The sequence below is a fragment of the Oreochromis aureus genome, linkage group 6 (genome assembly GCF_013358895.1).
Source record: "Oreochromis aureus strain Israel breed Guangdong linkage group 6, ZZ_aureus, whole genome shotgun sequence".
Classification (NCBI taxonomy): Eukaryota; Metazoa; Chordata; class Actinopteri; order Cichliformes; family Cichlidae; genus Oreochromis; species Oreochromis aureus.
In genome coordinates this window covers 453,765-564,412 of record NC_052947.1, presented here as the reverse complement: position 1 = coordinate 564,412, position 110,648 = coordinate 453,765, and the positions used below count along the sequence as shown (strand labels likewise).

At 41.4% G+C, this 110,648-nt stretch overlaps 1 protein-coding gene and 2 long non-coding RNA genes across 10 annotated transcripts; 2 read left to right on the top strand and 1 right to left on the bottom strand.

Moving 5' to 3' along the window:
• The first annotated feature begins 27,444 nt into the window (after positions 1-27,444).
• Positions 27,445-31,956, top strand: LOC120440521. Of its 4 annotated transcripts, none has more exons than XR_005613315.1 (7): positions 27,445-27,499; positions 29,367-29,562; positions 29,661-30,134; positions 30,252-30,376; positions 30,836-31,025; positions 31,130-31,230; positions 31,373-31,956. It is a non-coding gene; the product is annotated as an uncharacterized LOC120440521 (long non-coding RNA). The 4 variants fall into 4 exon arrangements; XR_005613316.1 differs by lacking the exon at positions 27,445-27,499 and having other exon boundaries at positions 28,805-29,562; positions 29,661-29,774; positions 29,929-30,134; XR_005613314.1 differs by lacking the exon at positions 27,445-27,499 and having other exon boundaries at positions 28,803-29,562.
• A 2,544-nt stretch (positions 31,957-34,500) lies between these two features.
• LOC120440538 lies at positions 34,501-37,763 on the bottom strand. 3 transcript variants are annotated; one of them, XR_005613328.1, is made up of 4 exons: positions 37,726-37,763; positions 36,482-36,877; positions 35,576-35,733; positions 34,501-34,535 (listed from the first exon to the last, which is right to left on the bottom strand). It is a non-coding gene; the product is annotated as an uncharacterized LOC120440538 (long non-coding RNA). The 3 variants fall into 3 exon arrangements; XR_005613329.1 differs by lacking the exon at positions 37,726-37,763 and having other exon boundaries at positions 36,482-36,593; positions 36,679-37,091; XR_005613327.1 differs by lacking the exon at positions 37,726-37,763 and having other exon boundaries at positions 36,482-37,091.
• Positions 37,764-48,314: 10,551 nt separating this feature from the next.
• Positions 48,315-107,054, top strand: LOC116326307 (heterogeneous nuclear ribonucleoprotein L-like). Of its 3 annotated transcripts, XM_031747519.2 has the most exons (13): positions 48,315-48,849; positions 77,205-77,323; positions 85,870-86,107; positions 86,673-86,758; positions 87,087-87,183; positions 87,274-87,346; positions 100,139-100,198; positions 100,316-100,551; positions 103,882-104,003; positions 104,638-104,836; positions 105,458-105,515; positions 105,659-105,757; positions 106,751-107,054. In XM_031747519.2, the coding sequence occupies exons 1-13, from the start codon at positions 48,676-48,678 to the stop codon at positions 106,804-106,806; spliced, it is 1,617 nt and encodes a 538-aa protein (XP_031603379.1). In that variant the 5' UTR covers positions 48,315-48,675; the 3' UTR covers positions 106,807-107,054. The 3 variants fall into 3 exon arrangements, with proteins under 3 accessions (XP_031603379.1, XP_039469976.1, XP_039469975.1); XM_039614042.1 differs by lacking the exon at positions 77,205-77,323 and having other exon boundaries at positions 48,730-48,849; XM_039614041.1 differs by lacking the exon at positions 48,315-48,849 and having other exon boundaries at positions 77,205-77,283.
• The last annotated feature ends 3,594 nt before the right edge of the window (positions 107,055-110,648 follow it).

Genomic DNA, 110,648 nt, shown 5'->3' with positions numbered 1-110,648 from the left:
TTATCAGTGTGATCACCAGTTTTCCTTCCTGGGCTAAGCCAGGAAGGAAAACTGGCTTAGCCCAAGCTCAGTGAGATGAGCTGCGGTCCTCAGAGCAGGAGGGCGGGGTTCGAATCCCGCTTATGGCAACATTTTCTTCAGTAAACAGTTCAACTGTTTTAACTCTTTTCAACACAATTTTCAGTTTCTTCACCTCTTTTCACCATAATTTTCACTTTTTCACTATTTTCAGCACAAATTCCAGCTTCTTCAGCTGTTTTCAGCACAAACTTCAGCTTCTTTACCTCTTTTTTTTAGCAGAAATTCTGCGAATTCACCTGTTTTCAGCGCAAAGTTCTGCTTCTTAACCTCTTTTCAGATAAAAAATTCTGCTGATTTACCACAATTTTCAGCCTCTTCTGCTCTTTTCAGAACAATTCTCAGCTTTTTCCACCTCTTTTCAGCACAATTGTCAGCCTCTTCAACTCTATTCTGTACAAATTTCAGTTTCTTCACCTGTTTTCAGCACAAAGTTCTTCTTCTTCATCTCTTTTCAGCAAATTTCAGCTTCTGCTCCACAGTGCACATTTTTCCTCTCATCACATCTTTGTTTGTGACAAGGACTCGTTTGGCTCAGAGGGTTGAGCAGCTGCCGTGTGACCTGGTAGCAAAGGTTCGAATCCTACCTGTGACGGTTGCCACACATTTTCCCCGCTTGCATGCACTCTGGTTTCTTGACACTGTTCAGTGTACCCTTTCACATACAGCCATCTTCAGCAAGCACTTCTGCTTCTACACCTCTTTTCAGCAGATAATTTTGCTTTTTCAGTTGTTTTCAGCAGATTCCACTACGAGGCATTCACACAGCATTTTCGCAGAAAATGCAACTTTTTCTAGTTCTTTATTCTTCTACCTTATTCTAGTTGCTCAGACCTTTGCTGGTTAACTACTCACTCAGTTTTCATCCGATTTTCACCATTCAAACTTTAAACTGTTCTGCTTCTTCTGCTAATGCCTGCTATATCTTTTGGTGCTCATAACATTTATACTTTTTGAGACATTAAGCTTTTTATGCCATCTTTTGGCCCATTTTGCTGACAGGGACCACATTATCAGTGTGATCACCAGTTTTCCTTGCTGGGCTGAGCCATGTTTTAGCTCAGTGAGATGAGCTGTGGTTCTCAGAGCAGGAGGGCTGGGTTCAAATCCCGCTTATGACAACATTTTCTTCAGTAAGCAGTTCAACTGTTTTAACTCTTTTCAACACAATTTTCAGTTTCTTCACCTCTTTTAAGCACAATTCTCTGTTTTTTCAGCTCTTTTTAGCACAAATCCCAGATTCTTCAGCTGTTTTCAGTAGAAAGTTCAATTTCTTCTGCTCTTTTCAGCAGAAAGTTTCAACTCTTTTCAGCACAAATTCCAGCCTCTTCTGCTCTTTTTAGCAGAAAGTTCAACAAGTTCCCCTCTTTTCAGCAGAAAGTTCAGCTCTTTCCACCTCTTTTCAGCACAAATCTCAGCCTCTTTAACTCTATTCTGCACAAATTTAAGTTTCTTCACCTCTTTTCAGCACAAAGTTCTGCTTCTTCATCTGTTTTCAGCAAATTTCAGCTTCTGCTCCACAATGCACAGTTTTTTTCTCTCATCATATCTTTGTTTGGGACCTGAACTGGGTTGGCTCAGTGGGTTGAGCAGCTGCCGTAAGACCCAGTGGCAAAGGTTCCAATCCTACCTGTGATGGTCGCCACACATCTTCGCGCTTGCATGCACTCTTCTTTCTACACACTGTTCAGTGTACCCTTTCACATACAGCCATCTTCAGCAAGCACTTCTGCTTCTACACCTCTTTTCAGCAGAAAATTCTGCTTTTCAGCTGTTTTCAGCAGATTCCACTACACAGCATTCACACTGCATTTTCGCAGGAAATGCAACTTTTTCTAGTGTTAATAGATTTTGAAAAGGAGCACTCCCTGCATTCAAAACACTTCTGTTTGAGGCTGTCTTCCCTGATTTGTTCTGTGTTCCCTGGTATCACAGGCTGCAGAGTTTTAACAGAGTTGTGCGTCCACATTGAAACGGCCGAAAACGCTTAAGTTCCAGTACTGCGCATGCGTGAAACGCAAGACGATTCAACCTGCCTCATTTCTGTCTGCTACTTAGTTACTTTCCGGCTCTTTGAAATGTCACGGAAAAGTGTCGAGGAAAAGCACCGAGTTTTTTAAATGGACTCACAATGAGGTGGAGTTGTTGCTGCGAGTAACACAAAAGTACAAAGTTGCAAAAGCGAGTGAGAGTTAAAGAATTTGAAGAAAAGCTGTCTGGAGCATGTACAAACTGATATTAATCTTTACTAGGGATGTCAAAATTGAGAGCAAACAAAACAACTGCTGTATAATGACCTCCGCTATCTTAGTTTAATTGGTCACTTGACTGCATTACATGATTAAAATGTGTCATCATTTTCAAAACGCTGTATTTTCCTTGAGCGAAAACACCGTCTCAGTGTGGAATTCTGTGACTCTTGTTGTGTTTACTTCCCCTTTCTCATCATGTTTCTAGTTACAGTTTGGTGTGTCCCAACCTGGTGCCTCTCCTCTTATTGTCCTGAAAGTATATGTTTTTTATTGTCTGCACTCCATTATATGGAAGAGGTGCTCTTTAGAACGGATACACACAGGCTAAAAATATCAATAAACTCTGAGGAACTCTCTTTCAAACAGACTTTTATTTCAATAGAATGGGTATAATTAATTCAAAACCAAACAAACAAACAAAAAACTGGATCTGAATCTTTTCTAGTAGTGTTTCATCAATAGTGATCTACCACATATGACATTCCACCAACAGTTTCTACTGTTGGAAGAGGTGGGATTGAAAGAGATTGAAGATGTAATGAGCTTACCTCTCATTACATCTGAGAGAGGGTAAAAGAGTTTAACATCCAACCTTTTTATGTTAAAAGTAATTAATAATTAATATGTTAATTAATAAGTAATTAATATGTTGAATGAGACTGTCTGCAGTTAATGTTTTTGGCAAAGCAGATATGGTTGGCACAAGAAAGCATTCACACCATGATTTTGCTAAAACAGGTTAAAAACAAGTTAAACACTTTAGAGTTTGTTTAAAGTCTACTGTCAAATTCTATAAATTATTTTTGTGGTGAATGTCCTGTGAGCAATAAAAACCAGTTGTTCATGAGCACCGACACACAGGTCCACATCTTGATTTTTTTTTTAAACTTATTTAGCACTATATACCTACATACATACATATACATATTGTGTTTTATTCACAGAACCAGGCTCCTTATTCGAGCTTACTTCAGGTTATCTTATTACCCATTAAGTTGCAGTAAGGTGCCCTAGCCCTTTCCCACGTTTCAGATATTTTTTTGTTATTTATTATTTTTTAATAATACACAGTAGGCAAAAATCAATAACAAATCACAACATTGCCCTCTTACAAAATTTACAATAATTAAAAACTGTGTAAATATGCTTTTAAATGTTTTCTAAAATAAGAAATAGTAGCAAGTTCTCTAATTGCATAATTCCACTTAAAAGATGCTCTAAATATAACAGTTTTTCAAAAAGTTCCTTTTAACTTGAGGAATTACTAAATTGCAGTTTGTTAAAAATCTTGTAGCATGATTATGTATTTCATCTGGATACTGCAGCTGAGCAGAGAAAAATAATGTGGTCAGCTTAACAGTATTGCTTTCTTTATAAATAAAAGTAAGCCGTAGTGTAATTTAGCTTGTACAGGAAGCCAAAAAAGTTTATTATGCATTTAACACTACTCTAGCTGTCTCATTCTTGTCATGGCTACAGCAGCAGTCGTGTGGGGTCACAGGGAAAAGGACCCAATCGCAGGCACTGATGATGCAATGAACGAGCTTTATTTACATGAGGTGATAATACAGACAGAGCGCAGATGGAACAGACGGAAACTAATAACAAACTTAAACTGGGACAATCGAACCAACAAATCTAAAACCATAACTCACAGGAAAACATGCAGGGTAGAACACAGGACAACACATGGAGGTAACACAGACAGACCAATAACAAGCTAAAGAAAACACAGGCCTTATATACACACAGGAGCAATCAGGGAATGGGAAACAGGAGGGAAACACAGCTGGGAGAAATCAGAGCTGATGAGACAAGGAGAAGCAAAACCAGACACACTACACACAGGACAGGGACTATCAAAGTAAAACAGGAAATACAACAGGTATGCACAGACACAAAGACTTAACACAAATACATAAGAAATGGCAACAGGAAGAGAACACAGAGATGTGGGACCAGGGCAGGAACAGAGACACAGGCTGTATCCCAATTCAGGGTCTGCAGCCTTAAAGTATGCAGCCTTAACGGTCCACAAGGACCGCGCACTCAAAGACCGCTAAGGCCGGAAGTGCGAGACTTGTGAAATGGGACGGTCTAGCCTTCGTCGCGCTGCCCAGGTTGCCCAGCAACCATGATACTAACAGCTGGAAACGTTTCATACAGCATTATTTGACAGAAATGAAGGAGAAAATCTTTTGTTCATTTGTTTGTTTGTTTCTACATGAGCTTTGATTTGATAAGTATCTGAGGCTGAGACCACGGGACTGTGAAATCATGATTATTGGGCTTCATTTCTGTACTGAACAGTCATTTTAAGATTAGCTAGTGTCACGGGTTCAAAATATTGGGGATGGATACAAGAGGAAAACCAAAATAACAACACTGGTCCGGCCGGGTCAAGTCAAACGATGATTTTAATGAACACACGTGTGGGAGATGAACACTGCACACAGACAGCATAAGATCTCTCACCGAAAACCACACAACAATAGTTTTTATGAAAATCAGGGTATTGGAACGCCCCCTCATGCGTAAAGTAGGTACAATACAATCAATGTTGACAACTTTTAACACATTAAAAGAACATCTTCTTCTTCCCGAGGCCAGATCCTTCCCGGTAATCTTCTAACTCTTCCTTCCTGGAACAAACAGTCTCTCCTGCAAACATAATCAAACAGCGACAAGGCTTTGCAGATTGTTATTTAAATATTTGAACTCTCACCTACACATGAGTTTAACTACTGCTTGTGTGTGTGCGTGTGTGCGTGTGTGCCTCGACCTCAGCATTCACTCTGTCTATAAGGACAGAGGCCAACTCTTCATGTGTGCAATAACCTAACTGAAACCATACATGTAATATGTTGAATAAATGTTCTAATCAAATGCCACTATTCAAAGCTTAATAAAAGAATATAAATGAATAAAGGATCATGATGAATAACATGGTATATGTGTTTTGTAAGCATGTGCGGCCTTCTCGCTCTCGTCACTTCACTCAATAGATCAGCCAGACATCCCGCTGACTGTAGCTTTTAACCCTTACTGACTTGAGCACAACTCCATAAAAAGCACCAAGCAGCAATATGTATAAAGATGATCATGGTTACACCTGCAATGAAAGATTATATGATTATACTAACACCTGTAAATAGAAGATTAACATGAGGTTATAACAATCACTGTAATACAAACGTTAATGTAATGTCAATAGCTTCAATAAATGCTTTAATGCAACGCTTATTTTATGATTCTAATGCAGTGACAAAATAACGGTAAAATATCCCTTCTCACTAGTAAATAACAATTACCTAATGTTGTTCATGAGACTAAAGTCATCTTACTTTGGTAATGTAAATATAATATGGCCAATATTAAAGTTATTATTTCAATCATTATTAGTTATTACAGCAGTGAATGAACTCTGTTTCAAATACTGAGCTTCAGTAAAGATTCAAGCTGCATTTATTTATATTTCCTGTCACCTTAAATCTTCACTCAAAGACAGGTTCCTTTGACACTGTATATATAAATGTATTATATATAAGAGACAAATATTGTTCTTTTAATATGTTGGCACTACTAAATTTCTCTCAGTGCTTACTTTAAATATCCATGAAATCATCACATTCTCTGTAAGATTAAGGTCAACTATTGAACGGCGTATATTATAAAGTAAAGGCTTTAAAACCAAGTTCGTACAAACATCGCTAATGTCACATAACTTTGCCGACATGTGGCCAACAGCAATGTTTTAATGTTCTTCGTTATTAAACATTTGCACATAAATAAGCGACATAATATTCAGTACTTACTTTAAAAAGTTTACTCTTCAGGCGCACCTCTTCTGCCGTTTTTTTTCGGTTAAATTATCCACACCCTCCGCTGCACTATGCATTCTGGGATATGTTGGGCCACGAAGTCTACACCGCCACATCCTTAAAATTCAGGGAAATGAAGGACGCATTTGAGGGCCGCATTTCGAGCAGCCTTTGAATTGGGACAGCCTTCATCGTGTCGCTGTGACGTAATCGGCGTTAAAATGCGGCCTTTAAGGATGCAGACCTTGTATTGGGATACAGCCACAGAACAAAAGGAGCTCAAAATACAAAACAGAAACCAAACCAAAGAACAAGAAAATCCTTATAAAAATTGACTTGAAACCTAAGATAATAATCAAAACCAAACCACTGAGTCCACAGCCTCAGGACGATGACAGTTCTGGACTAACTGAAGTCTGTTAAGGTCTGTCTTATTAGCTGCTGACCAAATAAGTGAACAATACTCTGAATGAGATAATACTAGTGCATTAATGACATCTTTCATGAATGAAGAAGTGATATAGAAAGAGCATTTCCTAGCCATAGCTATGCCCTGTCCCATTTTCTTAATAACAGAGTCTATGTGCTGAGACCATGAAAGGTGGTGATTTATGGTAACACCAAGTAGTTTAATCTGGGTGACCTGTTCAAATACTGATCCGGCTATGGAAAGATTCAGTTGTGGACTGTTGACTAAACGTATTCTACCTCCAGTTAACATAGATTTAGATACATTTAGAATCATGTCGTTTTTACTTATCCAGTCAAACACATTCAGCAAATCTTGTTGTAATACACTGGTCAATTCGGAGTCGTCCTTGGCTGAATTAAACATGGTGGAATCATCGGCATACATAACTTTTCATCCAGCACAAAGCAGCTGGTGAACATCCATAACATTTTAGTTTATCAATCAAAAGATCATGATTTATTAAATCAAATGCAGCACTAAAGTCCAAGAACACAACCCCAACCACTTTCCCATCATCCATCCATCCATTCGCTTCCGCTTATCCTTTTCAGGGTCGCGGGGGGCGCTGGAGCCTATCCCAGCTGTCATAGGGCGAGAGGCAGGGTACACCCTGGACAGGTCGCCAGTCTGTCGCAGGGCCAACACACAGGGACAGACAACCATTCACACCTAGTGACAATTTGGATTATCCAATTAACCTATCCCCACAAGTTGCATGTCTTTGGACAGTGGGAGGAAGCCGGAGTACCCGGAGGGAACCCATGCAAACACGGGGAGAACATGCAAACTCCACACAGAAAGACCCTGGCCTGATGGTGGAATTGAACTCAGGACCTTCTTGCTGTGCGGCAACAGTGCTAACCACCGTGCCACCGTGCTGCCCATCATCTAGATCTTTATACCAGTTATCTGTCATATGAATGAGAGCTGAGCTGGTGGAATGACCAGGTTTGTAAGCATGTTGAAATTTAGTGAGTCAATGATTTTCTGTTAAGTTATGTTGAATTTGTTCATGAACAATTCTCTCCATAACTTTACTTAGAACAGGGAGTAGCCTAATGGCTCTGCTATTGACACCATTAAAAACAACATTCTTATTTTTTGGAATAGGAATTCATTTTGATTCTTTCTACTGCAGTGGAAATAAGTAGAATTCTAATCATCTATTAAATACGTGACATATAGGAAGGGATACAAACTTGGCTGCAACTTTGAGCAGTGTACCTTCTATATTATCAGAACCTGAGGATGCATCACCAGGAAGTTATATTAAAAAACGCTCCACCGTCACAACATTCACTGCCTCAAACTTAAATTGCCATTGCTTATTATTCACGATAGCATCCTGTACAAGACAGGGTGATAGGGTGGGATCTTTTCTGCTAATATTAGATTTTAAATTTGTTATTTTATTGCTGTTGTAATTCTCGAAATAATTTTCTATATCCTTAGCTTTACTTATAAACATTCCATCCGTGTTGATGTGTGACACCACCAGAGCAAGATCTCTACTCATTATATTATTTAAAACTTTCCACACCTTCTTGCTGTCCTTCTTGACTTTCTTGAGCTTAAGATGATAATATACATTCATCTTACACCTATTCAGTTTAGTTACTTGTTTTCCTAACTTATATCTCACTCGGTCTTGTGGGCTGAAAGACTTATGTGCCTTTACTTTTGCAGTATCACTTTCTGACATTGCACCTTTGAGTTCATTATCTAGCCAAGGTCCGTTAACAGGGGGCATGTTTGTGAGCCAGTAGCAAACATTTTTGATAAATATAGATAATGCCATATCAGGGTCACCCTCGAGGCAGATGTCAGTCCAGTGAATTTCCTTTGCATCATTAATATACTTGTCTGCATTCAAGTTTTTTATGATCTATGAAAAATAATCTTTTGTGCAGTTTTCAGTGGTTTCATTTTCTTGGTCAAGCCTACAAGATTGTGGCGGCTATAACCAACTTAAACAGAGAGAATATTTGAGCAATGCTCAGGAACATTTGTGATCAATACATGATGATGACCTATAACCTGGTTCATTGACCGTGATCAGGGTAGGAATCATGACCATGTGAGACAGACAGCATGCAGATTCTGATGAACTGAATGAATATCTCCTTATTTTCCTCGGTTACTCTTTCCAACATTTCATAGATTTGTTCTACATACAACCTATTGCTACTTGGGGGTCTTTAGCAGCAAGCCACTAATACAGGCCTGTCATAGAGCAGGTGTGACTGAACCCATTTACCCAGTTCGGCCTGATGGCTCCCCAGCCTCAGTCAGGGAATGGGGGTATGTGGCGGGGCGTGGGCTGCAGCGCTGCTCGGAGGGAGGCGGATGTACCTGGATGGAATCTGCAATCACGCCTCGCCAGGATAAAAATTCTGAATTAGGTCCTGGAGTTGTTGTTGTCTGTGTGTGCATTTGGCTGCGAGCTGAAAAGCTGCAGTGTTTGTAACAGCAACCGTAAATAAAAGAAGTATGCTGAAAAGCATGGAAACTTTGTCGGGTCTGCCATGGATTTATTACATAGAGCAAATTAGAGTTTTCCAGGACACTAAATTTTAATCCAGTTAGGTGCTAACAGTGTTGGGAAGGTTACTTTTAAAATGTATTCCACTACAGATTACAGAATACATGCCCCAAAATGTATTTTGTAACGTATTCCGTTACATTACTCAATGAGAGTAACTTATTCTGAATACTTTGGATTACTTAATATATTATCATGCTTTTTACAACTACATGAATGTACTATTGCTGTGTGATTTATTACTATTACTGAAGGTTATTCGCCATACCAATACCAACTACATTTTTAAATCTTAATATAAAATGAGTAACAGTGGGGTGGACATTAGGTAAGGCTGCACTTTTTGCAGCGATCTCGTATAGAAAACTATTCCGCGCGTATATAAAACAGGTCCACGGCTCTGAACCATAGTAAAGGGACCTCTGGCTAATACGTCGGGTTCCGTGTCGGGCTCGTAGCCGAAAACTAGCTTTACTTTGTTGTCTGGGTCAACTTTGGTAGCGAGAGACAGAGAGAGGTGTTGAAAGGCTGCTCCAACAGAACTTATTGTTTCGGAGGAAAACACGAACACAGTGTACAGTCGAGTCTTAATAGCTTACTTAAAACTGTGCTCGTCAGGCACTCTTTTTGGCTGCAGTGGTTATTATTATATTTACATGCTTCCAGCTCCCGCAGCACGGACTGCACTGTCCATTGAGTCCCAGGCACTAGAGCCTCTTAATGCGTGTTTTGTTTGGGTTTCCGCAGGCGTGGAATTACCAAAAATAGAGAGGGGACAGCCTAACATATGAAACAGGAAAAGACCACTGTGTAATCCATTTATTTTCTTACAAAGTAACTGTATTCTGAATACCACCCTTTTAAACGGTAACTGTAACGGAATACAGTTACTCATATTTTGTATTTTAAATAAGTAACGGCGGTACATGTATTCCTTTCTCCCCAAAACTGGGTACCAAGTGCAGGAATTCAGAGGACAGCTGCTGTTAATAGAATAGAATAGAATAGAATAGAATAGAATAGAATAGACTAGAATGCCTTTATTGTCACTATACAGTTATACAATGAGATACAGAGCATCTCCTACTCAGTGCAAACATGCTGGGGGTGTGGGGGCACAGTTCTGCAGCACTATATACATATGGACAGTATTAACAGAGAAAAAATATATAAAATGTACAAATATACAAGCCAGTTTTAAAAAGTAATATGTAATAAATAGTGTTATGTATATACAGTTGGGTTATTGCACATAGAATTTGGTATTTCACAGTGGTGGTTCATAGAGGAAATGGGAAAAATTGGGAGGGGGTGTCTGTGTTATCGGTGCATGTGTGAGTTCAGGGTGGTTATGGCCTTAGGGAAGAAATTGTTTTTGAGTCTGTGGGTTTTTGTGCTGATGAAACATGTTGACACAAGGGTGGGAACTGATGATGTTTGCTGCTCTGCTGAGGCAGCGGGAGGAATAAATGTCCATCAGGGAGAGGAGAGGGCAGCCGATGATCTTTTGTGCTATCTTGACTACACGCTGAAGCCTCACTCTATCCGCCTTAGTGCAGCTGCCGTACCATACCGTGATGCAGTAGGTTAGCAGGCTCTCAATGGACGAGCAGTAGAAGGTCAGCCGCAGGTTGGAGTTCAGCTTGTACTTCCTGAGGACCCTCAGGAAGTGCAGCTGCTGTTGGGCCTTCTTGACGACTGCTGAGATGTTATCTGTCCAGGAGATGTCAGCAGAGATGAAGACACCAAGGAACCGGAAGGTGTGGACCCTCTCCACACACTCCCCGTTGATGTAAAGGGGGGCTAAGTCAGTGCTGTGCCTCCTGAAGTTGACAATGACCTCTTTGGTTTTCTTAGTGTTCACTGCCAGGTTGTTTTCTGAACACCATGCTGCCAACTTCAGGACTTCCTCTCTGTAGGCTGCCTCGTCTCCCTTTGAGATGAGTCCGACTACCGTGGTGTCATCAGCAAACTTGATGATGAGATAGTTGTTGTGGGATGAACTGCAGTCGTGGGTGTAGAGAGAATGCAGGAGGGGGCTCAGCACACAGCCCTGTGGGGAGCCGGTGCTCAGTGTGCGAGTGGAGGAGAGATGAGGGCCGAGTCTCACAGTCTGGAGCCGGTTTGTAAGAAAGTCCTTTATCCAGGCACATGTGAGAGGAGGGAGGCCAAGAGTGACCAGTTTGGTGATGAGGATGTCCGGGATTATTGTGTTGAAGGCTGAGCTGTAGTCCACAAAGAGCATTCGGACGTAGCTCTGCCGCTGCTCTAGGTGACTCAGCACAGCATGGAGGGCTGTGGCGATGGCGTCTTCTGTGGATCTGTTTGCCCGGTATGCAAACTGGTAGGGGTCGAATTCTGGGGGGAGGTAATCCTTGATGTGCTGAAGGACTAGTCTCTCAAAGCATTTCATGATTACCGGAGTGAGGGCCACAGGGCGGTAATCATTCAGGCTGGTGATGGGAGACTTCTTCGGCACTGGGATGATTGTGGCTGATTTTAGACAGGATGGGATGGCTGCCTGATCCATTGAGAGGTTGAAGAGTCTGGTGAAGATGAGGGTGAGCTGGTGGGCACATGCTCTTAGCACCTTGCCAGGTACTTCGTCTGGACCGGCTGCCTTCCTAGGGTTCACTGCTAGGAGCGCACGTCTGACATCGTGTTCCGTTACAGTCAGTGGAGCGGTGCAGGAACCAGGTGAGGATGAGGATGGGAGCAGGGCCGAAGCAGATGAGTGCTGCTGTTGTGGTGTTTCAAAGCGGGTGAAGAAGCTGTTTATTTCCTCTGCCAGCTGGACACTCAGGTTTTCTGTTTTCACAGTGCTGCCTCTGTGGTTTATGATGTCTTGTATTCCCTGCCACACCTCCCATGTGTTCTTTTGTGGTCTGACTTGACTGTTTTAATTCCCCTTTTCAGGTCAGCTCAAGCAGCCCTGTACAGAGCTCTGTCACCTTACCTGAAGGCGGCATCGCAGGCTTTGAGGAGTGAGCAGACCTCGCTGGTCATCCAGGGTTTTTGGTTTGGGAAAACCCGAATGCTTTTGTCCACAGTCACATTTGCAGTACAGAACTTGATGTAGTCCAGTACTGATCCTGTGAAAGTTTCTAGGTCCTGGTGTTCAAATATGTCCCAGTCTGTCTGTGTGAATCAGTCCTGTAGTTTGGAGAGAGCATTTTCAGGCCAGGTTGTAACAGTCTTTGTGGCCTGGCACTGCGTCTGAGGGGGGGTACCCCTCCCCCACCTGACCGAGGTGGGTGGGGGGTATGGCTCTATATGCATGCTTGATGTTGGAGTAAACATGGTCTAGAGTGTTTTCTCCTCTGGTGGGACATTTGACATGCTGATAGAACTTTGGGAGTACAGTCTTTATGTTGGCCTTATTAAAGTCACCTGCAAATATGTGAACACCGTCCGGGTGGGCCCGCTGCTGTTCGTTAATGGTGTTCAGCAGGATAGAGAGCGCCGTGTTTACATTGGCATCGGGTGGAATGTCCACAGCCGTGATGATCACTACTGTTAGCTCTCTCGGTAGAAAAAAAGGCCGGCATCTTACTGACATGTACTCGAGGTTCGGGGAGTAGTGACTGTTTATAATTGTCCCGTTGTTGCACCAGCTTTCATGCACGTAAATACAGAGCCCTCCCCCCCTGCTCTTACCGGAGTCCTTTGTGCTGTCCCAGCGGAGCAGAGTGTGGCCTGCTAGCTGCACGCTAGCATCGGGTATTCCCGGGTGAAGCCAGGTTTCGGGGATGATCAAGGCACAGCAGTCACGAACATAGTGATTTTCCACTAGTTGTAATTCCAGGTCATCCGTTTTTTGCACGAGGGATCTGGCATTGGAGAGATAGAGGTGGCTTGTGTGGTTGGTTTTTTAGTCTCAGCATGATGCCGGACCTTTGGCCCCGCTTTTGCTTCCTCTTCCTTCGTCTGCGCCGCCGCCTATACCCGATAACAATCCACGGGGAGCCCGGTGGTTTCGCTATGTGATCTGGGATGTTGGATCGACATCCAGCGTGCTGAGAAGCAGCTTACTGGGTAGTACTCAATGGATCAGAGACTCAGACTTTTTAAACAATATAGACCTTCCTTTATTAGGTGTGCCTGGTTGAGATCCACACCACCTAGGGTGAGGACTATGCAAACTCAACACTGGAAGTCCCCAGCCAGATGGTGGAGTCAAATTCAGGACCTTGTTGGAGTGAGGCAACAGGTGGACCAAATGTTATGATCTCTTTTTGTTAGGCTCTAGCATGTAGCTAGATAGCTGCCTACATGCTACAGCCTAACAAAGGTTTGATATGGCAACTGTTAAATATTCCATTTCTCCTGAACGCAGTCACCTCACTCCTGAATAGCTTGAAGTCATTAAATCACTCTTCTTCTGCATTGACCTTCTTATGTAAACCAGGTCTCCCGATATTTGCTTCACTCGGGCGGTTTTCTCAATACTTAAGGTCACAACTTCATACTTGTGTTCTTTTTTTTTTTTTTTTGCCTGTCCCATTTGGTTCTTTAGCCGTCAGAATTGTTTTCTGAAGACCAACAAGGATACCAAATGGATTTATTTTGCCAAATGGATCATCATGGCATTGCCGTATTGGTCCATTTGATCAAACTTTGTTGTTATTATTTACTTTATTTTCAGTTGTTACAGATGGGACAGACATGACTGGGGGATAGGAAAGGAGAAAGAAAGAGAGGAAGGAAAAGAAAAACAGAAGGAAAAGGGACAGTGAGAAAGGGCACTTACAAAGACAAAGAGAAAAAAAAAATCTCCTGGATCACCTGTTGAGAGAAAAAGAAGAGAAAACAAGCAAAAAAAACCCCCAAAAAACAAAGCAACATGCTAAACACAACACCATCACGTTAATCTAGCTAAGTGTGAACAGCAGTAAATACTAAATATTGAATGTTGTTGTGCAGCATGCAGGACAGACAGCGCACAATGTGCTTTGAAGTAGCAGCTAAGAAAGGTGTAGTTTATGTCTACGAACAGTGAACACCCGTGTGCACACCTGTGTGGATCAGCGCGCTTGTATACAAAAGGTTTCCCCATGTAACGGTCTGCTAGAGGGTGTGGAGGCCCATAGCCCCGTCCCCCAGGGCATGAAGCAGGCATGGAGGAGATCCAGGCTCCAGACATCCAGAGGCCCCAGAGTGCGAGAGCCCAAGGAGTACCACCGGAGGGGCATCCGTGCCACCCTCCTGGGAAGGGCTGAGGAGATCCCCAGACGAGGGGTCACCCAGTAGCTACGGAGCAGAAGCCAGAGGGGGCTGCACCGGCGTGCCCGCCGGCTCTGCCAGCAGCCAGCTGTGCCAGAGTGAACCGAGTTGCAGGCCCGAGGCCGGAGGCCGAGGCCCCCTTTGCCCGGAAGAGGCCTGACCGAGCGACAGGCACCAGGCCCCGCCAAGTAGCCACCGGGAGTGAGCTGGTGCATACCTGGCGCCCAGCCCGGACACCAAGAACCACCAATGCACCAACCCCTGAGGGCATCAGTTACCGGCAGGGAGTGTGGTGAGGGGAGATAGGCCTCCACACTTTGGAGGGCCTGGGAGTTCCCAGGGAGGTGGAGTCTAAGACCCGACCTGACATATAGACACAGACAAACAGGCACACACAGACACAAACATGCTTTCCCACCCTCATGCACACATATACAAACACTCAGCACTCACCCAACGTAGGGATAGACATACATGGACATGTACACACAATCATACTCCCCAAACATACTCTATACCCCGGGTCCAGGTACCCTCGCACCCAGAGGGGGAAACGGCACCCAGACCCAAGAGATGTGACCCTTTCCCCCGGGGTGGAGGCAAGCAGACCGCCCCAGGCTCTGCAGCAGAAGGGAGGCCAATCGGACAGCCAACACCTCCTCCCAGTCCCCCACCCCGATGGCTAGTAGAGAACGGGGGTGTGTGAAGACCCCATACCTCCGTCCTCCCGCTCATGTGTAGTGTTGCTGCGTGTTGTTCTAAAGTGCATTTAAAACAAGGGAGGGCGTGGTGCTGCTGCCAGAGAGCAGCAGGTGTTAGCACGGCCCCTCCCGAGAACCCTCAATGTCTACATGGATTTAAAATTGACAGGTGGGCACCGGCGCCAGAGGTAGGGTTGAAAACACAGACCGTCCACTGGACGCCATTAACGTGGTCACCCTCAAGGCCCTATATGTATGTGTGTTATGAGAGTGTGAATAATGTGGATGTCTAAGTTGTGGAATAAAATTGAGGCACAGGTGGCCAGAAGGGGACAGAGGGGGGAAATGCCTCCCCTGCACCCTGGTGACACACCCGCACCCCAAGGCCCTACCTGTGTGGGTGGGTGTGGTGGAGCGGGAAGAGGGAGGCAGCCAGGGATGGGGAGGAAAAGAAGGAGGGCAAGATGCCCCTCCTTGGGAACCAGTTCCCCATGACCCCAGTAGGCACCCCGTCCTCTGGTACCCACCAAGACAAGGGAGCCCAGGCCCATCCAGACCGGGGCCTACGGCAGCAGTACCGCCAAGCCCCACAGGACCTGGGGAAGCCCACCCTAACCCACCGCAGAGGAAACTGTACCCACCCCAACATTCAATCATCTCCAGACAACACAAGACAACAGACACCCAGGTTAGGTTTATTCTCCACCTCTCCTATGTCTCTCCCCCACCTGCAGAGTGGACTTCTGCAAGGATGGAACACCCTCCCTGCCAGTTGAAGAGCCCCCCAGTTATGCTGATGCACCAGAGGCCCCCTGCGCCAGGGCTGAGCCCCCATGCACCCACCCGCCCATACTTGTGTTCTTACCAGTTCATACTTCTCAAATTCACAGGAGAGTTCGGACTTAATTTAACTATGGTTAATATTTGCAATGAAAATTTACACATCATATACAAAGTTACACATGATGTAGTTAGATTTTTTAAGAAAAAAAAATGCTAAAACTAAATGCTTTTATTTCTATTTTAGTGGAAACTCTTACAATAGAAACTTACAATAGAAAGCTGTTGTTTGGATGCGAATTGAACAAATATTCAAAACATAATTTGATCATTTTTGGAGCAGTCTTCAGGATCTCCACATATCAACATGCCATTGATAAAAATGTGTCCTCCTGGATTAAAATATTTTTAATGTTTGATTTAATTTACAGTCAGCTCTTAAAAATAAGATCAGCATGCCAAGGAATAAAGACGAGCAAAATATTTAGTTCAAAATATGCTGACAGCTCTCCAAGTAAGAGTTTAAAATTAAATAAAATGATCCAGTAACGAATCCCCCAAAATTGATTCTGTTCATCTGGACGTAGCGTTTTCAGTGGGAGAAACGTTTCTCCTCGATTCAGAGGTGATCTTTCACATTTCACGTTGATGACCTCCTTGACTCCCCACTCAAACCAGTATTCCCCCCGCTCCATTTATCTTTGATCAGTGGTTGTTGATCAATGGCCAATGACAATTTGCATGTTAATGATCAAGAAACTCACTTCACAGCCCAATGTTAGCCACTGGTGCTAACATTGTCACTTGGATGAGTGACGAAATGTTTCTCTCACTGAAAAACACTACATCAAGATGAACAGAATCAATTTTTTGGGATTTCCTTACCTGGATGACTAAGCATCCATCAAGATATCTAGTTATAAGGCTTAACTTTAATCTCAGCCAAACTGATTTGCTCAGGAACAAAAACTGAAATAAGTCAAACATTAACATTTAGAAATTGTTTAAGTTAATCATATCTCATTTTTAGCCTCCACCAAGTGGCGAAAGCCTGCAGGGGATTAGAAAATGATGTCCCGGGAGTCAGGTGTTCTCGCCGGCTCTAGTGAGCCTTGATCGCTTGGTCAACTATCAAGTGTGGAAACGGACATCTACGGGAACACGTCCAGGATTTTTGAGCATACTTGATGCATACTTTGGAACAGTGCTTTGTCTGCAACAAGTCCACAAGAATGCAAGTACACACAACTGCATATTGAGAAACGGTCTTTGTGTTGCCTCTGTGTAGGACAGAATCATTTTCTGTTCCTCCTACAATGCACAGCGGTGTTTTGTGTAGCTTGTCTATGTAGCCCATTTAATTAAAAACTTACAGGTGTTATGGAAATGTAATTAACAAAGTCTACAGACACGATGAGCAGCAGTTAACACCTTTAAATTTTGAGCATACTTCAGGGAGAGAGACATTCAGCAGGGCACTGACAGCAGTCTCTGTAACCAGCCCTGGTTTAAATACAGTCAGAACAAAACCATTCCACAGCTGTTTTTTAAACCTTTGACCCTCACCAGAAGGGGGGACATTATCTCCTTTCACAGTTTTCACAGCCACTATTTAAGTTTCCCCTTTGTCTCATTTAGTTAGGTCAGTTTGTTTGAGTTCTCAGTATTGTTTGTTGTTAACTTTGAGTAGAGTTCTGTTATTTTGACCTCTTTAATGGGCCCAAGATTTTGATTTTTTTTTTTTTTTGTATGATTTAACCAACTATGTTGTTGGGTTAAATTTAAAATGGTAAATGGTAAATGGCCTGTATTTATATAGCGCCTTCTAGTCCCTAAGGACCCCAAAGCGCTCTACATATCCAGTCATTCACCCATTCACACACACATTCACACACTGGTGATGGCAAGCTACGTTGTAGCCGTAGCCACAGCCACCCTGGGGCGCACTGACAGAGGCGAGGCTGCCGGACACTGGCGCCACCGGGCCCTCTGACCACCACCAGTTTAAAAAAAAAAAACTTTTTGGGGGGACTTTAACCTGTGCCTGACTCTCCTTCACTGTTCGGTCCGTCACAATCTGTACTTCTACTTAAGTACAGCATGTCATGGTTCGTAATGGACAAATTGGACCTTCTCTATAGTAAGCCAGGCTGGCGTCTTTAAACGTATGTAACAGCTCTTTTATCAGTTGGTGGTTGTTAGTGCAATTCTCTGTGCTGTGGTCTGCTGGGGGAGTTGTACCAACAAGACATTTACATTCAACATTCATCAGCTAAATAAAATAATCGAAAGGCAGGTTCAGCTGTTGAGCTGAATTTGGACCCTGTCGAGGTAGTGTCAGAGCAGAGAACACTGTCTAGATTAGACTCAGTCATGGACAAAACAAACCAAAACAACCCTGTGCACTCCGTTCTTGGAGCAATTCTGAGATAACTGTTTAACAAGACTGTATTGGACGGGAAAGCACATAATCTTTGGTAAAGAAAAGTACAAGAGCATCTTATAGTCTTGATGGACGTTAAAAAGTGAGACTGATAATAATTTTTTCTTTTTCTAAAAGGTATATTTTTTGGATTTATGACTTCATCTGTTTATTATTATTATTTTTAATCTTTTTATAGAGTAAATGGGGTTTTTTTTGACTGTGGGAGCAGCTGATCATAATAAATTAATTTCCCTTGGGATTAATATAATTCTGTGTAATCGAATATGAAATATGAACCCTTTCCTCCAACATTTCTGACATATTCCTTCAATGCGCTGCAAGCCAATTTTGGAAGCCAGGGACAACTAGGACCTCGGCCTATGACTGCCACCTGATCCACAAAGAACCAAACCCCTATGCCATTTCGTGTGGGTGGTTATCTTGCATTGTATATTTTTGTCTTGTACTCCCCCAGCATCATTTCTATATTATAAATTCAAAATGCACATTTTTGTGTAAATCATTAAATTAGACCTAGAAAACACAATTGTTTTGTTTCATTTTTATTCCACATGCTAGAATTGACAGATGTTTGTAATTTTTTGGAACACTTTGTTTTTAAAGGTTCAACTTTTGTCAGGGTCCCTTGGTGCTCGCTGTGCGACTCACTGTGTCATTTCCTGTGTGTTTTTGTGTTCTCTGTCTCCTCTCCACCTGCTCCAGATGACCTCATGACCTGCTTTATAAGGAAGCAGCAGGCAGTCAGTCTTCACTGGATCTTTGCATGAAAACAGTTCGTGAATCATGGTGCCAACTTTTGTTGTGTTTTGGTACTTATTGTGAAGAGTATTTTTGACCTGCCTGTCCCTGTGCCCAGGTTTATTTGGAGATTGCTGCACAGTGGTGCATACTTTTTAGATAAAACCTTTTATCCTAGAATGCATTTTTAGTTGATTTTAGACAATTTAAATAACACACCATATCCTGGGTCATGTGTTTGTTACATTTTCTGATGTATGTTACATTTTCTATATAGATATTAAGCACCTACTTGAAACATTTAGTTTTGGTGAAGATACAAAGTCAAGGTAGGACACTGTGGTAGTGGAGTTTGCTTGTTAATTTTTAAGCAAATGCATTTACTAATGCATTACTGTCATGATTAGTCACAAAACTCATGTGAAGATGTTTGGAGATGCTGAGAGCAAAACTGTATGGAAGAATATGATGAATGATGAGATGAATATTTAGAACTTAACTTCATTTATTGTCATTGTACAGTTGCCTGCACAGGGAAATTAGCTAGCAAGACCGCATAGGTTCAAGAAAGGAATACATTTAAAAACAACAATATATAAAAAAAATAATAATAAAAAACAAAACAAAAAAAACTATATACACAATGTATAAGTTAAAAGAAACATTGTGGGGGTGTATACAAGGGCATTATAATATAATAAGTTAGGGTGGAAGGGCTTTCGTCATTAAGGATGGTGAAACCATCAGGTAGGATATGTGGTGTAATTGCATTGCACAGTAGATGTTAATAGAGCCAGTCAGTGTAGTTAGGCCTGACGACAGCTAGAGGGCGAGACCGGTGGGTTTTGAATAAAGTGGAATGTTATGGTGAACAGAGTAAGAACGGAAAATAAATAGTTGGATACGAATCATACAGTGGACCCGCGTATAACTGAATAACACGACATGGTGTCAGAAGTCCTGTACTGATCCATATAACCTCAACTGAACTAACCTGTATCTGGCGGAGCTCGCAGAAAATGAGAGGGAGAATATGGCGGATGAAACTGCACAGAGAGCACCGGCGGGGCCGAGCGCGACATTCAGCATCCTGCCACCGGAGCCCTTCGACTTTTCAAAGCTGCAGGAGTGGTCCAAATGAATACGGAGGTTTGAGAGATTCCATCTCGCCAGTAATTTGAACGTGAGTTCGGAGGAGAACCAAGTCAACACGTTAATTTACTGGGAGATGAGGCGGGTGATGTGCTTCGCGGTCTGAGTTTAACAGCTGAGCAAAGGACAACGTATGTGGGGGTACGTGATGGATTCCAGGCTTTTTTCATTGTGAAGAAAAATGTGATCTATGAGCATGCCAAATTCAACATGCGCAGACAGGGAGAAAATGAGACCGTGGATGCTTTTGTGACTGCACTATATGCACTAGCAGAACATTGCAACTATGAAGTGCTACATGATGAACTGATACGTGACAGGCTCATTGTCGGTCTCACGGACAAACAGCTGTCAGAACACATGCAGCTTGACCCCGATATGACCCTGCAGAAGGCTATCAACATGGCGAGGCAAAGTGAAGAGGTAAAACGACAACAATCTTTCTTACGAGGTGACTCTAGAGCTGAGGCTAACGATGCTAAGTCCATAGATAGAGTGCACAAAATCAATCTTAAGCCTGCTAGAATCAAACCTCTCCAGACTGATAGTCATCAAGCTAAAACACGTGGGTTCCGAGGAGACGGCAAGAAAGGGGCAACGTGTCATAAATGTGGCGGCGCTCCATCCCATTCAAAGCAAGATTGTCCAGCGAATTAAGCAAAATGCCATGCATGTGGGAAAAAAGGACATTACAGGCGCGTATGCAGGGCACCCAAAACTGTGCATGAGGTTGAAGAGGACGAACATGGTTTTTTCCTAGGTAGTGTAAAGTGTGAGGGTGAGCCGTGGACTGTCGACTTAAGCATAAATAACAAGAAGAACAAGTGTCATTTAAAATTGATACGGGTGCCGATGTGACAGTCCTATTCCTTAAAGTGTTTAAGGAACTTTATAGGCACAACCATCCCCCCAGTCTCCACAAACCAACCAAGGCTCTGCTGGGTCCCGGGAAGAGTCGTTTGGATGTCGTTGGTGTCCGCGAGCTTGCACTCAGGAAAGGACAAAGAAATACTAGAGGTTGTCTTTGTCATCAGACACCTGCACACTGCTTTGCTGGGGAGACCTGCCATTAGCAAGCTGGAGCTTGTGGTCCATCTGGAAAGCATAACTAAAGAGACGCTCAAAACGTGCTACCCAAAGCTATGCAGTTCAAACCGAAACCTGGAGCTAAACCTTTTTCCTTGAAGATGCCACGGAGAATCCCGTTGCCTCTGATGGACAAAGTTAAGCAGGAGCTGGCCCGTATGGATGAACTGGGGGTGATCAGCAGGACTGAGGAGCCAACTGATTGGTGCTCAGGCATGGTGGTGGTACCGAAGAACACAGAAGCCGTGCGCATATGTGTTGATCTTACACACCTCAATGAGTCGGTGTGTCGAGAGGAACACTGGGCAGATTGGCTGGAGCCAGCATATTCAGCAAGCTGGACGCTAACATGGGGTTCTAGCAAATACCTCTGATGAAAAATTCAGCCAAATACACCACTTTCATCACACCGTTCGGCCGTTATTACTTCAAGAGACTGCCCTTCAGGATTGCTTCAGCACCAGAGCATTTCCAGAACAGGATGGTCACAGAGGTCAGATTGTATGGAAGGGGTGCTTTGCCACATGGACGACTTGCTGGTCTGGGGCAGAACGCAGGAGGAGCATGACTCTTGCCTACACGCTGTGCTGGGCAGGATCCAAAGAGCTGGCATCACCCTGAGCATTGACAAGTGTGACATCGCGAAACAGCCGGTGACATTTTTAGGGCATGTTCTGTCAGCCAGCGGTATCAGCCCTGACCCAAGCAAGACCCAGGCTGTGAGGGAGATGAAGGAGCCACAAAGTGTGAGTGAGTTAAGGAGCTTTCTGGGAATGGTTAACCAGCTTGGGAAGTTTATCCCACAGCTTGCAGAGAGAGATAAACCTCTAAGAGACTTCCTGTCTAAGAAAAACTGCTGGAGATGGGACATTGACCAGGCTAGAGCGTTTCAGGAGCTGAAAGATGCGCTCACATCACCGCCAGTGTTAGCCATGTATGACCCAAGCCATGACTGCAAGGTGTCAGCAGATGCATCATCATATGGCTTAGGGGGTGTGTTGCTTCAAAAATGGGACGAGGAGTGGAGACCCGTTGCCTACACATCACACTCCCTCACTGCAACAGAACAGAGATACGCTCAGGTTGAAAAGGAGGCTTTAGGTCTGACCTGGGCTTGTGAGCGGTTCTGCAACTTTCTTATTGGCAAACCCTTTCAAATCCAGACAGATCATAAGCTGCTGCTGAGTCTGCTGGGGGCACAAACACTGGATGCGCTCCCTCCCAGAATTCAATGCTTTAGGATGCGCCTCATGCGATATTCCTACTTAATTTTGTCATGTACCAGGCAAGCACTTGTGGACAGCTGACACGCTCTCACAATCTCCAGTGAAGCCCAAAGAAACACTTCAAGACAAGGAGCTGTTGGAGAGCACAAATATTTACGCGGACATGATAATGGACAATCTGCCAGCTAGCAACAACTTCTTGGAGCAGCTGAGGGAAGAGCTGAGGAAAGACAGCGTATTTGCTCACATGATGCAGTTGTGTGAGGAAGGATGGCCCACACATTTCAACAGCGAACCAGCGCTAAGACTGTACTGGGCAGAACGGGCATTCCTCACCGTACATGACGGTTATACCTGTGAGACCAAGTGGTCGGCGGGGTTATAAAAGAAATAATAAAATGACAACGCCACCTGAGGGGGAATTCTAGCCCCCAGGAAATATGAACTTTAAAAATGAAATGTAATTAAAACAACAACATTTGCACAGGTTCAGGGATGCACACTGAGGCCGACTCAAATATTAACAATTTTATTTATTAATTTAAAATAAAAACAAAACAACAATGACAGCGCACTGAATGTCTAAAACGGTGTCCCAAATTACAATAAAAAATAAACACACAACTGGGACTTACCAGCAGCGGTGGACCAAAAGAAAACCACACAAAAAACCCACTATAGTCTATTCACCTGGTGCTGTACAACAAAAGAAGTGTGGAAAACGACCCGCCACCTAAGGTTCCACGGTCGCTGGTAGATCCTCAGTTCGCTGAAATAAAAGCACAAGACATACACATTAAAAGGGTAAAAACATGGGACATAAAACAGGCTCTCTATATACTAAAAAAGAAATTAAAAGAAAAACGGAGGTCTGCAATAAAACACACCCACATACACACCACAGAGCACAGATTGGAAGTACTTGTACTCTGTGAGCCAGCCCACAGCTGGTGCTGGTTCCGATTGTTCGTAGCCCCACTCAGTCTCGCACCACTCTCCACAACTGGGAGAAAAGGGAGAGGCAGTACCAGTCTTGTAACACCAGCCCAATATGCAGCTGAGGATCGCCCCGACCAGCCGCGAAAGCTGGAGTGAAACGATAGTCCAAAAGGGGCTTAGCGTGAGACCCAAAGCCCCCAGGGGCGAGGCGAGACAAGCAGCAGGAACAAAATTGGACAGCCAACAGATCGGAACACAAGATAAAACAAGGCAAGACAAGACAGCAGCTAGGCAGGTGTCTCAACTCTTCGCTTAAAATCAGGCAGTTGATCCCTGAGAGGGTGCGGCAGCAATCAAACCCTACAAACAAAAAAGGGCAAAGATAACCTTAATCTTCTCTACTTTAAAAATACTAGCAGCTATAATATAAGCGGCTTACCCCAAGACTGGAGGCACTGTACTGCACGGTGGACGCAACTCACGCGTCTCTCCACCATGACTGGAGTAAAAAAAAAAGAAACAGCCGCGATGTAGCGGGCCGCAAAAATATGACTACTAGTTACCGACTTTGAGAAAAATCAGAGGTCAGAAGGAGGCCTACCTGTAGCAGTCACACGATCCGATCGTAAAATTAACCGATAGGCCAGCATTTACTGCTGTGTCGCACCAGAAGCTCGGGAGGAATGATCCAACAAGAAAAACCGGCTTCCCTTTATATAGGTAAACACCACCCTGTAATCAATATACAGGTGGGTTCCTAATTAACGTAGTTGCGCAGCGAGAGCGAGCGCAGGAGACAGCGAGCGAGAGCGAGAGAGAAAAGAAAGGCGAGTAGCCCATCCGGCTACACCTGCAACAATGAGAAATGATGTGCTCACCAGGCTATACGAAGGCCACCAGGGAGTGGTTAAGTGTAGAGAGCGGGCACGACAGTTGGTTTGGTGGCCAGGGCTAAGCCAGCAGATAAATGAGCTTGTCCTTAACTGTTGGACATGTTGCCAAGAGAGACAAAACTGCACTGAACCGCTGATACCATCACAGTATCCGGTGCAGCCATGGCAAAAGCTAGATCTGTTTATGCTAAGAGGGAAAACATACCTTCTTGTTGTGGATTATGCCTCAAGATTTGTGGACATTGCCCCTCTCACACCTTCAAAGTCAGAGGATGCGATCCATCATCTCAAAGGGATTTTTGCACGTCACGGGATCCCCGAGCAGCTGGTAACTGATAATGGGCCACAGTTTTAAGGGGCAGCTTTTGAGACATTTGCAAAAGCATATGGCTTTCGCCACATCACGAGCAGCCCGAAATATCTCCAAAGCAATGGCAAAGCCGAACGAGCAGTTAAGACTGTTAAGAACCTATTACGGAAAGCTGCTGATCCATACTTGGCTCTGCTCGCTTACAGAGCCACCCCACTGCAGAATGGCTATAGTCCAGCCCAACTCTTGATGAGGAGACGGCTTTGCACCACAGTGCCAATACTGCCATCTCTGCTTGACCCTGATAGTGCAACACGTTCTCACTCCCAACTCGTCAAATATGTGACGCATGGTCAGGCTCCCTCTGCTTCACTTATGGACGCGCAGGGTACCCCCCTCGCGTCGAGAATTGACGTGCAGGGTCCTCCTATTGAATACTATGCTGCTCCCTAATCGTTGTTTATCGACGAAAAGAGATTTCCGCGCAAGAGCCTGTTGTTCGTATATTTATATATTTCCGAAATCACATTGTAGTGACGTATACAGGGGCGGATCTAGAAGGGTGGCATGGGGTGGCAACTGCCACCCTAAAATGATCCCTTGCCACCCCAAGTGCCACCCCAGTTTTGCATATGACAGTGTTGTTTATTAAAATAAGATAGCATTAACAGTTTGAGCATAGTTACAGTCAACAGTGAATATAAATGCTAAAACTGAATATATTGCATAGTGTTCCCCCCCTCTACCATTAACAAATGGTTCAGCCCATTGCAGGACCGGCTTTTTTCTTGTTATCAGTAGCAAGCGATGTTTATGATTGTGCCAGAGCACATTTTGAACAACACCATGGGAATTTCGGATTTTACACAGGTGGTTGGATGTTACACTGTGGAAATGGAAGGAAGGTGAGTGTTATTAAACCTCTGTGGTCCACGGACACGCTGCACCTGCAAATCACATGACTAACAAGCTGCAGCCACGCTGAGTCTCTATTTCAGCCCACATTGAAAGTTCGGACTTCAAAGTTTTTAAATTTTAATTACAGGCCAGTAAATCCAGAGTTATGATAATATATAATCATGCTTTTTCTAAATACTGTCGTCACATTTTTTATGTGTGTGTGTGTTTTAAGCGTTTTCTAAGGACAGCGCGAAAAACAGTAAAGGAAAAAAGCCACCGCTTTCCTATCGGTGTAAAATGTACCATGTCAACCAATTTTTAAAAAAGTCAACACGTGGGATTTGGTTGTTTAGGGAGAGGGGAGAGTTTTTAGAGTGACGGTAACGGCAGCGAGACAGAGCGAGCGAGCGAGTGAGTGAGAGAGAGAGAGAGAGAGAGAGAGAGTTTTTAGATGTGGGAGATTTGTGACGTTTAGTGTGGAGTGTACAGTTAGTGTGTTGTGTTGTCTTGTGTAGTTGTTCTGTTGTGTAGTCGTTTTGTTTTGTGTGTCAGTGAGGGCACTAATGAATGTCACTAAGGCACATTTGCAACGTAAACACTGTCACTAAGTAGAAAACCAGCGGAGTGATACACCTGCTGTTGTCAGGCCTGCAGGTTTATCCTGTGCTGCTCTCCTCTGTCTTTTGGTGGACAAACTTTTTTTTACTGGCACACATCATTTGTGGGGCATCTTATTGCGACACCTGATTGTTCTCTCACTTTAGTTTTAGTAATATTTTTAAATGGTTGTACAAAATGAAAGAAACGGCAGGTGTATTGGCTGCATTTTTAGATAAATAGTTGTATATGTTTACAAAATGTACAATTTATATTTGCATTTCAAGTTAAAAAAATTTACTCAACATGCCTGTGGGTTTTTTTTATAGTAAAAAAATACTACTAGGATTTTAAGTTCTTTGTGTGATTTCAGATCAGTAATACTAATGCAGTATGTCAGTGAAAAAAACAACTAAATTCAGTTGAGCTGAAAAGAATGATCCCAAACAAGGCAAGAGGAAAAAAATAAAATGAAACAATTTGAGGGTGAAATACAAACGTAAACTCAAAAGGAGTCAAAAATGGGCAGTTGTAATTCAGACCTCAGTGGGTTAATCCAACAAATCATGAAAAATTAGGTTTAAATTTTTGTTCATGACAGTGCAGATTTCTGACATTTTGTGATTGATTTCTAACAAAAACAGTGTGAAACTTAGACTTGTGTTTGTAAATGAACCGCCCCATGTTGTGTACCTTTCTGGGTTTTATACTTATTGGGCTACATATTTATTTATTATACAGGCTATACAGTACATAACATCAAAACTGTTTTATGTAACTAAAGTGTGTAATTATGTGGGCTACAGACAATAATTAAGTTATAGACTATATTTATATGAAAAACGTGTATACTTACTGCATTTGAATCATTTTAACCATATGTAACCACCTGCATATGTGTTTGGGAAAAAAAGGCTTTGATTTTGCCACCCCATTTGATTTCTTTGCCACCCTCATGCCACCCTAAAAACATTTCTCTAGATCCGCCCCTGGACGTATACTGAACACAATATATTATATAATGTAAGCAACTACCTGAGAAACAGCAGATACAGCAGATAAATTAATTATAGGCTATTACTTTTGCATTTATGGAGGGAGAGGTGTATGCTGGGTAATGGCACAGCTAGCGACCGGGTGACTTTATTCACCCGCTTCGGCTGTTATCAGTCCATACAATGGGCGTTATTAGCAGAAATCAGTCCCATAGATATGGGCCATCCACCTGCTAGATTGTTCAGAAGCTTGTTATCATCCATCCAGATGGAGGATCACTAACAGGAGCGTGGGAAGACTCCAGAATCCACTCTGGCTGGAATCCGGTGGATACAGCAGTGTTACAGGTAAGACCATTTAAACGGACAGCATTTATAGAATGACTATTAAAAGTCAGCGAGTGTCAATAATGTTAATGTGGTTATGTTAGTAATACAGCGAGTGCTAATATAACAGCTTTAAGATGCATTTGTAGATATTATTACGTGTTTTACCGTCTTTATGGTGCTAGCTTAAAGTTAGGGTGTAAATGTTAGCTTATATTGTAGTAAAGCTGTTACTGTTTAAACGATGTTAGCACAGAAATATTAGCTTCTGTCATGACTGATGAAGTTACTAGTTAATAAAGTTTCCAGTAAAGTGATTAATCGCAGCCACAGATTGACAGTAAATATCTCGATTAGCTTCAATGCATCTGTTATAAATATGTGCAAGTTTCAGTGCTTCGTTTAAACTGTATGATACTTATACTGACCCAGGGTCAGTGTAAAATACAATCCTAGCTGTGTGAACAAAGCCTGGCTCCTTTAATCCTGCATGACAAACCTCAGGATGCAGGTTATTATTACTCTTTCCTGCTGGCACACCTGTCACACCTGAGAGTCAGCTAGAAGCTTACAGTGACGTGGACATCATGCAAAGACTGCCAGACTCTGTAATACTGTAAATGATCAGTGACTCAGGTTAACACTAAACTTTAAACAGTCCCTCTGTGTCTCTGTGTGTGCTGAACATCTGGAATCAGATTGAGTCAGGCTACATCAGCTGAATCTGTTATTTGTAAATATCAATATTTTTTATTCAGGTGTGGGGAAAATACGTAAGATTACAGTGAAGCGATGCGCCAGATTAATCCCTGGCCAAAGGTATCGTACTTAAATCAGACTACTGATCCAGCCACATCAGCCTTTTGTGAGGTCTGTTTAAAGTAGACTTAAAATGAACTGCAGGTTCCTGAGAGGTGGACTGTGAGCACAGAAACACATGTTCATACATACAGCTGCAGCAAGCTTACATTAATTTTAAATAGATTTGTTACTCTGATGTCTGTCTCTGTGTTAGTCCTCTGACAGACTGGTACCTGTCCAGGTGTGCTCTACCTATGACTACTGGGACAGGCTCTAGCTCCTGTAATAGAAAGTTTCTATTATTCTCATTTAAAGTATTTAAGTGCTTATGCATATGCTTAGTTGTGACACTGTTATAGACTGTTCAGTGAAAGTTTCTAAAATTAGATGAACTTACTTCAGCGTCAGCAGTTTGAGAAAACAACTCCCTTTACAGGTGCTGATAATGCCAAGGGCACAAAACAGCTTAACCATTGATCTGTTAGGTTTCATAGCGAGGCGTGTGAAGTGTGGTATGATCAGTTTGTAACTTCCTCCCTCTTTCTTGGAATGCAAAGAGGAGTGTGAGCACCACTTCTGTGGCAGAGCTGACATGACTGTGAACTTAGATGTTTGATGTGTGTTGGCTCTCCTGCGCGCAGTAATAAATAGCTTGATCACAGCTCTTTCTGTGTTGCAGACTTTATTTACAAAATTCCACAACACCCTCCCACTGTGAACCTGAATTGAATATTCAGAAGAAAATGAATGGATAGACTGACATTTGTTTAAATACTTCTAGAAATCTGAGCTGTTGGTGTGTCCTTGGATTGTGTGGTAATAATATTAGAGCTGGCAATCTTTCTTACTGAATCTCTACTCTGAGTCATGTTACCTGAGATTAATTCTATGTTTACCTGACAGCCTGGACAAATGTGCTGTGTGAAGAATGTAAATCAAATCAGATCTTAACTGCTTACATTTAAGGAGCCTGGTCATATTTAATTGTAATATGAACCAATGATTTTCTGATTGCTGATTCTAAGAGAGTCTTTGTGGAAATCCTGTTTGGCTTTTTGTCATTTTACTTCTCTTTTCCGTTTTCCAGAACAGTTCTCCACAGTCGCTGTCCACATGGGTCAGTGGGACCAAGCAGCACTCTGCTAATGTGTGGACTCAGACCAGCAACATCCAGCAAGACCCAAGCAGCGTTTTCTATCTCCCAGCTGGAGTTTTTTTGTTTGTCTGTGACTGGAGAGTCAGATTTTTGTTGAAGCTGGAGGAACAGCCTCACACTTGCAGAGGTAAGTCAGTTTGTAGAGATCCCTCCCACCCTGGCTTTTATGTGGCAGATTTCATATCTGAAACAGTAATATTTCAGTGACTGCTGCTTATACCACAGGTTAATACATGCTACTGATCCCTGATGGGAGAATCATCACCTCTACTAACAAAGAAGCCTGGTGGATATTTGTTTACAGTCTGATGATGGGACCTCATGCTCTGCATCTTCAAAGTTTGTCTCTTGATTATTATTCATACACAGTAATGTGAATTATGCTTATATCTAGTATAACTGGACCAACGTGGTGCTCTTCATTTATGGAGGCTGCAGAGTCTGAATGTTGGATGTTGTGTACCTCGTGTTCTCTGGGCTTTGTTGTCCTCAGTCTTTTTGCAGGATCAGAAAACAAAACCAGGATGACCATAAATGTTTCTTCTCCAATTGGATGATGATAAGACTGTGACACGGGATGCCACCTTTAGTCTTGTGATGAAGCAAAGCTCAGGAAGAAGTGTGATTAAATGGTACCCACGTGTGTGCTGCTGAGAAGGATGTACAGGGGCACCTGCAGCCAAATCCAAGCCTCCTCAGGTTAGTTGTAGTTGCAGAATGCTATAGGACTGAGACAGCTGAGGCATCAAATGTTTGATTAAAGCGATGAAAAAGAGAAGTTTCTTCCCTGTAATTATCATTTTTTAAAATCTTTAGCAACTTCAAGTCTGTCAGCGTGCTGAGGTCACAGAAACAAGAAAAGAAGCTTCAGACTTCAGAGTGTTGTTTACAGTTTTCTGTCATCATGATCTCCCCTGAAGTTTATCACTATTATACAAGCAGTAAGTCCACAATACTGTAATGATGATTCTGACTTTGGTCACGGTTGCATAATATTTTAATAATATACAATTATTTTTTGTAATTCATATTTTTTCTGTTAATCAAAAATTTACTTTGTGAAATTTGTATTTGAGAATGCAGAATGTGACAATATATTTTTGTTCAATATTTAATTTCTTTCAGTTGCAATTGTTAAATGAAAAATAAAGAAAAATATATTCTAATTTAGCAAACTAATTTATCAAAAATATATATACATATATCTGTATTAGTTTTTATACATTAATTTGACACCTGTATTGAAAATACCATATTGTATTCATACAGAATCAGTTTGGTATCATTGTTTGTCTGATTGGTGAAACTAAGAGCTAGTTTTGATCTAAAGTATCCAAAGTTGAGCTCTAATGTTTCTTCACCCTTGTGTGTGTGATATCTGATTTCCTACATGCTGACAGAGCAGAGCGGCAGTTTGTGCTCACAGATGGTGACGGTGTGGAGAGACGGTGGTGTTTCCTCAGAAGAACTAGCAGAGTCACAAAGGACACCAGTCCATCTCACCACCTTGACTTGTTGATCAGTGGATACACTTGTCTCCCCTTTAAAGGAGATACTCTTAGAGAGAGACGATCCGAGTCATCCTTAAATGTTAGTGCTTTCAAATACACAAACATTTTTAAAGGACAAAAACGAACATCCAACTTTGACTGTAATACAATTAAATCTTTGCATGTATGTTTTCAAACTCTCAGATGGGCAGGATATCAGTCTTGGACTGTCTAACCTGCCGGAGCAGCACTGAATGATCACCACACATGATCAGTTCCTGCAACATTCAGCAGCTTTGCTTTTGGTAAGTAGAGTTACCTAACTACAGTAACTTTAAAAACATGATATCCATTTCTAACGGCCTGGTTACTTCCTGTCAGTTATTTTAGAAACCATGTGGTCACCTGACCTAACACTGTTTCTTCTTCTTCCCTTTAATGTTGAAGTGTCAAATGTCAAACAGCTGGAGAGGAAACTACACCAGTGTACTGGGATGTTTCACCAACACGTGCCAGACGCTGTTCCTTCATGGTGACATCACCAGAGACGGCCCCGCCCACCTCAGGACCTCGCCATTGATCATGATGATTTTAATGATGACAGCGAGCGGAACTAAAACTGTAAAAATCAGAATGTTTAGATGCTTTCTAATTATTAATGAATACTGAGAGCCTCTTTCTGTGTTTTGTGTGTTTTGGGTTTTTTTTTTTACCTCATTTGTTACTAACAAAGTTCACCAAACTCACACAGTTTACATTCTGTATGTTTCCATCTTTACCAGCCACACTCTACCCGCAATTAAGCAAATAATCCTTAGAAATTGTCGTTTTTCTCTTTTGTAATTTTGTAATTCAGTGAATATACTGCGCTGCTTCCTTTAATTGCGTCTCACATTGCTTTAAGTTTTTCCAGTGTCCAGTTATTTTTTACTGTTGTTTGAATTCTCTGTATGTTTGACCCTGTAGACTGTTTGATGGACTGCTTGTCTTCCTGTTTGTAACCGCTGCCTGTTTTTGACTAAAGATTTGGATTTCTGACTTTAACACAGTCTCTGCGTGTCCTCCCTTTGTGTCCTCTTCCTCTGTGAATGTGTTGCATGTGTCACAGATTCATTTTATTAACAGCTTTCCCACAGTGAGTTGCATCAGCATTCATTCACAGCACATTTCAGAAGGATTCAGATTAATACAGTGATTTTACAGTCAGAATTATCCTGACAGACTGCCACTGTAAATTATCTTTCATCAGGTCAATTTTAAAGTTCAGTATTTCAAAGCAGGAGTTATGAGGAATCATACCTGCATTAGGACTGTAACAATATGTACTTACAAAGTCAAAGTTTTTTAATTATGCTAGAATATTGGAAGACAATCAGCTTTTAGTGTTTTCTGCATATTAATTATACTGAAATAGAGACGGTGACCCTAACTGTACAGAAGCACTAAACAACTGACAATCTAACAAACATTATTGGCCTGAGCCATCATGCACAGTGAGTCTGATCCTGTGCTGTGAGAGTCTGATAAGCATGTTTCTGGTCAATTTGGAAGAAATAATATCACAATGTCAATCTTTTTTTCAATATTCCTTCTCTTTTACAACATAAACTGTGATCAAAGCTACTTATGTTCACAGCATGTAATAATACTGACAGTCCAGGGCATTGTGGTCTGTTGAGCTAGGGTTAGGGTTAGCAATTCAGACATATGTAATCAATCTCTTGCTGGATATAACAAACACCTAGGAATTCATATTATAATTTGATTTTCATGAAATGTTCATATTCAGTATCAGTCATTTTATATTATAACCACGTATCCACCCAGGCTCATGGTGGGGCAGGGCTCTGTCCTGGGATGCTTGAGTGAAAGGTAATGTACACCCTGACCAGGTATCCAGTCTGTCAGAATTGTTTTCAATATTTGGTTCTAAAATATGAGTGAAAACAAAAATCCAACTAGGATTCTTGCATATGATGAATGAAGTCTGTCTTTCACTGTATTGTCCAGCTGATCCATCAAACCCCCAGCAGGTGAACCTTATTCATGACATAACACAGTAACAATGTAAAAAATTAAACAGCAACAGTGTAAATTTAAAGTGCATTTTAAACTCCTCTTCAATAAATTATATGGATGTGCAGAGAGTCATTCAGGACTGTAAAACGTGAACTACAGAACCCAGAGTCTTCATCATTAAATCTCTGGTTGCTTCATTTTTCTATCCTATATCAGATACTTTAAAGGTTTTAGTAAAGTTGCATTGTCATAGTGAGGCAAAGTGCTTTATGTGTGTGTGTATGTGTCATGAACGGCTGTAAAAGCCCTTTAATTACAGAACAAAGCGGGGTTTGAGTTCGAGTTGCGGCAGACTGTCGCTACTTCTAAACGGAACGCAGCCTTCCTACGGCGGACAGCTAACAACAGGAATCGGACGCGCGGTCCACCCTAGTCCACAGCAACCACCATAGCAACAGCCCAGCATGACTTTAAAAACATATTCTGTCTTCATAACTATCAAAAACGTGAAATGATTTGTAAAGCATGAAAGTGTTACAGCTGCAGAGAGCTATGGCGGCATCTTTGGAAGCTGTTTACATAGCTAACAATATACGATGTAACCATGGAGACAGTCAGTCACGTGAGCTAGCGGTGCATGTTTACTACAGTGAATAAGGTGATTGTGTGCACAGCGTCCACACGCTGCAGAGGGTAAAGACATTACTTCAATATTGTTTTCTATTTATATATGTTTGCCTTCTGTTGACCATCACCTCAGGTTCACCATTACAGTTTCAACATACAAATGCACAGTCTAAATATGAACACATTCAAAAAAAAATCATGTCTCAGAAATAACCACAGCTGTTCATGTTTGTCATTAAAGTTTTATTTGTAAGAAAATTGTGAACTTCAAATTGTGTATCAAGTCAAAGAACATTTGACAAGTCTGAGTCATTCCTTTGTCCTGTGAGAGCTGGAATAAATATATATCCTGACAGTTACAGTTGAAACAGTAGAGACAGGTAGAAATGGGATCAGATTCATCTTTGCTTAGTCAGACACGTCCTGTGTTGGCCTTAACCCAAATTTCCCTCGGGGTCAACCTTCAGGATCAATAAAGTTTTATTGAATTGAATTGAATCATATTAAAAAACAAACAATAGCACGATTTTGCATCCATTTCCAAATTGTAGTAAAGCAGCCCACTCTCATAAATAGGTAACAGAAATGTCTCTAATGTAGACGTGTACAGTCTAGTGTAAGCATTAAAAGACCATAAAGGAAACACTACTATTTATGTGAAACTAATTGTAATAAAAAATGAACAGGTGCTTTACAGATTTAAAAGAAAGAATCTGAAAACAACACTTTTTTGGTCTAAGTGGTCAAAGTAGAAAACAGAACTGATGTTCAAGAACAAACCGTAGCTGCACTGATATTACACATCTCCATTGTTGTGGTGAACAGACATGTTGCTTTTAAAACCACATGCAGTGTGTGACCATGACTGTCCACTGAGACCATGAACGCCACTTCGCTGAAGTCTTCTTCTTCTTCTTCTTGCCATCAGAATGGAAGCAGACAGAGCACGAGCTGCTTTGATCTACTGAAAGGAAAAAGCAGAACATCTGAGCTGAAAGCATTAAGATAGAAACAATCGTTCAATGCAGTGTCTCAGGTAACTTAGCCTGTTACAACTGTTGATACAAGCTCAGTACAGTTAACACAGGGAACTCCAGTGTGGGAACTAGTGGCTTTAGGTTGATAGTCATTTAACTTTCATGCATTCATTCATTTAATTCAGGAGGAAGAAATGTCAGGTTGGTGCAGGCTGGTTACATGCATTTGGTCCCATGCTGTCTTTAACTAAATGACTTGGTTCACTTTATGGCTGGGCTGTATGTGGGGTTATATCATGTTAATTGGGCAGGAGTACCTGTCCCCTGTTAGGCTTAGAAGGTTTCTCCATAAACAGAGCTTCTAAGTCTTATAGCTTTTAGCACATCTGTAGCTGTGCAGGCTGACAGGTTTTTGGTGGCTCTTTCTACCCCACACTGGTTGTGAGTGTGTAAATACCCCCACTAGTTCTTTTGGGTTGCAGTTAACTTGGGAGGAAGGGTGGGTCTGCCATGACTAGATGAATAAAAATGATCTGGGATACATAAATTTCATAATGCATGCATATATCTCTATCAATTAAACCTGGCCTGAGGGCTGCCATTTTTTACATTCAGTTATTTCTCTTAGAAACGTTGGATCTAAATAATGAATGTGTTACAGTTCAACTGACCTGTGTCAGTGTAAATGGCTCATTGGGACATAGAAACCTTTATATTAGATACCATCACCTGATATCGAGTGTCAAACAATATCAAAGCTGTAAAAGCTGTTTACAGTCAGAATTTATAAAAACTATGATTGTAAATAAATTCAAACAAGTGAGCTTTTCTCTTCGTGCTGAATATCAACACTGTCATTTCTCAGACTGTAAGATAGAATTTACTAAATGGTTGAAAACATGAAAAATATGTCCATAATCACAAATGACCATGAGTGCCAGTAGAATTAATTCAACTGGACACTCAAAAGACGTCCTTAAATGCTCTTTAAGTGGCAGAACAAACGAACAAACAGTTAATCGCTTACTTGAGATGAAATCTGCTCAGCTACTTTGAAAACAGCTTCTAACTGGTTGGTCCTTTAACAGGATGACTGCTCAGGGGTAAGGCCATCATGCAGTCCAGCAACCTTTATGGTTCTGCTTTGATTCACCAGGAACTATTAGGGAAACCTTTCAGCGCCTCCTGTGAAAGACAGGCATAAACACAAACATTTATTAACATGTTCCACAGTCTTCCAGTTTGATTTTCTCATCTTGTGGACAACAACGTACAGAGATGCAGGTTTATGTTAACTTTTGTAAGGTTTCTTTACTGAACACATCCAGCTGCAGCTCCACTGTGATCCTGAACTGGATAAGCACTTAAGAAAATATGTCAATAAATGGACAAACATCAGCTTACTATATTTATCCAAACAGACTAGACCAATAATGCTTCACTGAGTTAGAGACTTTAACACTCTCTTCTATGTAAGAATGTCTCGTGCTGATGGACCTACAAACTTGACAACAAAGGATTTGCAGACTACATGTAGCTGTCCTCTATGTCAGCTCACACATTTACATTCATGTCACACTTATTTCTGCTTTCTCATTTTTATCATTATTACTTACATTTTGATTGGATACCTTGAGTTTGTAAAAGATCAGATTACATAATTGGGATACAATTCAATACAATTCATGTATCCAATTCAGGGTTGCGGGAGGATGAAGCCTATCCCAGCTGATACAGGACAAAGACAGGCTGCTAGTTATCGCAGGGCTAAGACAATACGTGTAACAGAAAATCCACTTAGATGTTTGATATTTCTAATAATAATCATAATTATGACTATTATTTGAAATATTATTTAAAGGTTTCTCTATAAATACATTTGAATTTTTTTATAACCCCTAGAATATAAACCTGAGCTGTTTCAGATTCTGACCTCTGACTTCAGTGACCAGGCTGTGTCCTCACTGCAGCTCCCTCTTGGAAGTACATCTGCTTCTTGTCTTCCCCCAGTGATGACCGCCTGCCCTTAATATCACGTACTGTACCTGAGGAACAAAACAGGACAAACACTTGCCTTCATTTAAGAAGTACATTCATACAGAGATAATCTATGGAAACACACTAGTTCACCCTTTGGGAGGAATCAGTTCCTGTGAAACATTTCTGTAAATCAACATCGTGGAGAATGAAATGAGTTCTTCAGGTGACTCAGCAGATCCACACTGACAAATGAAACTTCTGTGGAAGAAGAATCAGGATTTTTTTGATTTCCAATCCAGTTAAACTATTAAGGATGAAGTAGGAGTCCTCATCTTTGCTCTTCTGAAATCTTTGTTAAACAACAACAAACATAAATTAGTAACAAAAATACAGCTGAGTAGAGGCTTTACAAATCACCAGCAGCCATAAATTAATTAATTAATAAATAAATGTACATTTTAATCGTCAAATGTTTCTGAGCCGTCTTCAACCTGCTTTTAACACATTAAAGTCCCACAGTCAATGCAGCCTGACTCAATCCTAAATGTTCAGCACACACAGAGACACAGAGGGACTGTTTAAAGTTTAGTGTTAACCTGAGTCACTGATCATTTACAGTATTACAGTCTGTCAGTCTTTGCATGATGTCCACGTCACTGTAAGTTTCTAGCTGACTCTCAGGTGTGACAGGTGTGCCAGCAGGAAAGAGTCATGATAACCTGCATCCTGAGGTTTGTCATGCAGGATTAAAGGAGCCAGGCTTTGTTCACACAGCTAGGATTGTATTTTACACTGACCCTGGGTCAGTATAAGTATCATACAGTTTAAACGAAGCACATATTTATTACAGATGCATTGAAGCTAATCGGCATATTTACTGTCAATCTGTGGCTGCGATTAATCACTTTACTGGAAACTTTATTAACTAGTAACTTTATCAGTCATGACAGAAGCTAATATTTCTGTGCTAACATCGTTTAAACAGTAACAGCTTTACTACAATATAAGCTAACATTTACACCCTAACTTTAAGCTAGCACCATAAAGACGGTAAAACACGTAATAATATCTACAAATGCATCTTAAAGCTGTTATATTAGCACTCGCTGTATTACTAACATAAGCACATTAACATTATTGACACTCGCTGACTTTTAATAGTTATTCTATAAATGCTGTCCGTTTAAATGGTCTTACCTGTAACACTGCTGTATCCACCGGATTCCAGCCAGAGTGAATTCTGGAGTCTTCCCACGCTCCAGTTAGTGATCCTCCATCTGGATGGATGAGAACAAGCTTCTGAACAATCTAGCAGGTGGATGGCCCATATATATGGGACTGATTTCTGCTAATAACGCCCATTGTATGGACTGATAACAGCCGAAGCGGGTGAATAAAGTCACCCAGTCGCTAGCTGTGCCATTACCCAGCATACACCTCTCCCTCCATAAATGCAAAAGTAATGGCCTATAATTAATTTATCTGCTGTATCTGCTGTTTCTCAGGTAGTTGCTTACATTATATAATATATTGTGTTCAGTATACGTCACTACAATGTGATTTCGGAAATATATAAATATACGAACAACAGGCTCTTGCGCGGAAATCTCTTTTCGTCGATAAACAACGATTAGGGAGCAGCATAGTATTCAATAGGAGGACCCTGCACGTCAATTCTCGACGCGAGGGGGGTACCCTGCGCGTCCATAAGTGAAGCAGAGGGAGCCTGACCATGCGTCACACATTTGACGAGTTGGGAGTGAGAACGTGTTGGATAGTGTGGTTGTCGCCCGGAGGGAGAAGGAGAAGAGGACTAAAGAGGCACAGTCATACAACCTTCGTCATCGCGCACGCAACCTCGACAGGCTCACTCCAGGCCAAGAAGTGTGGATCACAGACCAGAGAGCCAGTGGCGCCGTTATTGGCAGCCACACCACACCGCGTTCATATCTCGTGCAGGGACCTCGTGGGACAATTAGGCGGAACCGTCGGCACCTTGTTCCCATGAAACACCCTCCAGCCCAAACTGAGAGTGATTGTGGGGAGCCAGAATCTGCAGAAGCCAGGGAGCAGTGCTCCACAGACATGCCAGAGACAGTTTCTCCAGAACTTCCATCTACACCCAGAACCAGATCTGGGAGAGTAGTTGTGAGACCAATCAGATTGGACTTGTGACGGATCACATGGAAAGGACAGTTTTTCACAAGAATACCCCTCTTTCATAGTATTCTTTGCACAGTAAGGGTAAAAGGGTAAAAGCTTAAGGTTGTCATTTTCAAATATGTATGTTCAGAAGTTGGGAAACACCAGGGATGTGACGAGATAGCATGTGAGAATTTGTGTTACTTAACGGGTTAATGAGAGTTAAGATTTTCGTTATATAGTATTTCTTACAGGTAAGAACAGGAACAGACCTTCCAGCCACAGAGGCAGAATAACTCTCTAAGGTCTGGTGAGTCAATGGTAGTCTACCCATTGATTCTAGAAAGGGGAGATGTGGTGTAATTGCATTGCACAGTAGATATTAATAGAGCCAGTTAGTGTAGTTAGGCCTGACAGCAGTTAGAGGGCGAGACCGGTGGGTTTTGAATAAAGTGGAATGTTATGGAGTAAGAACGGAAAATAAAGAGTTGGATATGAATCATACAGTAGACCCGTGTATAATTGAATAACACGACAGGATGATAATTGCACACCTGCCAGGATATTGCACAAGACACTCAATAGCAGCAACAGAATGACAGTATGGGAGGAGTCTGCTCACACATACACACCCACACGCACACATACGCACATACACACTCAGGTTAACCTAGGATCAAAGTAGTGTCAGTGTTCTTGTGCACTGAGAGTTCTGACAGAACACGGGTAGAAGGTGTTCTTTAGTCTTTGGTGAGTGTGACAAGTATGAAACTTGTCATTAGTGATCAACAGTATTAACGTTCACTACTACATAAAAGGCTTTTTAAAAATAAAAATCAGCTCTGAATCATTGCTGTCAAGCTGTATTGCTAATAATGACATGTGTATAATTTTCTTGTGTCGCTGCACTGATAGGAGCAGAAGACATTGTATGTTTGGTGTTATCTCGTCTGTTATTAAGGTAGTACTGAAGGTAAAAACAAATCTCTGAAGTATCATAAGATTTGTTTTTTTATGTGTTGTGTAATCAGTGAAATGTTTTCAAGTTAAACATAAAAACTCAAACTGTGAGTATGATCTTGACATCAGTGTAACATTTTCAGAAGTCAGTGATCATATTTCCTTTGTAAATCTGGTGCATCTCTTTACATGCTGAGGCACAGGTGTGTTGTTACTATGGTAACCTGACCTACATGTAAATGAAACAGAGAGAGAGTTTTGTGATAGATTTTTTTTAACAACCCTTGTTAAAAACAGACTTTAATATGAATATTTTTTTTACTTTTATAGTCGTGTTTCCAAAAGAGTTAGGACACTCCACAAAATTTTAAAACAAAATTAACTAAGTCCTACATTAACTGAAAAAAAATATAATGGTACCATCAATTATTGAAGCTGAGAAATTTTCATTGCTTTACGCAAAATAAATCCTAATGAATTGGTGCACTGTAATTCCCTCTACTTGGGCCTCCCATATTCTTCTATTCTCCGGCTCCAGTTATTTCAAAACGCAGCTGCGCGTCTCTTAACTGGTACTAGAAATTATGCACACATCACACCAGTTTTAGCCAACTTACATTGGCTCCCTGTTGATTATCGTATCAATTTCAAAATTCTCTTGCTTACCTTTAAAATTCTAAATAATTTGGCTCCCAGCTATCTATGCAAACTCCTCCATTTGTATATCCCTAATAGAGAACTTAGATCTTCCAATCAAATGCTCCTAACGCAACCGAGGTCTCGTCTGAAGTCCAGAGGTGATTGGGCCTTTGCTATCGTAGCACCCAGACTCAGGAATAATCTCCCTCCTTATATTCATCCCTCCGAGTCCATCCAGTCTTTTAAATTGTGTCTTAAAATGTATTATTTTAGTCTGGCTTTTGATTCAAACTAGTTTGTTATTTTGTGGCTAGTTATGTTGTTTACCCATATTGTTTCCTGCCCTCCTTTTAACTGTTTTTTATTCTAACTGTGTTATGCTATTGCTCTGATCGACTGAAGCACTTTGGTCAACTTTGATTTGATTTCATTTGAAGTGTTTGCCACCTTCCTGATTTCCTTTTTTTGTATGTTTCTCACATTTAAATGTTTCAGATCATCAAACAAATTTACATTTTAGACAAAAATAAGACAAGTAAACACAAAATGCAAAATGTTTCTAAATAAAGGTCTTTATTGAGGGTGGGGTGGGGGTCTTCTGATGAGACAAAAGGTGAACTTTTTAGAAGGTGTGCATCTGCTTAGACAGATTGGAATCAGAGGACAGGCGCAATGGCAGGCTATAAGAGAATTCGCTAACACTGCTGAGAGGACCAGTCACTGGTTGTGGTTAAAGAGGGGTGACATCACTTGGCCAACTAAGGCAGTCAGTTAACCGTGAGACACACGCCAAGGATTGATCAACCCGTGGTGGGGCTACCTCAGCAGAGGGTGGCAAAAGGGTAGAAAAATCTAACACTAGAAATTTTATGATGATGAACCAGAACCCTGGTTGACTGGTACAGCTGTCTCAGGGCCTCCTGGGGCTGTGCAGTCAACCTCATGGCAGTGAAAACTAACAGAGGAATAAAAAAATGTTCTGCTCTTCTTGCCTCTCTTTTCCCCTTTTCTGAGAGGCAGTGGGGAAGTAGAACATACAATCCGATCTGGCGGGAAGGTGTGGGATGCCAGATCGTCTCTCAGCTCTCCTATTTTGTCTCTTTTGTCTTACTTCTCTCTGTATCACCTTTTCTATCCCTTTGAAAAAGTGAGGATCCTTAAATATTAAAGAGGTAAGTATGTCTTCTCATTTTGCAGTGAATTGATAGAAGAAAATAAATTGTGGAAATTAAACAGAAGAAAGTAGAAGAGAAATAACAATTTAACATAAACCAGTGACACACTCCGGGGCCTGATCAACACTGGCAGGGCCTCCTGGATGAGAGTGTCTAGTGATAATGATCAAAACAGCCAGTGAATCCAAGGTCCACTACTGATGATGTGTCCCAAAATTTCAATACTATAATCTAGATCAGATCTCTAATCCCTAAGCCTAACCAAGGAAGGTAAAAAGAAACTAAAAAATGGCAGAAGAGCTTGTGACAAAAGACAGAAACACCCTGTGAAGTTGAGGCACACAACGATGTGTCCCTCTGGTAAAGTTAAAGTTGGGATTGAGTGTGACCATGCAGCGTTTCAAGCTTGGAAGTACAGACATTCCTTTGAGTTTGAGTCTGTAAAATGTGACAAAAACATTAGTATCCGCTGTACACTCTGCGCGGGAAGTAAAATTCTTTCTACAGCGAAAAATTAAACTTCAATTCTGAGGGAGCACCTAGCAGGCGGCAAAGGAATGTGAAGTACACAGAGAAATCCGTGGATCCCCCCACTGACATGACCGCTGCGGCAAACCTCCGACGGCCCCACTTAGGGCTGTGTGATATGACGAAATATATCGGATAACGAAATGAAAACATCTATTGTTGCCGCAAACCGGTCCCCACCACAGACTCAAACACGGCAAACCTCTTCTACCACCTACACAAGAGTCACGTGAAAGAGTATGGAGAGTGTTTACAGATGAGAAGCAAAAAAGAGCCTTCAGGTGCTCAAAATAAACTTTAGACTCAAACGTTAGAACAGGGTTTTCTCCGCAGCACGCCATGTAAGAAATACTCACAAAGACAATAGCAGCCCTTACAACTTGTATCTAAAAATATATAGTTTCATGCATCGGTCAAAACACTCGACTCCAGGTACACGATAGCTCAAAACAATTCACACAAGTCGAGTTGCTCAAGATTCACAGAATTTAGAGAAAAAAACACTATTTTGTGATATATATGGCTATCGGGATGGGAAACGTCTTATATGACATCCCACTCCTGCTGAACAGGTGAAAATAGACGTTAACGTGACACGATTTAGTGTCGCTGAATGTTTGATTTTATTTATTTCTTTATTTACTTCTGTTATCAAATTTGCAATAAAGAAATTAGAGCTCTTTTCCAGAAGGATAGTTTCCCTCCCAAATGCAGTCTTCTATTGGGATTACCTAGTCTCTCGTATTAACTGGACGAAGGTCTGGCATCCACGCAGTTTTTTTCTACTTAACAAGGTGAAGAAATTGTCCTTTAAACTTCTCCACAGATGTTATCCTACCAAAGGTTTCCCTAAAAGACTCAAAACCAGATATTGATACAAACTGCTCTTTTTGTGACCTTGCACGTGGCAATATGACACGTGAATCTATTGTTCATTTATTCTGGCTGTGCTCCCACTCCTGACTTTTTTGGCAACATATTTCTTTTTATGTAAGACACACTATAAAAAGTGATTTTCAGTTGTTTTGGAAATATATCTTATTCGGACTACATCAGGACAATACTAACTCTTCTGTATTTTTCATCTTTGTTGTTGTTGTTTTTGTGACACGATATTGTCCGAGTGGCGACACTTATGGTTTAGGAGCAACAGCGGGTATAAATGGCTGCATCTGTGTGACAATAATGGTGAAGCTGTGAGCGAAGCGACCACTGCTGAGGGTATATTTGCACCTTACGTTAAGTAACTTTGCAGATATGTCGCCAAATTTAATGTGTTTATGTTCTTAATTGTAGCGCTAAATTTGCATCGCTAAATAAATAAGCGAGAGTAACCACAGTACTTAGCCTACTTTTAAAACAGCCTTCGTAGCCTCGCTGTGACGTAATCACCCTTTAATTACGAAGGAAGTCCTGGCCTAAGGCCTGCGAAGGAAGTGGGCCTAAATTGGGACACAGGTAGCAAGTGTAGTGGTACAGGCCATTTGTGTTTTTTCAACAATATATATTAATTATTTCATTTGGCTGCGGGCTTTACTCCGTTGATAACTTGGCTCTTTGGATCAATGGAGTTTTGCAAAGTTTATGATCTAATGCTGGATTCCATTTGAACTGGGAATTTGTGTGTTTGCCTCTGCCTGAGTACATGTGTGTGGAGGTTGGGGGAGCCAGGGCACTATATGTGACTATAAAATAGTTTAAATTACATATGGACAGTTAAATAAGCTTCCCCGTAAAATCCATCAGAGCTGTCTCCATCTTATTTTTTTAAATATGTGAAAGTAGTAGTTTTATACTTTTCTTTTATATCATGCATATGTGCAAGAATTCACATTGTGTTTACACATGCAGAAAATAATAGCTTTTTCAGAAATTTACAGCAAATATAACAAATGTAAAATCTTAAATTATTCCATGTATCTATTTATTGAATAAATAAACGACATTCAGCACTTTAGGTATGCCTCTGTGATCAACATAGTGGCCCTTGTATAAGAACTGCCACACCAGCAGCTAAGAGTGATGGGGATCTGGTGTTGTGCCGAAAAGTGATTTATCGTATTTGCCAAAACGTTGATTGTCGGTATTTAAACAGTTGTAAATACAATAATGCAGATGCACAAAAATCATTGCAAAAAAATTCATTTTTTAAATTTTTATATGTAACCCCTTTGTAAATCCTGTTGACTGCAGACTGTTTATCAACATAAGCAAAGATATTTGCCCTAAAATAACACAAACACATAAAACCGCCAGAAATCACTTTTTGGCAGGCGATCACAAAAGAAGCAGCAACTGGCTGCATTTCTGTGATATTGGAGACAGCAAAGTTGAGTGCATAATTAGCACAAAAAAACAAAACAAAAAAAACCTATCAGAGCAGGGTCAGAAGAGAGTGCGCATTCGCTCCAGGGTCTTGCCGTCTGCCTGCTCTGTTGTCAAATGGAGGCAGTGTGCAATGTACAAAAACGGGTCTGTGGTCCACTTGTGCTCATCTTCTTCCCACATAGTAAAATTGGTATGGTCCCGATCTGGCCCACACAATGTGCTTACACATGGCCCACATACCGCAAAGAATGACGGCCCTTTGGTGGTCCAGATCTGGTTTGCCAGAGGTGGCCCACACACGGGCCAGCACAAGGCCAGTTGCAGACACACTGCTGGCCCTGTGCTGACCCAGATGTCAGCCTTATGTGTACCTTAATCAAGCCATGTAATAACAACATGTGCCGGAACATAATAGCGCAAAAGTAACATGACGACTTGTGAATTGACCGATTCTTATATAGCGCTTTTCTAGTGTCCTGGATTACTCAAAGTGCTCTATAAAACATGCCATATTCACCCAACCATACACTTTCTCTTAACTTAACTACATTCACACTCTTGACATGCAGGTTGCAGGAGCTAGGGATCAAACCACTAACCTTCCAATCAGTAGGTAACTTGCTCTACCTCCTGAGCTACAGCCACCTGGTTGTAAGCATGAGTAAACTGTCACTAGGTTTTGGATAAAGTGTACACTCACAAACCTGTCAAATCTGCATTTGAAACATTGGCTACCATAGAAGTATAGTATTGCAACATGGCATTTGGGCCTTCTAACTAAAATAGGAGAATAGGGACATAAATAGTGCCATCATTGCCAGACCTGGCCCACATCTGGTTGACATACACCCTGCCATGATACCGGTCAGTCAGAAGTGCCAGCTTGATGCTGGATCCAGGGAAGACCTGTTTTCTGTGGGCCTGGGCCACATACACCAAACCATAATCGGGCAAGATATGGCATGCATTCACACAAACAGTGGCATCATTGCCAGACCAGGTGCACATCTGGTTGACATACATTCTGCCATGACACCAGTCGGTCAGAAGCAGGGGCGGATCTAGAAGGGTGGCATGGGGTGGCAAGTGCCACCCTAAAATGATCCCTTGCCACCCCAAGTGCCACCCCAGTTTTGCATATGACAGTGTTGTTTATTAAAATAAGATAGCATTAACAGTTTGAGCGTAGTTACAGTCAACAGTGAATATAAATGCTAAAACTGAATATATTGCATAGTGTTCCCCCCCTGCACCATTAACAAATGGTTCAGCCCATAGCAGGACGGCTTTTTTCTTGTTTTCAGTAGCAAGCGGTGTTTATGATTGTGCCAGAGCACATTTTGAACAACACCATGGGAATTTCGGATTTTACACAGGTGGTTGGATGTTACACTCTGGAAATGGAAGGAAGGTGAGTGTTATTAACCCTCTGTGGTCCACTGACACGCTGCACCTCCAAATCACATGACTGATGTAAGCTGACAAAGCAACAAGCTGCAGCCACGCTGAGTCTCTATTTCAGCCCATATTGAAAGTTCGGACTTAAAAGTTTTTACATTTTAGTTACAGGCCAGTGAATCCAGAGTTGTGGTAATATATATAATCCATGCTTTTTTCTAAATACTGTCATCACGTTTGTGTGTGTGTGTGTTTTAAGCGTTTTCTAAGGACAGCGCGAAAACAGTAAAGAAAGGGGAAAAAAAGCCACCGCTTTCCTATCGGTGGAAAAATGCACCATGTCAACCAATTAAAAAAAAAGTCAACACGTGGGATTTGGTTGTTTAGGAAGAGGGTAGAGTTTTGGGAGTGACGGTAATGGCAGCGAGACAGAGCGGGCGAGTGAGAGAGAGGGAGAGAGAGAGAGAGAGAGTTTTTAGATGTGGGAGATTTGTGACGTTTAGTGTGGAGTGTATAGTTAGTGTGTTGTGTTGTCTTGTGTAGTTGTTCTGTTGTGCAGTCGTTTTGTTTTGTGTGTCAGTGAGGGCACTAATGAATGTCACAGAGGCACATTTGCAACGTAAACACTGTCACCAAGTAGAAAACCAGCGGAGTGATACACCTGCTGTTGTCAGGCCTGCAGGTTTATCCCTGTGCTGTTCTCCTCTGTCTTTTGGTGGACAAACTTTTTTTTACTGGCACACATAATTTGTGGGGCATCTTATTGCGACACCTGATTGTTCTCTCATTTTAGTTTTAGTAATATTTTTAAATGGTTGTACAAAATGAAAAAAAAAAAACGGCAGGTGTATTGGCTGCATTTTTTAGATAAATAGTTGCATATGTTTACAAAATGTACAATTTATATTTGCATTTCAAGTTATAAAATTTACTCAACATGTCTGTGGTTTTTTTACAGTAAAAAAATACTACTAGGATTTTAAGTTGTTTGTGTGATTTCAGATCAGTAATACTAATGCAGTATGTCAGTGAAAAAAACTAAATTCAGTTGAGCTGAAAAGAATGATACCAAACAAGGCAAGGGGAAAAAATAAAATGAAACAATTTGAGGGTGAAATACAAACGTAAACTCAAAAGGAGTCAAAAATGTCCGGTTGTATTTCAGACCTCAGTGGGTTAATCCAACAAATCATGAAAAATTAGGTTTAAATTTTTGTTCATGACAGTGCAGATTTCTGACATTTTGTGTAATTTAAGCTGTAACAACGTGATTGTTTTCTAACAAAAAACAGTGTGAAACTCAAGCTAGACTTGTGTTTGTAAATGAACCGCCCCATGTTGTGTAGCTTTCTGGATTTTATACTTATTGGCCTACATATTTATTTATTATACAGGCTATACAGTACATAAGATCAAAACTCACATGTTTTATGTAACTAAAATGTGTAATTATGTGGGCTACAGACAATAATTAAGTTATAGACTATATTTATATGAAAAACGTGTATACTTACTGCATTTGAATCATTTTAACCATATGTAACCACCTGCATATGTGTTTGGGGGAAAAAAAAGGCTTTGATTTTGCCACCCCATTTGATTTCTTTGCCACCCTCATGCCACCCTAAGAAAATTTCTCTAGATCCGCCCCTGGTCAGAAGTGCCAGTTTGATGCCAGATCTGGGACAGACCTGTTTTCTATGAGCCTGGGCCACATAACCCAAACCACAATCGAGCCAGATATGGCATGCCATCGCATAAACAGTGCCATCTATGCCAGGCCTGGCCCATATCTGGATGACATACGTCTTATCATGCCAGAAGTCAACCAGCAGTGCCGGCTTGATACCAGATCTGGGCCAGACCTGCTTGCTATGTGGGTTGTTGGTTTTAGAGCCAAAAGAGAGCAAAGTTCTAACATACCATCAGCTGAGGTGAAACCATATTAAAAAATATTAAAAATATCCACTACAACCACAGTCTCTGCTTTTCAAGCATTATTATTATTATCATTATCATTATTATTATTATTATTTTTATTATTATTGTTATTATTATCTTTGAAATTTTTTTTGCGGTTATCCTGTTCTCGTGAACTACCCTATGATTCAGCCACTTGTCTGACCAATCAACTTGGCAGTTGCCTATGCTTAATAATTTCCGCTCAACTATAAATCAGTGACTTTTCAATTGTGGCCACATTATATTAGACTGAGCAAGGGGTGCTACAGAATAGTCTAAATGATAGCAGCTTTAATTTGTTCAACTATAAATCAATGATTTTTCAACCTGACAGTGGTCATCTGGTCAACTATAAATAGATAACAAGCAATAATAACGGGATAACTATAAATCAGTATTATTCCAATATCATTACTATTACACTGTAGGTTATTTTAACGTTTATTTAAGATTTCTTTAGCATTAACATTTCAGTCTTGATCATAATGAAGTTTCAGACCTTAAGAAAAATTAACATCTATTTATTTAACATGTTATGAGGGTTATGTCATCCGCGTCCAGCGACACGCAGTCAGGATCTTGGAGGACTGCGCAGGAGGCATGTGTGAAAACCGCTCTCCCCCATCTGTTCGACCGAAAAGACGGACACATAAACCCGCTTAATCTGCGTTTAAGGCAGGCAAGCCAAAAGAGATGAATCTTAAAAAAGACCCAGACTTTCCATCACAACCTCTTGGGTATGTGAAGGTGAGTCTACAAAAATGGTAAATCTAATTTGGTTCAATAAAATAACCAGAAAGACAAGAACAACAAAAAGCCACCCAGTGTTGTAAGAAAATCAGTGTGTCTGCAAGACAACACAAACCATGATATGCAGTGAGCAATGTAAGACGTCGTCTTCCTGTTTTGGCGATCTTTGGAGCTGACCCGAGAGACAGCGAGAGAGAGCGAGAGTAGCAAGTGCAACGTCTCTTCTTCCTTTTTACCGAAAATTTGTGACTTTCTCCTCTCTTCTATGATGGAAGAGAGCGAAGACAGAAAAGAAGGATATTACCAGGTCGCCAAGCGGCTCCGGACGGAACAAGAGACCGGTGTAAAAGAGCTAGAGGACGGGAAGGAGGAGGAGGATTCTGCCGGTGAGGAGGCAGCGGGGAACGGGTGCACTGAGAACCGCAAGAGCGGAGGGAAGGTGAGGCACACAATATTAATCCTTCTGTATCTAAATAAAATGTAAATATTTAACAGTGTTTCATACGATTTACAAACAGCTGGAAGGGTCCGAAAAATTATGTTAATGATTAAAATAGACAGCAAGAGAAACGAAAGAGTAAATAGTCAGCGTGGAATATAAATTAGTTTCTACATTTATTATTATCATTCATCATTTACATTAACGGCGTAACCTTGGAACAAGTGAAGAAAAGTTGCAACATCCGTGGCAGTAACCCGTTATCATCGTCACGACGATTACTAACGTGATTCAGAAAAATGTTGTGGAAGTTAACCAGTCCGGAGCTTCGTGTTAACTCAGTTTAATTCATTTGTGATTTTATAGCGCTCATTCAGAACAGTCCACTCGCTTTGGTAGAGAAGCTAAGGCAAAAAACCAACAATATTATAAAAACCCCCCACATATGCTATGAGCATATGTGGAGAGTGAGAAGAACTCCTTTTAACAGGATGAGCACACCAGCCATACCATGTGCCAGACTGGTTGGTTAGAAACAATTTAAAGACGAATAATTCTTTGAATAACTGAATTGAATAAGTGTAAGAAAATGAATGGATGAATGGATATGTTAAAGCTTTTTGTTCGCATTCTTCCTTCCTTTGGGCTCCATGTAGATCTTTATATATTAACTTGTAAACGTGCATGCAGTCAGAAAGTGTACTCGTGCATCATAACATACATGATCAGTAGTTGCCTTATTCCTGATTTACTCATGGCTCTTGGATATTGATTCTGCACTGTAGTGTACATATTCTACCACTCTAGTGGCCTCCCCTAGGGGCTTCTTCAGCAGTCACTTTGGTGGCCTTGAGTGACTGCTTTATCTACCAGTAGCTGGTGTTTTGCCCGCCTGGTGTTTCTGTCAGTTCCTTTCTGGGCCCTGCTCATATATTGAGCTATAAGAGTTTGGCTTCCATTATTACTATTTTTTATTACACACATTTGTTTAGCAGCTTATCAGACTTAGTCTGGACAGATAATTATTTTCGCCAGGCAAAATACCGTTATTTAGTTCTACCTCAAAGCTGTGGCTTCATACCGTAAAAAACCCACATTGATTGAGTAGTTATATTCAGATGATATAAGCAGCATGTAGTCACCATAAATGAATGCAATAGACTTCTGTGCCTGTTATGGCCCTCCTTCTTTTCATCAAACACCCAGAACATGTTTTAACTCTTCAATACATTCGGCAATATTTGCATTTGGCATCCATCCATCGGCTTCTCCTTTCCAGGGTCGCGGGGGGCGCTGGAGCCTATCCCAGCTGTCATAGGGCGAGAGGCAGGGTACACCCTGGACAGGTCGCCAGTCTGTCGCAGGGCCAACACACAGGGACAGACAAGCATTCACTCACACATTCACACCTAGTGACAATTTGGATTATCCAATTAACCTATCCCCTCAAACTGCATGTCTTTGGACGGTGGGAAGAAGCCAGAGTACCCGGAGGGAACCCACGCAAACACGGGGAGAACATGCAAACTCCACACAGAAAGACCCCGGCCTGATGGTGGAATTGAACTCAGGACCTTCTTGTTGTGCGGCAACAGTGCTAACCACCGTGCCACCGTGCTGCCTATTTGCATTTGCATGTTCATATTTTGAGTTTGCTACTGGCAGCTTCCTTCCGCTTTATAAAAAGACAAGCAAGGTAGCGAGGGCATATAAAGACAATTTTGACTTTTCCTGTTAGGTTTACAGGTAAAGGATGAAGTCATTTTGAAGCTTTATGGGAATAGACCACTTCCTGCTGACAAACACAATTTTAGTCCACATTTCAACTACCCTCCAACTCATTTTTTTTGTTTAATTTTTTCTTTTTTAATTAGTCTGCTCTCTGATGGCTTCTGACTGCTCTGTGGTGTGTATCTTACAGCCAAAATCTCCTCTGATCTGTAAGCAAGGACTGAAATGCAGCTCATTTACCTGCTGTGCTGCACCTGTTGTAGTGTATTTTTGCAGTGACTATGTATTAAGGGGCACATCTCTCCAGACATCAGCTGACATCAAAGCACCTTTAATCTCTACTCTCTTTTGTATATTGATAACTCCCCCGAGATTACACAGAGCTCACCAGAGGATGTGTAAAACAGACCTGCGTACAGCCCTCGAATAAACATAACAGAGAGGAGAAGCTAAGTGTGAAAAGAATGATTCATGTAACAAGAACAACAAGAGAGAAAAAACAGACAAACAAAGCAAAACAAAAGGAAAAAAAGCAATTAGCAATTAGTAATTATAAATTACAACAATTATAAAATTATAACTTAGATGTTCAAAAAAGAGTGGGAACAAGCATAAGCTTTATTTTTGCTTTCTGCGATATTGAATTATTGGACAGTTTTTATCATACAACACCATGAATATTCTTAAAAATGTGCTATATGCAATGTCAATATCACTTGCTTTGTATACATTATCCCAGTTCTGATTTAATGGGTCATTCTTAAGTGCATTCTTGGTTTCTTCTGCCCTTACACGTCTTTATCTCAGTTGTTGTGAGTAAGTGTAAGTGATCATTGATGTCAATTAATAATCCACTCACAATGTTGTTTTCGATATTGTTAGTGACAATATTGTTGATTAAGGTTGCACAATGAAGTGTAATTCTGCTTGGCCTGTAAACTCAAACTGTGCATAGTCTGTTGTTTGTTGCTTTTTCAGGTTCCACAGGTCAGTGTTAAAATCACCACAGATAAACCTAACTTTCTGATTTATTTTTAAGAACATTTCTTCTATGAAGTCATTAAATACTTGAATGCTAGAGCCAGGTGTTCTATATTTACAAGTAATTATGATTTTTTTCTCTTTTTCCTTATAATTTTGAATTCATATTTATTTTAATAAATTATCAATAGCAGTTGTCATACTTTCCACCACCTTATAATTTTTTATCCACATACACAGCTACTCCTCCTACACTTTTGTGCCTTTTATTTACAAAGTGAAGTTCATATCCCTCCAAAGTCCAGTCCTTTCTCTGCATTGATCCATGTCTCAGAAATGGCAATAATTCTGAATGGTTTTGTCAACTGATTTAAATATTCCTTTATAATATTGAAATTGGCATACAGACTGCTATTAAAATGAATTATTGATCATTTATTTTCCGTGTTGATGGTGTGTCTAAACTGTTCATCAGTGAAGGAGCAGCAGTTGTTGCTGATGTTGTAGAAGCAATTATTTTCTATATGCTTTTCCAAGTCCAGAACATTATAGTCTGTATACTGAAATGTTCTCAGTTTCAGTTTATCATAAGCAGTATTCCATTGAATTATATTGTTTTTGTTGCCGGATGCAGAAGAAGATCTTTCAGACTGTGCCATATGGTGTGTTGTGTGTCACGTCACATGTGTATTCATACCTCTAGTTAGATGAACATCAGTATTTGTCCAGTTCCTCAATTTTTCTGATGACCAACACTTTGGCTTGTTCCGGTGTTCCTTTGAGTTTATGAATACTTTACAGTTTGTGGTCCACGTATTTTGAATTTTCCCTGTTTTTTCAAGGAACGTGCTTTTCTGGCAATGTCAGCATTTCGTTTTGTCAGATGTTCATTTGTGAAGACATCGGATCCTTTTAGATTCTTTCCTTGTTTTATTAGTACATTTTTGTGTTTTCTGTTAACAAATCTCACAATGATGGCCAGTTTGTCGTTGTCATTTTTTCGGAGTAGAGGGTGGCAAGCCTTGATGTTGTTATAGTCCACTTCAACACCTTTAGACTCGTTTGGACCACTTGATGCTCCGTGGAGCTGACGTCTTCCTCTCCAGACTCCCCCGTGCTGTCTGCGGCAACCGTACGTGTGTATGACCGGATCATCATCTCGGTGTACTGCTCCAAATCCGCCACTCTGTTCTCCAGGTAGGCCAGCCACTGATTCTTCTCGCCGTTCTGGATGTGGAGAGACTTAACTTCCTCCACCAGGTCCAGGATGGCTTTCTGCTGCAGTTTGACAGCAGAAGTCTCCTCTGTCATAAACTCCAACGCCTTCCTCAGCTGTCAGTGCTTTCTTCAGGCCCATACTGAGAGACGCTCTCGTAGTGTTACCCCGATGACCCGCAAGCTAGTTTGCCACTAGCAGCCTTCATCCAAAATATTCCAGTGACCAGATTAGCAGCTGGATAGTGTAGTGGTAAGACTACACTATCCAGCTATCCAGTCTAGAATAGAATAGAATAGAATAGATACATTATAGATAATTGGGAAACTTTCTGGAGGAAACCTGGTCTTGTTAGAAGGGACGGCATCCATCCCACTTTGGATGGAGCAGCTCTCATTTCTAGAAATCTAGTCAAATTTATTAACCCCCCTAAAACGTGACTATCCAGAGTTGGGATCAGGCAGCAAAGTTGAAATCTTCCACACCTCTCTGCAAATTCTGTCCCATCTGCTTAGTCCCCCCAAAACCACATCCCTGGACTGTGTCCGCTCCCAAACTGACAAAAAAACCAAACTAAAAACCAGTAACAAACGACTTAAACATAAAAAATGGCAAAGAAAGAAAAATACAGTATCCCCAACAGCACGCGGCTGCAGGAGAAGCCAACACACCGGAGCTGCAATGGGCTCATCGTGCCGCCCTGCATAAATAGTACTGGGTCCTCAGTGTGTGGTTGTTGTTGTGGTGTATGTGGTTGGCAGCTGTTGAGCTGCAGCTGAGCATGTGAACAGCAACCAGAAGAATAAAATGTGTGAAATGCTCAAAAGCATGAACGTGCGGTCATCGGGTCTGTCGTGGTTATGCTACAATGACTTAATATTTGATCAACAAATTGATTTACTCTGCCTTACAGAAACCTGGTTACAGCAGGATGATTATGTTAGTTTAAATGAATCAACACCCCCGAGTCATTCTAACAATGTAGAGCAGCAGTTTTCCACACCAGCTTATTAATCAACCAAAGACCAAAACAGACCTTTAATTCATTTGACATCCTGATGCTTAGTCTCGTCTTAGCTTAGCTGGAAAACTCAAAAACCAGTCTTATTTGTTATCATCTATCGTCCACCTGGGCCTTACACAGAGTTTCTCTCTGATTTCTCAGACTTTTTATCTGATTTAGTGCTCAGCTCAGATAAAATAATTATTGTGAGTGATTTTAAAATAATTGTAGATTCTAAAAATGACAGCCTCAACATGGCATTTAATCTGTTATTAGACTCAATTGGCTTCTCTCAAAATGTTAAAGAACCCACCCACCACTTTAATCACACTCTAGGTCTTGTTTTAACATATGACATAGAAACTGAACATTTAACAGTGTTTCCTGAAAACCCTCTCTTGTCTGATCATTTCCTGATAACATTTACATTTACAGTAATTGATTACACAGCAGTGGGGAGTAGACTTTATCACAGTAGACGTCTTTCTGAAAGTGCTGTAACTAAGTTTAAGAATATAATCCACCCACTGTTAGCATCTTCAATGCCCTGTACCAACACAGAGCAGAGCAGCGACCTGAACGCTACTCCCACAGAGGTCGATTATCTTGTTAATAATTTTAGCTCTTCACTGCGTATGAGTCTTTTTCTCCAGTTGATCTTCCTAAGTTAACTTCAGTAATTACTTCCTCCAAACCACCGGCGTGTCTTTAGATCCCAATCTCTGGCTTTCTTCCACAGCATGTCTTTTGTCCTGTCTTCCTTCTCTCATCCCAACCGGTCATGGCAGATTGCCGCCCCTCCATGAGCCTGGTTCTGCTGGAGGTTTCTTCCTGTTTTTTCCTTCCTGCTGTCTCCAAAGTGCTTGCTCATAGGGGGTCATATGATTGTTGGTTTATCTCTGTATGTATTATTGTAGGGACTATCTTACAATATAAAGCAACTGATTTGGTGCTGTATAAATAAAATTGAATTGAATTGAATAGAATAGAATTGAACTAAATTGAACTGAATAGCTATTGAATATTATCATCAGAATCAGAATCGCGTTTATTGACCATGTATATGCGCAGACACATACAAGGAATTTGGTTCCGGTAGATGGTGACTCTCAAGCACAGCAATGTAAATCTCAACAATGTAAGCAACACAATACACACACACACACACACACACACACACACACACACACACATGTGGCTCTATACATGTACACATGCATACACAAACATACACAAAGCTGTGTAAACCAACCATAAATAACCAATCTAAATCTTATATAAAATGCAGGATGACAGAAATGAAATGAAGTGAAATAAATACCACAGAATGTACATAAGGTGCAGTTGCAGTCTGGCAGTGGGAGCAGTGTGACAGTTCAATTGTTTAGGAGGGAGATGGCGAGGGGAAAGAAACTGTTCGTATGTCGGATGGGCCTGGTCTGCAGGCTTCTATATCGTCTGCCAGAGGGCAGCAGGTCAAAAAGTCTCTGTCCCGGGTGTGAGGGGTCTGTGATGATTTTCCCTGCCCGTTTCCTGGTTCTTGAGAGGTACAGGTCCTGGATGGAGGGCAGGGGGGCGCCGATGATCTTTTCTGCTGCCCGTACAGTCCGCTGCAGTCTGCGCCTGTCCTGTTTAGTGGCTGCTCCATACCAGACTGTGATGGAGGAGCAGTATTGAGGGATGTCTCCTGAAGTCCACTGTCATCTCTACAGTCTTAAGCGTGTTCAGCTCCAGATTGTGCTGACTGCACCAGAGTACCAGCCGCTCAACTTCCTGCCAGTATGCAGACTCGTCACCATCCTGGATGAGGCCAATGACAGTGGTGTCGTCTGCAAACTTTAGGAGTTTAACAGCCGAGTTCTTGGAGGTGCAGTCATTAGTGTAGAGGGAGAACAATAGTGGTGAGAGGACACATCCTTGAGGGGCACCAATACTGAGGGACCGAGTTTCAGAGGTGATCTCCCCCAGCCTCACTTGTTGCTTTCTGTCTGTCAGGTAGCTGGTGACACGCTGAGCTGGGAGAGTTTGGAGGAGAGAAGTTCAGGCACGATGGTGTTACAAGCCAAACTAAAGTCCACAAACAGGACCCTGGCATAAGTTCCCAGGTGGTCGAGGTGTTGCAGGATGTAATGTAGCCCCATGTTCACTGCATCATCCACCGACCTGTTTGCCCGGTAGGCAAACTGCAGGGGTTCCAACTGGTGGCCTGTAATGTCCTTCAGATGGGCTAACACCAGTCGTTCAAAGGATTTCATAACCACAGAAGTCAAGGCGACAGGTCTGTAGTCATTCAGTCCTGTAATGGTGGGTTTCTTGGGGACCGGGATGATAGTGGAGCGTTTGAAGCAGGAGGGAACTTCACACAGCTCCAGGGATCTGTTGAAGATGCGGGTAAAGATGGGAGCCAGCTGTTCAGCACAGGTTTTGAGGCAGGAGGGTGAAACACCGTCTGGTCCAGGGGCTTTACTGGGGTTCTGTTTCTGAAACAGTCGGCTCACATCCTGAGTGTGTATTCTGAGTTTCAGGGAGAAGGAAAGGGGGGTGAGAGGTGTGATGAAGGTCGTTGAGTCAGGATTGGGGAGAGTGATGGTAGTCGTTGAGTCATTGTTCATGGTGCTCCACACCAACTGAAAGACAGCAGGAATAAATAGGAAACGGGAGAAATATATACAATCCAGAGGTATACATACAAAATGAGAAATATATACAAAAATAAGAGAAAGGCACACATTGGAGAACAAGTTGCAACATGCTTGGAAGTAGTGCAAAGAGAAGACAATCTGAATAGAGTCAATTTGTGAGTGGTCTGAGTGATAGGGGTTATTCATACCATGGCTCCGATTGGTGAGATGAGTGGCCAGCGGTAAGGTGGGATATGGGGGGGATAGTGTTTGTTGACAATGGCCCAAGGGAAGAAGCTGTTTGTGAGATATGGTAACTGATTTGGTAGCTCTTCCCTACCACCCAGAATCTAACTGAAGTATGTGCAACATTCTTCCTTCTTCCACTTTTTACAACTTACTACTTACTTCTTAACGTCTTTAACACCATCAGGTGTACCCAACACCTCCTTATCACCTCAATTTCACCTACCTGTCCATTAAAGTCTCCAATCTCTAGTCTCTCCCCCCTGAGGACACTCTCTACCACTCCATCCCACTTACTCCAGAATTTCCTCCTTCTTAATCCAGAAACAAACTTTGTGGAGAAGAATCGCCATCACACTTTTAATTTCCAGCTTCAAACTCATCATCCTGTCTGACACTTTTTACCTCCACAATGGAATTCACATTCTTTCTTCAAGATTATCCCTTCTCCATTTTTCTTTCTATCTACACCATGGTAGAACAGCTTGAATCGACCTTTAGTTGTCTTGGCTTTGCTTCTCTTCCACCTGGCCTGCTGTGACACAATATATAGTGGTAGCTTGACCCTCATAACAACTCTAAGTGGGCTGATTTTTTTCTAAGTAATCCTCCTGGATAATTGAGTTAGGGGTGTGGTTGACAGATGTTTTGAATGAAATTTGCTAGACTTCATCACTGTGTGCCTGTTGTCGCCGTATTTTGGAGCATTTTTAATAGTTTATGGTTGTGGATTTTCTTTGTAATACAGACCATCCAAGATGTTTATGCTACAGTTTTAATGAAGGCAGTTCATTAAAACTGAACGTGTTTTGTTATCCATTACTTTGCACTGATTAGTTGATGTTTGTGTTTCTGTGTTGCACTAATACAGTTTATGAATGTACCTTTCTAACCAAGGTAACTAGCATTAGCTGCAAAATTAGGATGCCTTTCTTTCATCCATATAAGATAAATTCTGGATCCAACAAAAGCAACATGATAAACAAAACACTAATGTTCAAAATGCAGAGTCCAAAACCAGTGGTCAATGTAATGGTGCTACATCTATATAGCATTTTCAGCTGTTGTTAATTGCTTCCCCCTTTGTTCTGCCCTCACCTCTGATCAGTTTCTGAATTATCCTTCCATGTGTATATTATAGATCTTTCTCTTACTTTTGTCTTTTTTATTTATCTGGAGTAAAAAACATAGTTTTCCTGCCTGGCATAGCGTGACAGCTGTGCACCTAGGTAAACTATTTGGAGTACTCTGATAGAAACCGCACTTCAGCAACATATTATCAAAGACTACAGTGAAGTATCCGCTGTAACAAAAGCAGTAAACCGGCACTCCTTATATAGACACTGCAAATGTTGCTTGCTTCCTATTTCAGCATTTTATAGATGAACAATCATACACTTCTTTCCCATGATTATGCATTAGTTAAAAATGTGGTAGTAATTATGGATTTTCACTCTTTGTCGCATGCTGTTGATTCAACTGATATCTGTCTTGGCCAGGAGACTTTTGGAAACAAGACTTTTAATCTCATATTTTTCTGGGTTAAAAAAGTAAAAAAATATTATGGAGACGTGACAAGTATTTGCAGCAAAGTTCAAACTTTAAACCACACTTCAGAGAGTGACAGCTTTATATATCTAAAAATTAAACACATATACAGGAAGCTTGATATTATTATGCTGGTGATAATGTTAAAGTCATATCCTGAATGCTACCAGATCTAAGAGCAAGAGCATTTTTTAAACATATGATCTAATGTTGATTGTGAGGAAAATAATCCACTTTAAACTCTTTTTTTGTGGTTAAAACAATATATAATTGGATAAAATAAAAACAATATGTCATAAAATATTCAAAGATCTTTCCCGTGGTGAATCCAGGTTGTACTTGATTGTGTGATGGAAAATATAAATGATCTATCACCATGACCTTTTTACCTTTGTTAAAAACTGACCAAAGATAATATATTGAGTGGTATATAAAGGAAGAATAAGAACACAAAATTAGGAAAATGAAGAGAGAAAAGGTGATGAAGAGGGACGCAAAGGTGGGGGAGGCTTAAGAGGCGACAAGCACAATGTCACATAGAACTGTAATGATGCAGCAGTCTGTTGCAGGAAAGCAACATGTCACTGAATGTTCAGCCTCAGACTCTCTCTCACACATACGTACACTAAATAAAGACACATGCATTCACCAAAAAAACAAAGGTATGGTTTCCACGGCATTAGGGAAGTCATCAGCTTTATGTTGTCACAAACTTAACTATAATGTCACCATGGTAAACATATTCCAGTGCTCTTACCAGCACATTGGTAACACCTCTCCTACTCCACCAACACCATCCATAATTCAACCACCTGCCTCTTGTTTAATGTTGCTAGAGCAATGGATTCCTTTGTAGGTGTAGTGGAGCATATACTCATCATTTTGAGACCACAGTCTTAAATATTTCTGGCATCAACTGTTTTTGATGGCAGGGGCTGAAGGCTAATGAGCTGTGAGGATTTCACACATATGCATTGTGCCTACTAAACCTTTTCCTCAAGTGGATGATAAAGAGCTAATTAGAGACATTTATATTTTTATCCTGGGTTTTGTATGTTAGGCAAAATGGGCATAGCTCAAAAAGTTTTAAAAAAGAATCAACAGATGTCACAGAAGTAGATTCTATTCATCTGGACGTAGTATTTTCACTTTGTCCTGGAGTACAGAATCAACTTTCTGGGATGTCCTTACTTGGATGATTGAGCAAGCATCAAAATGTTCAACAAGTAAAACTGATCAGCAATCAAAGTTAACAGTAAAATCTACTGGTCTTTTTAGTGAAGCACTACAGTTTAAAGGTAAATCCTTTAACACTGAAAGTAGCTGAATTCTTGTCAGAAAGTTCTAATGCAGTATGAATTCAGCAAAATAAACCAATAGGTTAGCAATAAGTTTGTCTGAAATTCAATTTTGAATCGTCTTCAGAAGATTCGGACTAATCGTGTTCTAATCATGTTGGAAATAAGTGAATGATTTTAGAGGTTGTTGCTGTAGCTTGTCTGATCACATGAAAAGGACTTTATGTCAGCAGATCTGCATGTCCATACATGCAAAGTGCTGCACTGATGCTGTCATCAGACCTTCTAGACGTCATCCCCTCAGTGACTTAAAAACAGCTTGCGGCCAGTCAGACCTTGAGCGCGTTTCCTGCACAGAAAACTTACCGCCTCAACCTGCAGTATAAAAAAGGTCAGGCTGCAAAAAGTGTGATGCTTGCTCAACCTCTTCCTGAGACAGAAAGCTGTACTGTGAGATTTTCCGACAGTAGGCATCAGGTTTTTTTTTTTTTTGCAACTACACTCAACTGTGCTAAGACTTCTTCTGACAAATCTAAAATACTCTTCTGAAATAATCCGTTGAGGTGGAGCTTGTTTCGATTACATTACTATCATTGTATGTATGTTTTGTGCTGTGTTAATCAAATTAAAAAGTATTTGGGAAATTAAAAGGGCAAATTTGTCTTTGACGGCCAATCTAACAATATATATTTGACAAGAATGCACTTCCAATTTCATATAAGCTAAACTGCAAAACATTTTTCTTCTATTAGCAGTATGAGTAACAGGACCACTTACAAACTTTAGAAATGTCTTTGTTTTGTTTTCACTTATTGACCTTGAATCTTGTGATAATTTCAGATATCTTGATTCATATCACACTGCTGTGATATACAGAAGAGAAAAATGCATTAATTTTGTCTTATCTTTTCTGGCTACGTGCCACAAACCTGCGATGTGACAAATGTGATTTCTGCTGCTTCTTACTGCAGCTTGGTTTGCTGTGGACTAACAGCTGCACAGAGAAGATTAAATGATAAGTGTTAACATGGGGTGGGGGTAGGGGTATAGGAACGCTCTTTTTGTCTGTTTTTCTCATGGTTTAAGATCACTATCTGGCTTCCTGTCCTGACTCCTTTGTTGTTTTTTTATGCACATGTGTGTGTGTGTGTTCTTTTGTGGAAAAAAAACTGAGCACCAAGACTGATTTATTAAAAGAAAGTTAAAACTTTTGCAAAAGGATAAGTACTGCATGGACAGTCTTTGCACAAGCATTTAACCAAAAACAAAAAAAACCAAACAGATTGTGTGAACAATCTGTGTCTATTCACCAGTCGGGAGTTTAAATCCTCATGTGTCATGTAAGCATCAGTCTGATAATGAGGCGCATCATGGCCTTAAACACAGTTAACAGTTAGTTGTTTTCCCATCAACGCACACTTATCCTACTCGATTTTTACCAGTGTCTGGATTGCATGATGCCAAACCATTCATAATGACCACCTGATCAGAATTAGCCAGTGGTGTGTCCTGTAGATCTAGGCGAACGGATTTCAGATATAGCTACTATGCATTCATGTGGTTTACCATCTGCTTCTGTGGGGAGTAGTGTCTCAAATGTCAAGGTTAAAACACCTACTGTGTTTAACCCAGCTTGGTGTAGCACAGTGCATCTTTTAAGCTGCTCATACTAGACTGTGCTACTGGAAATGCCAAGTTAGTTGTTTTTTGCTGCAGAAGGATCAGAGATACAGAATGTGGTAGAGTAGCCCACAATGAATGGTTCGTCATTTTTTGAGGTTTTGGAATGGATTGATTCCCAGTAATCCTTTTCAGAGAGAGGGACTTACTGTCAGACGTGATCATATGTCTCAGATAGGTGACTGTGGTGGGACGTGGCCTGTGGCGCGGCTATGGGGGAGGTTGGCGCACCTGAGTAGAATCAGCACATCACTCCTCCCCTGCACATAAATGAACTAGGGCCTATTGTTGTGTTGTTGTTGAAGTGGATGTCGAGCTGTGAGCAGAGAGCTGCATCTGTGGTTTGTACAGCAACCGTGAATAAAGATGTCACTGAATGGTGAATCATGGCTGTGTCGTGCCTCCTACCTGTCACAGTGACTTTCTCTGACACTTATTGTAATTTGAAGAGACTCACCTTGTGACCATTCTCAACAAGGTATTTCACCAATGCTTTGTGTCGGTCTTGCAGACTTGCTTAGAAGAAAAACAGATGATCAAGTTATTGACATACAGGGAGTGCAGAATTATTAGGCAAGTTGTATTTTTGAGGAATAATTTTATTATTGAACAACAACCATGTTCTCAATGAACCCAAAAAACTCATTAATATCAAAGCTGAATGTTTTTGGAAGTAGTTTTTAGTTTGTTTTTAGTTTTAGCTATTTTAGGGGGCTATCTGTGTGTGCAGGTGACTATTACTGTGCATAATTATTAGGCAACTTAACAAAAACAAATATATACCCATTTCAATTATTTATTTTACCAGTGAAACCAATATAACATCTCCACATTCACAAATATACATTTCTGACATTCAAAAACAAAACAAAAACAAATCAGCGACCAATATAGCCACCTTTCTTTGCAAGGACACTCAAAAGCCTGCCATCCATGGATTCTGTCAGTGTTTTGATCTGTTCACCATCAACATTGCGTGCAGCAGCAACCACAGCCTCCCAGACACTGTTCAGAGAGGTGTACTGTTTTCCCTCCTTGTAAATCTCACATTTGATGATGGACCACAGGTTCTCAATGGGGTTCAGATCAGGTGAACAAGGAGGCCATGTCATTAGTTTTCTTCTTTTATACCCTTTCTTGCCAGCCACGCTGTGGAGTACTTGGACGCGCAGATGGAGCATTGTCCTGCATGAAAATCATGTTTTTCTTGAAGGATGCAGACTTCTTCCTGTACCACTGCTTGAAGAAGGTGTCTTCCAGAAACTGGCAGTAGGACTGGGAGTTGAGCTTGACTCCATCCTCAACCCGAAAAGGCCCCACAAGCTCATCTTTGATGATACCAGCCCAAACCAGTACTCCACCTCCACCTTGCTGGTGTCTGAGTCGGACTGGAGCTCTCTGCCCTTTACCAATCCAGCCACGGGCCCATCCATCTGGCCCATCAAGACTCACTCTCATTTCATCAGTCCATAAAACCTTAGAAAAATCAGTCTTGAGATATTTCTTGGCCCAGTCTTGACGTTTCAGCTTGTGTGTCTTGTTCAGTGGTGGTCGTCTTTCAGCCTTTCTTACCTTGGCCATGTCTCTGAGTATTGCACACCTTGTGCTTTTGGGCACTCCAGTGATGTTGCAGCTCTGAAATATGGCCAAACTGGTGGCAAGTGGCATCTTGGCAGCTGCACGCTTGACTTTTCTCAGTTCATGGGCAGTTATTTTGCGCCTTGGTTTTCCACACGCTTCTTGCGACCCTGTTGACTATTTTGAATGAAACGCTTGATTGTTCGATGATCACGCTTCAGAAGCTTTGCAATTTTAAGACTGCTGCATCCCTCTGCAAGATATCTCACTATTTTTGACTTTTCTGAGCCTGTCAAGTCCTTCTTTTGACCCATTTTGCCAAAGGAAAGGAAGTTGCCTAACGGTGTGTTCACACCGAACGCGATAGAGGCGGCCAGAGCGTCAGGTTTACATGTAAAGTCAATGGAAAGAGCGATGACACGCGATTGCGCGTCCAGCGAAAAATCGGAGGCAGATTTGCGTCGCGAAAACGCCAAAACGCCTGCAAACGCGTCGTCAGTGTAGCGCGTGGGCGCGTTTGACTCGCGAAAAAAACCAGCAGCGTGAATTTTGTGTTGCATTTTGTGCATACGCGTGTTTCGCCTCTACCGCTCGAGTTGGAAAATCTGAACTCCAGCGTCAAATCGGCGCCCGCGACAACCAATCAGGAGCCTGGTGACGTGGCTGTGACCTAGGTCAAAGGGCAGATCCAGCCAAAGCCCTTCATTCTTTAATGGAGGAAGGCTAATCAATGCCGTAGCAAACAACCCGGAGCTGTACGACACCAGCTGCTTTGTGTACCGAGACAGGAATATAAAGGACCGAGCTTGGAGGAAGAAATGTGAAGAGATCGGGCAACCTGGTAAGTTCATTAATTTCTCTTTTACATTTTTCACTGACCGGGAAGCCGCACAAAAGCTAGCAAGCCACCGCTATTTTCCCACTGATGTACAAATACCGTTCTGCTTTTATGCATGTTGTCATATAGGAATATATTTTGTTTATTAATAAACAGCACACAGTGGTCCCGCTCATCCGTCACTGCCTCGCTTTTTCGCTGATTTCTTTTTTTTTTTTTTTGCACAGTACAGCATTGCATTCTGGAGCCTGATTGACAAATCTCCTCCGTGCTGTGTCTCCTGCGCTTGTCAAATTTATCATGTTTTGTTTTGATAACCATCACATCCAATAGATAAAACAGCACAAAAACACCCATAACTATGACCCTCATTCGAAATAGACACCTGCACCGCGAGGGAAAAAGGCGCCTACCAAGTGGCAGGCAGACGAAGACAAAACACGGCATAATACTTTTACGTTTTGCAATCTACAAAGGTTTGCACTTTGAGAAACACATTGTGAGAACTGTGACTAATGTTCATGTGTGTGGGGAAAAAAGTGTATAGAGTGCGTGGCGAGGGGCTAGTTATTCTGACAACCCCTGCTGCAATAAATGAGGGACCACTGTATATACTTTCTCTATGACTATTGTATTCAACCTGTTAACATTTAATATTGTCTTGACAGAACCAACTGATTCTGCAGCAGAGCATCCCCTGTTGCTTCTCCTTGCTCCCCAGTCCCTGAGCTCCTGCTGCTGCACCCACAGGTATGCAATTGTAGCATCAGATGTACAGCAGCACTGATAGCTTTTTACTTGGTGGGATTCCCTTGTGATCACCTTTACTAAATATCTACAACTAATCTGATTATATCCTGTTTTTTGTTGTTTTTTTTTTCAATGTTGAAATTAAAATCTAGTAGCAGCTTTCTCATTTCTTTGTGTTTTGTGCTGTTTTACAGGCCCAGAGAGGAGGACAGCTCCGAGGCAGATGAGGGACTGGTCCCAGGACGGTCCATCGGTGGTGGAGCTGGCCATCCTGGTGTCCCTGAAGAGGCCACGCCAGTCTCCAATGGAGCATTTCCTCCTCAGCCTTGTTCCTGCTCTGGAGAGCAGCTGGGTCCGTTTTATTCCTGTCTCTCTGTTAATACTTATTCTATATATTTATGTTTAATGTTTTTCTGTTTGAGAATTTTAATATTATTTCAAATAAACTTTTATAATGACTAATGTCTCAGTTCTACTACACAGCAAATGTTGGCACACGACTTGACACATGTAGAATTTATTTCATATTATACTAATGACAGAATATACTAATACAGTGGGATGCAAAAGTTTGGGCAACCTTGTTAATAGCCATTATTTTCCTGTATAAATCGTTGGTTGTTACAATAAAAAATGTCAGTCAAATATATCATACAGGAGACACACAGTGATATTTGAGAAGTGAAAAGAAGTTTACTGGATTTACAAAAAGTGTGCAATAATTGTTTAAACAAAATCAAGCAGGTGCATAAATTTGGGCACCACAAAAAAAGAAATGGAATAAATATTTCGTGTATATCAATGTGTGTGTCTCCTACGTGATATATGGGGTGCCTTTGTCTGGACGTGTTTCCCATCCAGAGCTCCACAGCAGAGAGGAAAGTTCCAGCACTCCTGGAATCCCTCTGTGATGGACCGCCAGTCTCCAGGTGAAGGCACAGCCATGAAGTCGCCCACTAGACAGTCCCAGATGGCCGTCGCTACCTGGGGGGTGATCTGGCACACTGTGGACACACTGACTCTGAAACTGAACGCAATGGTCCTGAAGGAGTCCCCGGTGGCAAGGAACCTGGACAAAATTGTTCAAAATTAGTATTATGTGTACTGCAGTTACAAAATACATTATTCAAATTCCAAAACACTTTTGTGATGTCAGATTTAAATTACAAAACGTAAATCTTACATAAAACATTTTGTAATTATAAGGATAATTACATAACATATATTAGATATAATATAAAGCAGTCAGTTGTGTTTTGTTTTAACTTTAACATATCATAATTTGATTGGTAGCAACTTTTACCACTACAGTGTGTCAATCACTCATAATTCCTAGACATGTCAATCAGGTAGGAATGAAGTAAGACATTAATAGAAATAAAGAGTTGTATGTTGACATGTAGCCCTTTCCTTGCTTAAATCACTGTTAATATTTTTGAAAAATTAACCTGTGATAAGACAGCTTATCAAGATAGAATATGCTAGATAGAACCATATAACTAAAGATGAACCAAACTGTTCACAATTTTATCTAGCTCTCAGTTTTAAGAAAGGCTGCTGACCCCTGTTATAGAGTCTGACAGCTGCAAGGATTATATACAAATATTCAACTATACCAGAATTAAACCAGTTCTAAATAAAAAAAAAAGGAGTGAGTATCACTACAAAGATTAACCCACAGTGGTCCTCATACCACAGTTTGCTATCAGTAAACACCGACGGCATTCACTGATAGCATACCACAGCCATGTTAGCAGTGTATAAACGATAGTTTAGCATATATTAGCACAGGTATCAATAAAGGACTACCGTATTAAACACTTTTACTAACCTCAGGCAGATGGACAGGCGCTCTGCAGGTGGGATTGAGCGCCTGTAGTTGGTGTCTAGGCGGGCGATTCTGGGACCGACGCGGGACAGCAGGTCCTCAAACTGGGCGAGTGAAAGACGGTGATATCGCTGAAATCGGCCGTCATCCAGGCGCAGCTCCTCGAGCAAGTGGTGAAACTCACCAAACTGCTCACGCCTCTGGAGGACCTGATGGACCCAGGTACGGCGAGGACGTCCTTAACGCCGCTGCTCTGCTCTCCACAGTAAATAGAGAAGGGAGACTCTCTCTTCAAACGCTAGCTCGACAGCTGCCATCTAGCAAAGATACTGTCTGGCACAACTTCCTCCCACATCCCTCCCACATCCCTCCCACATTTCCGGTTCACGCGCGTCAAAAGATGCAATTTTGACGCGCGATGGATTTTTCTTGGACACGCGTTGAGGTGCGAATGTGCACGCGTCAAATTAGGGGCGTTTGGGGCGTTTTCGCTCGCGCCTATCGCGTTCGTGTGAACACACCGTAATAATTATGCACACCTGATATAGGGTGTTGATGTCATTAGACCACACCCCTTCTCATTACAGAGATGCACATCACCTAATATGCTTAATTGGTAGTAGGCTTTCGAGCCTATACAGCTTGGAGTAAGACAACATGCATGAAGAGGATGATGTGGACAAAATACTCATTTGCCTAATAATTCTGCACTCCCTGTATACCAACAATGTCAAATCCTCTGGAGGTTTGAAACCTGAGTTCTTTGAGTGCACTGTTAAAAAAGAAAAAAATTTGGGAGCCCATAGAGAGGGAAAGCAGAGCAAAACTGACTCCCACATAGCATGCAGGTCTGGCCCGGATCTGGTGTCAAGCCAGCACTGCTGGCTGACGTCTGGCATGGTAAGTGGTATGTCATCCAGATGTGGGCCAGGACTGGCATAGATGGCACCGTTTATGTGATGGCATGCCATATCTGGCCCGATTATGGTTTGGTTCATGTGGCCCAGGCTCATAGAAAACGGGTCTGACCCAGATCTGGCATCAAGCTGGCACTTCTGACTGACTGGTGTCATGGCAGGGTGTCTGTCAACCAGATGTGGGCCAGGTCTGGCAATGATGGCACTATTTATGTTCCTATTTTCCTATTTTAGTTAGAAGACCCAAAGGCCATGTTGCAATACTATACTGCTATGGTAGCCAACATTTCAAATGCAGGCTTGACAGGTTTGTGAGTATACACTTTATCCAAAACCTAGTGACGATTTACTCATGTTTACCACCAGGTGGCTGTAGTTCAGGAGGTAGAGCAGGTCACCTACTGATCGGAAGGTTAGTGGTTCAATCCTTGGCTCCTCCAGTCTGCATGTCGAGAGTGTGGATGTGTATGTAGTTAGGAAGCACTCAGTTTAGAGAAAGTGTGTGTGAATGTGGCATGTTGTATAGAGCACTTTGAGTAATCTGGGAGAGTAGAAAAGCGCTACATAAGAATCAGTCCATTCACTGTCTGAATAGAGTTTCATCATGTTACTTTTGCACTATTATGTTCCGGCATACGTTGTTATTACATGGCTTGATTAAGGTACACATTAGGCTGATATCTGGGGCCAGAGCTGAAACTGTTCTGGGCCAGCACAGGGCCAGCAGTGTGTCTGCAACTGGCCCTTGTGCTGGCCCATGTGTGGGCCGCCAAAGGGTTGTCATTCTTTGCAGTATGTGGGCCATGTGTAAGCACATTGTGTGGGCCAGATCCGGGCCATACCAATTTTGCTATATGGGCTGGAGGGACCAACCTTTATACTAAATTCAGATCAACTTGCCAGATCAGTCACAGAAAAGTATTTACTTTCTGGAGAAACTTGTACAAGTATGGTGGGAAGGTTAGGAACTTCAGGCCTCCCCTGTCTGTCATGCTTATCCATGTCTCTGCCACCCGTCAGGTCTCTCTTGTCCCCTCTCGCCCTCGCTGTTTCTTTCTTCCTTGCCCTCTTAGAGGTGTCTCTGTTCCCATGTTCTGCCTTGTTCCATCCCCAGTCTGTCATATGTTTTTATTGCGTGTTCCATGCTCTATCCGGTTGTTCAGTCTGACGTCACTGGCCGTGTCTGGGCCTAAACTCCGCTGCAGGTCCATATATCAAACGATCACTGTGGCATTACTGAGAGTTGAAAAACTGTCTAAAGTCTTTCATCTTTAATAAAATGATCAGTGTTCTGCTCTACCAGGTGTAACAATTGAGTTTAACATCCAGGCATCCATGAAAATGGAATTTATGACATTTAACGGCGTTAGAAGTTAGCAGGAAGTTAGCTCGCTAGCTTCTATCTAAATACAATATAGCATGTCCTGACTGCGGGGTTTGGAAAAAATTCAAGCGTACAGCTCTGCTATAACTTCCAACATAAATGAAGACAGAAAACTAAACAGCAGTGACGTTTGTAGGGTTACTGAAGTTTGGCTAGCTGGTATATAATGATGTGCTACGTGACCGCTAGCGACACAGCTATGTTAGCATAACATAAACAAGCTAACTTTTTTTCAACTCGATAAAAGTTAACCTGAGTGTTCTCGGTGGTCAGGAACAAATGTAATCGCATGGCAGGATGCTGTAAAAGGACTAAACTTCAGCCAGGAGAACAAGTGAGATAATCCATCCACAATACGAGGTTAGTCATTCATATACTGCTGCACGGGCTGTGCTGTAGTTACATCGTAAGGTTTTAAAAACTGAGCTTAAATAAATGATTAGCAGTAATAAAAGCCGAGGGAGGTCAACAGTGATCACTGACTGTTTTAGGAGCTTTTTGAGATTAAATAGAAGAAAATACAAAACATTAAACATGTTAACAACACAAAAGCCATATTAAACGCAGACTACTTTAGGCCCGGAAGTAGGATTCGTCACGTCATCACTGAACAACCGGATTGTCAAGCTCATGTCAGTCTGCGTCTCATTGTTTCCTGTTTTATTGTGACAGTCTTGTGTTCCATGTTCAGTGCATTTCAGTTTTGTTTCTCCACTCTCATTAGTTCATGTTCAGCTGTGTTCCCTCCTGTGGTTTGTTCCCTCATGTGTATTTATGTCTGCGTCTCCCTCTGTCCTGCGTCGCCATCTCCCTCATACCCAGCTGTGTTGGTTTAGTTTCCTGTATTCTCCAGTTCAGTTTTGTTGCTTCTACAGTCCAGCCATAAAGCTGTGTTTTTGTGTTAAGTCCTGCCTGCCAAGTCTGCTTTTTGGGTCCAATCCTTCCTGCCTCACACACAGTTCATGACATTAACAGCTTTTAGTGATGCTTACATGGTCTGAACTCAGACTTACGAGTCACCACTAATGAAGGAGTGCCCTTCATTTCCCCCTATATCATATTTACTATTTGCCCACAAGTGCTACGCAATATCACGCAATTCTGGAGAGTCAGGGGCCAACTGGCATAGCTCAAACTGGGTATACAGAGAAATGTTTTTCAGCAGGTGGACAGTTCTTACAACACAATCATTTACTGTTAGATGCTTCCCAAACACCCCAATGCAATGTTTACCCCTGGAATGTCAGTTTCTTCCCATTGTTTGTACGGTTGTACTGGTTTTAACCTTGGCAACATATCTTGACTATCATCTTGTTCAGTTTTTGTTCTGTAAAAATTGTTTTGTTCATCAGTGAGAATTACACTTTTCCAGTATACACTGCCTATTTGTACTCTCTCAGTTTCCTGTTTCTCTCTGTACATTTTATTCTCAAACTGTTCATTAGCTCACTGGGATGAATGATATGCAGCAGGGCTTTGTCGCATGTCTTCCCCTTTCTCTCGCTCCCTCTGCTTTTCTGTTCACTGCTCTGTGCAAAAAAATAAATAAATAAAAATAAAATAAAATATTTAAAAAATATATTTAAAAAACTGTTCATCAACCCCCTTAAACACACGTCGTGTTACATGTAGTCAGCTTGTTACTGTGTAGTCTGATGAATGTGTGTGTGTTGTTGTACAAGCCTCACCAGTTCATCACAAACAGGAAACAGCAATCTGTTGGAGTCTCTACTCATACGCTTACAGCAGCAGATCTGCATGATATTTAACCATCTGCAACATTTTGCTCACCGTGTTATTATCAAGTCATCTTTCCCTGACACAATGACAATTGTGTTGTAAATTGAAGTTTACACATAAACTCTCAACCCAACAAGTTGACTGGACAATATGGTGACAACAGGAATGTTTGTTTAAAAGATCCACTTTCAATATCTTTGGATTGTAAATCTCTTGTATATTGTTGAGTCATTGGAATATCTCCTGTTGCTACAGTTTTAATAACAAGTTTCAGTTTTTGATTCCAGTCTGCTTGTCTGATCACTGATTCTGTAGCATCAGATTTTTCCAAAAGTCAACCTGTTGTCCTGTACCCCAGAGCAGAAATTGTAGCAAGTGTTTATAAGTAGTGAGCTTAGCATTTGATAACAGGTGTGTTTGTCAGGCTTTTTTAGCCGTGATGTGAGATATGGCCATGTTTATAAGTGTAAGCTGGTCTTAATTGTGTCTTCATCAGTGTTGGGCAAGTTACTTTGAAATAGTAATTCAATTATAGTTACTAGTTACTTCTTCAAAAAAGTAACTGAGTTAATAACTGAGTTACAATATTCTAAAAGTAATTAATTACTTGGAAAAGTAACTATTGCGTTACTTAAAAAAAAACAAAGAACGTTTAACCCCCTGGGGTCCAGGGTATAATTGGCCATTTTTTTACTACTCTTGATTTTCTCTCCACATTTTACCTTTAAAAACTATTTACTTTGCCTTGTTTGGTATCATTCTTTTTAGCGCAACCTCACGTGCCTGAATTTACAGTAATGTTCTCATTTTGTCATACTGTATAACAGAGGTGGGACCAAGTCATTGTTTTGCAAGTCTCAAGTAAGTCCCAAGTCTTTATCCTCAAGTCACAAGTCTCAAGTAAAGTCAAGCAAGTCAGAGTCAAGTCGCAAGTCAAGACAGACAACTTTCAAGTCAAGTCCCAAGTCCGAAACTTTGAATTTCAAGTCCTTTCAAGTCTTTTTTTTAACCCTCTGGGGTCCCGGGTATAATTGGCCGTTCTTGACTACTTTTGATTTTACTTCTATATTTCACTTTTAAAATATGTTTTTCTTGCCTTGTTTGGTATCATTATTTACAGCACAACCTCAAATATCTGAAATTTGAGTTATTTTTTCATTTTGGTATACTATATTAGCACAGTTGATCTAAATTCAGACAAAAATTCAGAATCCGAGTAGAAAAAAGTTATATTTTTTACATGTTTAACGAATCATAATTTTTATAACTTGAAATGCAAATAGAAATTGTACATTTCTAAAAATTATGCACAAGTTTTGCAAACAACAAAGTTATATGGTACTATTTACCTAAAAATGCAGCCAAGGCCTCAGGCGTTTTTTATATAACCATTTAAATCTATTTACAGAACAATCAGGTGTGCTGCATCAAATAAGCAGGCACACAAATTATTTGTGCCAGTCCAAAAAATGTAGTTTGTGTTCAGTATAAGACAGAGGAAAACACCACAGGCCTAAACCCTGCAGGTCTGACAACTGGAGGTGCAACAGTCCAGTTTTCTATGTGGAGACAGCGTTTACACTGGAATCTGCCTTTGACAGCTTTTTTAGATCAAATATGAAATTCAGCAGTCTAACCGACACACAATACAAAAAAATAACTACACAACAAACTAACTATAGCCTCCAAACACGCTAAACGTCACTAATGTCTCACATATGAAAACTCGCTCTCTCTCTTTCTTTCGCTCGCCCGCTTTCAGTCGTGGGTGTCACTCCTAAAACTTCCCTTCTCCTAAACAACCAAATGTCACATGTTGCCTTATCATTTTTTGATTGGCTGACATGGTAAACTCTAACACCAATAGGGAAGGGTGTTTTTCTTTTTTTTCACTAAAGTGGAGCGCGTATGCTAGGCTGTCTGTAGAAAACGCCGTTTTTGTCTAGCATCCCTGTTGAGAATAACCTTTGATCTTATATTATTAGCTGTTGTTTATTTGCAAAGTATTTTATTTGATGTATTGACATAAATGACAGAAGAAAAAGGCCATGTATAGCAGGACTACTCAATTACACAGTAAGGTGGGCCAGATTTTCTAACCCAAAAAAATTTTTTTCCCTGGCTCAGACATGCAAAAGTTAAACACGACCATACACTAATTGCAAATTAAACACAGTGATTTTGAATTGTGATGTGATGGTAAAATAAATATTTGTCAGTCTAAACTGGGTTAAATCTACGGGGTTAATGATGGGGAGGAGACGGAGAGAGACTGAGTACAGCTACAGAACCCACTTTCTGAAACGGACCCTGCTCACCATTCACCGACAATTCTGAGCTAACAAGTTGCATGTTATTCTTGGATGCGCTTGCAGGACCGGATTTAAAATAGCATGACAAACATATCATACCTGTTAAAGCCAAACAGTATCATCAACGTAGCCCGAAGAACATTTGCTAATAAGATGAAGTTAGCTAAGTCAGCTATCTCATCGTAGCAAAAAAAAAAAAAAAAAAAGCACCACCTACCGTTCTTTATGCAACTTCAAATGTCGGACAAAGTTGGAAGTTGTTCCATCTCCGTCTGTGATTCTCTTCTTGCATGTTTTGCATATTGCATTTCGTTTTTTTGTTGACTACTTTGTAGTTTATGTACCCGAAAAGAAATTACTCTTGGAAGCATTTTTGGCTCGAGCGTTTTTGTTCTTGTTTTTTCAAATCTGGTTAATTTGATTGGCTGTGCTACAGCCCACGCTCACATACATACAGAGTGTGGTAAGAATGAATGAATGAATAAAGTGAATTAATGGTCCGCACTTTTAATATAATATGTATGTTAAATTTTAGATTTGGGTAAAATATCAAGTCTTTTCAAGTAAACAGGTTCAAGTCCAATTCAAGTCCCAAGTCACTGGTGTAAAAGTCCAAGTCAAGTCACAAGTCTTACAACCTTTTTTCAAGTCAAGTCTAAAGTCATAAAATTAATGACTCAAGTCTGACTCGAGTCCAAGTCATGTGACTCGAGTCCACACCTCTGCTGTATAACCAGAATTGATCTAAAATCAGACAAAAAACATGAAATCACAGTAGAAAAAGTTATATTTTTACTGTAACAACCATAAACATGTTTAATGAATCATATTTCATAACTTCAAATGCAAATATTAATTGTCAATTTTAAAATCCTATGCACAAGTTTTGCAAACAACAAAGTTATTTGCATCCATTTACCTTTACCCTTTTTTAAATAACCATTTCAAACTATTTACAGAACAATCAGCTGTTCTTCAATAAGATGCCACACAAATTATTTGTGCCACTCCAAAAAAATCATTTCTGTCCACTATAAAGGAGAACATCACAGCTTGATACCTGCAGGTCTGACAGCAGGTGTATCACTCCTGTTTCTACCTGGAGACAGCAGTCGCCTCATTGTTCTGAGACACAACACAAAACTATCCACAACACTACACACTAACTACACAAGACAGCACATTAACTACACACTCCAAACGCTAAACGTCACAAATCTCACATCTCAAAACTCGCTCTCTCTCTTTTCCTGCTCTCTCTCTTTCTCTCTCTCCCTCTCTCTTTCTCTCTCTCTCTCTCTCGCCGTCACTCCTAAAACTTTTTTTTGTTTTGTTTTTTTGCTCATAAGCAGAGAGTGCTTGCTAGCGCTAACGTGGCGAAACTATTGAGGAAAAAACGCCGCGTACATATTGTTTATCACGACTCTGGTTTTACGTGGCCTATCGACACAATTTAAAAACTGGCACCTTGTTGCTTTGTCTTTAAGTGGTCATGTGATTGGCTTACCACGACTACTTTATTCTTCCTCAGTCAAACAGCAGCACTCATGCGATTGTTTTGCCTCCTTAGCTCCAGGTGTTGTGCTAGACACTGATCGTGATTACCGTCCGCGGGAGCGCGCAGCTGCTTAAAGCTGTAGCGTCCAGATTACTTACAGCTACTTCCGTGCAACTGATATAAGATGCGGTAAGCTGAACACAGCTTCAACCGTCTGTTTGTTGAAAAATAGGTACGGACCGTGTTACCTTGTTAGTAACTGTAACGCCGTTGTAACGATAGGAATAGTAATTAGTTAGATTACTCGTTACTGAAAAAAGTAACGCCGTTACTTGTAACGCCGTTATTCCCATCACTGGTCTTCATTGCACACAATGATTGCGTGTGTCATTAATCTGGTTTTCATTGCGCATATGTCTGTCTTGTTTTTATTGCATCTGTGTCTCTTGTTTTACTTTTTTAACTTTTGTTGCAGTGTCTTGTCACCCTTCCCCTTCTCACACGAGTAAGCAGCCTCAGTTTCCTACTTTTCAGGACAATCCTTAGCCCAGTGACATGTGGCTCTCCACTGAAAACAGCTCTGTTTCTCTCTAACCTTATCCTCCTCCCCTGGCCTCTCACTTGTTCTGCAGTATTTTGTGTTTGGCACTTGTACATTTTGAGCTGTGTCATTTTGAGTTTTTCTTCAGTCTTGGCTTTCTTATTATTATTTTTCTTGCCATTTTATTCTCCATGTATGGCAAATCTTTCCACCTTAGACATTCTTGCCATCCCATTGTACACATATGCTTATACTTAGTCTTGTACTTGTACAGGTTTAAACACAAAGCAATCCCACAGATATTTCCCAGTTTGTGATTTGGGGGCATCTCTCCATCCAAGAGACAGTTTTAATAATGTACAGCTGTCTCATCCTCTTGTTGAATACAGGCCATGCAGTGGTGAAGTTGTCAGACAGTGTAGTTATGGCTTTGGTATATACTACTGTTCCCCTTGTAAGGTTGGGGGAAATGTTGTTAATGTTATCTGGCCACCCACTGCTGACTATTGACCAAACTGTTTGTATCCACTAAATTATACTGGAATTGGGCAATAAAGTCCTTGCTGTCCTCTTTGGGTCTGGCAGATGTTTGTAACTTCTCTCTTGTCATTTTCAGGCCACAGTCAGTGAACCAAAGCTTTCTATCTGGGCCCATGACTTCAACCATGGGCATTATGGTCGTCATCATTACACTTTTTTCCTGATTCGGTGATATAGGGAGAGAGAGATGATGCAATGGCTCCAGCGCTTTCTGGTGTGAGCTGGGCGTCTTTGTTGATTGTGACACTCAATTGGTATCTTTTTTTGGCCTTGCCTATGCACAGTTTTTCTTTCTTTGCATTTTAATTCATTCATCTTTAACTTGTATTCACTTTCTCATTTTCCATTGATTTCCAGCGAAGACCCTCTTTTGGGAATTTATGTTCACTTTTTGACTTGTATAATAACTGCAAAATTTCCTCACCATGTGTGTTTTTCATAAATTGGACATTTAGACAATTTTTATTATAATAAATTAGAGCCTGCTTTTCTGTTTTGAATTTTGAGTCTCTAGATTCTCAGTGACAAACAATATCTACTTCGGAATTCGGCACCACTAAAGTGGATGTTATACTTTAAGCTTCCGTGAGTCCGTTACATTCTCACTGATTTAGTCGTCAGTATGTGAGCATCAGTACAATATGTTAATCTGTGTATGCTGTCTGACCAAACACAGAACAATATCAAATTTCTTTCAAATTTCTTAAACCAAATTATTTCTCCTTAAAAATGAAATGGCTCTGTGGTAGTGGTAGTTCTCTTTCAAATCTTGCTCTGTGTCTCACTATGGGAAGTGCACTATGATGTAATCAGTCACGGAAACTCCACTACCACCACGTCTGTCTAAGACAGACCAATCATATGGATTGGGGTTCTTCAGCCCCATTTATAACATTTATAATAGCCATGGTTCCGCAGCAGGCATTCTCACTTTGCTCCCTACGAAGATCATAAGAGCCCCTTAGTGGTCCTGCACTAGGACTATCCATTGTTTGTTGATGGAACTGTCAAGGTGTTCCATAAACATGGGCTTTTACTGAGTTTAGAAATAACTGTTATAACACTGTAATTATATAGCTTTTATCGCAAGAATATATATTGTTGCAGACCTGCCTGTCTACCACAACAACAGAGTGCTAGACACTGTGCAACAAACAGTTTCACTGACAGCTATCAATTCTGTAACTATTGATAGCTGTCAATACTGAGCATTACTGATTAAGACTAAGATTATGGCTACTCCTCTTCTAATGAGGTTTATGTTCCCTCCTGAGATTTACACAAAGTTCTAGAGGCACACTCAGAGCTACCTTTTGCACCTGTAGAGTATATTGAGTAAAGTATCCTATTGCTAGCTTTGGCATCAGCCAAAAGGGTCAGTGAGGTAATGTCTGCAGTTTTCCCAATCAGATGTTTGGTGGTTTGATCCCTGGCTACTCCAGCCTGCATGCCAAAAGTCTTTGGGCAAGATAGTAACACCAAGTTGATCTCTGATACATATATTGGAGTATGATTTGTGTGAGTGCTAGATAGAACACACCTACATATGGAAAAAGATATTTGTATGAATGACAGTTGTAAGTGCTTTGAGTGCTCAGGTAGAGCACTATGTAAGAACCAGTCCATTCCATTTATTAGCTTTTCTCTACTTGCCATTTGCAGATGAGAGCCAGAACCACCTTAATTCACTATGCCTTATCCATACATCAAGCAATTATCTAGACAGGACTGAGTGGTTTAGGAAAAGCAACCAAATCTTTGTGGCTTTAACTCCTTCTTTAAAGTGAAGTCTATGTCTCGCCAGGGGTTGTCAGACTGGGTGGTAGAGGTCCAGTCCTCCAATCAGGTGGACCGCAGCCTTTTGTGCAGCTGTGTGCACATTCCATCAGATGAATGGCTGCCTCATGGGACCTTTTTAGGAATGTTTATGTAGGGGACACCTGTCGGCAAGTCCTTGAAGTGACTGGTCATGCCAGAGTTTGCTTACCATAGTGAGATACCGAACTCAGTTTTCAAAGAACCGCGGTTACGCTAGTAAGCAAACATTTTCTTTGTGCAAAGTAAAATTAAGAAAACATCTGAGTTCATTTTTATTTTCTCTACAGGATTGTTTGGATGACAGTCATCGCATCCCCCCATCTCCAGTTGTCCATGTTCGAGGACTTTGCGATGCTGTGGTGGAAGGTGACCTAGTGGAGGCACTTGACAAGTTTGGCAACATCTGGTAGTTCTGGTTTAACTCTAAATACTGTTGGGGCCATTTAAAAAATATTAACACGCTTTTATTTAGCTTGGAATTACATTGCACATTGACTTTGGCATCATCGACTTTTTTTTAATGCACACCTTGCAATGTACAGGCATGACATAATTTTCAGCTTGTGCTAGACAACTTGTTTAGCAAGCTGCAACCCTAAACTGTATGAAACAAATACCTTATTCCTGGTGTTAAATGACTAGAAAGACCAATAAAAAATTGGAAACATCCCTGACAAAAACTGACGTGCAAAGTTAGCATTGTCAAGTGGTGGGATATATTAGGTACCAAATAAACAGTAAATTCCTTAAGTTCATGACAAAAAATGGTCATGGATAAACATCTGAGCAACTTTGACAAATGGAAGAAGGCAGCCAGTGAATCACAGTTTCTTTACATTTATCTGGGAATGAGTAAAGTAGGATATACTAGCTAATGCACTGTTATTAACCTTGGGTGCTGACATTTGGGCTGTTTTTCTTTTGGCAAGAAACACACATCAAAATGTTGCTGTAGACTATGTAGACACATACAGTTGGGATGTCTAGCAGTCACACGCTTTGGTGGGGAAGTTAATTACAGTCACATGGCTGGCTGCTCTTTCATCTACAGGTACCAAATGTGACTAGCTATTCCAATGCTTACTATGCACTGAACATTTCCTTATGTATGGTTAAATCAATCAGTCAGTCTTTATTGACAGACTTTACGTCCATAGTTAAACAAACAAAAAAACCCACAACAAATAAACCTTAACAAAAAATATAAAAAAAAAATATTATAAAAAATGGAGAATATTTGTAAATACATTTGTACATAAAATGCACAATTACTTAAATACACAAACACTTCAACCAGTGCTTCCTCAGACTGCATGAGTAACAGGAACCACTCACCGTCAGACTTGTGAGTACTAAAATTATACTGTTACTCACATAGCCGACAGGTCTGGCCCGGATCTGGTGTCAAGCTGGCACTGCTTGCTGACTTCTGGCATGGTAAGTGGTATGTCATCCAGATATGGGCCAGAACTGGCAAAGATGGCGCTGTCTACGTGATGGCATGCCATATCTGGCCCGATTGTGGTTTGGTTTATGTGGCCCAGGCTCATAGAAAACGGGTCTGGCCCGGATCCGGCATCAAGCTGGTACTTTTGACTGACTGCTGTCATGGCAGGGTGTCTGTCAACCAGATGTGGGCCAGGTCTGGCAATGATGGCACTATTTATGTTCCTATTTTCCTATTTTAGTTAGAAGACCCAAAGGCCATGTTGCAATACTATACTGCTATGGTAGCCAACATTTCAAATGCAGATTTGACAGGTTTGTGAGTGTACACTTTATCCAAAACCTAGTGACGGTTTACTCATGTTTACCACTGGGTGGCTGTAGCTCAGGAGGTAGAGCATCTCACCTACTGATAGGAAGGTTAGTGGATCAATCTCTGGCTCCTCCAATCTGCATGTCGAGAGTGTGAATGTGTATGAATGTACAGGGTGGGCCATTTATATGGATACACCGTAATAAAATGGGAATGGTTGGTGATATTAAAGTCCTGTTTGTGGCACCTTAGTATATGTGAGGGGGAAAACTCCTCAAGATGGGTGGTGACCATGGTGGCCATTTAGAAGTCGGCCATCTTGGATACAACTTTTGTTTTTTCAATAGGAAGAGGGCCATGTGACACATCAAACTTATTGGTAATGTCACAAGAAAAACAATGGTGTGCTTGGTTTCAACGTAACTTTATTCTTTCATGAGTTATTTACAAGTTTCTCTTTGTTCACAGCCATTGACATGTCAAAGAGGTTAACACGTGAGGAGCGGATCGAAATTGTGTTGATATCTGGTGAACGCAGTAACCGGGTCATTGCAGCAGATTTCAGTGCAAGACACCCTACGAGACCACCCATCTCCCATACTACAGTTAGCAAACTGCTTGCTAAGTTTCGTGAAACTGGTTCAGTGTTGGATTTGCCAAAATGTGGATGCAAGAAAACTGTCACTAATGAAGAAACATCAGTGGCTGTCCTAGCTTCATTCAGCAAGAGCCCACAGCGTAGCACTCGCCGCATGTCACTGGAGAGTGGCATTAGTCGAACATCCCTTCGGCGGATATTAGCTACTCACAAATGGCACCCTTACAAACTCCAGCTACTGCAGCATCTCAACGAGGGTGACCCAGATCGGCGCACAGAATTTGCAGAATGGGCAAAACAAAAATTGGAACAGGACCCTCAGTTCAAGCAGAAGATTTTGTTCAGTGATGAGGCAAACTTTTATGTGAATGGTGAAGTTAACAAACAAAACCACCGCTATTGGTCTGACACTAACCCACATTGGATGGATCCCTCCAAGACTGTTGGAACAACAAAAGTGATGGTTTGGTGTGGTATATGGGGTACAACGATAGTGGGTCCATTCTTCGTCAATGGAAACCTCAAGGCCACTGGATATTTGAAATTGCTACATGATGATGTGTTTCCCTCTTTATGCACTGAAGCTGGCACGTTCCCTGAGTTTTTCCAGCAAGATGGTGCACCACCACATTATGGGTGCCAGGTCCGAGCATTCCTAGATGAACAGTTTCCTGGAAAGTGGATTGGTCGTCGAGGGCCAGTTGAAAGGCCCCCAAGGTCTCCCGATCTGACCCCCTTTGGGGTCATCTGAAGGCAATTGTCTATGGTGTGAAGATACGAGATGTGCAGCACCTCAAACTACGGATACTGGATGCCTGTGCTGGCATTTCTCCTGCAGTGTTGCTATCAGTGTGTGAAGAGTGGGACAAGAGAGTTGCATTGACAATCCAACACCATGGGCAGCACATTGAACACATTTTATAAGTGGTCAGAGACTTGTAAATAACTCATGGAAGAATAAAGTTACGTTGAAACCAAGCACACCATTGTTTTTCTTGTGACATTACCAATAAGTTTGATGTGTCACATGGCCCTCTTCCTATTGAAAAAACAAAAGTTGTATTCAAGATGGCCGACTTCTAAATGGCCATCATGGTCACCACCCATCTTGAGGAGTTTTCCCCTTCACATATAATAATGTGCCACAAACAGGACTTTAATATCACTAACCATTCCCATTTTATTACGGTGTATCCATATAAATGGCCCACCCTGTAGTTGGGAAGCACTCACTTTAGAGAAAGTGTGTGATTGGGTGAATGTTGTATAGAGCACTTTGAGTAATCCAGGACAGTAGAAAAGCGCTACGTAAGAATCAGTCCATTCACTGTCTGAACAGAGTTTCATCATGTTACTTTTGCACTATTATGTTCTGGCACATGTTGTTATTACATGGCTTGATTAAGGTACACATTAGGCTGACATCTGGGGCCAGAGCTGAAACTGTTCTGGGCCAGCACAGGGCCAGCAGTGTGTCTGCAACTGGCCCGTGGCTGCACATAACTTACACATGGCCCACATACCGCAACGAATGATGGCCCATTGGTGGCCCAGATCAGGTTTGCCGGAGGTAACACATGGGCCAGCACAGGACCTCCAGTGCGTCTGCAACTGGTCTTGTGTTGGCCCATGTGTGGGCCACCTCTGGCAAACCAGGTCTGGGCCACCAAAGGGCCATCATTCTTTGCGGTATGTGGGCCATGTGTAAGCACATTGTGTGGGCCAGATCCGGGCCATACCAATTTTGCTATGTGGGAGAGCCATCCAGTCTTTCTCTAAAATTGAACATTACATTTCTCAAAAGTGTTTTAAAAGTCCCAACTCCCACAGCTACAAGCATCTGACTGGCAATCTCTAGGTATCCTATGAAAGATTCTCATTGCATCATGTATATGCAACATGCAGCTTCTGCATGCTACGTTAGTTCTAAGATGACCACAAGGGGGCAGTATATAGCAGTGTGCAACACGCTTTAACACTAGAATTACTGAGCCTTTTTTCCCTGGTGCAAGTCCCTACTACTAGATTTACTGGCCTGCGCAGATTTGCGTAAATTCCCCCCGACCTTAACACCTCTTGGCACCCCGCTGAGATTTTCACAGGTCGTCAGCTCCATTGTTCTCCTGCTTTTGTTGTGCAAACACACCCTCCCCCAACCCCTAACCATGAGAGATTCAAGTTTTTCCTTCCCTGCAAGGCTACTTTCCTTCCTTACCTGCCTGCATGCCTGTCCATAAACATATATACACAGAGTTGTACATATATTTATATATTTATATAGCCACACCTTATATAATATGCATAAAGTCTAGTTATACACACAGACACATCTATATCATATATACACACACACACACACACACACACACACACACATATATATGTATAAAAAAACACCCAGCGCGCCCCTGCGGGCGGTTTATCCTTCAAGCTCGGGTCCTCTACCAGAGGCCTGGGAGCTTGAGGGTCCTGCGCAGTATCTTAGCTGTTCCCAGGACTGCGCTCTTCTGGACAGAGATCTCCGATGTTGTTCCCGGGATCTGCTGGAGCCACTCGCCTAGCTTGGGAGTCACCGCACCTAGTGCTCCGATTACCACGGGGACCACCGTCACCTTCACCCTCCACATCCTCTCGAGCTCTTCTCTGAGCCCTTGGTATTTCTCCAGCTTCTCGTGTTCCTTCTTCCTGATATTGCTGTCATTCGGAACTGCTACATCGATCACTACAGCCGTCTTCTTCTGTTTGTCTACCACCACTATGTCCGGTTGGTTATATATATATATATATATATATATATGTGTATATATATATATATATATATATATATATATATATATATATATATATATATGTGTGTATATATGTATGTGTATATGTGTATATATATATATATGTATATGTATATGTGTATATATATATATATGTGTATGTATATGTGTATATATATATATATGTGTATATGTATATGTGTATATATATATATATGTGTATGTATATGTGTATATATATATATATATATATGTGTATGTATATGTGTATATATATATATATGTGTATATATATATATACAGCTGTTCCCTACCAAGCATTTCTTGCAGCTGGCAACAACGGTCGTGCATTCAGTATAGTTGTGACTTCCGCAAAAAATGTGGTCAAAATCTCATGAGTAAGTTGAAGCATTTCTATCAGGCATTTCTGAAAGTTGTAACACAGAGGTTTGGCCTGCCTTGGATCTGAGCAACTCTGAGTGAGCAAATGCAAATGTGCCAGGCCTCAAGGACAATGGGTGGTTTGCACAACAAAAGCTGTAGGAGAAACAAGCTGACGACCTGTGAAAATCTCAGCAGGGGTGCTTAACACCTCGGGACTTGCACCAGAAAATAAAAAAGCCAGTAATTCTAGGGGGTATTGGGTTTAGGGAAGTTACGCAAATTTGCGCAGGATAGTAAATCTAGTGTTAAACAACGCCACTTTAACTGTAAGTGAACAAAAGCTGATTTTGCGTGCAATAGTATTTGCCTGCAAATAGAGCTTACATCGTTGTCTGTATATGTCATCATCATCATTGATTTGATCAACAATAAAGTCACCGAGGTATTTCACCTTTTTATGAACCTCAATTGTATTTTGGGACAATTTAAACACAGAGAAATTTAGAATAGAATAGAATAGAATAGAATAGAATAGAATTCAACTTTATTGTCATTGCACATGTACAAGTACAAGGCAACGAAATGCAGTTTGCATCCATCCAGAAGTGCTTTAGCCATGATATAGATATATTACAAAATATATATTAGCAATAATATAGATATGTAGATATTTTACAGAAACGGGTCTGTTATAGGTATGAAGGTACAAAAATGGGTCTATTATGGGTATGTTACAATGTACACAGTATGAAGATATGTTATGAATACGCTATAACTATAAGTATGTACAGGCTGTAGTGGGTATACAAGCTATGTACAGGCTATGAACAGGATATAAAGATGAAAACTATACAGAAATATGAAATAAAAAAGCTATACAGAAATATCAAATATAAAGCTATACAGAAATATGAACTATGCAAGTTATAAACTGTTGTAAACAGTTGTAGAATTGTAATTATCGTATTGTACAGAATGATTGTTTATACAGAATGATACAGTAGTGCAGTTAAGATAAGTGAAATATGTGGATAATTTCTACAGAGGCTATATAAAGAGCTAGTGGTTATGAGTGGTGGTTCAGTCCATGTTATTATTGTGCATATGAGGGTACAGTTGTCCATTTGTTTGTTTTTGTCCATTGTGTGTGTGCGTAGGTGGTTGTGGGTGTGTGTATGTTCAGTCCATGAGTATAACGTGCGTCAGATGTCAGGAGGCAGAGTTCAGGAGTCTGACAGCTGTAGGGAAGAAGCTGTTCCGGTACCTGGTGGTCTTAGTCCGGAGGCTCCTGTAGCGTCTCCCAGAGGGCAGGAGGGTGAAGAGTCCATGTGATGGGTGACTGGGGTCTTTGATGATTTTCCCAGCCCTTTTCAGACACCACTTCCTGTAGATGTCCTTTATGGCAGGAAGTGGTGCTCCGGCGATGCGCTGGGTAGTTTTCACAACCCTCTGCAACGCCTTCCGGTCCGAGGCAGAGCAGTTCCCATACCAGACTGTTATACAGTTGGTCAGGATGCTCTTGATGGTGCAGCAATAGAAGTTCACCAGGATGTCTGAGGACAGGTGGTTCTTCCTCGGAGTCCTCAGGAAGAAGAGGCGCTGGTGAGCCTTCTTGACCAGCTTGGAGCAGTTGGTCATCCAGATGACATCCTTGGAGATGTGGACACCCAGGAACTTGAAGCTGCTCACACACTCCAGAGCCGTCCCTTTAATGTAGATGGGTGGATGTGGGTCAGCATTCCTCCTGTAGTCCACTATGAGCTCCTTGGTCTTCTCGGTGTTGAGCAGCAGGTTGTTTGTGTCGCACCACTCAGCCAGACGATCCACCTCCTCCCTGTAGGCGGCCTCATCGTTGTCATTGATGAGGCCAATCACCGTGGTGTCATCTGCAAACTTAATGATGGTGTTGGAACCATCGGTAGGCCTGCACTCGTGGGTGAAGTAGAGGAAAGGGCTCATCACACAGCCTTGTGGTACACTGGTGGTTCATTGTGATTGTAGATGAGCAGTGGCTATCCAGCCAGACATGTTGGGACTGGTTGGTGAGGAAGTCCAGTAACCATTTACACATGAGGGAACTGATGCCTAGGTCTGAATTTGAAGTGTGCTAGGACCAGCTGCTCTAAGCACTTTGTGATAATGGGGGTGAGGGCTACTGGGCAGTAGTCGTTGAGGCTTGATGGTTTATAGTTTTTGGGTATCGGGACGATGGAGGTGGATTTGAAGCAGGCCGGTACCACAGAGTGGGCCAAGGACAGGTTGAATATGTCTGTCAGCACTCCTGCAAGCTCCCCAGAACACGCTCTGAGAACACGCCCGGAGATGCCATCAGGACCTGCAGCCTTGTGGACATTAATCCTGCTCAGCACCGCTCCTACATTGGTGGGGGAGAGAGCTGTTTATCTGTTTATCCTGCTTGTTTCTACATATAAAAATAGCACTTTTAACAGCATTGTACTTTCAGCTTTCAGTTGCTAGCAAACAAGATGGACGAGCTAACCGTGCTAGCACGTAGTCAGAGGGAATATCGATCGGTTTGTGAAGGTTCTTAGTCATCCAGGTTATTGTAGTCTAAGGAACTTGGAAAGAAAAGCGTCTGGACTTCTTGTTTAAGTTTCTTAAAGACGTTTCATCTCTCATCCGAGAAGCTTCTTCAGTTCTAAGAGCAATGGGTGGCGAGTCCCAGATTTTTAGGCCCTATTGGGAGTGTCCCTAAGAGGGTCATGGACCCCTTATTGATCCTCTACCTAATCACATGAGTGAAGGTGTGAAAATGGGTGTGGGTCACAATCCACGTGTTGTTAACTCAGTCCAGTTTATTATCTGTGCGTAGTCCAAGGTATTTATAGTCCTCCACAATGCCTACATTGACCCCCAGTCCGTGGCTATAAGGTGAAAAAAAACTTTCTCAACCCACATGTTTGAGAGAAAACGATTTGAAACACACTAACACTCTACTAATAAGTAAAAGACAAAAAACTAAGAACAAAAGTTTAAAGAATGGAGAACAAAACACTAGTAACTGAAACAGGCTGCCTTCCAGTTGGCACATGTGCACAAGATTTTGTGATTTACCTTAATCACAGATAATAATGACAGAGATTCCAGTATAGAATAAGTGTTCTTGATTGGATCTATCTTCACAATGTCATGATCGCACAGCCACATCAGTTTATCCTTGCTTTCGCAGCAATGGGAAAACATGCAAGGTTACAAAAGTTGATAGTTGCATGACCCGCTGAAATGACTTCAAAGTGCAGCTTGTGCCAGTAGTCATCATTTTCGACTTGGATTTCATTAACTCTTCTGGGACGCTATGGTATTTTCTTGTGAAGCACTTGGTGATTTTTATGTTGAAAGATGCTATAGAAATAAAAATGTACATACTTTTACTTTACTTGCTCACCTTCTCTAACCTTCACATTTTTCTCTGCTATCGGCAGTTATGTAATGATGATGCCTTTCAAGCGTCAGGCTCTGGTGGAATTTGACAGCGTGGAGAGTGCTGAGCGCTGTGTGTCATTCGGAACCCGTGATGCTGTCTACGTCGCTGAGCAGCAGGCTTTTTTTAACTTCTCTACCAGCCAGAGAATCACCAGACCCACCAACACAGACGACCCTTCCAGTGGAAACAAAGTCCTCCTGTTGTCCATACAGAACCCTCTGTATCCCATTACCACTGTAAGTCCTTTACCCCACCTAAGACTCTTGCCATATCTTCAACTTGTGTTAGAAAAGAAACTTATTGCTATCTGAGCTAAAACTCTTTAACCAGGTCTCTTTTTACCCTTCAAGGACGTCTGCTCCTGTGTTAACAATGATTACAGTCATTGTACATTACTTAAAATGTCTGCCTCAGGAATACCCTGCCTTCTGACATAAAGTCTATCTTACGTTGTCAGACATCTATTATTAACAAAAACCCTCTGTGCCTTTGCTCTTTGTATACATCCTTTATCTGTGTATACATCCTCAACAATATCTTTGTAATTTAGATTAGTGCTAATGTCTCGTGTATTTGTAAGATAATGTAAGCTTACTACAATGCATGTTGGGAAGACAAATAAAGGTTAGAAATGAGTCACAATAAGTAAGCCATTTAACATTTAGTAAAGAAATTGGCTCATAAATGTAAAGGTTTTAAGTGTTAAAGCCCATTTTCCATTTCTGTTTTCTGAAGTCCATTTTCTTGGTGACCAGTAAGTAAATTGCAGTTTTTACCGTGTGGTCTCTGTCTTTTTCTCAGGATGTGTTGTACACTGTGTGCAACCCAGTTGGTAACGTCCTGCGTATTGTCATCTTCAAACGCAACGGCATCCAGGCCATGGTTGAATATCCTGACTGTGTGTGTGTGTTTGTGTGTGTGTGTGTGTGTGCACGCACACTATTGCATGTGTGTTTGGGGTATATCACAGATTAGCAGAGAAATGCCAACATGCGTTTTCATTCTTCTAAGCTCCAGTTCAGAGCTTAATAGACTCGTTTGGATACAAAGAAGAGGATAGAAGGGTAGAAGAGGATTAAAGCTAACTGGATTTGTTTTGTTGATGCCAGATCAAAGTTCACTTCATTAAACCTGACAGTGCATCATCTTAAGGGCTGTGGTAGTCTTGTTTCTCTCTGCTGATCCTAATGAGTCAACCTTAACAAGCTTGTTAACATTTGAGTCAGTAAAGGATGCTCAGAAGGCCAAACTGGCTCTGAATGGAGCTGACATCTATGCTGGCTGCTGCACACTCAAGATTGAATACGCTCGGGTAAACACATGCACATACACTCACACACTCATGCCCATGCACATGCACAGACATCTAAAAAGAGGTGCTATGCTCTGTTGCCCCTTTCAGCCCAACAGACTGAACGTCATCTGCAACAACAACACCAGCTGGGATTACACCAAACCCTTCCTCCTGCACCGAGGTAGCTTTCCCTCTTTTAATCTCTGATCAAACAAGCAAACACACATACACACAATGACATATTCTGGATGTCATACTCAGTGGAGTTGTAGTGTTGGTGAGGCAGCTGGTTTCGAGTGTTTTTTTCCCATTATCATGAATGTTTATGATAATAGAGCATAGCAACAGATGTTTTGTTTCTGACCAGCAGTTTTTGTTTTGTTTTGTTTGGCAGATGACTGATCTTAGTATTTTAATGAGCAATTGCCTTTACTGGCCTACTGGGAATGTAGAGAAATGTGCACATCTGAGTTTGTTTCTCCTGAAACAGTTCTCCATAGAATTTTCTTTCAGCACTTAAAGCATATTCTTTAAAGTTTACTTTGAGGCGATGGACTTTTCATGGCCACTCAGAACTCCTCCCACACATGAGTTTTTGCTTCAGCCACTGTCCGAGCCACTTTACGCTTGGCCTGTCGGTACCTATCAGCTGCCTCTGAAGTCACACAGGCTAACCAAGCCTGATAGGACTCCTTCTTAGCCTGGTGGCTCCCTTCACCTCTGGTGTCCACCATTTGGTCTGGGGGTTAACGAACGATAGGCACCAACCACCTTGTGGCTGCAGCTCAGTGCAGCGGCTTCGGCAATGGAATTGCTGAACATGGTCCATTCGGACTCAATGTCCACAGTCTCCCTCGGAATGTTGGTGAAGCTCTCCCAGAGGTGTGCGTTGTAAATCTCGCACACTGGGACCTCTGCCAGACATTCCCAGCACACCCTCACTATACGTTTAGGCGCACCAGGTCTGTCCAGCGTTCTCCCCCGCCACCTCATCCAACTCACCACCTGGTGCTGAATTTGATTAGGTGGAGGAGTTTAAGTATCTCGGTGGAGGAGTTTAAGTATCTCGGGGTCTTGTTCATAAGTGAGTTGGGAGAACATAGCGGGACATCGACAGACGGATTGGTCCTGCGGCTGCAGGGATGTGGACAGTGTACCGTTCCATCGTGGAGAAGAGAGAGCTGAGTGTAAAAGTGAAGCTCTCAATTGACTGCTCGATCTACATCCCTACAAGATCGCGGATACAAGCGGCAGAAATGGGCTTCCTCAGAAGGGTGGCTGGCCTCTCCCTTAGAGATAAGGTGAGAAGTTTGGCCATCTGGGAGGGGCTCAGAGTAGAGCCGCTGTTCCTCCACATTGAAAGGAGCCAGTTGAGGTGGTTCAGGCATCTGACAAGGATGCCTCCTGGGCCCCTCCTGGGTGAGGTGTTCTGGGCATGTCCCACCGGGAGGAGGCCCCAAGGCAGACCCAGGAGAGATTATATCTCTCGGCTGGCCTGGGAACGCCTTGGAGTTCCACCGGACAAGCTGGAGGAGGTGGCTGGGGAGAGGGACGTCCGGGCTTGTCTGCTTAGGCTGCTGCCTCCACGACCCGGCCCGGATAAGCGGAAGAAGATGGATGGTTCACTTCGAGTAAAATTAATATGTTGAGATTTTACTTATTCCTTCTAGTGAACATTATTATCTTCTTTTTACACAGCAGGAATGTGTCTTACAAAGCACAATACATTTTGTTTGCAATGTGAGTCAATTTACTCCAGTTCAGTTGGAATACCTCAGGAGAAGCTTGGAAATGTTAATGCACTAAGATGACATTAAAAGGACAAAAGACTGATAAGGTGTGTCCCAATTAAAGGGCTGCATCCTCAAAGAACCCGGCCTATGTAAACCGTGAAGGCCGGGTCCTTTGAGGATTTTTGGTGTATGCGATTTTTTGGTATCTCAAGTATCTGAGGATGAGAGAGCACAAGACCATGAAAACATGACTGTTAATTGTAAGATTAGCTAGTAAGTAGCAGCTAATGTTCATGAGACTAGTGTCATCTTACTTTGCAAATATAATATGCATAATGATAAAATTTTTGTATTAATAAATTAGATTTAAAATTCTCAGTAGTGAAATTTAGCTCAGTTTTAAATACTGAACTTCAGCAAAGATTCAAGTTGCATTTATTTCTATTTCTATATCACTTCATATCTTCATCTCAAAGACAAGCATTTTTTACAGTGTATGTAAGGCTGTAGAACATGGACTTAAAATATGTAAAGCATATAAGCTGTGGGAGCCAAGTTAATATAGTTCATATATTTTAGTATTTATATTTCGCTGTTGTTAAACTTGTTTGTGTAATTAATAATTTAAGAAGTAAATGCATGTTTATGGTGGAACTAAAATAATTTTATTGCTGTGTTGGCTTGGTTACGTAGTACCGTGAATACATGTGCCTTAAAGGCTTGTGTTTATAGTTAAAATCTGGGTGTCACGGATTTATGCAAATGAGTGCAGGCGGTGTGGGAGGGGGGAGAGAGAGAAAAAGGGTTAATACGGCATAAGCAATATGCGGCAGTGGGGGAGAACAGAGCCACACGGTTTTCCTACCGTAGTAGGTTATTTTTGTTGAGGATAAGTTAAATCTGAGCACTCCTGTAAGATGACCGGCAAACTGTGGAATAAACTTTTTGTTACATCTTTTCACATCGGAGTCCCGTGGAGTTCTTTTTCCTCTTTAAGGCTTTTGCTGAGACAGCTTTGGCTTGGATTGATAAGATGGCCATGCGCACTGTGGAGGCTGAAAAATGCAATGAAGATGTGGATCCATCTGACAGCATATCTAATGCATCTGTCTCAAAACGTAGTGATAAGGCATTTTCAGAACGTGGCTCCTGCGCTTCGTCATTGGTGTCGTCCACACGCATGAAGGCAGAGGTGGAGCAAGCTATTTTATTGATTAAGGCATCATCTTTAAGACAGAAACGCTTGCTGGAGGAAAGGAAGGCTAAGCTCCAAGCTGAAAAGGAGGAGTTAGAAATACAAACAGCTCTTGCAGCAAATGAGGCAAAGATCAAGATCTTATCGGAATATGAAAGTCGTGCATCCAAAGCATCCAGTCGTGTATCCAGTCAGGATGGAATGAACTCCTACGTGGCATCACTTAGAGTTGGAGATTTATTTACTTCGCAGCAGTCAAATAGTCAAAGACAAGCACAGAAGAAGAACGTTCTCCAAAATGCATAGGAAACACACACTGTTACCTCCCAGCCATCACAGACACCAAGTGCTCTACAGGATGTGGTCGAAGTGCTAACTAAGCAGCAGAAGTTAGCTGCGTTGCCCCCGCAGAACATTTCTGTGTTTAAAGGGGACCCATTGGAGTATCGGCTGTTCATGCGGGCATTTGAACATGGTGTGGAGGATAGAACAGAGAGCGACAAGGATCGATTGTACTACATGGAACAGTACACAAGTGGGCAACCATGAGAATTGATATGGAGTTGTCCTACACATGGATATCAAACGGCTAAGAGACTGTTGGAAGAACACTTTGAAAATGCCTACAAGATATCAGTGGCATACATTAACAAGACTCTTAACTGGCCAACCATCAAGTCCGATGATGGAGAGGCTCTTCACGCTTTCGGCCTCTATTTTACTGGATGTCATAATGCAATGATGGATGTGGAGTACATGGAGGAGTTGGATAACACGGCCAACATGTGTGCTATCGTTTCCAAGCTTCCGTACAAGCTGAGAGAAAGGTGGAGAACATTTGCTTGTGGGGTCTTAGACAAGGAAAAACGCAGAGTCAAGTTTGCAGATCTGGCGGATTTTGTCAATAAGCAGGCCAAAGAAGTTTTGCATCCATTGTTTGGTGATATAAAGGACAGCACCTTAAAGGTCCAAGTTAGAGGGCAAGTGGATGAGAGGTTGCAAAGGAGAAGTGGAATCAGAAAAGGATTCACTACAGCTGCAACTATCACCACTACACAGGATGTACCCTCTAAAGAAAAGAACAAGGTCAGCGGAAATCAGGTGTGTGCATTTTCCAAACCCTGTCTCTTCTGTCGTGGTGAAGAGCACACCATGGAACAGTGCAAGAGGATGAAGAAGTCACTTCATAAGGAAAAGATTGACTTCATGCAAACTAAAGGACTATGCTTCAGCTGTCTTAAGCAGGGACACATGAGTAGTTCGTGCAAAGAAAAGGCAAGTTGTCAGGTTTGTGCACAACTGCACCCCACAGTGTTACACATGAAGACAAAGCCCAGTGCTACAAGCAAAGGGGCAGCTTCTGAAGTGGAATCATTAGAAAGAGAAGACCAAACAGAGTCAATCGTGAATGGATTTGTTGAAATGGAAGCACCTGCTCATGCTGCAGAGAAAACAGAGCACATCTTGGCAATAGTTCCAGTTCAAGTGAAATCTAAAAGAGGACAAAAAGTGACACATACTTATGCTTTTCTGGACCCTGGCAGTACTGCCTGCTTTTGTACTGAAGAGTTAATGCATGAGCTCAACTTGTCTGGCAGGAAGACAAACATTTTGCTGAAAACGATGGGAGAAGAAAAGGTTGTCAGTAGCCACATCGTGTCTGGGTTGGAAATAAGCAGCTTAGACAGTGACGACTTCTTTGAGTTGCCAGAAATGTACAGTCACAGTGACATTCCTGCTTCTGCCGACAATGATCCTTCTCAAGACTACGTGAACAGGTGGACATACCTTCAGCAGGTGTCTATACCTAGGATTGAAGCAAAGATTGGACTGCTAATCGGGGCTAATGCACCTAAAGCCATCGAACCTTGGCAAGTTATAGCCAGCGAGAATGGGGGTCCATATGCTGTGAAGACAAGGCTCGGTTGGACCATCAGTGAACCCCTCCAAGGAAGCAGTTCACAAAAGGCAGCATGCGGACTGATTCAGGTTTCAGCAAACCGCATATCAGTTAGCAAATTGGATGAACTCTGGGACCAGCAGTTTAAAAGTGACTTCCCTGAGTGTGAAAGAAACGAGAAGCAAGAAATGTCAAGAGAAGATTTGCAGTTTCTGGAGATAGCAACAGAGTCAGCTACTATTGTGGACGGACATTACAGCATCGCTCTGCCATTGCGGAACAAGCGCATTAAGATGCCCAACAACCTGGATCACCTGTTGAGAGAAAAAGAAGAGAAGACAGGCAAAAAAAACCAAACAAAAACAAAGCAACATACTAAACACAACACCATCACGTTAATCTAGCTAAGTGTGAACAGCAGTAAATACTAAATATTGAAAGTTGTTGTGCAGCACGCAGGACAGACAGCGCACAATGTGCTTTGAAGTAGCAGCTAAGAAAGGTGTAGTTTATGTCTACGAACAGTGAACACCCGTGTGCACACCTGTGTGGATCAACGCTTGTATACAAAAGGTTTCCCCATGTAATGGTCTGCTAGAGGTGTGGAGGCCCATAGCCCTGTCCCCAGGGCATGAAGCAGGCATGGAGGAGATCCAGGCTCCAGACATCCAGAGGCCCCAGAGTGCGAGAGCCCAAGGAGTACCACCGGAGGGGCATCCGTGCAACCTTCCTGGGAAGGGCTGAGGAGATCCCAGATGAGGGGTCACCCAGTAGCCACGGAGCAGAAGCCAGAGGGGCTGCACCGGCGTGCCCGCCCGGCTCTGCCGGCAGCCAGCTGTGCCAGAGTGAACCGAGTTGCAGGCCCCGAGGCCCGAGGGCCCCTTTGCCCCGGAAGAGGCCTGACCGAGGCGACAGGCACCAGGCCCCGCCAAGTAGCCACCGGGAGTGAGCTGGTGCATACCTGAGCGCCCAGCCCGGACACCAAGAACCACCAATGCACCAACCCCTGAGGGCATCAGTTACCAGCAGGGAGTGTGGTGAGGGAGATAGGCCTCCGCACTTGGAGGGCCTGGGAGTACCCAGGGAGGTGGAGTCTAAGACCCGACCTGACATATAGACACAGACAAACAGGCACACACAGACATAAACATGCTTTCCCACCCTCATGCACACATATACAAACACTCAGCACTCACCCAACGTAGGGATAGACATACATAGACATGTACACACAATCATACTCCCCAAACATACTCTATGCCCGGGTCCAGGTACCCTCGCCCCCAGAGGGGAAACGGCACCAGACCCAAGAGATGTGACCCTTTCCCCGGGGTGGAGGCAAGCAGACCGCCCCAGGCTCCGCAGCAGCAGGGAGGCCAATCGGACAGCCAACACCTCCTCCCAGCCCCCGCCCGATGGCTAGTAGAGAACGGGGGTGTGTGAAGACCCCATACCTCCCTCCTGCCGCTCATGTGTAGTGTTGCTGCGTGTTGTTCTAAAGTGCATTTAAAACAAGGGAGGGCATGGTGCTGCTGCCAGAGAGCAGCAGGTGTTAGCACGGCCCCTCCCGGGTGATCCAGGATATTTTTTTTTTTCTTTCTCTTTGTCTTTGTAAGTGCCCTTTCTCACTGTCCCTTTTCCCTTCTGTTTTTCTTTTCCTTCCTCTCTTTCTTTCTCCCTTTCCTATCCCCCAGTCATGTCTGTCCCATCTGTAACAACTGAAAATAAAATAAATAATAACAACAAAGTTTGATCAAATGGACCAATACGGCAATGCCATGATGATCCATTTGGCAAAATAAATCCATTTGGTATCCTTGTTGGTCTTCAGACAACAATTCTGACGGCTTAAGAACCAAATGGGACAGACAAAAAAGAAAAAGAAAAAAAAAAAAAAAGATGCCCAACAACCGCAAAGTGGCTGAGCAACGTCCCTTACACCTAAAGTGGAAGTTGGAGAGGAATACTTCATTCCACGCAGAATACTCGGCTTTCATGAGTAACATCATAACCAAAGGTTACGCAGTGAAAGTGCCAGAAAAGGACCTTGGTCGTGACGATGGAAAGGTTTGGTACCTACCGCACCACGGAGTTTACCATCCCAAGAAACACAAGCTTCGAGTGGTCTTTGACTGTGGAGCATCGTACAAGGGCACCACCTTAAATGATCAGCTGTTACAAGGACCAAATCTTACCAGTACCCTTCTTGGGGTAATTATCCAATTCAGACAAGAAGAAGTGGCCATCATGGCAGATGTGGAAGCAATGTTCCACCAAGTAAAGGTGCCTGATGAAGATTCTGACCTTCTTCGGTTCCTGTGGTGGACATCTGGTGACATTACTCAGAAAATGGTGGAGTACAAGATGGTGGTTCACATTTTCGGTGCGACTTCATCACCAAGCTGCGCCAGCTTTGCTCTGCGCAAATGTGCTGAAGACAACCGAGATCCAGCCAACAGTCAAGCAGTCGACACAGTGCTGCACAACTTCTATGTGAACGACTGTTTGAAGTCTGTGAGTTCAGAAGAGGAAGCCATACAGTTATACCATACCCTTAGAGCTGTATGTCAGAGGAGTGGAATCAGGCTCACAAAATGGATAAGCAATAGCAGAGCAGTTCTGTCTGCTATTCCAGAAGAAGAAAGGGCATCAGAGGTTAAAGATCTCGATCTGGATCAGGACACGCTTCCCATGGAGAGAGCACTGGGAGTCCATTGGTGTATTCAATCCGACAGTTTCAGGTTCAAGATTGTAATGCCGGACAAGGCACCCACTCGGAGGAACCTCCTGTCCAATGTGAGTTCTGTCTATGACCCACTGGGTATCTTGTCACCAGTCATGCTTCAAGCGAAGAAGATTCTGCAAGAGCTTTGCAGGAGAAAGATTGGCTGGGATGTTGTCTTACCTGCAGACCTAGCTCACAAGTGGCTCAAGTGGAAGACCCAGCTCCACCACCTAGAGAACATAAGCGTTCCAAGATGTTTTAAACCTGTAGGCTTTGGAGAGTCAGTATACAATCAGCTGCAACACTTTGCTGATGCCAGTGAAGAGGGCTACGGTACAGTAAGCTACTTGCTACAGAGGAACAGCAGTAACGAAGTCTACTGCGCATTCATGTTGGGAAAGGCAAGAGTGGCCCCACTTAAGCCCATTACAGTTCCCCGCATGGAACTTACCGCAGCAACAATGGCAGCAAGAATGGACAGGGTTCTGGCATCTGAATTGCAGTTTCCACTCCAACCATCTGTATTTTGGTCAGATAGTACCACGGTACTCAAGTATATCAGCAATCAAACAAGTAGGTTCCGCACTTTTGTTGCTAACCGTGTGAATGCCATCTTGAAATGTTCCAGTCCAGAGCAATGGCGGTATATCAACACCTCACTGAATCCGGCTGACTTTGCGTCAAGGGGACTCCAAGCAGAGAGCTTCATGCAGTCCCACACTTGGTTACAGGGGCCGGACTTTCTCACCAAACCCATGGAAGAGTGGCCAGAGGAGGTGCACCCAGTGGGAGACCTGACTACAGATGACCCAGAGTCAAAGGGTAACCAGGTGTGTGCTAGTACAGTCAGGGAATGTGAAGATGTAGTGCTGGAGTTCCTGCAGTACTTCTCATCCTGGTTTAGACTCAAAAGGGCAGTGGCATGGATGCTTAAAGTCAAGAGCATCCTGCTGCAACTGTGTCGTAAAAGGAAGGAGTTGAGTGCTGTTAAAGCTCAACCTGAAGTCAAGAAGGATATGAAAGGTTTCAAGGACAGCCTGTTTCAAGGGGACACCAACAAGCTAACTGTAGGGAACCTTGCCAAGGCTGAAGAAGCAATCATTTGCTACTGTCAAAGGAAGACGTTTTCCAAAGAGATCACCGCGCTTTCTAAAGGTCAAGGGGTGAAGAGGACTAGTAGTCTTTTCAAACTGAGTCCAGTACTTGAACAAGGCATCCTCAGGGTCGGAGACGACTCAGCAGAGCAGCACTACCCGAGGAGTATTAAGCGGCCAGCCATCCTGAACAAGGATCTTCAAGTCACAAAGCTTATCCTCAGAGAAATGCATGAGAACTTGTCTCATTGTGGTCGCAATCACGTTATCTCAAAGTTGAGAACACAATTTTGGGTACCCGGTGCCAACTCTGCAGTAAGAAAAATACTCGCTGGGTGTATTGCCTGTCAGCGTAAGCATGGAGTTGCAGGACAGCAGCAGATGGCCGACCTGCCCCAAGACAGAGTTCTGCCAGATGACCCTCCATTTACTAACTGTGGAGTGGACTACTTTGGTCCGTTCGAGATCAAACGTGGTCGAAGTACGGTGAAGAGGTATGGAGTCATTTTCACCTGCCTAACTACTCGTGCAATAGACTTGGAGATGGCAGCCTCGATGGACACAGATTCCTTCATCTACGCTCTTCGTCGCTTTATAGCCAGACGAGGCCAGATAAAGATCCTTCGTTCTGACAATGGAACTAACTTCATTGGTGCAGAGCGTGAACTTAAAAGAGCCATTGCTGAATGGAATGTGTCCAAAATTGAAGACCACCTAAAACAAACAAGGCATTCAGTGGACATTCAATCCTCCCTCAGGACCCCATCATGGAGGGGTCTGGGAGAGATTAATCAAGTCAGTGAAAAAAATCCTAAACGTTACCTTGAGGCTGCAGACACTGGATGAAGAGAGCCTGCATACACTTCTGTGTGAGGCAGAGGCCATTATTAATAGTCAGCCAATAACCAAAGCGTCCAGCGATCCAAATGATCTGGAAGTACTCACTCCCAATCACCTGTTGCTTCTCAGGAACGAACCATCTCTTCCTCCCGGACTGTTCGACAGGCGGGATCTCTACGCAAGAAAAAGATGGAAGCAAGCGCAATACATGTCGGAAATATTCTGGAAACGATGGGCAAGGGAATATTTGCCGCAACTTCAAGAGAGCAAGGGCATAGATTTGGTTTTGGCATTGGTGGGGACGGATGATTCAACCACCGAACCCTGTCCTGTTTCTTTTTTTTTTTTTTCCTTTTTGTCTTTGCTTCTTGATTAAAAAAAAGGAGAAATATACTTGCCTACATATGCTATTCTACATGCTTTTAAACCATTTAAAATCACAATTCATAATTTTATATGTGAATTATATAATGTTAAATTACTATTAAACAAATGACTAAGTATTTTAGACTTTAGTTTACTTCAGCCATATTCCATATGAATCAGATATCATACAAAAATAAAAATAGCTTTAAATACAGTCATGACAATAAAAGAATATGACTTTAAGGACTTAACAACATTACTTCAGTTATAGTACACCAACATCTCTTACACATTAGCACTAAGGGAACACTGAATGACCTGGTGGTTTTTGTCCATAAAACTACTCATCTAAGATTACCACAAAGTAAAAGATCTCTCAGTAAAATTATGCAACATTTTAGGCACACTATTGCCCCGATCAAATCAGTGAGCTGGGATTTTTTATTCTAAACATGAACTACTGTTACAGCAACAGACATGGACTACTGGTGCCCCACACAACAACTCAATGGCCACTATGTGAAGGAGCCAAACACATGCCTTCTCCTCTCGTTAACTGAGATGAACTGCTGGCATATTTGTTTTACAGCTATACTGTCCAGTCTGTCCTGGTGGACATGGCAACACGTTATTCATGGTTACATACAATTTTAGACTGATGTGGGCCAAAGCCTAGCACAGACTTGCCAACCTTGAGACCTCAGAATTAGGGAGACATTCAAAAGAGCTGTTGGGCATTGTAAAACTTGAATTTAACAATGTTTATTTATCGGATAAAATAAGTTAAATGTCACCGTTATTATTGTCCAGCCAAAAACAGGCCGGGGGTGTCCAAATTCAGAGGCTGCGTCCACCTGAGGACCAGGTTTTGTGCCAAAAAGTGATTGTCTGCCAAAAACTGATTGCTTGTATTTAAACTGCTATAAATAACTTGTTGGTCTATAATATGTGAAACATATGTCAAATATATCCCTCATGAATTATGTCAAGTCATCTTGAGCAACAAACAACATTCCTGTAACAAGGTAGAAGCCGCAATCAGTTTTTGGTAGTGACTTTTATGTATCCTTTATTTATGCAGTTAAAAAAATGGAATGTATGTAAGGCTGTAGAACATGAACTTAAAATATGTAAAGCATATAAGCTGTGGGAGCCAAGTTAATATAGTTCATATATTTTAGTATTTATATTTCGCTGTTGTTAAACTTGTTTGTGTAATTAATAATTTAAGAAGTAAATGCATGTTTATGGTGGAACTAAAATAATTTTATTGCTGTGTTGGCTTGGTTACGTAGTACCGTGAATACATGTGCCTTAAAGGCTTGTGTTTATAGTTAAAATCACGGATTTATGCAAATGAGTGCAGGCAGTCCGGGAGGGGGGAGAGAGAGAAAAAGGGTTAATACGGCATAAGCAATACGCGGCAGTGGGGGGGGGGGGGGGGGGACAGAGCCACACGGTTTTCCTACCATAGTAGGTTATTTTTGTTGAGGATAAGTTAAATCTGAGCACTCCTGTAAGATGACCGGCAAACTGTGGAATAAACTTTTTGTTACATCTTTTCACATCGGAGTCCCGTGGAGTTCTTTTTCCTCTTCAAACTAACGTACACGAGTGAAGCACGGGAAAACTGGTCTCACGGCTATACATAAGCATCTACAGCAATAATATGCAACAATAACAATAATATGCAATAAACATAGCAGTACTATAAGTACTAAAATACTCCATGTTTCAAATAACTGAAGAAAAGAAATACTGACATCTAGTTTCAGCTACATTCTGGTGCTGATACTTACTTTAGATTTCCGAATATACAACTTTTCACTGCCCTTCATCGTTTTTACTTGGAGGTACCCGAATACTTTCTCCCAAACTGAAAACACTTTAATGGTAAAATTATTTTAACATTACAGAGAGTTTGGATTTGGGACACTGATTTAGGACAAATAATTAGTTAATTTAAATGTTTCTAGCTGTCCTTCACAAAGAAAGAACAGCCTGATTACTCTCTCTATCTTTCAGCTGGCTGGCTTTTCATCCTACTCTTCACGCACTGCTGAGTTTGTCCTGGTGTATTGTCAGGGTTGGAAATGCTCTCTCCCATCAGCTCTCCCTCAAAGACACCACAGAAAATCTGCGGCTGTGTGTTTCTCAGTCTGTTCTGACTCTCCACACTTGCAGTTCTCAGACAGAAGACAGAAGTTGCTGGATTAAAGCACAACTTTAACTTATAAATACATGTACATACTTTGTGCTTTACATTCAGAGAGAAAAAAAATCAGGGGAAAGGGCAGGACAGATAAAATGGTGACAGACTCAGGGGATATGAACCACTACAAAAATAACATAAGAGCAGTAGCTTCTCCACATTTACCGTTTGTCTTATTAGGGGTATTAAATAGGTTGGGATCCCATTTGGCACACTAGCACACTGAGTCTATTTGGCTCAACAGCACCAAGCAGAGGCAGCAAAATAACCAAGTTACCATTAACATTAGTGCAATGAATCCTGAATCCTGCTTGTACCTGGACTTTAAGTGATATTTAGGACTGAAAACCAGGCAGCATTCACTAATTTCCTTCCTTTAAATTCAGATAAAACTGAAGGTATTCTACTTGGCCTTAGAAGTGTGTTATCTAACCAGTATGCTATCTAACCTCTAGATGGCATTACCTTGGCCTCCAGTAACACTCTGAGGAATTTTGAAAATTGTTTTTGACCAGAGGATATGTTCTTCAGTGTGCATATTAAACAAAAATGTAGGACTGTTTTCTTTCATTTGTACAAAATCTCTAAAATTAGAAACATCCTAGTCCATGTATTTATTACTTCTAGGCTGGACTACTGTAATTCATTATTATCCAACTGTGCTTAAGACTCCCTGAAAAGCCTTTAGTGGATCCAAAATGCTGCAGCAAGAGTACTGACAGGTGCCAGAAAGAGAGAACATATTTCTCTCATACTGCCTTCTCTTCACTGGCTCCCTCTTAGAACTAGAATCAAATTTAAAATCCTTGTCCTCACATACAAGTTCCTGAATAATCTGGCCCCATCTTATCTTAAAGAACTTATAATACTGTATCACCCCATTTGAGCACTTTGTTTGTTTGTTACAGAGCGGGGGAAGGGGAGACAACGTCACGCCATACTGGGAGAGCATCCATCTAATGGCGGTGGTACTGTCTGTCTTCATCCCTCCCTGTCTAGCTGCCTATATGTTATCACTTCCACTGGTTTCACTGCAATTACTGTACCACATAATATCCCCTAAGTATCTGTGTGTATCTTTGCAGGTCCACACTGGCCCCTCTTGCCTCTACCTGCTAAAAGCCGGAATTGGAGGTACAGCAAGGAGGTGCAGGAGAGGATCTGTTACCCACTACTCCAGAAGACCTCCCCCACATCCTCTTCCTCTTTCCTTGGCAAGAGCATTACTAGCTCTGTCACCATGGTGAGCGGTCTCCATCCTGTTAAGATGAACTGCAGCCGTATTTTCAACCTCTTCTGTCTCTACGGAAATGTCGAGAAGGTGTGTGAGGGTCCTCTCTGACTTTTAGAGGTCACGTTGATATGAAAATACATGTATTGTACAATACTTTGTATAATTTTCTTTTAATAAATCCTAATCATAACTTCTGTTCTAGGTATGTATGATTTAGATTATTTTTATACTGCTCAAAAAAGGAAAACATCAGATCTCAATGGAAAAAAAATAATTCTGGATAGCTATACTGGAGAACAAAAAGATGCCACATCGCTGGATGGAAATGAAAATTACCACCTTACAGAATGAAAATGTGAAAAAATATGCAGCACACTAGTCCATTTTGCAGCAACTAAAAATGGCACTCAGTAGTTTGTATGACCCCCATGTGCTTGGGGCATTCTCCTAAGGAGACGATGGATGTTGTCCTGGGGAATCTCCTCCCACATCTGGACTAGGACATCAGTGAACTTCTGAACAGTCTGAGGTGCAACCTGGGGGTGTCAAATGGACCAAAACATAATGCCCCAGAGGTGTCCAGGTTGGATTTTGGTAACGTTAGGGTTTGGGCCAGTCAATGGTAACAGTTTCTTCATCCTTTAGGAACTCCCTGTTTACTCTGGCCATATGAGAGCAGGCATTGTTGTGAACCAAGAGAAACCTACGACCTATACTTCAGAGTAGGGTTCAACAGTGGGTGAAGGATTTCATTCCAGTACCTATGGATAGTCAGGGTGCCTTTGCCTAGCCTGTAGAGATCAAATGCAAGTTGGGTTCCACAGTGCCAGGCAGTGAGCACAGGGCCAGTTCGAACTTGTCTTAATAAAAAAAGAAAAAGCAAGCAAGCAAAATCTCATGGATCATCATGAATCTGTATTAACTTCTCATTTATGCCTTAACCATGCATGTATTAATTAATTAACTAATTAAAGAGGTGTTCCTCCAGATGGTGTACTGAGAAATAAGGTATGCATTCAAATTTTTTATAGCCACAGATTAGCTGTCTATAAAGTTCATTTATTGTACTGGTGGCACTTTATAAAAATACCACATTATTAAGCATTAGTACGGTATTAGAAAGTCCTTAAGTCGTCAGGTATATATTTCTTTACACCTCCTTAGTATGTCATTTATAAATGCACAGATGTTTATCCATCTATTACTGTTACACTATGTACTGCTCTAGCTGGTATCACTACAGCTATCACTGCAACTGCATCATTGCTGTTTATAATTACAATCATATTTATCATCATAGTCATAATAATATCTGCAGGGCTCTAGAGTGCGACCAAATTTTTCAATGGTGCGACTAAAGAAAATCCTTTTGCGACCAGCTGTTCCAGTAAAAAAAAAAAAAAAAAAAGTCTCCGCAACTCTGAAAGTCTCCATGTGGTCAACAACTGACACACATCATGCCCCTATCGTGTGTCCCAATCAGAGATAGTCAGGAGCGGGACCTCTCTGATTGGCCGTGGTCCAGTTGAAAGTGCAGGCTGATAGAGAGAGGTGAGTAGCTTGAATAAAGCGATATCGATTCATTAAATCCTAAATCGACTTTTAAATATAAATGGATTTTGCCAGAAACACCAGAATCTCAGGTTAAAGCTCTAAAAACTATTTAAACCAACAGCAAATGAGAGCAGGTAAACGGATTCCACACAAAGACATAAACACAGAGCGCGGACCCGACGCATCAGAATCAGCTTTCTCTTTCTCGGCTTTCTCACCCGACGGCCCGTACACAGACACGCCGTTGGGGCTGAAAGCCGACAGCTCACAGATTCTGATGCGTCGGCGGGTCCGCGCTTTGTGTTTACGTCTTTTTGCGCTAGATTCTGATCTGCAGGTTTTATCTCTCTCCAACCAAAATTCACTCAACCACCAGCAAAAGAAGATCCAAACTACACTTCACATTTGATAAATGTCATCATTAATTCACTCTTACTTTTGCTGTTTTTCTTACACCACGATAAAATCACACTTAATGCGCAGCTCTCTCTCTCTCTCTCTGTGTACTTCAAGAACATGTTTCCCATCTCAAATCTCTGTTTTCTGCGTTATTCATTCACTTATTACCCACCAGTCTACCGTTGTTTACAGCGCTGTCGGCCGCTGTGTTTTTGTTTTTACTTAAATGTCATCGACAAGAAATCCTAATTTCTGCTGTTCAATACTGAAGAACTTACTTTTTAAAATTATGCAAAATTGCAGAATATTTTTCAGATTATATGATGTGATGATTAAGTTTAACATTGTCTACAATATTACTAAAGAGTGCCAAAGCACTTTAAGCACAAGCACAAGATTGTTAGTTAATCATTTACAAATCAATAATGTCTGTATAGACAGCAATTTTCCCCCCAAAAAGTGCACATGTAAAACTGCAGTGTTAAGTGATGCGGATGAAAAATTTGGGTGTGCCTAACTTTTGTGCTGGTGCGCCTAAGAAAAAAAGTTAGGCGCACCAGTGCAACCGTGGCAAAAAGTTAGTCTAGAGCCCTGATCTATATAAGGAGGAGTAATGCTCTGTAAATGTATGAATTAGTAAGGCAGTTAATATGGAAATGGACTATGTTTTTAAAAAATGATCAAATGACGTGCCATTTAAAGAAAAGCGAGTAGCTTCTATCTTAAAAGGTCTTCTGCAGAGTTGGCAAAAGTACAGACATTCTGTACTTTAGTAGAAATGCAAATACTACTGTTAAAAACTACTCAAGTAAAAGTTGAAGTACTGATTTCTTACACCGAAGTCTTCAACAACTCTAATTAGCCTGCAGTTTGTAGCTATCCAGTTCACTATACTTCTCCTTCAAGCTGCATCCACTGTTTGTTTGGGTGGGTGATTTGGGCATCAATAGCATGTAATGCATTTAAGTGATACTTGAAGTACATGAAGTACTCCGGTGTTAAGAAAACTCAGCTTTGAAGCGCTTACAAATAACTTTAGTTCTATCAACACTGCCACCTGGAACAGTTTAAAAATGAAAAAGTTCATGCAAAAGATCTGTACCTTTCTACATTTTTCTGTCCCACCAGTTTTTTTCTGTTTCAGTTCATATGAGTGCTGCAGCAGTATTAGGCCCACCATAAAGGTGGTTATTGGTTGAGACGCATAACGGCACCGATTTCAAGCCTGCACTAATCAACATCTCATCCCTCCTGTGACCCATGGCTTTTTATATTCGGAGCAAGTGAATATAGTTTAGTCTCAATATTAATGATTTAAAAAATTGCAGTAGGGAGAGTAGGGGCAGGGTTAAGGGAATGGTGACACCCATGCAAAATAAATAAATAAATACTGCAGTTATCAGCAACTAGGATGCTGCAAAATGGTAGCTCTTTAGCTAAAGAAAATATCTTTTGTGTTTGCAGGTGAAGTTCATGAAAAGCATTCCAGGCACAGCATTGGTAGAGATGGGTGATGAGTATGCTGTGGACCGAGCTGTGACTCACCTAAATGGTATCAAAGTATTTGGCAAGAAATTCAATGTTTGGTAAGCACTAAATATGCATGCTTCGGACTTGAAGACACTTAGGGTTTGTGGTAGGGAGTCTGATGTAGTCTATAATAAAATATCTTGACTGCTAGCTAAAAGTACATGACGCTGACACTGGCTGTAGTGATATTTATGTCATGATCATAGGTCAAAACTGAGGAGACGTGCATGTTTAAACAAAGGAAAGGAACACATTTTTTTTTAAGACCTGATATCCAAGAACTCTCCAAGGACTGAAAATTCCTACAAGTTGTGACTTGTATTTTACATAAATAACAGCAGTTAGTCTCTATTTTTTTATAAAATAAGTTGAGCTGTTCCAGCCTTTGCAAATTTGTAGAAATACTGCATCATTGTATTTTTTTCATTACTTCAGTCAGTGACTTTCTGCCTTAACTTAAAGGAGATCTATTTTATCTGTTACTTGAAACAAGCCACTTGAGTTCACTTTTTTAATGTTAAGCCAGCTCTCTTCTGATTGGTGAGGTATCCCCCCTCCATGACATCATACTGTACAGAAAGTAGAAAAAGCCTTAAAAAGCAGACTGAAGCATAGGATTTTGGCTCACACTGATAACATGTCCTTACAATACTTTGTCTATCAAACATCCCTTTATCTGACCCGTCTCAGTGTGTCCAAGCAACAGGCTGTGATTCCCAGTCAGGTCTTTGAGCTGGGTGACGGCACCTGCAGCTACCAGGACTTTAGTCTAACAAGGAACAACCGCTTCAGCAGTGCACAGAGCAGCAGGAACATCATCCAGCCACCCGCCACTGTGCTGCACTTCTACAATGCCCCACCAAACCTCAATCAACACCAGTTGCAGAAGGTAAGGCCACACCTGCATGAGACTTATTATTTCAATGGAGAAATGCTAGACTTAATGTCCACTCCAAGTGAGCTTTCTAAGTAGACAAGTGCGCTCCACTGTGGCACGCCTTGAGCTTTGAAGGGATCATTTAAAGATAATGAGTGGTATGTTGGTTGTTGGTTTAGAAGCATTTTTATTCACACATAGAAGGAAATGGGCTCCAGGTATTTTCTTTCTGCTCAGTGTACGTAACAGAAGAGACAACAAATAATTATTATGGAATAAATAGATGGATGACTTGTTACTATATATACAGTATATAGATGAGGACTTGACTATATATAGATATATAAAATAAACAGTAAATTAAACTTTCTAAATTTTTCGTTTTTACACAGGGTACATCTTGACATTTTAAGATGTCAATAAACCTTGTATACCATCATTATAACCTTGTTCAGGGAGATTTAATCTTCAAGTTACTCAGTTTTGCCTGTGGTCTTAAGATCACCAACGTACTTTTAGCAGTGACACATTGACAACCAACACTTTTTGTCAAGTTTTAGTTTGTGTTTATATTAACAAAAGAAAATGCAGAAATTGCTTTTAAAAATGCTTTTCTATCTTTCTTGCCTACAGCTCTGTACTGAATACAACATTTCAGCATTCTCTAAGTTCAAGGTTTTTGATGCCAAACGTGAGTTTAACCAATTAAAGAGCGATAATAACTGCTCAGGTCCAGGTATCAGGAGATATCATTCAGTGTGTACACGTTTCTGGGGTTTTTGTTGTTATAAACATTTCCGTCTTTTCTCCCCATCTTCCTCTTCCTCTAAGCAGCCAGCTCAAAGACTCTGTCTGGTCTGTTGGAGTTTGACAGTAAAACTGAAGCTGTGGAGGCTCTGATAGTCCTCAACCATCACCAGATCCGAATACCCAGTAAGTATTCAAATGATTATCGGCCTGTATCAGAACTGCTAACAGCAGCAGCTTCTCTGAAGGCCTCAGTCACAGGTCTAGAGAATATTTTCCCACTTTTGAAGTATTTGCTGAAGGTTGCTGGCAGTCCCTGTGAAACCAGTTACTAAAGACACGTTCTGATATTGCTTCAGTGTGGAAGAGGGTCCAAGACATGCAGAGGATAACTGAGTCGGACTTAAAGCAGAATGTTTATTGGCTGGAACCAATAATCCAAAAGAAACATAAATCCAAAAGGGTAAACTGAAAACTATAACCACTAGGAAGATCACTAGGGTTACTAGGAAAAACACACTGTCAGTGTCACAGTGTCACAGAGTGTGACACAGGACAAGGGGAAAGAGGAAGACAAGACACAGCTTATTATAGTAAAATATAACATATATATATATATATATGTATATATATATATATATATGTATATATACATATACATATATACATATATATGTATATAGATAGATAGATAGATAGATAGATATAATATAAAATATATAAAATAAATAAAATAAAGTCATGCAGTAAGGATTACTGAAATAGAATAATTACAAACAGAATTAATTATTTTCTCTTCAAGCTAGAAAAAATAGATAAGACAAATTAAGACTAGTTACCTAGAATGAGAATGAAGTTAACAGACAAGATGAATGGGTTTCAAGGTCGTAATCATTCTAACATGAGTTATAATGTTTTGTTCAGTTCTCCTTTCTTTCAGCATGATCAGTGCAGAATGCAGCCTCTCATATGAGATTGGATAAGCAACAGCTTGTGTTCACTATTAGATATGAGGCTTTACATAGGTTGGGTAAAGTAAAGAGAATAGAACGCCATCAAACAGATAAACATTATTCAAACTTCAGGACAATACAAAGTTTCTCATATGTTTGTGATGTTAAACTGACTGTCAGGAGTGGTCTTTCACAATAAAGTCAAAATCTTTTCTCCAACCTGCAGATAGCTCCAGCCCTTTCACCCTGAAGCTCTGCTTCTCCACTTCCTCCCATCTGTGACCCAGAAACAAGATGGCCAGGACAAACTGGAAAAGAGTTTATTTGTTCCTTGAAACAATTCTACTTTTTGTTAACATTTGTTAATATTTCATCTCATAGTTTCAGTGTAATTTAAGTGTTTGAATTAATTCAATTCAATTCAATTTTATTTATATAGCGCCAAATCACAACAGCAGTCGCCTCAAGGCGCTTTATATTGTAAGGTAGACCCTACAATAATACATACAGAGAAAAACCCAACAATCAAATGACCCCCTATGAGCAAACACTTTGGTGACAGCAGGAAGGAAAAACTCCCTTTTAACAGGAAAAAACCTCCGGCAGAACCAGGCTGAGAGAGGGCCATCTGCTGTGACCGGTTGGGGTGAGAGAAGGAAGACAGGATAAAGACATGCTGTGGATCATGGGAGGCCCCCAACAGCCTTAGCCTTTGGCAGCATAACTAAGGGAGGATTCAGGGTCACCTGATCCAGCCCTAACTTTATGCTTTAGCAAAAAGTAAAGTTTTAAGCCTAATCTTAAAAGTAGAGATAGTGTCTGTCTCCCAAATCCAAACTGGAAGCTGGTTCCACAGAAGAGGGGCCTGAAAACTGAAGGCTCTGCCTCCCATTCTACTTTTAAATACTCTAGGAACAACAAGTAAGCCTGCAGTGCGAGAGGTGATATGGTACTACAAGGTCATTAAGATAAGATGGGGCCTGATTATTTAAGACCTTGTATGTGAGGAGCAGAAGTTAAATTCCTTACAGGGGCTTAAAATGGAGTACACTGGAAAAAATCTAATGGGAAGCAATTAGGAACATTTGTGCTTAGTTCTGTGTTCAGTCCGAAGACAAATGATGAAAACAACTGTATTTTATTTGTGTAATTAAAGAGAAAATATAGAGAGCTTACATCATTATTAAAGCCCACCTGCATCAAACTTTTGCCTCAACAAACTTACAGTTTGTTCTAAAACCACTAAACCACTGCTGAACTCATTTGGCAGTTCTTTAAAGCTAAACAGCAACTTCAACTAAAAATTTAAGTCAGTTTAAAAAAACAAACGTCTGCTTTTACTATTACTCTGAGCGCCCTGATGTTGTTTTTACTCTTCCCATCATCAAAATTTAAATAACATTTTGTAAAGAAGGTGCTGGGTGTAACAGCTGTAAAGTACTGTGTGTTATGTTCACTCTAAGTAAAACATTAACCCCAGGAACCTTTATGCACTTTATGGTTGTTGATGAGTACTGCTCACACTTTTAGTTGTTGGATTATATAGCATACCTTCTTTTCCCTGGATAATGTTGTCTAATGCTGTCTTCCAAGCTTTTTGAATCAAACTTTAATTACACTGCTTAAACCAAAATAATTTGTCGTAATAAAACAATATTTTTGCTGTGATGTATTTGTGTTATGAAAGGATGCTGAATAGCAACAGAGTTAACAAAACATGTTAACTAACAGAAATCAACCAGAAAGACAGAATCATTAAAAATGCTTTGAATGTGAATTTTTATTTTGTTTCTGTGTTTCTGCATAGTTTGAAACCAAAGACACCAAAGCAGGCAGAAGATTTAAAGATCAATGGACAAAGTTTTTACAAAAACCTAACCCACAATGTAAATACATACATCATTTTTGATACATGTCTGGATTAAGCTAACTTTACCACTTAGCCAAATGTCTGATTTTTTTGTACATGTTAAAAATAATATAACAGCAACGAACAACATAATCAAAACAAAACATGATGAAAACAAGATAATCACAATAAATAACATGTTGAAAAAGGACTAGGAAGAAGCATAAGCTTATTTAATCCCACTAATATTTCTACTAATAATCATCCCTTTTTCTCCCTGTTTATGCCCTATCCTTTCATAAATCCTTCCAATTTGTTACATGGTTTTATAATCCCAATATACTTTATAAATATATTTACAGATATTTATACATACATGCTCATATATACATACATGTGTACACACATAAGTTTATATACACACACACACACACTGTGTGAATAGTGGGTGACAACACCAGGTCCAAGCCTACATACTCCCTGTCCTTTGTGAAAAACATATTTTTGTACCTCTTTTTAAACAGTCATACTGGGATTTTGCTTCAGCTTTTTACTCAGTCTTTTCCACAGGTCGACTCAAAATACAAGATGCAACAACTTTTTAAAACCGTACAGATAAAGGGATGTTTTACATTTATTTCCCTCCTCAAATTGTATTTTCCCATCCCTTTTAGAAAACAGTATTAGAATATTGTCTGAAAGTAGGTTGGTTATTGCTTTAAACATAATTTTATAGACCTGTTTTAAATCTCGTTATACTATGTATAATGACAATAAAGGCTTTCAATTCAACTTGTGCAGTGTGAAAATGAACTAGATAAGTGAATTTTAGTATTTTTGATTTGTATTTACACTTATTTATGACAGGAGTTATTTCTTATTCCTCCCATGCTGTAAGGAACATTGAGTTAGGATTCCTATCAGTCAGGCTTTGGATAGAGTCAAAAGTGGCTCTGTAATTCTTTCTGCCAGATTTGGTCCAGCATTTACAAAATAATTGTTGAAGCTCTTGACTACATCAGCAGCATTGTCCTTTATGATGCCATTATCAATAGAATACTGAGGATAACTTTGTTGTGCAGAAATATTTTTAATAATAATGTTCAACATACCCCATATTCCCTTAATATTGTGTTTGCTATTGTCCAGTATTTTCCTATAATTCTCCTTTCTATATATCTATGTAATATTGTTCAACTTAATTTTCTAGTTTTTAAAAAATATTTTTTGTCTTTTTCTATTCTTTTGTCTTTTTGTTCTTTGTTTTGTTTTTTGTTTTTTAATTTGCATACAGTGTGCTTTTTTTTTTTTTTTGTTTTTTTTGTTACACGCATTTTGTAAACCCTTAGTGGTCGAACTGAATATTTTTGCTTTCTGCTATATCATATTGTTGAACATGTTGTTGGAAGCTGCTACGCAAGTAACCCCGGCGGAAGGGGTTACATGAATAGGATGAGGGCCCGATGGAATCTATGACACCTACAGGTTGACGGCGAAACAACTAGTAGCTCAGTGTTTCTGGCGGAAGGGTTACATGAATAGGATGAGGGCCCGATGGAATCTTTGACACATCCAGATTGATGGCGAAACAACTAGTACCTCAGTGTTTCAACATTTAGAAGAAGGAACTGCTCTCACGGCTAGAGATTGATGGGGTACAAAAAAAATGTTACAGCAAGGAGCAGCCAGAACTAAAGGTCAGGGGGAAAATATCATCACCCCCACCAGAGATTGGGTACCAAGTCCCAAGTGTGATGGAACAATGATCGTACCAAGGTGTACTCTCAGTGGGGAACAATATGAAAACAGCACCACCAAGGTTGGACTGGAACAGGACTGGAAGCATATGGGAGAAGGACGCAACCCCCTAACTGGTTGAGAAGGACGCAACCCATGATGCTCAGTGGCTAGTGGATCTAAGTGCAGACCACAACAACCTCACTGAACATACTCCAGTAACCATCACAGTGGGAGACATTCTCCAGTATGAAGAGCGGGACATCACCAGGCCACAACATGGTTCACGCCTACTGGCTGAAGAAGCTGACTGCACTCCACGAGCAGCCAGACTAGAACCTGTCCCATCCAGCCAATGACCTGCTGGAACATGGAAGCTCCTGTCAGGCATCATAGCGCCTAGGATGAGCATGCACATGGCTCAATACATGAGCAGGGTTGCAAAAAAAAAATGGCAAGAATACCAGCCGAGACTGTGCACTGCTGGATGGATTACAAGAAGGCCTATGAATGCCTAGAACTGTGTAAGATCAACAGG

Coding starts and splice junctions, on each gene's coding strand:
- LOC116326307 (XM_031747519.2), top strand. CDS start 48,676: ATGATGGAAGAGAGCGAAGACAGAAAAGAAGGATATTACCAGGTCGCC. Junction 87,347..100,138: donor ACCCTTCCTCCTGCACCGAG/GTAGCTTTCCCT, acceptor TGTTTGTTACAG/AGCGGGGGAAGGGGAGACAA. Junction 100,552..103,881: donor TCTACGGAAATGTCGAGAAG/GTGTGTGAGGGT, acceptor TTGTGTTTGCAG/GTGAAGTTCATGAAAAGCAT.